The 144,179-nt window shown below is 45.4% G+C and overlaps 3 protein-coding genes across 4 annotated transcripts; all 3 read right to left on the reverse strand.

Annotated features, from left to right (window-relative positions):
• Positions 1–14,272: 14,272 nt before the first annotated feature.
• Positions 14,273–14,617, reverse strand: LOC127192034 (40S ribosomal protein S23-like). The gene has a single exon (XM_051149378.1). It carries the CDS (start codon positions 14,615–14,617, stop codon positions 14,273–14,275), a length of 345 nt encoding a protein of 114 aa, XP_051005335.1.
• A 9,148-nt stretch (positions 14,618–23,765) lies between these two features.
• Positions 23,766–90,780, reverse strand: Dennd5a (DENN domain containing 5A). Its single transcript, XM_051149379.1, is given in 27 exon segments — positions 23,766–24,484; positions 25,976–26,144; positions 26,648–26,771; positions 27,400–27,482; positions 27,994–28,175; positions 28,457–28,575; positions 29,144–29,289; positions 30,403–30,524; positions 34,989–35,117; positions 35,535–35,601; positions 37,963–38,047; positions 41,482–41,519; positions 41,522–41,570; positions 41,572–41,634; positions 45,225–45,356; positions 47,451–47,544; positions 49,046–49,196; positions 50,370–50,604; positions 51,695–51,910; positions 52,693–52,769; positions 52,772–52,976; positions 59,134–59,244; positions 59,246–59,278; positions 59,280–59,323; positions 65,491–66,148; positions 66,719–66,828; positions 90,645–90,780. Coding segments are annotated over 27 exon segments (3,762 nt in total). The 3' UTR covers positions 23,766–24,300.
• A 13,625-nt stretch (positions 90,781–104,405) lies between these two features.
• Positions 104,406–122,856, reverse strand: Tmem41b (transmembrane protein 41B). 2 transcript variants are annotated; one of them, XM_051149209.1, is made up of 7 exons: positions 122,509–122,852; positions 114,316–114,433; positions 112,021–112,149; positions 109,932–110,025; positions 109,295–109,399; positions 107,500–107,638; positions 104,406–104,742 (listed from the first exon to the last, which is right to left on the reverse strand). In XM_051149209.1, the coding sequence occupies exons 1-7, from the start codon at positions 122,630–122,632 to the stop codon at positions 104,573–104,575; spliced, it is 879 nt and encodes a 292-aa protein (XP_051005166.1). In that variant the 5' UTR covers positions 122,633–122,852; the 3' UTR covers positions 104,406–104,572. The 2 variants fall into 2 exon arrangements, with proteins under 2 accessions (XP_051005166.1, XP_051005167.1); XM_051149210.1 differs by lacking the exon at positions 107,500–107,638 and having other exon boundaries at positions 104,572–104,742; positions 122,509–122,856.
• Positions 122,857–144,179: the final 21,323 nt, after the last annotated feature.

Here is a 144,179-nt window from a genome sequence, read left to right on the forward strand (position 1 = left end):
TTTATGGAAGTAACCTTTTATCTGTGTTCCTGAAATGAGCCCAGTAAACTCACTGGTTCACCAAAAGGTAAAATAAAATAAAGACCAACAGAAGGAGGAAGGGTAGGGTGGCCAGAACTGGTGGTGGATTTTATTCTATAAGCCCCAAGCAACTTCAAATGCAATGGGGAGCCCTGACCCCACCCCACTTGGAGCCCCTGCTGAGAACCACAGTGCCCTTTCACAGGGGACTTTTCATTTCTTTTTTAAAAATTACTTATTTTGTGTGGGGGTTGGTGGCAGCGTGTGGAGGTCAGAGGACTACGTGAAGGAGTCATCTCTCCTTCCACCCTGTAAGTCCTTGGAATTGAACTCAGGTCAACTGACTTGGTGGCAATCACCTTCCCCAATGAGCCACAGAGCACCACCCTGACTTTCTCCTGTAGCCTTAGACTTATTGACACTGTCATGGTGAATTATCCTCCTGGACCAATTAAAGCTGATCTTTTAAACCCCGTGGAAACAGTAGTAAGTGCTGCCTGCAGCCTGTGGGAAAAATACTAAGCATCCAAATGCTCTGATTCTCTCTCTCTCTCTCTCTCTCTCTCTCTCTCTCTCTCTCTCTCTCTCTCGCCTCACCCCCTCCCCCAAATCCTGGTCACTGTGATTTTATGTGATAAAAATCATCACATAAAATTACATAAGTAACAGAAATGGTGCAATCTTTTTTTAATTACCTCCCAGAGCCAATTAATAAGATAACAAGGAACGGTGTGAGCTTCGATTCCTTGCAATTATCTGTCGGTCTGTTTTGCAATTTCATTACAGGTCGCTGTCAGTGCTTTTCATTTATTAACGGGTAAACGCAAAGCCAGTTTGTCAATTATTTATCTCGGTGCTCAACGGAAGAGAAAATAAAGTTCACATTTCTTCTTTCAGAAAATGAGCATGTGAGAGAAGCAGCAGGGCCTTTCTTCACAATTACCTACAGATATTAGCTGGGAAAGCTACCCCTGTGTGCAGAGACACGGCTCAGTTAGCAGTGCTTGTCTAGCAGGCGTCTGATCCCCAGAAGCGCGTACCCAGAGTGTGGTGCAGCTTGCCTTTAATCCCACCACTCAGAGGCAGAGGCAAGAAACTCAAGGTCATCCTCAAGAACAGCCAGTTTGGAACTGTTAAAGAAAGGGGAGGGCGTGTTTTTGCAGGGTTGAAGAGGTGGTGAAAGGGTTAATTAAGAATGATTAGTGGGGCTGGAGAGATGGCTCAGCGGTTAAGAGCACAGGCTGTTCTTCCAGAGGTCCTGAGTTCAATTCCCAGCAACCATATGGTGGCTCACAACCATCTACAATGAGATCTGGTGCTCTCTTCTGTATCTATAATAGACAAAAAAATAAAATAAAATAAAAAAAATACTGCTCTCTGTAGACCATAGTTTGGTTCTCAACAAATGTTGGGTGGCTCAAAATCACCTTTTAATTCCAGCTTCAGGTGATCAGACAGCCTCTTCTGGCTTCCTAGAAGACACACACACACACACACACACACGCACACACACACACACGCACACACACACACACACTTTAAAATAAATCTTTAAGCCGAGCAGCTGTAGCGCACACCTATAATCCCAGATTTGGGAGGCAGAGGCAGGCAGATGGCTGTGAGTTCAAGACTAGCCTGGTCTACAAAGCGAGTCCTGGACACCCAAGGTTACACAGAGAAACCCTGTCTCAAAAACAAAACAAAAGCCAATAAATAAATACATACACACATACACAAATCTTTAAGTTGCCAAAAAAGACTTCTAGAGGCCCCTTATGCTGCAGATTCCACAGGATTCAGAGATTACCGGAAACCCATTCATGTTCTAGACTCTTCTGGGTCCACCAGGACTAAGGCTGGTTCCTGTGGAATAAGAGGCTGCCCAGGAGACAACATGGAGGCAGCAGCACATCTGATTACAGTTTGAGACACACCCAGGTGTTAAGTGAAGGGACAGGAAACAGCAGCCTGGAAAGCCCTCCAGCCCTTAGCCCCCTACTTAGACCCGACTGGGAAGCCAGAGGCTTCTGTGGGAGTAGAAAGTAATTAAACACAAAGTCAGCCTGGTTGGGGGTGGGGTGGGGTGGAGTGGGGCTAGGGTAGGGGTGAGGCATCTAGAGCTGTTTCTGAGGGTGTCTATCAGAGGGGCAGGAAGAAGAGCTGGGGGATGTTTCCTTGTGCTGAGGAGCTTGCAGAGTTGGTACCAGACTGATGGGGCCAAGAGGCCCTGTACAGCATTCTGGGATACCAACACCAAAACACTGACTCCACTCCTCTCTCTGCTGGCAATGCTGACTCCCCATACCCTCCCCTGTGTGGAGCTGCAGTGGGTTCTCCTAAGAGGCTCCTTTGGTACCTGGGTGGGAGGCCTGTGACATGAGTCTTCCATAGGCAGCTCCTCATGGCTCCTGCCATCATCCCATGAGATCCAGCCTCCACAGTGGTGGGCAACCTCTAGTCACCACCCAGATCCTCAATAAAGATGCGTGGAAATGGATTGCCTCCCTCTAAAGAGCCTTAGACTAGCACAGTTTTGTCTGTCTGTCTGTCTATCATTTGTTTGTTGGGCTCTTTGGTTGTCCCACCACCACCCATAGACAGGTTTTCTCTGTGTGCTGGGATAAAGGCCTGCACCACCAACATTCAGCTTACTAGTGCAGTTTGTAATCGGTAGCTCCCTGCTCCACTTCATGTGAGAGTAACATGAAAATTGAGAGAGGGAAAAAAAAGTTGCTTCTGCTCCTGTCTTGCTGCCATGACAGCAAAGGCAGGTTATCAACATTTCCCTAATGAATATGCATCATCTTCATAAGTAAAGTGAGAAGACATTTTAAATGCAAATGAGCTTAGGCTGAGGATGAAGACAGACCTGGATGTTAACTCCGATCCTGTTGTTTGTTATCTGGGACATCTTGGGTAGGTTACTTTGACCTCTGAGACTTAGTTTCTCCAGTGTAGACTGAGGCTAAATATCCTTGTTTTTCAAGGTTACAGTGAGCTGGGGCTGAGACGGATACAGGCTCTGGCATAGAGAAGATGTTAAGTAAAAAAGATTTCCACGCCAGTGGAACCAGGGTGCTCAGAAGGCAGCCCAGCCTGCAGCACATTTCCTCAGTCCCTCCATCCACGCTGTGCCAGAGAACAGACGCTTGCCCCTGCTTGTTGGGAAGAACTGATTATTAATCTGTCTATGGCACAGTGTAAATGGGGTACTTGGGGCTTGGGGAGATAACCAACTCTGACCAGATCCCAGAAGGCATCTCTCTTATGATGTCATGAGGTGTCAGCACAGGAAACCAAAAGGCTCTCCATATTTAAAGCAGACAGGTGGTGGTAGAGAGGACTGAATAGTGACAGGCAGAGCTGAAGGATGGAGCTCTAGGCTAGACTTTCAGAACTGGACCCACCAGGGAAGTCACTCCCGCATCAGCAGCTGGTGGGCAAACATCAAGAACTCACCCTGCATCCTAGCATCACCATGCATCCTAATACCGAGCTTAAACTTGGACTTGCTAGGCATGCACCCTGTCATTTTAGGCCAGGTGTGATGGTGCATGCCTTTAATCCCAGCAGGGAGGCAGAAGCAGGTGGAGCTCTAAGTTAAAGGCTAGCCTAGGCTACACAGAGTTTTCCACGCCAACAAGGGCTTCATAGGCCCTTTCTCAAAACAGAATAAAAGTTGGAAAGAAAAAAAAACCAACCAACCAACCAACCAACAAAAACCCTGAATCACTCCAGACTGGAAAGCTGTTGTCCCAGCAACTGCTTCTTGCTTCTTTACATCCCCCCTGGGGCTCATCAGCATCTCTGCTCCCTTGGGAGCAAGCAAAGCCAGATAACATCCTCACTTCCACTTTTCAAATCCACATGAATACTTTCACCAGTAGAGAAGAAGTCACACCCAGAAAGCAAGGTACAAGGAACCTGGAAAGCTATGTCTGCCTCTCAAGCTCTGCGTGTAGGAAAAAAATCCCCGTACTTGAAGTCCAGGCTGAGCACCAATCAAGCGATCATGGAAGCCTCGAATAGTCCAGACCATCAGCTATTTTTCTGGGAAGGCTCCAACACCAGTGGAGCCCTGCAGTCTGTTGTGTTCTGTGGAGATGCAGGGTGTGTTTGGTTGCTTTGCAGGGATACACTACCCCTACTCTCTCCAACAACATATAGATTTTCATCTACTCTTGTCTTTCTCGGATTCATTCCTCCTCTAGCAACACACAGGCTTTGGAAAACCACTCCAAGCATGGACGCTAGCAAACCTGCCTGTTCCATCTTTCCAGCCACAGAAGTGGCCCAAGAACAGGCATGATAGCAATCAGAAGAGCCACCGTGAAGCCGAGGATCCCACTGGGCTGCGGACGCTATGCCCGCTCACCCTGCCGGACACGACCCCTGATTCCATCTTGCGACCATGAGTGAAGCTGCTGTTGTTATTTCAAAAGTACGGCCTAATAAATGTTTCTTATTAGGCTTATAATTATAGTGGTAATATCTAACCCGCTATCATAATAAAAAGGCACAGGCGCCTGTTGTATTTTAGAATAAGCCATATTTTACCTCGGGCCAGGCAGATATTAACCCCCTTAACCACCCTGCAACAGCTCTCATCCTCCATCCCACGCCATCTTTTCTAGCAGTTTCTATCTGGGCTACTTCCCATCCACAGTCCCCAAATACTTGCTAAGGCTGTTCATCTGGGACATTTCTTCTCTCTCTCTCTCTCTGTTTCTTTCTTTCTTTTTATATTTTTCAAGACAAGGTTTCTCTGTGTAACAGCCCAGACAAAGGAAAAAAACCCGAACAAGCTGGGAGTGCTGGTGCATGCCTCAGCACTCGGAAGAGAAGCAGGGACAGATGATTCACTGTGAATTTGAGGCCCCTGAGACCTTGTGTCAAAAAAAACAACAAAAGAAATGCCAGAACAGGGAGATAGCTCAGCAGGTAAAAGCACATGCAAGCCTGATGACCTATGTTCTACCTAGCTCCCATAAATTATCCTCTCATCTCCACACATACACATGTACTCTCACGTATACACACACACACATGTACATACACAGACTATATATATGTGTGTGTGTGTGTGTGTGTGTGTGTGTATACTTTTAAAGTTAATTTCCAAGCTAACAGAAGTGGGAAGTAGAATAATTGAATGACTCAAAGGCCTAAAAGTACACAGATCACCTTGGGCCATAGTCTGAGCTAAAGTTAAGACCTGTTCCCTGAGATCTAGGGGACAGTGATAGGCCAGAAATACCTGGGGAAGGCACCCCTCATGAGTCATGATCAGGTACAAGCTGTGGCATCAAATTAAAGCTGCCAGTCCCCTTTGGTCCAGAGAAAGAGTGAGAAGGCATCTCTCTCTCTCTCAGGAAGACAAGTTCCACCCCGTAAGAACTGTGAGGCCCCACACTTCTGTTCATGCTGTTTTCTTTCATTTTGATTTTTAAATATGACATATTTTGCCACACACCCTCTGAAAATATGATCAAAGACAGGTATTTATTGAAAAGGGGAAGTGTTCATAATAGTATGTACAGTGGGAAAGCGGACTGCAAAAGTGCAAGTTAAATCTCACTTCAAAACCCAGATGTACGGGGAGCCCGAGAGATGGCTCAGCAGGGGTTCTGTTCCAGCACTCATATCAGGCAGCTCACAACTGACTGGAACTGCAGATCTAGGGGAGCGGACACACTCTCTCCGCTGGCCTCCGAGGGCATCCCCACACACGTGCACGAACACACAAACTCATAAACCTTTTCAAAGTTTACCAAGTCTGATAATCTGTGCTCAGTTGCTAGAACTCATGGTGGAAAGAGAGAAGTGATTCCCAAAATATTCACTATGGCACCTAAGCTCCAGCCCTCACACCTCTCCCCCGCCACACACACAAACAATAATAATAAATATAATTTAAGTTCGAGGTGGAAGCACATGAATACATAGGAAACAATCTGGTGGGGGGGTAAAGATGTGACTCACCCGCATGCACAAAGCTGGGCTTGACCGCAAAACTACATAAACTGGGCATGGTGGTGCATACCTGTAATTCTAGCACTTGGGAGGTGGAGGCAGGAGGATTAGGAATTCAAGTCATGAGGGGATAAGGGAGTGAAGGAAAGAGAGGGAGCAAGGACCACTGAGGAAACAAGCAGGGGGGCAAAAGCGTGTGCAGAAGAAATGCGCTCAAGTGTTTGGAGTTATCAAGTTGCCGTCTTCGTGGCGAACATGGGGACTTTTCGTCCTCCCTTTGTGCATGCCTGCAGCTCATTTATCTGCTGTCCTTGCATCCTCAAGTTCCCCACACTTCCAGACCATCTTTTCTCTGTCAAGTATTCACCCTGTATAGTGTGCACATTCCAAGGCCCTCCCCCGGCCTTGTGGTAAGTTTCCTAGTTCCTGCTCAAGTTTGCTTCTCCTGCGTCTTCCTGCGTCTCCCCCTCTGCAGCTGTTCTCTGTGTCCTCACTTAACCCAAATAAGGAATGCTGCCCCCATTTCCTTGATCCCCTCCACATCCGAGGTGCTACTGAGAGGCCACAGCTCCCTGTGGTAGTGTGGCCGACTTTGACTCAGCAGGAGCACCCTGGACATGTCCTAGCAGCCGCTCTTTCAGAAAGAGTCTCACTGGACAATCTTCTTCAAACCTGCCTCTCAGCTCCCTGACTTCTGCCCCAAGGACCTTCCCTGCATCCACTGAGTCCCCACCTGCCGCTGACCTACCACACTTTAAACTGTTTTTCTTCTTCTACACGGTAGGTGACCTCCCTTTTGGAATCTCCAAAAGATTATCAAGAAACCTTTTAGGGGCTGGAGAGATGGCTCAGCAGTTAAGAGTTCCTACTTGTCCCTGGGCATGGTGGCACACGCCTGTAATCCCAGCACTAGCGAGGCAAAGGCAGGTGGTCTACAAAGCAAGTCCAGGACAGCCAGCCAGGACTATGAGAGAAACCCTGTCTTGAAAAACCAAAAAAAAGAAGAAAACAAAAAAGAGTTCCTACTTGTCACCAGGCAGTGGTGGCGCACACCTTTAATCCCAGGACTCTGGAGGCAGAGGCAAGTGGATCGCTATGCGTTTGAGGCCAGCCTGGTGTACAGAGTGAGTTCCAGGACAGTCAGGGCTACACAGAGAAACCCTGTCTCAAACAAACAAACAAAGAGTTTTACTGGTCTTACAGAGGACCTAAGTTTTATTCCCAGCAGCAGGCCAAAAAAAAAAAAAACAAAAAACAAAAAAACCCAGACTGAACATTAGAGCAAGAAGGAAGGCCAAGCCTCAGGGACAGGAAAAGGGAAAGTAGCCAACCACTCTAGCCCTTTGGGGTCCACCAAACAGGTGCTGGCTTGGGTATCTTATGAGGGCCCCTGGCTCCTCCCCCTTTCCTGTCAGTCCTGTTCAGATGCTTGCCCCATGCTGACCTGCCATTTTCCCTCACAATGTCTTCCACAAATAAGAAGTCACACTGTTAGAGTACGGGCTCTCTAACTTACTCTAACTCTCTTCAACACCATGGGTCCCCACAACCCTCTGCTTCCAACAGGCTAAGAGGAAAGTCACTGGGACCACTTGGGCATACAAACCACCCCAGTATTCCACGGGCTGCTGAGTCTAACCTGGGCAGGTAAAGAGCAGGATCCCAGAGGGACAGGTGGCCAGGGCAATTAAGGTAGGACCACAGCCCAGCTACCCAGGACACCTTCCACTTTCCTTCCTGTTGATATTACCTGCCCAGGCCCAGAACAAGGACAGTCCCTTCTCCTGTCTTGCCCAAATGTTCAGTTTTTCTCTGTGTCGAGAAATAAGCTCTGTGATCTCCCGGACGGCCACACTGCAGGGTCACGGAACTTGGTATTCACACTGCTCACTGGAAGCCTTCCCTGAGAGGCCCCTCCCTCACTAGCTTTGTCACTTGTCAGTGTGCAACAAGTCTGTTCACTTCCCACCAGGCCTTAGTTTTCTCACCTACAAAACAGGGATAACAGTTGTAAGAAGCCAGTGAGTACTTTGTGTAAAGTACTTGAATCAGGCCTGTGGGTTAGTGCTCCACCAGTGTCCACGTTTGCTTCCTGTTGCTATGATAAACACTATGGCCTTAAGCAACCAGGGTAGGAAAGGATTTATTTCAAGTTATAGCTATAGTCCATCATAAAGGGAGGGCAGGGCAGGAAACCAAGGCAGGAACTTAGAGGCAGGAACTAAAGCAGACACTGCATGGTGGACTGCTCCAGTGGCCTGCTCACTTTGCTTAGTGGACTGCTCCAGTGGCCTGCTCACTTTGCTTAGTGGACTGCTCTCGTGGCCTGCTCACTTTGCTTAGTGGATTGCTCCAGTGGCCTGCTCACTTTGCTTTCTTATACAACCCGGGACCACCTGTGCAGAGGTGGCACAACCCACAGAGGGCTGGGCCCTGTCACATCAATCATTAATTAAGAAAATGTTCCTGCCGGGCACGGTGGGTCACGCCTTTAATCCCAGCACTTGGGAGGCAGAGGCAGGTGGAGCTATGTGAGTTCGAGGCCAGCCTGGTCTACAAAGCGAGTCTAGGACAGCTAAGACTACACAGAGAGACCCTGTCTTGAAAAACAAAAACAAAACAAAACAAAAAAGCTTAAAAAGAAAAAGAAAGGAAGAAAAAAACCACTTGGCACACCTTTTCTGATACCCTGCCACCTCTTCAACACCCCTTCTTAAAATAGTCTGTTTTCTTCCTCTATATAATCCTTTCTAAACAGCTTTGAAAAATATCACCTACTCCTCATAGAAATGTAAGAAGAAAACAGCTGAAGGAGAGACCAGGGCTGGCTGCGGAATAGGGCACTGCACACAGTAAAAGGAGAGAGAGCTGGGGTACTGCTCAGTAGTTGAGTGCTCAGGTACGTGAGAGACACTTTGAGTTTGATCTCCAGCATGGAAAAAAAGTAATACATTTTTCAAAAGTTAAAATTATATAAAAACGAATCTCTTCTGAGTGGTTCCTAGGGCTGATGAACCCTCAGAAGGTAGCTTCTGCTCTGAGCTGATAACTAGATAAAGGAAGCTTGTCTGACCCTGGGCCTTCACAGGCACAAAGGAGGCTGGCCTGGGTGATGGTGGTATGGGCCTGCATGGGCCATTGGCAGAGGACACTTTCCTGAGAGTTGGCTCTCTCCATCTACTGTGGGAGCTAGGGGTTGAATTCAGGTCATCTGGGTGGGACAGCAAGTGCCAGTGGTTCTAAATCTATGGGGTTTGACCCCTCTCAGGGGAGTAGAACTGTTTGGAGAGACTTGGGGGATGTGGCCTTGCGGGAGAAGGTGTGTCACTGGGAGTGGGCTTTGAGGTTTTAAATGTTTTTTGTTTTTTCAAGACAGGGTTTCTTTATGTAGCACTGGCTGTCCTAGACTTGCTTTGTAGACCAGGCTGGCTTTTCCCACATACACAGAGATCCTCCGGCCTCTGCCTCCCAAGTGCTGGGATTAAAGATGTGCACCACCACACCTGGCCTAAATAATTTATTTTTAATTTTATGTAGATTGGTGTTTTGCCTGTATGTATGTCTGTGTGACAGTGTCCGGACACCTGGAACTGGAATTACAGACAGCTGTGAGCTGTCTTGTGGGTGCTAGAAATTGAACCCAGGTCCATTGGAAGAGCAGCCAGTGCTCTTAACTGCTGAGCCGTCTCTCCAGCCCCAGCCTTTGAGGTTTAAAGACAACACCATTCCCAGTTGGTTCTCTGCCTCATGCTTGTAGATTAAGATGTAAACACTCAGCTACTGTCATGTCTGCCAGCGTGCTGCCATGCTTCCTGTTATAGTGCTCATGGACTCCAACGCTCTGAAACTGTAAGCCCCAATCAACTCTTTCTTCTATAAGTTGCCCTGGTCCTGGTGTCTTAATCAAAGCAATAGAAAGTAACGAAGACACCAGTATTAGATGAGGTCATGAAGGCGAAGCCCTCATAAATGGGATGAGCATCTTTATGGCCGGAGAGATTGCTTCCTTTCTCAATTATGTAAGACCATGACCGAAAGATGACTCATCTTTGAACAGGAAGTATGCCTTCAGCAGACTCCAAAGCAGGGAGTATCTTATTCCTGGACTGAAATATAGGAAAGCACACAGACCCCTATGTACCACCTGGGAATTTACGCTCCGCCAGCAGCTGTGGCTAGAAGGCACTCCCATGGTTTCCCAGGACAGTGCACAGAGGCTTATTCCTCCAGCTTCTCCGGCCTTGGCAACCACCTCCCTGTCAAAAGCCAGAGGCCTGGAGAATGGCAGTTCCTGGGTTTTGGCAAGAGACACATCACCTTAGACCAGAGGACAGCCAGCTCTCCAACTGTTCTCTGCTGCAATGAGGTTCTAAGAGGGATGTAGAAACGCCGTGAGTAATTTAGCAAAAGGGCTTTGGGATAAGGGTCAGGCCATGTGTGATGATTCTGCTGCCTTTTACATGACGATGGTCCTGAAGCCTGCAGGTCAGATCTGAAGGCTGGTGGCTGGAAAGCCGAGTGGAGGCATGTTAGAGGGAGGACCCACGGAAGCCTTCAAGAACACACCAGAGCCCTGCCCACTTGTGCTGGACCAGGACAGATCACACGATGCTAACCTAGCTTTGAGGATGCTGGACTGTATCTGTGGGGAGGTAAAGAGTATATTTAGTGAATCTAAGTCCTCTCTGCATGAGACATTAGTTCTTATTGTGTGACAACGTAACTGTGTCTACAGCCAGAAGAATTACGGAACACTCTTTCCAAGGTTTTGTTTCTGGTTTGTTCTGCTTTCATTGCCGGTATGCTTTACTGGCTGAAGGAGGAGACCGTCTCTACTACTCCATATCTTCCCCAGGAACAGAGCTGAGAGCCGGGCATCGTGGCACATGCCTTTAATCCCAGCACTCAGAGAGGCAGAGGCAGGCAGATCTCTGTGAGTTCGAGGCCAGCCCGGTCTACGTAGTGAGTCCAGGATAGCCAGAGCTCTTGTTACACAGAAAAGCCCTGTCTCGAACAGAGCTGAGAACAGAACAGTCCCTGCACCTTCCTTGGGTCAGGCAGATGCTGGGCCTCATCCTAAAGGAATGTCCCTTGGAGGAAGGTGTCTAGTTCATCCCAATTTGTTCTGGAATTTGTGGGATTCAGTACAGATTGCCCTGTATCTTGAAGACCGCTTTCACAAGAACATCCTACTTAAAGGAGAAGAACTAGACTCTAGGCTGTAAAGCTGCATTGGGGATCGTTGACGTTTATTTTATTTTTGCAGTGCTGAGAGGATCAAAGCAGGCTCCACACATGTTAAACATGTGCTCTACCACTGAGCTGTGTCTCTAGCTCCTGACTTAAACAAAATAAATAACAGCTTTACTGAGATATGATTCACATACCACAGAACTCACCAACGTAGGCTGCAACTTAACAGTCTTAGTACATTTACAGAGTTGTGCCAACTGTCAAGACTGACGTTAAAACATTTTCACTATTCCCCAAAGAAACTCTGTGTCCACAACTGTTATTCTCTGCTTGTCTGTTCTCAGGCATACAAGGCTCTGACTTTCTGACCCCGCAGATGTGTCTAGTTTGGTCATTTCAGACTAATGTGGTCACACCACACACATTCTTTCTACAGCTCGGTACCATCCACTGTAGAACGTGTTTTACATTGGGTGTGTAATACCCAGTACTGTGTGCTAAGTACCAGTTAAGCAGTGGTGTGTTTAGCCATTCCTCAGCTGACAGACATCTGGACTGTTCCACCTTTGGAACCATCTGCTATATAGTTTCATGTGCAGCCTTTTGTGCTAGCATGTTCATCTACCCTGGATGCATACCTGGGGATAGAATTGCTGGGCTATTTACTAATATTTATTAATACGTAACCTTCTGATGGCTGAACTAGTGTACACTGAGGGCTCCTGTTTCTCTGCACTTGCAAAGAACATATTTATCTTTTTTTTTTTTTCTTGCTTCCTTTTTCCTTTGCTTTCTTTGCGGGGGGGCGGGGGGTGTGGATAAAAGGAGGCACTTGGGATTAAACCCAGGGCTCTCCCTTCCCCGTAGTTGTGACTACAGCCATTAGGTCCTCTGGAACTAGGGTTACAGGTTAGTGTGAGATCCCATTTGGATGATAGGAATTTGACCTAGGTTTTCTGCAAAGGCAGTAAGCACTTTAACTACTGGGCTATCTTTACCCATTTTTTAAGCTGGGCTGTCTTATTAAGTTGTAGATCTTTATGTATTATGGATATTGGTCCTATGTCAGATATATGGTTTACAAATATTTTATTCTATTCTGTGAGTTGTCCTTTTATTTAACAACGATCCTTTGAAGCCAGAAGTTTAAATTTTGAAAAGAGAATTCTTATTTTGCTTGTGTTTTGTATACCATAGCTAAGAAACTATTGCCTAATCCAAGGTCACACATTTTATGATATTTTTCATAGGGCTTTTTTTTGGGAGGGGGTTTCTAGACAGGGTGTCTCTGTGTAGCCTTGGCTGTCCTGGACTTGCTTTGTAGACCAGGCTGGCCTTGAACTCACAGCAACCCGCCTGCCTCTACTTACCGAGTGCTAGGATTAAAGGTATGCACCACCAGCATTTTTCCTAGTTTTATAGCATTAGCTATTACATGCAGATCTTCAATCCATCTTGAGTTGATTTTTATATGTGTTGTGAGCTAGGATCAAACTTTGCATGTGGATAACCAACCAATTGTCCTGGCATCCACTGTTGGAGACTTTATGTTCCCCACTGTACTGCCTTGGCACCCTTTCCAAAAATTGATTGACCATTAATATGACAATTAACAAATTTGGATTTCACAGATCTCTATGTCTACCTTTATGCCAATACCACACTAACTTGATTACTGTAGTATGTTTTAGGATAAAGAAATAAGTATTTCAACTTTATTCTTTTTTGTTTTGTTTTGTTTCCAAGATAGGATTTTCTCTGTGTAGCCTTGGCTGTCCTGGACTAACTCTGTAGACCAGGCTGGCCTCAAACTCACAGCAATCTGCCTGCCTCTGCCTCCTAAGTGCTGGGATTAAAGGCGTGCAACACCACTGTCCAGCTCAACTTTATTCTTTTACAAGTTTGCCTTAGCTAACCTACATTCCCTTGACTTCCAGATGAGTTTTAAGATTGGCTTATTATCTGTACAAAGAAGTCAGATTGGATTGTGTTTGAGATCATGGTGCACTGGTGCCATGATTCAGGAGTCGGTCCTCACTACCCACCTGTTACTGTGCTGTGCTGTGAGCCTCACTGGGCAGGTCTCCTGTTTCCACTTACTGTCTTAATGTAAGAGTGCTGGGATTAAAGATGCACACCATCACATCCTGCTTTTAATGTGGGTTCTGGGGATCAAACTCATCTCATCAGGCGTGCACACCTATTGCTTTTACCCACTGAGCCATCTGCTGGCCCATAGGTGGGATTGTAATAGAGACCTACCTTGACTGTACAGCTCAGCTGGGTAATGCTGCCAGCTCACTGTCTTCTGATGCATGAACATGGGCTATTTCCGAGGTCTTCTGTCTCTCAGTGATCTTTTGGGGTGTTCAGAGTATACATTCTGTACTTGTTCTTGCTAGATTCCCTAAGCATTTTATTCTTTTTGATGCTTAGTTTGCAATGTGTTTATTGCCATTATGTAAAAATATAACTTATACTTATGTACTAATCTTGAAATCTTACTTAGCTCTCTTATTAGTCCTCATAATAGGTCTTAGTGGATTATTTGGAATTTTCTACATACAAGATCATATGATAAAGCTGGCTGTGGTTAGTACGTATGTCTTTCATGTGTTTATGTATACCATTTGCACATAGTACTGACAGAGGCCAGAGTAGGGTGTCAGATTCCCTGGAACTGGAATCACAGGTGGTTGTGAGACACCCAGTGTGGGTGCTGGGGGGACCAAGCCAGGGTCCTCTGGAGATGCAGTTAACCTCTGAGCCGTTTTTCCAGCTGTGGTGGTACACATCTGTAACCCAGCTCTTTTGAGGCCTGACCAGGTTCCATGGGATCCTGTCTCAGGAAACCAAAACTAAGCAACAACAAATCACATGATCTACAAATAGATACGTTTAATTTTTTTCTTATTTAGGCACTTTTTTTTTTTTAAGAATATGAAGGTTTATTACTGTGTTTCCACTGTCAAAATATATGATCTTGGCCTTTCATTCTTGCCTTTGGATAGGGCCAAAAGAGACACACTGGCTATTTTAACAACCTTGAAGCAGACTCAGGAATTTCACCAACAGCATGAACTTTTCAACCAAATCCAGCAACTAGAACGTCATTTTCCTCATTGAGGTTCAAACCGCCATCACTGGGCACGATCGCTGTGATCTTCTTGCCGTTCTTGATGAGCTGCGCCCCCTCGCACTTCCGGATAGCAGAATTTGGTTTTTTGGCTTCAACCCCTACTTTTACCAGCACAATTCCCTTTGCATGAGAGGCACCTCCCAAGGGAATGGCCTTGAGGGATGTGCTCAACTGGGTTTTCTTGGCTTGTTTATCATGCCACTTCTGGTACCATCGGTGACTTCGGAAGTCACCTGGACTGGAAGTTCCTGGAAGTACAGAGATGACAACACTTGCCCATCTTGCCAGCATCACCAAGAGAAAGAGCCCTCTTTTTCTTTTTTCTTCCTTAAATTTAAAAGGGTTTTCTTCTTCTTCTTTTTTTTTTTCTTCAATTTTATGTATATTGGTGTTTTGCCTGCATGTATATCTGTCTGGAATGTATGTGCTTATGCTGCAGAGACCAGAAAGGGGAGCCAGATCCCCTGGAACTGGAGTTTCAGATGGTTGTGAGTTGCCAAATAGGTGTTGAGAATTCAACCTGGGTCCTCTGGAAGAGTGGCTAGAGTTCTTAACTGCTGAGCCATTGCACCAGCCCCTTAATTAATTTGCTTTGCTTTGCTTATTTTTGGAGACTGTGCTGGCCAGTTTTATGTCAACTTGACACAAGCTAAAGTCATCTGAGAGGAGGGAACCTCAAGAAGATGCCTCATAAGATCAGGCTGTGGGCAAGCCTATAGGGCATTTTCTTAATTAGTAATTGATGGGGAGAGGGCCCAGCCCACAGTGGGTGGGACTATCCTTCAGTTGGTGATCCTGGGTTGTATAAGAATGCAGGTTGAGCAAACCATGGGAGAGCAAGCCAGTAAGTAGCACCCCTCCATGGCTTCTGCATCAGCTCCTGCCACCAGGTTCCTGTCTTGCTTTACTTCCTCCCTCATTTTTTTTTTTGGTGATGAACTGGTATATGAAAATCTGAGCAAAATAAATCCTTTCCTCCTCCAGTCGATTTAGTCATGGTGTTTCTTTGTAGCAATAGAAACCCTGGCAGCTGGGTGTGGTGGTGCATGCCTTTAATTCCAGCACTTGGGAGGCAGAGGCAGGCAGATTAATGTGAGTTCGAGGGCAGCCTGGCCTACAATGTGAGTCTAGGACAGCCAAGGCTACACAAAGAAACACTGTGGGGGGGGGGGTGGAGAAAGAAAAGAAAAAGAAAGAAAAGAAACCCTGAGGAAGACAGAGGCCATTTACCGGCTAGTTCCTTTTGTCTTTGGGCTGAAGTGCTTATTTCATACATAAAAGGAAGTGAAGAACAGTCAGGCTGGCCTGTAAGGGTTCTAGGCTGAGACAAAGGCTTCACTGACTCAGTGTCTCAAATTAATACCTACCCTTGGGGTCCATCAACATTAGTAAATAAACAATACCCCCATAGGTGTTCTAAGTTGATAATGACAATATGTGATGGAGATTTACATTCAGAAATTTAGATGCACCAAGATAGGAAAGATGTCTTCTTCAAGGCTGTCAAATACAAACAGCCAAAACACTAAGAATGTAACATTTATATGATTCCTGATTGTGCCATAGTTCTTCTTGCCAGGGGGGAATCTATTGTATATATGTGTAATAATATAAATGTATATGTACAAAAATAATTTTTAAAATTATTAATATTAAAAAAATAACCCAATACCAAACTCACAGTTGCAAAACCAGTACAGTATTTTGTGAACAAAGCAGCAGCAGTTTTCACTTGACCTTCTGATGGCTTTTTGCTAACAACGTTGTACAAACCTGCCCAGTTTTGGGATGCTTTAAGGTTGAGGTCTGCAAGGTGCATGGCCAGGGCCTCACCTGTAGCTCAGGTCACTCAATTCCCAGTCTCCCCAGAGACCTCCAAACTCCCAACACAAACAAATGCAAGGTCAGGAAAGAGTGGTTTTTGGAGTTTCTGCAAGGTATCTTTCTAAACATTTTGTTTTAATGTGCATGTGTTCATACACAAATGCAAGTGTATATATAGGGGCCAGAGGACAAGCTTCAGTGTAGGTCCCTGCCTTCTGCTTGGTTTGTGTCTTATTACTGTTCTATTGCTGTGAAGAGACACCATGTACAAGGCAACTTATAAAAGGAAGCACTTTATTGGGAGGCTTACTTACAGTTTTAGAGGCTTAATCCACGCTCACCATGGTGGAAAAAAGGGCGGCAGGCAGGCACCAGAGCAGTAGCTGAGAGGGAGTGTACATCTGCAACCTCAAAGCCCAGCCCCCCAGTGACACACCTCCAAGAAGGCCACACCTCCTAACTCTTCCCAAACAATTCCACCTAGGGCCGTGCACTTAAACATATGAGCCAATGGGGGGACCGTTCTTATCCAAACCACTGGCTTGAGAGGGGCTCTCTGCCAGGCTAGCTGGCCCACAAACATCCAGGGATTCACTTGTTTCCACCTCACATCTCATTTTAGAGGCACTGCACTGGGATGTCTGATTTAGACATACACACCACCACATCCAGCTTGAGTGTGTGCTGGGGATCTGAACTCGGGTCCTCATGCCTGGGTAAAGCAAGCACTTCACCCAAAGGCCACCTCCCCAGCCTCTAACAACTTGCTGCATGGCCTGTCCCTAGTGCGCTCTATGGCTTAGCTTGTAGTTAATATCTTCACTGAGAGAACAAAGCTGCCTGGCCAGAGGGGCCTGAGGGGTAGGGAAGATAGCACTGCTTCCTGAGGACAGAGACTGGATCAGGAAGAAAAGCTTGAGGCAAGATGAAAAGTTTAGTCAAGGGACAGGTTGGGCCAACTGTAGGGCTGGGAGGAGCAGCCTAGGGATCTAGCTGAGCTTGGCGCCAGGCTCAGGGAGATTAATAGCGTAGTTCTGAGGCTGCTGCAACGGTCAGGCTGTGCAGCTCGAGTTAAAGGTCAGACCCTATAATAAACCTTCAGGAATCAGAGATCCCTGGGACCCCAGAGGACCAGGGGCAAGTTTTCAGGGCCTACTTACTCTACCCGGAAGGAAATTTCAGAAACTGCTGGCTTCACTTTCAGGGTCAGTGAAAGCAAAGAACCTGCCCTCAGTTCCTGGGGCTACTCCAAAGTCAGCTGGCCCTGGTCCTTCCTTTTGATAGTATGAGAACCAAAGTTCCAAAGAGCTTGATGATATACCAGCTGGGGACTCATTTGCTCACCCCACATCCAGTCCAACAACACTCTGCCTCTAAGCAACTGTGTAATCCACTCTCCCTCCAACCCCCTCACCCCCACTCACCCAAGTGACACATCCTCTTTGACCACTAGCCAGGATGCTCACATCCTTCCTCCAAATGCGAACCTGAACAAGTCACTCTTCTCCAGGAAACCCTGTGACTTCTGGGCTCTAAGGGGAAGATGTAGTTCCCTTGGATACCTTTCACTGCTGTGAAAGGGAGTGGGCCTCCTTGCCTTCGGGAGGATACATCCCACTCCTAGGAACTCTCTGGTGACACCAAAAATGTCAGCTTGCAGTGAAGCCTCAAATGGAAAAGGCCTCTCCAGGAGGGTAATGGCCTGGCCCTGGGCTCTTAGATGTACTCCCTATGTGCTGGAACTACCCGCACGGACCTCTCTTGTAAACCCCACTGAGCCACTAAGCAAGGCTCTTGGGATCTAGAGTGAAGCTGGGCCATTTGTAGAAAGATTTTTGAGAAATAACTCACATGACTAGGCCCTTTTCTTTCTCTCTCTCTCTCTCTCTTTTTTTTTTTTTTTTTTTTGTTTTTTTTGTTTTTTGTTTTTCAAGTCAGTGTTTCTCTGTGTAGCCTTGGCTGTCCTAGACTCGCTTTGTAGACCAGGCTGGCCTCGAACTCACAGTGATCCATCTGCCTCTGCCTCTGCCTCCTAAGTGCTGGGACTAAAGGCATGTGCCACCACACCCAGCTAGGCCCTTCTTTTGATGACACACTTGACCATCAAGTGACAGGACATCCAGAACTGCCCGTTATGAACTGGGTCCTTCAGACCTGCCAAGGAAAAAGTGTTGCCCCAGCTTGTTTGCTGATGGACCAGGTAAAGGCCCAAAATGGATAGTGGCTGCATGACAGGCCCATTTGAGGGTCACCTTGAAAGGTAAGAGAGAGTAGCCCCAGGACACAGGACTGCAGGTGTGTATCTGCTCAGGCCCAGAAGCCCAGTACACAGGACTGCAGGTGTGCATCTGCTCAGGCCCAGAAGCCCAGCACACAGGACTGCAGGTGTGCATCTGCTCAGGCCCAGAAGCCCAGTACACAGGACTGCAGGTGTGCATCTGCTCAGGACCAGAAGCACACGGGGAAACTGTGTCAGCTCCTGGGCCAGGGCTAGTGAGCTCCGTGATCCTGACAGAACTAGGACTATTTCCAGATCCCTGGATAGTCAGGGGTCAGGAAGGCAAAGTTCTGGAAGGTTTCAGAAAACATCTGATAGAGGCGCATGGAGGATGTGTGTGTTGCAGGAGTGGCACTTACGAGAGCACAAACACATTAACAACCACCAGAGAGCATTGCCACCGAAGAAAACTGAAAACTGAGTGGATCGGCCACCCTGGAGCAAATGCACTGAGCATGAGAAGGGACTGATGACAGTACTAGGACGGGACCAACAGTGTAGACTCACTCCCACATACCGAAGCCATACACTCACAGCTGCCACCATCTGCCTCCCACAGGCACAAGTGGCATGCATGCCCTAACGTACAGATACAATTAGGTTTTAAGAATTATTTTATGTAGTGAGTATTTTGCCTGCATTTATGTATGTATACTATGTGCCTGTCTGGTGCCCATGGAGGTCAGAAGACGGAGCAGGATCCCATGGAACTGGTGGTGAAGCACCATGTGAGTGCTGGAGATTTAACCTGGGTCCTCTGCCAGAACACAGCAACCAGTGCTCTTAACTGCTGAGCTACTGCTCCAGCCCCTAATTTTAAAATGTTAAAAAAAAACAAAACAGAGCCAGGAGTGATGGCGCACAGCTTTAATCCCAGCACTCAGGAGGCAGAGGCTGGCGGATCGCTGTGAGTTCGAGGCCAGCCTGGTCTACAAAATGAGTCCAGGACAGGCAAGGCTAACACAGAGAAACCCTGTCTCGAAAAACCTAAAAAAAACCAAAAAACCAAAAACAAACAAAAACAAAACAAAACAAAACAAAAACAAAGTCTAGCAGTTGTAAGGAGGAAGACCACTAGGACTGGGACAGGGAGGGGACATGTAGTTAGGGCTGGCAAAGGTTCGCTCGACCTGGGTGTAATTACTTCACCTGAGTTCATCTGCTTGTTTACTTACCCAGAAATCTCAGCATGTGGGAAGCACGGAGGAGAGCAGGTGCAGATGCTGAGGCAAGAAGGGCCATGTGCTGGATCCAGCTTCCCCAGAGTTGCTACAGAGGCCTGCCTGCCTGAGCCCCATACAGGATACAGCTGACTCAAGTGTCCTTGAAACCTTGAGCTACTGGGTGTGGCTGCTCTCTTAAGTCATTCCTCCCATAGTCTGGCAATGATAAAAAACACAGTAGAAAGGGAATTCACAGCAGACGCAGCTGTTAGAAGTAGTGGCAGCAAAGCCCTAATTTGGGAAACAAGTTCACACCCACCTTCTCAGCAGGGGCTCACGGCTGACCCAGGCCACTGACTCCCTCACTGAAACGCACAGCTAAGGTCTGGCTGCTGTGCAGAACCACAGCCCGATGGCCAGTTGTCCCACTTTCATCCTACAGACAGCGTGAGAGCTGGCTCAGGTTACTAGCTCCGAAGAGCTGAAGGAAGACAAAGGAACTGTGATGATGGGTTCGTTTTCATTGTCAACTTGACACAATCTAGAATCACCTGGAAGACAGTCTGTAAGGAATTCTATAATGAGGTTGGCCTGGGCGGGGTTTTCTTACTTGAGGTCTGAAGACTCACCCAGAATGTGGGTGGCATCATCTCATGGGCTGGATCTCACACTGAAGGAAAAGGAGCGAGCTCATCACTGTGGTGCCTGCCTGCCTGCCTGCCTTCCTTCCGTCCTTCTCTTTACTGTGGATGTGATGACTAGCTGCTTCAATCTCCTGTTGCCTTAACTTCCCCATAGTAACCATAACGTGAACTAAATAAACCTCCCCCCCCCTTAAATTGCTTCTGCCAGTTATTTTTATCACAGCAATAGCAACGAGACTAAGACAACAACATATTCCCTGGCTACCCAAACGATATTCCATGTTCCTGAGTCCTGTGACCACCTCATGAGGGTTTAATCAGACCCTTCGGTTACAAGCATGTCTGTCTGTGACCTGAAACATGCTACCATAGACACACACTTCATGCTACCCAGCTCTGCAGCAGCACTCAGGCCACGAGTTTCCACTTCTCAGTTCAATGTGAAACAAGGAAAACTAGGAACAACGGGGCCACTCATGGGGTGGAGCCCTGTGCTGAGAGTGCCAGTCCTTTTGTGACTGGTGTGTGGCACATGGGGATCCCACAGATTGCGAGCATCTGTGTGAGAAGTGCCCTTCCATACCTGTCAGCTACCGCCTCTAACCTTCTGGATGTGGAGCCCACAACCTTCACCCCTCCCTAGCTCAGGCTGGTCTCTTAACTGCTCCAAGCTTCCAACTCACTGGTACTTTCACACCTTTGTTCCTGTTTTCTCAGAATGCAAGGCCCACTCCCTTGACAAACTGCTACCCAGAGCAGATCCCACAATGAATTAACATCCTCCCTGGAGTCACACTTCCACCTCTGGGTTTCAGTCATCTCTATATCAGGAAAGAATAGGATGTAGCACGTGGTGACAGCAACAGCAGACACTGGCGCACAGCTGACATTTCTTTTTATTACATTTGCTTGTGTGTGTAGATGCAGGACAGAGGGCACGTGTGGAGATCAGAGGAAGACTGTCAGCAGTCAGCTCTCTCCTAGCACGTGGGCCCAGCACTGAGCACAGGTCACCAGCAGCAAGCGGCTTTACTGCTCAGCCCTGTTACTGGCCCATGCCTGACATATTTAACATTTACAGCGTCCCAGGATGCAGATACTATTATTGACTTTTCTTTTGAGGTTTGGGGAAATCATACAGTTTGCCCTCAGTCTAGATCCTATGACCAATGAAGTCACTTTATTCCAAACACTTACTGGGTTCCTACCACAAGCCAGGCACAATCCAGAGAACAAGAGAAACAACTCTCACCTTCACAGAGCGGACACTCAGAATAAACAAATACCCGCATAATGGAGAGGAAGAAGTGACGTGACCAATGGGGCCAGTTAGGGAAGGTCTCTCTAAAATCATGAAGTGTAGAGCACTCAAGGGAGCACACAAAGGAGTAGCTGTCATACACACCTGGGGTTAAGACTGCTCTAATAACCACAACTCCTTACAGGTTGTGGGGCTGTGTGGCCTTGGGCAAGGAATTCAACGTTTCCAGGCCTTGGTTTCCTCCCAAACCTGGACAATCAACGCTTGTTTTGCAGAGTCTGACTGTAAAGTCCTGGTGTAAGGTGTGCCCAGGCTTAGCCTCACAAGACACACACACACACACACACACACACACACACACACATTCTTAGGGGGCCAAACCCCACCTCCCTCTGTACTCCAGACACACGTGCTCCTCTTTCCCTCTGCTACCTGCAAAGGAACTGAGGTCTCAATCTGCAGCCTGCGCACGCCCCCTACCGGCAGGACACCACAGGGTGGCTCTCCTAAAGCCTCCTTTTCCACACCTCTTGCAAAAGCAGCCTGTGCACTCCCAGCTGCTGGAGTCCTCTCTGGCCTGTATGTGTGCACAGTCCAGAGGTGGCCCATATGAGGCTGCAAACACCAATCAAGAAACTCTATCTGAGCCAGGCTTGGTGACGCACACCTTTAATCCCAGCACTCGGGAGGCAGAGGCAGGCGGATCGCTGTGAGTTCACGCCAGCCTGGTTTACAAAGTGAGTCCAGGACAGCCAAGGCTACACAGAGAAACCCTATCTCGAAAGAAAGAAAGAAAGAAAGAAAGAAAGAAAGAAAGAAAGAAAGAAAGAGAAAAGAAAAGAAAGAAAGAGAGAGAACTAATTCTATCTGCAGTGTCTACCAAGCTCTAAGAAACTGCAGGGCTACAATAAGAAAATGTTAACTGCCTGGGAAGCTGGGGAAGACATCACAGTAGGTGGCTCCTAAAGTAAACACTGCACAATTTACAGGTGGTGGGCAAAGGGAAAGCAAAGAGAGCAGTGCATGCAGAACCAAGAGACACACACACACACACACACACACACACACACAGAGAGAGAGAGAAAAGAAAAAGAAAAAGAAAAACTTAGGCATGGTGGTACATGCCTTTAATCCCACATCTTTGAGTTTCGAGGCCAGCCTAGTCTACATAATGAGTAGACAGCCAGGATACACAGAGATACCCTGTCTTGAAAAACATAAAAGGAGCTGGGCTTGGTGGCGCACGGCTTTAATCCCAGCACTTGGGAGGCAGAGGCCGGAGGATCTCTGTAAGTTCGAGACCAGCCTGGTCTACAAAGCGAGTCCAGGACATCCAAGATTACACAGAGAAACCCTGTCTTGAAAAAACCAAAAAAAGAAAAAAAACAAAAAAAACAAAAAACAAAAAAAGAAAAACATAAAAGGAGAAGGAGGGAGGGAGGGAGGAGAAAAGAAAAACTCAGCTTGTCATTAAAGTCCTAGGGCTCTCCCACTCTCATGCCTGACAGCAAACACCTCAGTAGAGAAAAGGCTTTTATGTGTGTTTCCCCCCCCCCCATTCTTCCATGTGTCAATGGAGGGTAGACAGGGCCACCTGTGTCTGTGTTCCCACTCAGTCTCCCCACCCTTCTCAAGAAACGGCCTAGTACCATCCATGAAGCGACAATCTTCACAAGCTTGGCCAAGTCTCCTCCCTCTGTGCATAGGGAGAACAAGCTTCCTACATTCCTCCTCCTCAGCTGACTGGATTAGCTATCAATGTCTTGGGCACCAGAGAGGGAAGGTCTAAGAACACAGGTCCTCAGGGCATCCTGGCAGTCCACAGACCCCAGCCACTGGGGAGAGAGGGGCGCAGTTTGGTGCTCAGGCAGGTCACACTGCACCCCCACACCCCCACACCCCCACACCCACGAAAGCCAGGGACCAGAGAGGTTTGTTTCAGGTGTTTTATTAAGTGGGCCATACTGTAGCTGGTTTCTAAGTTGCAAAACAACATAAATTTTAACAGTAATAACATAGCCAGTTAGATTGTGACAAGCTTTTCTTTTTCTTAAAGAGAAAAAAAGAAAGACAAATACTTAAAACACACAATGGCAGGTTAAATAAATAAGATAGATGAAGAAATGACGAACCTGTTAAAACATGCTCATGTTTACTTCTCTGCAACTTTGCGCCAACAGGAAACATGATTTTCTGCATGATGGTGGCACAATGACATGTCCTGGCATGTCTCCTTCCCAAATAATACTGACAAAAAAAAGGGGGGGAGGGGAAGGGGGAGAAACAGATGTGGAGCTGACTCCGAAGTGCTTGATCAGAGGCACAGCTAAAAATCCCTTTGATTGGAGCATGGGATTTCCTGCTCCCACACCTGTGCATGGCCCGTGAAAGCCAGACACCTAGAATAATGTTAATATAGAAAACATTAGTTTAAAAACGCTGTGGAATGGCCTCTTCACCGTGACGGGGCGGCATGTGGGACAGCCCCACACGTGTGTGCAGGCTCAGTCCGGGAGGCCACAGGCTCCCAGAGCGTGGCCGTGCAAGAGAGGCACCAGCTTCAAAACAAGCAGTGCCCACCCTGCCCCCTCTTCCTGTCACTCTTTCACATGAAAGTGTGTAAAAAGCAGGTCAGCAAATAAACTCTAAAATAGATTATTTTTTTCCAAAAATCCTCTAGTTTTCTTTTTACAGTAAGTATACATCGCCTCTCTGTCCCTGACAACTTGCTTGGGTCCCTTGGGGATGAAGAGGCAGAGCAGCAGGGAGTCTTCCTGGTCCTGCTGCTAGCTGGTGCTGGGAGGTCAGATGTCAATGCCCTTGACGAGGGACGTCTCCAGTGTGATGTTGAACTCCTGCAGGGTCTGCAGCACTCGGATCAGGGAATTGACAAGTGTGTGATCTTTGATCAGTGCCATGTCCTCGTACATGTGTGCAGTGATGGGGCAGTCGGCCAACAAGGCAATCCAGTGGTGCAGAAGGTGATCTCTGGCAGGGTGGGAGTGGTCCAGGAGGGTCAAAGCAAGAGAAAACAAAGAGAAACAGGCTGAGGCCAAAGGGGATCCTTGAACCAAGTCTGAAGATGAAGAAGCTGGCACCTCCCCACAACCCCACATCCCTCCCCAAAGGAGCTTGCTTTCCACTGCCTAACCCTGAGAACAACCCCACAGAGCTAACCCTGTCACCTGCTTCTCTTTCTCTACCTCCTTCATCTCCCTAGACAACCTTAGCACACACCAGTTACTAGGCTGAAATGAGTGTTCCCAGTACTAGGCTGAAGTTGTCCTCCTCCCCTCCAGAGCACCTCTTGTCCTTACTGCTAACACCACCAGGAAGTGCTAAGACACATGACACTTCCCATGTGCCACTACTATTCCAAGAGGTTTGGTTTTATGACAGCACCACCTGCATGCGATGCCAGCGAGGAGCAAAAGAAGATGCTGGCTCCTCTGGAACTTTTGTGAGTCACCATGTGGGTGCTGGGAACCCAACTTGGGCTCTTAACCACTGAGCTATCTCTTTCCAGCATCTTATTATTTTACTTTTGTGTTTTGAGATGGGGGGAGGGAGAGTCCTTACTATGTTGCTCATGCTAGCCTTGTATGTCTAGGCTCATGCAATCCTCCCGCCTTAGCTTCCCAGTAGCAGGTGCTCCAGACATGCAGCTCAGTGCTCAGCTTAGAGCCTGTATTTCAGCACCACACCAATCCTCTCTGCACATGGCCTGAACACCCACACTTCCATGCTCTCTCAGCGCTGTTAACTTCGATGCATACTACTCACGGGATGAGACCCACATTATCTTGGTCTTCTCATTAACAATGCAGTCTTATTACAGGAGGCATTGTCTCCACCTTGGTCTTGAAGGCCTCTAGCTTCCCCTGCTTCTCTTCCTTTTCTTTTTCTTTCTTTCTTCCCCCAAGACAGGGTTTCTCTGTATAACAAGCTATGGCTGTCCTGAACTTGCTTTGTAGACCAGGCTGGCCTAGAACTCACAGCGATCCACCTGCCTCTGCCTCCCAAGTGCTGGGATTAAAGGTGTAAGCCACCACTTCCAGCTCCCAGTGTCCTTCTAATGTGCTTCCTGTTACTGCCCTTCCCTCATTCCACTTGCAATTTCCCTCCATTAAAGACTCATCTCAACACCGCCTCCTCCCTGAAGCCTTCTCTGGACTCTCTCCTCTCTCTCCATAAGGCCTGAGGCATTCAAATGTTTACTGAAAGAATAACTATACATATTTACTTCCAATTTCCCCACAGGAGTGGTTTTGAACCTTCATGTCAAAATGTGGCCTCCATCATCCTTAATTAAATATATTCTACTTCACAGATCACCACAAACATACAAGATACAGAAGAAAATTAATAGCCTAAAAGAACCCACCAAGAGTGCCTGGGCAGTGGCCAGTGGCCACCCTGTATGGCAGACCTATTGCAGTATGAGTGTTGGCTGCCCTACACTCTCAGGCCCTGCAGTACCTGGCTCCCAGGCACACCAGCATCTGAAACTTGCCGTCCTTGCCGATGTTCCGGGGCGTGTTATTGATTGCCGTGACAAAGCGGCAGAAGTTGCGGGCCCTTGTGTGCCAGTTTTCCTCTGGGAGTACATCATTCTGCTCCAACGTCTCATAATAGGTTTGTGCTTTCTCTGTGAAAGGCAGAAAGTTTTGACAATGGCTCCTCAAAACCTGTTCCACAGGCCACCTGCTGTGGGACTCTCCAAGCCCCCACAGGCAACTTCAGGAAAATAACGCCGGTATTGTGATGTCAGTGAGCATATTTAAAAATAATCCCTAGTTTTACATTTTATTCATGTAGCCCTTGACATAAACAGGGTCTTTTTCCCTGTTCTGAAGAGACAAGAAAGCTCTGAGGGCTGTCTCCGGTATAAAAACTCTGCAGTGGAGACCACACAGGCTCGGGATCCAAACTCCCAACTGTCCTTTTGGATCTATAGGGACAGAGGGTAAGGACTTGGGGCTACACCTGCTCTAGATAAGGGATGCTTAGCATCTCCTGTCAAGTTCTCAGGAGGTAAGGCTTGCACAGAGGATGAGCGTGGTGTCGGGGCACTCAGGGCGTGGCACAGGGCACAGGGCAGACCCTCGCATCCACGTGCTCCTAATACTCTCAAACCGTAGCGCAGCTCACCTAGGAAATCCCAAATGAAGACATTTTTGAAGAGCCGAGGTGACTTAAATCCATGCTGGAATGCTTGTTCCAGTGCAGAAACGAGACCACACTCCCCACAAAGCAACAGTGTGAGACTGCCACGCTAAGAAAGAAAACAGGATAAATGGCAGGCAGAGCTCAGCTGAGCTGCCAACCACCACTGCATCCTAAAACCCACAGCCAGCAAGAAGGCTCGTCCTGTCTGCTGTGCAGCACCAATCATAGCAGCGGGCACACTCTTTCAGTGAGGAACTGCTGAAGGGCATGTGATGGAGTGAGGTCACACACAGGAGACTGTCCAATAGGGCTCAAAGCCAGTGTAATTATCATTGGGATAGAAACAAGCAACTCCAGAAAAAGACAGGAAGAGGTTGTGTTTACTGGGGGACCCTAGAGACTCTACTTAAGTCATCAATATGGAAGGAAAACAGAACAACTGAGGCAAAGGCTTCTGGGAAGGAGTCTAGCCATCCCAACGTAGGCAAGGTATGCTATACTGGACTCTGACTGGGCACGGCAATATGGAGGAGACTGGAAGATTGCCAGAACTTTGCGAGCAGGATGGGCTACATTAATGAGTTCCAGGCCATCCTGGGATATGCCGAAGACCTGTTGATGACTTTGGACTAGCCACAGCACTCGGACACCGAAGAATCTAACAAGGTAACTGCAATATCAAGATGACTCCCTCTTACTCAGAAGGCACTGGGCTGCAGGGCAGGAAGGCTCACCTCTTTCTCAGGCTTATGGAAATGCTTCACGATGCCATTGACTGCCTCCCCGATGGACTCCTGGATCTGCCCAGTGTTCAGCTCTGAGAAAATCAAGCAGGTATCATTAAGGAATCTCAGAGGATAGCACAAAGGAGACTGAGGACACAGGGAATAGGCCTGTAGGAGAAACAGGGGAGTGGGCACTCAAGAAGCAGAGACTCTTGCCCACCTACTTCTGTACAGAGAGCTCTTCCCAAAGTCTTAGGGGACAAAGTCAAAGCTAAGAGAGCTCTGTCTCTCTGAGATGCCAGCCCAGTTTACTTTCCACTTTACTCTGGAATTCCTGGTTTCATTAAGAGAGCTGTGACTGCCTGTAAACAGTCACCAGGAAGAAGGGGGCCAGAAATGACCCCTCTCCCTGACAGACAGGACATGGAAAAACAAGACAGGTCATCAGACACTCCTTCCAGGTCCCCAAGGCAAGGGCCACATACACAGGATGATCAAGAGAGGAGGTGGCTTTGTCAGCAGCGGTGGCTCCTGGGGTAGCTGCACACACTGGAGCCAGGGCTCTCAGAAACCTGCAAATTCCCAGACTTCCTTCCTACTCACTGGGCTTATTGTTGGGCGAGATGGTTACAAGTCTCCGGATGACACTGGGGGACTGCTGAAGCGGTGGAGTCCGACAAGGCCTCTCATCCACCTCAGGCAGGGAAGTGAGCAGCTCCCCAACGAGCACGCGCTCCAGGCTTCCATCGTCCACACCCTTTCCCAGCCACCGGCCACACGGAAACCTGGAGGTAAATCAACAGCCTGTGAGAGCTGCCCATTCCTCCAGCATCTTCCCTTGCTGCTCAGCAGTGCTGTCAACAAAGCCAATCCATGGGGACAGTACAAAACCAGATGAGTGGCCTCCAGGCTATCTGTGTCCCACAGTGTACAATCACCAGAACTACCTAGGTGGCTTGGGACACATGTCCAGCAATGTCATACATGTTTACCTGGTTGGAAACCATCCTGTATCTTTCAAGTAGACAAGGCAGAGGCTGCCTTGGGGCACACGCGGGCCGCTCACCTGTAGGCGTGTCCTGTGATCTCATTCCTGACCATCACACACTCCACCAGCCACTTGGCATACAGCCCGGAATTATCATGGCCGATCTGGGCAGTGGTGAGCTTCCCCAGGTTCTGGCACTGAGGGAGTAAAGATGAGGAGCCAGGTCAGACAAGCAGGAGCAAAGAGTGGCAATCCTTGTTGGCACAGATCTGACTGGCTGCCTGCCACTGGCTTAGCCTCTGTAGGAGCACAGCTCATAGCTCCACCTACTGCCAGGTCTGGTAGCCCAGCACTGTCTCCTAGACAGCTCATGGCTGAGAAAGAAGACCAGTGTCTGCAGTCAAGCCACTCCAAGTTGGTCCTGAGGCTTAACAAATACCTGTGTGTAACAGCTGGGGGTGGGGTGGGGGGAGAACTCTTGAGGAAGTCTCCACTCCACCCAATCTCTGTATATGCCCTAGAACAAGGAAGTATATGAGTTTTGACAAATAAACTCCTTCCAGCCAATGACTATGGACAAGGTGCAGACTCTTCTAAATGAGTCAGCTCTGGTCCTGGCCTCAGATTATCTCAGAACAGTGCTATGCTGACACACAAGGCTGTGAATCAAAGCCTCCATGAAGTCCTGCAGAAAACTTCCACAGCAGCTGTTACAAACTTGAGTCCCCACAGAGCCCTGGGTTGGGACCCCCAGATATCACATACCTCAAAAGTCATCTCTAGCACATTCCTGGGGATCTGCAGGATCTGTGTTTCACCCAGTTCTCCAGATATGCAGATCCATGGGTTGGCGGTGAACATGGAGCCCCCCAGCTTCTTGCTTGGCACGATCAAAATGTGGTACGGAATCACTGTTTAGAGAAGCCACAGAGGCGCTGGTGGGGCGGGGCTCTCTCACACCCGATGGGAGGGGCTGCTGCTCCAGGCACCCTAGAATGGCTGCAGCTCCTGCTGTACTGTTGTCAGCAGAGCTCCTGGCTGCTTCACTTTTATATCGGCCTTGCTCTCACTCTTCTCAGGGTTACCACACAAAACAAACAAACAAAACAAAACAAAACAAGCCTATCTGCCGGCTCAGCTTTAAATGTAACCAGCTCCTAACTGAGTTCCATCTCAGTGTACCCATGAACCAGTCACTGACAGTGACCTTAGCAGTCTGCGTGGCTGCCACCTCTCTTCTGCAGGGCATGAGAGGAAAAGTTTGCCCTGGGTCTCTAGCTCTAGTTCAGCACTACTCCAGCTGAGCGCACAGCGTACGGCCCTAGTGTCTGAGGAGTGGGTGGCAGCTGGAGCAAACCCAAAGGCTACCAAATGAGGAAAGGATCTTGGCACCACAGAAATATGAGGCTCAAAGACCTTAGAGTATTTTGAACCATCCTCCTCTGAAAGGAGGTGAGTGAGGCCCACCACAGGGACAAGCTCTGCTCACAGAAATATGTTATGGGCAGGGCTGGGCTGGCCTCAGTGACCTACTGTCACATGGAATTCTTTCTGTTACTTCAGGAAGAAATCTCTCTGGGGCTACTCCAAATCTGTGATGCCGAGGCACCTCTCAGGTAAAATAAAGGGAGGAGACTTTACAAGTATGCAGAGCAGAAGGCCACACGAGCAGTGCATGGAACAACACTGACTAACATAACAACCAAAGGACGAGGACAGAAGGTTCAGAGAAAACAGCCATGGAGAAGGAGCTGTTCCTTCTTACTTCTATGGGAGCACACAGCCAGCAATACTAAGGAGGCCAGGCATGGAGGTGTAACCCAGCATAGAGGCGGAGGGGGAGGACTGCCATGAGTTTGTTTGATGCCAGTCTTGGCTAAATAGTAATACTCTTCCCAAAAATTTAAAAAAAAAAAATGGGGGGGGGGTGATGGTGGAAATAAAGTATAAAGGAGACAGCAAGCCTGGGTGGGCTCGTGAAGCCTGGCTGCAGCAGGCCAGGGGAGCAGAGCAGAGCTACGCACGGATGGTTGTGAAGACATTGGTGAAGCAGAAGTAGTCCACCGCATTGAAGGAGAGCAGGTGATAGAGGAACTGCTCTTTCTCATCATCGCAGCGCAGGAAGGCGTAACGCTTGTACAGCTTCCTGTCAGGCAGGAGGCAAGACGTCAGCACATTAGTCCCCAGCCGAGGGGAGAGGAGAGAAGCTAACCGCGCCCGCGTCCACAGCAGATGGGTAAGGAAAACATGAGATCACAGGTCCTTCCAAGTCGCATGCTGGTGTTACTATACTGTCACATGGACAAGTCATGGGAGCTCCTCTTCTGAAGCAAGGACTGGACTGGCAGTCCATCAGAGAGAAAGCAGACACTCAGGTTCTGGTCAGGCTGCTGTCCCAGTGTTTGGCCGTGAGTAGCACTGGCAGGAGGCCTGCAGTGCCAGATCTTTCCCAGACCATGTCCCAGGCCTTCCGAAGTGCTGAGAACTAAGTCAGAACCCTGCTCCTACTCAGACCGGCTGACAAGGGTCAGAACACCAAAGGCCGACTCCTTTGCCTAGCTGCCTGTACTAAAACCACCAGCAGCTAGGGAGATTATAAAGCACCCTACCCACAGGTCCTAAGGGGAGTACCTGCCCTCAAATAGACTCTACTAAGTGACAGAATGATCGGGAAATGCCAAGCTGTAGGGCTACATATAGTGAGTTACTAGATGAAATGCTCTTCCTGGGAACTTAAGAACAGTGAGCTTCAATAGTCCTGCAATGTTTTCTAGATCAAGGGGGTCCAGAAGGCAGCACAAACGCAGACAGATGCTCTAAATCACAGGAAAAAGGATGTGTGGAAATTAGAGTGGTTAGACTTGACAGCCCTGAAATGATCAGGTAGCGACAGGGCTGGAAAGTCAGGCTAGCATGAAATAAAGAAAGGCCTTACATCCTCAGGCTAAAGACTTGCAATTAGCTTTGTTAAATTATGGGTTTCTGCATTTTGCCCTAGAAATAAAGGGAGAAGTATGGCCAATTTTAGTAAGTTTAGTTAGCAAGGTGGGAGGTTGAAAGGAGAATAATGACTAAAATAAAGCAGAGCAGCAAAAAAGCAAGAAGACAGCAAAGGGAGGAGCTGGGACTCAGCCGCACAGGGTGGGGGAGAGCCGGGAAGGGGTGAAGGCGTTCAGAGAAAACAGCAGCAACATCGCAACCCTGAAGAGGAAGTTAGCCACATGCTGTGCGCCTGCTTCTGTTCTCTCTAAGCCACTGCTAGGTCTGAATGCAAACACATGCAGGGCTGGGGAGCAGCAGAGCATCAGGGGTGGGAGTCACCTCCAAGTGAGACGTGACAAAGAAATGGCCTGTGTAGAGGCTAGAGGACTGCTGATGCCAACATCCCTCAAGAGCCGGGAGAGAAAGAGATCAGGAGGCAGGGTGGCTACATGGCTCAGTGAGTGAAAGGGCCTGTTGGCAAGTCTGAAGACCCGAGTTCATCCTGAGGCCCACATGGTGAAAGGACAGAACTCACACCAAAAGTTGTCCCCCCCACCCCTGCTTCTCTCTCACACGTACACGGGTGAGCGGCAGGCAGACAGGGGAGGGGGGTATGCACACACACACACAGTGAATACTGTAATTTTTTTAATAGAAAAAGAGCAGAAGAGTGTAAGCTAATTAACTGTACCTATACAAAATCACACAGCAGTTTCAAGGTAAAGAAAGCATTATACAGCTCCAGTCACCATGGTAAGGGGAGCACATACAGCTCCAGTCACCAGGGTAAGGGGAGCACCATACAGCTCCAGGTCACCATGGTAAGGGGAGCACCATACAGCACAGTCACCAGGGTAAGGGGAGCACCATACAGCACAGTCACATGGGTAAGGGGAGCACCATACAGCTCCAGTCACCAGGGTAAGGGAGCACCATACAGCTCCAGTCACCAGGGTAAGGGGAGCACCATACAGCTTCCAGTCACCATGGTAAGGGGAGAACATACAGCTCCAGTCACCAGGGTAAGGGGAGCACCATACAGCTCCAGTCACCAGGGTAAGGGAGCACCATAACAGCTCCAGTCACCATGGTAATGGGAGCACCATACAGCTCCAGTCACCATGGTAAGGGGAGCACCATACAGCTCCAGTCACCATGGTAAGGGGAGCACCATAGCACTCCAGTCACCATGGTAAGGGGAGCACCATACAGCACCAGTCACCAGGGTAAGGGAGCACCATACAGCTCCAGTCACCATGGTAAGGGGAGCACCATACAGCTCCAGTCACCATGGGTAAGGGGAGCACCATACAGCTCCAGTCACCAGGGTAAGGGGAGCACCATACAGCTCCAGTCACCATGGTAAGGGGAGCACCATACAGCTCCAGTCACCAGGGTAAGGGGAGCACCATACAGCTCCAGTCACCATGGTAAGGGGAGCACCATACAGCTCCAGTCACCAGGTAAGGGGAGCACCATACAGCACCAGTCACCAGGGTAAGGGGAGCACCATACAGCACCAGTCACCATGGTAAGGGAGCACCATACAGCACCAGTCACCAGGGTAAGGGAGCACCATACAGCACCAGTCACCAGGTAAGGGGAGCACCATACAGCTCCAGTCACCAGGTAAGGGGAGCACCATACAGCCAGTCACCAGGGTAAGGGGAGCACCATACAGCACAGTCACAGGGTAGGGGGAGCACCATACAGCACCAGTCACCAGGGTAAGGGGAGCACCATACAGCACCAGTCACCATGGTAAGGGGAGCACATACAGCACCAGTCACTCAGGGTAAGGAGAGCACCATACAGCACCAGTCATCATGATAAGGGGAGCACATACAGCTCCAGTCACCAGGGTAAGGGGAGCACCATACAGCTCCAGTCACCATGGTAAGGGAGCACCATACAGCTCCAGTCACCAGGGTAAGGGGAGCACCATACAGCACCAGTCACCAGGGTAAGGGGAGCACCATACAGCTCCAGTCACCATGGTAAGAGGGAGGCACCATACAGCTCCAGTCACCAGGGTAAGGGAGCACCATACAGCACCAGTCACCAGGGTAGGGGAGCACCATACAGCACCAGTCACCAGGGTAAGGGGAGCACCTACAGCACCAGTTACCAGGGTAAGGGAGCACCATACAGCTCCAGTCACCAGGTAAGGGGAGCACCATACAGCTCCAGTCACCAGGGTAAGGGGAGCACCATACAGCTCCAGTCACCAGGGTAAGGGGAGCACCATACAGCACCAGTCACCATGGTAAGGGGAGCACCATACAGCTCCAGTCACCATGGTAAGGGGAACACCATACAGCACCAGTCACCATGGTAAGGGGAGCACCATACAGCACCAGTCACCAGGGTAAGGGGAGCACCATACAGCTCCAGTCACCATGGTAAGGGGAGCACCATACAGCTCCAGTCACCATGGTAAGGGGAGCACCATACAGCTCCAGTCACCAGGGTAAGGGAGCACCATACAGCACCAGTCAGATAAGGGAGCACCATACAGCTCCAGTCACATGGTAAGGGAGCACCATACAGCACCAGTCACCAGGGTAAGGGAGCACCATAAGCCTCCCAGTCCCAATGGTAAGGGGAGGCACCATACAGCACCAGTCACCAGTGTAAGGAGAGCACCATCACAGCACCAGTATCATGATAAGGGAACACCGTTCAGCTCCAGTCACCAGGTGGTTAAGGGGAGCACCCATCAGCTCCAATAAACCATGAGAAGGTCAAGGAGATCTGGACTCACAACAAGTGAGCTCTTTTGTTTCTCTAGAGTTTGTAGCTTAATGAACTTTGTGAATAAGGGTCATCCACCTTCTCAGTCTACAAGCTGGCTGAAATGCCAAAGGCTAAAGACCAATCTTATCAATACTGATTCTTGCAAAGCTGTTCTGTTCCTGCCTGAGAAGCCAGGGACTCATTTTACAGACAAAGGTTGATTCCTTGTAAATACTAAGCAACATGCTCAGCGCTAGGACAGGGACACAGTCGGCGCTTCAATGTAAGCAAACAAGTAAGCAGCACACGATTAGATTAATGTAGCACGAAGTGGTAAAGGAAAAAACAACAATCTATGTGCAAAGCAAATGCCTGCCTGGGGGACAAATGGTCCAGGAGTCCAAGAAAACCCTGGTAAAGGACACTTCTCTCTGAGTCCTACAGGAATTGGCAGATGAAGAGAGGATGAGAAAAGAGCCGCACAGGTGAACAAGGAACTGCTGACACCTGAAAAGGAGGAACATATGGCAGTAAACTGAGGTACAGGGTGGAGGAGACTATGGGTTGGCCCTGGCTCAAAAGAGGTAAGGAGTTTCCTTTAATTCTCCAACTCTTTGCTTCTCAGGACAGGAAAGAAGCAGAAGAAATGCTTCCTGGCCAAAAGGTACCAGGAAGGAGAGGAGCACCCCTAATTTTAGGCACAGGCTGAAAGGAAAGAGAAGCAGAAAGCAGAAGCATGCCTCCACAGCTGGAGGGAAGAGAAGGGACACTGGGAACCCTGCAGGACTTTGTCACTGGATGTCACTGTAGTAACATGTTCAATTTGCTCTCCTCATCCCCAATTTCCAGTCTCCCTGGCAATGCTGGAGCCCAGTTCTACTCCAAGCCTTACTTGGTGAGCTCGTGGTCTGAAAGAAGCTGCTTCAGGTGTCTAGAGAGTAGCTTCTTCTCCATGGACAGCCGCACCCATGCTCTGGCCTTTCCCACATCGGTCTTGATTTCCCCAATATTCTGGATGTGCCTAAGGGAAAAAGCATAGGGTGGGGTGGGAAATGAATCACTGTCATAGCCTCACCTGTAAGCCAAAGAAGCCAGGCAAGATGCCAGCCCTATCCCACCCTGGGAGAGATTCTCTCACTCTTCCATGTGGCTTTGCAGATAGATTTCTCATAATTTAGGAGAAAGAACAGATAGTATATATTTCAATAAGCCAGGCTACTCTAAGCCCTGGAGTTGTGAGATACTTTGCTGTGCTCTTTCTCCTGATATAGCTTTCCAAGTTGACAGAAAACCACCTTTTAATATACTATACAGAGACCAACAGGAAAGACTTCCTAGTTAGCTCAGTCGAAATGCCTTAACTGTCAGGGAGATCTTGCGGATTGGGTTTCAAACGCAGACAACAACTGAGACAACTTATGAATGAGGAGGGACGGACCTCATATCCTGAGTTAGGGAGATCCTCAGGGGGGACATGACAGCGCTGGCATCAGACTTTCTCCGTTCTGAATCAGAAGTATTCCTGGAACAACAAAGATGGTCATCTCCAAAGAGATCTGGGTATCCCAACTGGTACCGACTCTCTCACATGTTAATCACACCCCACAGCACAGTTTGTTCCATCATGAATACCTAAACAGTCATTCACAAATATTAAGTTGCCAGTTAGAGACCAGATTTTATGCTTTTGTACATTATTTTATTCTTGAATAATCTGTAAAATAAGCCAAAGAGGGGTACACAGTCTAAGCACTTAGAAGGGTTGACTTTGGCAAAGTTTACTTTTGTGGTAGAAGAAACTTGAGGCCAGATCTGACGCCTAATTCTCCGGTATACTACATGGTGAGCCAGGGGCACAGTAGTGCCGGCTGGAGCTACCATTCGCTTCCAATTCCGTCTTCAAAGAGGTCCTCCAGAAAGGAGGACCAACATCTTGGATTTCGTGCCAGACCCTATGTTTAAAGCTTTAGTATTTTCATCACCGAAGCTACTCAGAGTATTTTGTTGTAGTTAATCCCTTAGCAGTAACTGCCATAGCCTTCCTGAGAAGACTCTAGGAGTGCACACACTCACCAAGTATACCAAATCCCCCTTGTTGGCTACTTCAGGAATGCCTGTCCTTGGTCTTCAGGCAATTACCTACTCACATCCAGTGATAGTTCAAGGGCATGAAGTTGATGTCTACTTTATAAAATTCCATTTAAACTCACCTTTACCATTAAAAATAGGTAATCACGTGTGGCGTCGCACACCTTAAGCCTAGCACTGGTTAGACAGAGGCAATGGAGCACAGTGAGTTAAAGCCAGCTGGTTTACATAGAAAGTTCCAGGGCTACACAGGACCTTGGTTTTAAAAAGAAAAAGAAGAAGAAGAAGGAGAAGGAGAAGAAGAAGACGGCCAAGGAACGTAAACTCCCTCTGGCAGACAGGAAGAAGAGATGGATAAGAGAAGTTGAAGGTCAGAGGTAAAGGACACAGTGTATGTATGGGAAGGGACACCTCTGATGGCATGAAGAACCCTAGGTGAGTACATAAGAGGTCTGTGTCTAACCCAGACATTTTAATTAATGTATTTTCTTTTTCTTTAATGTACTGCATGATCTTACATCAATCCTGGTCCTTTTGAGACTTCAGTTTTGAGACTTCTTATAAAGAGGCTGGGTTGGACGGTCCCTGGAGTCCCTACAGCCTTCGGGTTATGTCTTTGGTTTTGCTTTTGTTTTGTGAGGTGGGGGACATAAAGAAAGGGCTCAGCAGTTAAAGCATTGGCTGCTCTTCTAGAGGACCAGAGGTTTAATTCCAGCATCCACATGTTGGCTCACCACTGCCTTCAACTCCAGCTCCAGGAGACGATGCCCTGGGCTCCATGCTCATGTCAGAGAAATGAAAGATAGAGAGGGAGAGAAACAGACAGACAGAGAGAAGAAAGGAAAGGCAAGAAAGAAGAAAGAAAAGAGCCAGCTTCTTGCAAACACCAGGACAATAGTAAAACTCAACTTCACTTTTCTAGTTTTAATTACAGCCCATATTTTAAACCAAAATAGGATGCTTAACGTTTACTGATCAAAAGGGTCTAGAAACAGATAACAAACAAAAGCAAACAGACAAGAACATCGCTGTGGTCCAGGTGATGCTTTGTGTTTCAGCAAGCCTGGTGGCTCCATGCTTTTGGTTTTTTTTTTAAAGATTTATTTTAAAGCAGGGCATGGTGGCACGCACCTTTAATCCCAATATTTAGGAGGCAGAAGAAGATGGATCGCTATGAGTTCGAGGCCAGCTTGCTCTACAAAGCAAGCCCAGGACAGTCAAGGCTAACATAGAGAGGCCTTGTCTCAAAAAAAAAAAAAAAAAAAAAAAAAAAGATTTCTTTTATCTTTATTTGTGAGTGGGCACCGTGTTTGAGTACCCATGGAGACCAGAGGAATTTGATGTCCTGAAGCTTGAGTTACAGGTGGTTGCGATCCACCCAACATGGGCGCTGGGAACTAAACTCTGGTCCTCTGTGAGAACCAATGAACACATTGTTTTTAATAAAAGATTTTATCTTTCTTTAATATGAATCAAATGCCTTGCCTGCATGTGTTTTTGCACTGTATTTGTTCCTGGCAAAACACAGTGTAGGGTCCCCTGGAACTGGAGCAATAAATGCTGGGAAACCAACCCAAGTCCTCTGGAAGAGTAGCAAGTGCTCTTATCCACTAAGCCATCTCTTTCCAAGTCCACAACACTCTTTTAAAAGAGGGAGAAAAAAAAACATTCAAAGCGAAAGCTTCATTGGGCTGGACAGGGGGTTCGTGATGCTCACTTCAGTGAGGGATGAGAAGTGAGCTGAGACATTCTCTGCACGAGTGAACAGACCGCCTTACCTGAGGTACTGAGGCTTCCCGATGTGAGCTTTCTCTGCCGATTTTCCTGATAATGTAACAGATGAGACCACAAAGCTGATTTCCCCTGGAAGCAATGAGAAGATGAAACAGTTATTACGATATTCAACATGCAAGCACCAATTTTTGCTAAAAATATTAATGCTATGTCTTGTTTCCAATTCCCTCCAATACACAATGTACATAAACATGTCCTCTACTAAAATCCAGGAGAAACAGAATGAAGATAACAAAAAGCTGAATGGTTCCCAACTATAGAATACAAGGAAATATGTACAAAAGGGCACAGTAAGGACCCATGAAAGGAAAGTAAAAGACAACCTCTAAATGCTCTGGTGGAGAAAGGTCAGCCCTATAGAAACATATACCTAGACTATAAGAATCTATATAATGACTTCTAAATCCCCTATTATATTTAAAGGCATCTTGTCCTTAGTTGCAGCCTGGGATAAATAAGTCAGGCTAGCCTCGAACTCACAAAGATCCTCCTGTCTCTGCCTACTAAATGTTGGGATTAAATTATGTGCCACCATGCCCAGCTCCAATCTTGGTTTTTTGGTTTGGTTTGGTTTGGTTTTTCGAGACAGGGTTTCTCTATGTAACAGAGCTCTGGCTGTCCCAGATTCGATTTGTAGACCAAGCTGGCCTTGAACTCACAGAGATCCACCTGCCTCTGCCTCCCAAGAACTGAGATTAAAGATGTGTATCCCCTAGCCTGGCTCTCCAATCTTGTTTTTTAAGACAGGGTCTCTCATTGGCCTGTAGTTCATCAAGTACTGGCTGTCCAGTGAGCCCCAGGGATCTACCTGTCTCCTCCTCCCCAACAGTAGAATTATAAACATTCACCATCATTAGCTTTTTCTTTATATATTTTAAGAGTTATTTATTTATTATGTGTACAGTGCTCTGCCTGCATGACAGGAAAGACCATTAGATCAAATTATAGATGGTTGTGAGGCACCATGTGGGTGCTGGAAATTGAACTCAGGACCTCTGGAAGAGCAGTTAATGCTCTTTACCACTGAGCCATCTCTCCAGCCCTCCCTGCAATGTAAGTCCTAGAGACAGGACTCAGGTCCCCATGCTTGTACGGTAAGCATCATACCAACTGATCCATCCTCCCGGCCTCTACAACTATCAAAGATGATAAATATTTCAGTTTCATAATCATGTTCTATGTGATTATTAAAATATAGTATGCATTATATTAGCAACATAATTTATAATAATCTTACAAAATATTTCAGTTTTACATTTAATGGAAATAATAATAATGATGATAGATGCTATTGTTAAATTTCAAAGCTGGGTCAATCAGCTGAGGTGCCTATTTAACATAACAAAGTGCACCTGGAAGCTGGGTGGCTGACACCTTTAATCCCAGCACTCAGGGATGTACAGGCAGGTAGATCTCTATGAGTTTGAAGCCAGCCTGGTCTACAAAGTGAGTCTAGGACAGCCAAGGCTACACAGAGAAAACCTGAGGGGAGGGGGAGGGAGAACGTGCCTGCCTCCAGGTTCTCCCAGCATCCCCCAGTCCCTACCTGCCACGGGACAAGTTGGCATATCCTGCCCTCTACCCTGAGGCTAGTTTGTACTCTCCCCAGAGGCTCTTCCCTATATGATCCAGACATTTTGGTTACCTACTTTCTCTGTGTTCTCTCTCACTCTGCCCTTGTGTCTCTCTCTGTCTTTGTCTTTGTCTGTCCCTCCCTCCCTCCTCTCTCTTCCTTTCTGCTTCTCTGTCACCCTGTCTGCATGACAACTTCCCTGGCCTCCTTCTCTATGACCAGTGAACCCACCTGAGACTTATACCAATTCACCCTGCATTTATTTACTTTTTAACCTGGTCTGATCTGGCCTATACTTGCATCACTGGTGGAGAAGAAACCTATTAGCTCTCATACCTCAGTGCTTGCTAATAATAAAGCACTATGTTAAATGTCTAGAATATAGTATCTTAGTGCTGGGCTGTGGCTCAGTTGGTAGAGTGGTTGGCTAACAAATACCAAGCCCTGAGCCCAATCCCAGTGCCACATAAACCCCTGTGTAACAGCCCATGCTTGTAATTTCAACACTCCAGGGGTGGAGCCAGGATCAGAAATTTAAGGACAGCAAGAGCTACATAGAGAGACCCTGTCTCAAGAAAATAAAAATGAACAACACCTGAGGTCTCCACATGTACACATACATATACACATATGAATCCTACACATGAGCCATGGATGGTATCTTGAAGGATGATTATAAAGACATGACAGTTTGTAGGTGGCAAACTGAACTTAGTCCTAGTAGGCAGCAGTCTGCTCCCTGACCTCAGACTTCCAGGTGCTATTGGACTTGTGCCTTGGCAGAAAGGAAAATAGCTGTGTCACCAGCTACAAGTACAACTTCTGACTTCGCAAATGCCAGGGTTCTAGTGTACTGACTTGAAGTTTATCTAATCCTTGCAGTTACAAATAGCCTGCCTTCTCGTAGATTCCATCTTCAGTGGTAAATCAAGGCAGTGATGGGCTACACAGTGAGCTCAGGGCCGATCTACTCTAATAGCTGTGTGGTAAAGGAGCTTGCCACCAAGACTAAGGGGACCTGAGTTCAATCCTTTTGTAGAATAAAGAAAGAGAGAGAGAGAGAAAGGAATCCTACAAATTGTCCACTGACCTTTTCCTACCCCTTTCTCTCTCACACACAAGCCCTCACCCCTAAATAAATTAATCAAAAAAAAAAAATCTTTGAGTAGAGCCAGGTGTGGTGGTGCACGCCCTCTGTTCTACCTCCAGACACATGCCAATAGGAAAGGATTTATCAGGTGGACCTGCAACTTACCCCCAAGAAAGATGCCATTTTGTTTGTTTTAACTTGGTTTTGTTTGCTTGTTTGTTTTGTTTTGTTGATTCTGTTGTTTTTTCAAGACAGGGTTTCTCCATGTAGCCCCTGGCTACCCTGGAGTCACTTTGTAGACCAAGCTGGCTTCGAACTCACAGTGATCTGCCTGCCTCTGCTCTCGAGTGCTGGAATTAAAGGCGTGTGCCATCATGCCCAGCTTAATTAGTTTTTCAAGACAGGGCTTCTCTGTGCAGCCCTGGCTGTCCTGGACTCACTCTGTAGATCAAGCTGGTCTCCAACTCACAGATCTTCCTATCTCTGCCTCAGGGCTGGGTTAAAGGTATGTGCCACCACCTCTTGGCAAAAGATGTCATTTTTAAAGGTAGGTTTAAAAACACAGATGTATAAACCTTATCTATTTTTAAGGGGGGAAAAGCCGAACTCACATTTGTTTAACTGTTGACACCCTGCATATCAGATATTTACATTATGGTTCATAGCAGCAGCAAAACTACAGTTATGAAATAACAGTGAAAATGTGTATAGCTGAGGGGGAGGAGGGGGGAGCGCATCACCACAACATGAGGAACTGTATTAAGGTCACAGCATTAGGAAGGTGGACAACCACTGGTATGGGGGAGACTAGTAAGTGAAACCAAAGGCTAGAACCATTACCTGTTTCACTTGTAGCCCATGGCTCCAGATTCTTTCAGAAGGTCACAGAGGCTGGCAATCAAGGTGTTCTCTTCCACACCAGTGATGTTCAACCTCCCCGTGCCCCAGCTCCACAGCCTCTCGACCCATCTTCTCAACCAGCATCCTCTTGGTCTAAGAATGGGTAAGGACAGATCCCCACAGTGAGTAGAACAGCACGTAAGCGCAGAGGACTGTGGCAGCCTACATGGCACGGTGCTGGGCTGGAAGGACAAGACGAGGGAAGCCCCAGGGACAGTGTATTTACAGCCATGTAGGTCAGGGTACGGGGAGTGCAAGCTTTCCAAATTCGGTTAAGAAGGAGGTAAAAACAACAGCCATCAGCATGTGACCCTAGCAGGGGACTCATTACTCTAGTTCAAATCTTTGCCTTTCTGAGATGAAAAGAGTTGAATAAAATCCTTTGCTCATGCCCACCTCTGATATTCCCTTTAAACACTTAAACAAATGTACTGAACAAATCGTCAAACACACATATAACCTAGAAATAAATCTGAAATAACTCTCTCGAAAAAACAAAAACAAAAACAAATCTGAAATAACTAAAGGAAACAAGGAAGTTATTGAGGATAAAGTTCAGGTAAAGTCTGCAAATACTTTACTGCACATTTTGTAACAACAACAGCAATGTCAATGATACTTGAGGAACATGAAATCTTTCCAGAAATGTATCAACAATGTTCCTGATAGCAGGAAAGGTAACAGCATATTGGAAAACCACAAGTGTTTCAGCATGAAAAACTAAACTAAGGGGCTGGGGGGAAAAACCAATAAAAAACAACTCAGGGTTTAAGAGCCTGTACTACTCCTGTAAGAGGGCTTGGGCTCAGTCCCAGAACCTACATTGGACAGTTCACAATAGCCTGTACTCAAGCTCCAGGAGACCTGATGCCCTCTTCTGGCCTCTGAGGACAGCTGCACTCAGGCACACAATCACAGACATAAACACACACACATACTTAAAAAAAAAAATCTTGGGCTGAAAAGTTGGCTCAGTGGTTAAGAGCACTTGCTATTGCAAAGGACCCCAGGTTCGATTTCCAGCACCACAAGGAGGCTCTCCACTTCCTCAGGCACCAGGCATGCATGTGGTGCACAGAGATACATGCAGGCAAAGTACTTATACACACAAAATAAAATAAATTTCAAAATATATTAATAAATAATTAAAATATGAAATTAAACAAATCTGAATTTAAATATCAATTCTGATAGAATAATCTAGCTTTGTTGTTGCTTGTTTTTGAAACAGGGTCTCTCTATGTAGACCACACTGGCCTCGATCGAACTCAAGAGATCTGCCTTCTTCCACCTCCTCAGTACTGAGATTAAAGGTTGTACACTACTATGCCCTGCTTAATCTAAGTTTTTTCTTTAAGTTTTTAGTGGCACTCATGTGTGTGTCTGTCATGTATGTTCATGTGCGTCTTGGGGGAATACATGTGTGTGCACATACGCGTGTGTGCATGAGTGCCATACATGTGTGGAATCAGATGACTTGGTACCTAGTCTCTTTACTTGATGGACAAGACTGACTCCATTTAAGATTAAAAATCAACTGGGTGGTGGTGGTGCACACCTTTAATCCCAGCATTAAGGAGGCAGAGGCAGATGGATCGCTGTGAGTTCAAGGCCAGCCTGGTCTACAAAGTGAGTCCAGGATAGCCAAGGCTACACAGAGATACCCTGTCTCAAAAAAAAAAAAAAAAAGCCATCTTGTTTACAAGGTCAAAATAAATTCTTTCCTGTTTTCTGTATATTTGGGTTTGACCATGTCTTGACCCATTTTTTTGGAATTTGACATGTTCCACACCTAACTTTAACCGTGATAAAAATGAGATGTTCTGCCAAATAATTTTTAAATGTTCTGCCAAGTTCCTATATAATCAAAAATTCTCGAAAACCCCTGAAGCCTTGAAGTTTGAGGGCTAAAATAAACCCCATCTTCTTCTGTGTTAATGCTATTTTTTACTTCAGGGAGATAGTTCTGTACGACAAAAAATAAAGCTTGCTTAATTTGACCAAAGAATTCAAGTAATGGCCTTTACTCTGTTTAGGAGATTAACACACTATTGAGCCATCTTTCCAATCCAATCTTCTTGAAGTAGGAATTTCTTCTAATTCACTGATAACGCTCGGGATACAGCAGAGAACAAATCAGCTGAATTATCCTAAAAATATCATACTTTGACTTGTATAAAGACTTTATTAGAAATTACACCTATAATTTAAATATGGGCTAGAGAGGTGGCTCAGAGGTTAAGAGCACCATTTGCTCTTCCTGAGGTCCTGAGCTCAACTCCCAGCAACTACATGGTGGCTCCTAACCATCTATAATGAGATCTGGTGCTCTCTTCTGGAGTGTAGGAAGAACACCGTATACAGAATAAGTAAATCTTTAAAAAGAAAAATTAATCTTTCAGCCAGGTGTGGTGGCTCACGCCCTTAATCCCAGCACTAAGTGAGGCAAAGGCAGGTGGATCTCTGTGAGTTTGAGGCCAGCTTGATATACAAAGCGAATCCAGGGTAGCCAAGGCTATGCAGATAAACCCTGTCTTGAAAAACAAAAGAAAACAAAACCAACAAAAAAATTAATCTTTTTACAATTTTTTTTCTCTTTGGATAAACAAGCAAACAACCTAAGCCTAAACTAAATAACAATATCTGAAGAATTCCACAAACTGCTATTTATTTTCTTTTTTTAAGATGTATGTATGTGCGGGGAACGGAAAAACAAGTGAGGTGATAACAATCAGGATGTAATCTGAATAAATTATTTAAATAAAATAAAACAAAATACTAGTTGGATAATTAAATTTAAAAAAAAAAAAAAAAAGAAAGATGGGGCTAGAGAGATGGCTCAGAGGTTAAGAGCACTGGTTGTTCTTCCAAAGGTCATGAGTTCAATTCCCAAAAACCACATGGTGCCTCACAACCATCTATAATGAGATCTGATGCCCTCTTCTGGCATGCAGGTGTACATACAGGCAGAATACTACATAAAGAATAAATAAATCTTTTTTTAAAAAAAAGATGTATGTATGTATACATGTGTGCACGTATTTATTCTATGTGCATCAGTGCTTTGTCTGCATGTGTATCTATGTAAAGGTATTGGATTCCCTAGAACTGAAGTTACAGATGGTTGTGAGCTGCCATTTGGGTGCTGAGAATTGAATCTTGGTCCTCAGGAAGAGCAGCCAGAGTTCTTACCCACTGAACCATCTATCCAGCCCCTAAAACTGCTATTTCTAAATGTGACGGCTGTCAAATTACAACAGACATGCAAAAATATTTCCAATATGCAAAACAATAAAGCAACAAGAGCTAGGCACAGTGGTGCATGCCCTGTGGGAGGCAGAGGCAGAGGCAGAGAGGCAGGTGGATCACTGTGAGTTCGAGGCCAGCCTGGTCTACAAAGTGAGTCCAGGACAGCCAAGACTACACAGAGAAACCCTGTCTGGAAAAACAAACAAACAAGGTAACAAGATTTTAAGGTTAGTACTGTCCCACTATATAAGGAGTGAGGCAGATGGATGGCCTGCCAAGCAAACCTGACGATCAAAGTCTCCTCATCAGAACACACATGAAGACGGAAGGAGAGAACTGACTTATGAAGTTGTCCTGACCTCCCTCCCACCAACACCCCCCACCCCACCCCCACCCAGGGAAAAACAGCAGCACTCAGTGTGTCCTCAGCTCACCTTGTTTCGGCATTCCTTCAGCAGGCCTTCTACAAACTTCCAGTTGGTTTGGGCGATGACTGATGGCGAGAGGTTGGACAGTTTGGGCTGACGGATGGTGCTGCCCATATTCCTGGCTTCCTGGATGTACTTCTACGTCAAACACAAAAGGCAAAGACCTTTTATATCCATGCACAGAGACCACAGCAACATTACTGGTGGGCTCCTGAGGAGGACACGCAACCCACACTTCTTTGCTTGGCTATACCTGGGCTCAAATACACATATGCAATTCTTGTACTAAAGGGAAAAACCAAAATAACACAATTTCTGGTTTTGTTGACATGGGTACAATAAATTACCTTTGATTTAAAGACACAAGTGGCAAAAAATAAAAATAAGGACACAAGAGGCACTTACACATGTGTGTGTGGTACACATGTGTGTGTACATGCACACACACACACACACACACACACACACACTAGCAGGCATATCCAACTTTTTGGAATTATAACATGACATTGTTCTCTACAAAGTTTATACTTAAGACCCTGCAGTGGAGTTACAAATTACAATAAACAAGCAAACAAACTGGTCTCACAACGGTTTAAGTACACTAGCAGTTTATGTTAGGCTGCATTCAAGGGTATCCTAGGGCACATGCAGCCAGGAATCCACAAGTTAGACACATCTGTAGTGAGAATTTTGGTTTCTTCAAAAACTCAGTTATGTGGCTATGTTTTTGTTTTAATCGCAGGTGTGGGATATGGGGCTGCTTCAGTTTGTCCACGGCAGCTGACTGTGATTTGGCTCATGCTCTGGGAGGGGTGTAATTTTTGCCAGCTACAGACAGTTGACGTTTGGAGTTTTGGGGATTCTTGAGAGGGTATAAATGTGAGACCCAGAGAGGGCCGGTGGCAGCTTCCCTGGCACTGCTTTGCTGTTGCTGGATTGCTGGTTGGAGAAAATCTGACAAGGAAGATTAGACTTGTCCCCAAAGAACGAGGCACCCCTAACCAGCAGGGTGTACCTCCTTCCCCTCTAACCTTCTTTCTTGCCTACCTACTGCTGGGGGCTTGGAAGGGATTGGGGTGGAGGATGACAGCTATAAGAAACCAATAAAGCGGAGCTGGTGAGATGGCTCAGTGGTTAAGAGCACTGTCTGCTCTTACAAATGGACCCAGGTTCAATTCCCAGCACCCACATGGTAGTTTCCAACTCTCTGTAACTCCAGTTCCAATGGATCTGACACACTTACACTAATGCATATAAATTTCTAAAAAAAGAAAGAAAGAAAGAAAGAAAGAAAAGAAAAGAAACCAATAAAGTAGCCAAAGCTCGGCCACACATGCCTGCTACCGTTTGTAAGAACTGCCGTGGTTGTGATGTCTCTTTACCACAACAGAAGTAACTACGACACCGTCCCACTCCTTATTCACATAAAGAAAAAAAAATAATAAAGCCCACGTCTTTTCTTTTGCTGCCATAAAACACAGGCAAAGGCCCCTTAATGTAGAGAGGGTTTATTTGGGCTCATAGATGCACATTACAGTTTACAAACAGCAGCAGGCATCAGAGGAAGCTGCTCTCAGCTACAATGAACGCAGAGCAAGGATGTGGCATGCCAGTGCTCAGTGCACTTCTCTGCTCCTACTCGATTCAGGACCAACTGCCGGGAATGGGGCCACACAGAGCCAGAGAGCCTTCCCACATCAGTTAAGGAAATCACAATAATCCCGCACAGACGCGCTCACAGGGCAGTCAAATACAGTCCCATGCTGGGACGCCTTCCCAGGTGACTCTGGACTGTGTCAAGCTGGCACTGAAAACTAAACACCACAGTCACCTGAGATACAGAAAAGACCAGGAAAAGTCATCTGCTCTCAAGATTCACAGGACTGATCTCAGTTCACTCTCCTCCTTTATATTTTAACAAAATCAGCTCCTTTCCTACCATACCACAAACAAAAAATCCAAATTTTAAAGGCATTTCTGCCAAGTTTCAGACTGGCATCTTGAAGCTTGTATTACAGTCAACAGGAAGTTAGCATGGAGAGCATACACAAGGCCATCGCGCAGCCACCATGTGGAAAACACGCTCTATTCTCTACAACTACACTCAAGCCTTCTCCACAGGGAGAGGGGAACCCTGAGACAGCCAATAATACTACACACCAGTGAAACGACATAAAAGGTGAGCGCAGCCGGACAGAAGGACTCCTTGTCATTCACATGGTGTCCTACCTCTCTCTGGTCATTGTCTAAGCGCAAGTGTTCTGTGTGCTGCTTCTGCCGGTCCTTCCGCCTCCACTGGGCAGGGGCATTCCTCTTTGTCCACCTGGCAACATCAAAAGAGGCTGTTAGGAATATTCATGACTGCAGGGCAGTGGTGGTGCACTCGGGAGGCAGAAGAAGCAGGCAGATTGTTGTGATTTGAAGGCCAGAGTGAGGTCCAGGACAGCCAAGGTTACCCAGAGAAGTCCCTTCTTAGAAAACAAAACAACACAAAAGAATATTCACTACTCTGTGAGTTCTAGGCCAACTTGGTATACACAATAAAAGAGACCCTGTCTCAAAAAAACAGCCTTAGTCCCAGCACTCAAGAGGCAGAGGCAGAGGCAGGCCAGGTGTGGTGGTGCACACCTTTAATCCCAGCACTCGGGAGGCAGAGGCAGGCGGATCGCTGTGAGTTTGAGGCCAGCCTGGTCTACAAAGTGAGTCCAGGACAGCCAAGATAACATAGAGAAACCCTGTCTCGCAAAACCAAAAAAAAAAGGCAGAGGCAGACAGATTTTCTAAGTTTGAGGTCAACTCCTCTACAATTCCAAGATTCACAGAGCTACACAAAGAAATTCTGCCTCAAAAAAATTAAAAAGGGGGGGAAATTTCCCACTAAAGCCAACAAGAGAAAGCTTATAATGTCTCGGCAGCTAGTGGTGACACAGAAAGCCACTAGAGACAAGACAAAGTCCTTGGGGATGAGCAGCTAAAAAAGTGAACGAAAAAGAGAACACTTCCAAGGAATAAGACATTAATTTGTCTTGAAATATCTACCAAAACTTCACATGCAAATACAAAAACTGTCTGGGACTTAATACTCACTCATCTCCAAAACTGAAAGAGAACCATCCGGCCAAGCTACCCACCTCAGTCCGGGCTCAGTCATCTCTAGCACCACTTTTTAAGACATAAAGCTAGAAGCTGTTGCACGGGGTTCTGATCCAAAGTCATTTCAACCCACCTGCAGTCTGGCTGTTTGCAAATTCTGGAATACCCAATTTGCACAGTGGAGACAAAAAACTGACAGACACTGCCTACATAGTGTGGGTCTTGCCATACTTGTTTTTTGCTTTTTTGTGCTTTTTTTTTTTTTAATTCTGAGGTCAGAGGCCTGGAGTACTTAAGAGCACTAACTAGTCTTCCAGAGGACCTGGGTTCAACTCATGGTGCTCACAACTATCTGTAATTCCAGCTCAAGGAGATCCAGTACACTTTTCTGGCCTCCAGTCCACAGTGGTGCACAGACATGGATGTAAGCAAAATAGTCACACATATAAAATAACAAATATTAAGAAAAATTCTGCCGGTGTGGTGGCGCACGCCTTTAATCCCAGCACTTGGGAAGCAGAGGCAGGCGGATCACTGTGAGTCTGAGGGCAGCCTGGTCTACCAAGCGAGTCCAGGACAGCCAAGGATACACAGAGAGACCGTGTCTCAGAAAAAAAAAAAAAAAAGAAAAACTCTGAGGCCTTTTGAGTATAGCGACTCTAGCTTACACTCTGGATGCCAGGGGCTGCTGCATCTGGTGGTAGGCTGGGGACTCACTAGGGTTTACTCACTTGTTGCTGGCTGGCCCAGTGCAAAGTACATCAGACTGTAGCTTAGGGAAAAAGCCAGGTTCATATTTTCCTTGTCCAATTTTCATGTCAAGTAGATGTGGATGAATTGCAGTGTGGTCAATTTTTGCCAGACGTAGCTCAATTGCTTTTTCTGAGTGAGATTTAAAAAAAAAAGAAAATCAAGTCAAACTTCTTTAGAAGTGGCTTTTTCACTTCTAGCCAAGATAAAGTAAAACAATTAATTTTTACCCTCCTGCTTGAAAACCAACAGACAAAATGTGACTTCCAAACACTGGCCATCAGGCAATGAGGGACAGGAAGTCCTTCACAACTAGAAATATATGAGTAATTCTTGTAAATGTCTCAGCTAACTGCCATGGGGGCACAGAAGGTAAACCCAGACAAGGTCTAGAGCAGCCCCAAAGGCTGCAATATGAGGCCAGCGGCGAGAGGCTTGCTCTAGTGTGTCTTTACTAAGATCTCCGGAAACAATGCACATTGCTGCCTCAAGTGACACCTTTTTTCCTGAAAGAGCCTTTAGGATGAGAGCTAGTTAGCTCTTCATTCCATGGCTTAGACCCTATATCCTGACAGACTCATGACACTACGTATACTAGTAACAGACAAGAGCAGCTCAAACCATGCTGCAGATTCAACACATGGACTACAGGTGAACCAACTGTCTCACTCTCACGCACACAGGTAGAGCCTCAAAGTGACCAGATCGTCACACTCGTCAGCTGTTCCAATGCTGCCATTTTCAAGGGTAATACAAGATGAAAAGGACAGGGAATCCTGCTTTTAAAACATTATTTTGAGCCAGGCGCAGTGGATACAACTTTAATCTCAGCACTAAGGGAGGCAGAGCCAGGCAAATCTCTGAGTTCGAGGCCAACCTGGTGTACAAAGCAAGTCCAGAACAACCAGTGCTATCATACAGAGAAACCCCATCTCGAAAATAATAAGTAAATAAATAAGTAGTTTTGAGTTCAACGCCAGCCTGGTTTATATAGCAGTTCCAGGCCAGTCAAGAGAGACTCTTAGCTCAAAAACAAACAAAAACAAAAGATTTCAAGACCAAAAGAAAACAAACAAAAAAGAAAGAAGAAAACAAAGCATGGTGATACTGAGAGGCAAGTGGAGCTCTGAGTTGAGGCCAGCCTGGTCTACATGGTAAATACAGAGACCCTGTCTAAAACAAAATAATAAGGAAGAGCATTGCAGGCCATGTGATAACATACTCAAAGGCAAAAAGAGAGAAAGAAGCACACGTTTAGGAAAGGGACATGTTAGCAATGGAGTCCCAGAGGAAAGAAGGCCTTACCTGCTTCATCCACAGTGGTACACTTCTGGTACATGGATGTCCGAAGAGTAGGTGTGCGGACATTCAACAGTCTGATCTTGTCTACCCTGGAGTCAAAGACCCGGAGGACAGGGTCTTTATCATCATCAGCATGACACATGATCTTGTTGTCAATAAAAGATGCAAACATCTGGGTCTCTAGGAATCTTGAGAGGAAGGGCAGGTAGGGCTCAGGCTGATCGGACAAGAAAGATGCCTAGTGGAACCAATCGGAAGGAAGCCGTCAACAACAGAGAAGACTATGGCGGCCCTGACTATCACAGGCAGCACGCCCAGGGCTGAAGACTATGGCAGCCCTGCCTATCACAGGCAGCATGCCCAGGGCTGAAGACTATGGCAGCCCTGCCTATCACAGGCAGCATGCCCAGGGCTGAAGACTATGGCAGCCCTGCCTATCACAGGCAGCACGCCCAGGGCTGAAGACTATGGCAGCCCTGCCTATCACAGGCAGCACGCCCAGGGCTGAAGACTATGGCAGCCCTGCCTATCACAGGCAGCACGCCCAGGGCTGAAGACTATGGCAGCCCTGACTATCACAGGCAGCATGCCCAGGGCTGAAGACTATGGCGGCCCTGCCTATCACAGGCAGCACGCCCAGGGCTGAAGACTATGGCAGCCCTGACTATCACAGGCAGCACGCCCAGGGATGAAGACTATGGCAGCCCTAACTATCACAGGCAGCACGCCCAGGGCTGAAGACTATGGCGGCCCTGACTATCACAGGCAGCATGCCCAGGGCTGAAGACTATGGCAGCCCTGCCTATCACAGGCAGCATGCCCAGGGCTGAAGACTATGGCGGCCCTGACTATCACAGGCAGCACACCCAGGGCTGAAGACTATGGCAGCCCTAACTATCACAGGCAGCACACCCAGGGCTGAAGACTATGGCAGCCCTAACTATCACAGGCAGCATGCCCAGGGCTGAAGACTATGGCAGCCCTAACTATCACAGGCAGCATGCCCAGGGCTGAAGTGGGACAAATCTTCTCTGAAGAGCCCGAGGTCTTTATGAAAAGCCAACTACAACCCTTCTCCCCTTTGTCAACTCTCACAAAAGTTCCGATTTCCTGAGAATCTGACTGACTTCCGGAGCCCGGACTTTCTGCTACACATACACCTTTTGACTAAAGGGGGGGGGGGGGGGGGGGGTGGCGAGAGGTGAATTTTCTAACAGTAATGATCTGCATGCCTGTCCCTATTTGGCATTCCTAGCGATGTCATCTGCAGTCACTTCTTCAAGATGTAACTAGCTCTCATCCATACCTCCCAGCAGGATCTCACTCACTTTATCAAAGTTCTGCATCTGCTCCCTGTTGGTGAACCAGGACTCCTTATCCTGGCTTGGCTGGATGACAAACACTTCATAATCGGCAAACATCTGAGTAAAGCGATTGGCAAAAACCTCCCGGATCTGAATATTCAGCTGGTAAATTCTCAGTTCTTCTTCGTCACACTGAACTTTGAAATCTTTATTGCTACTGTGATCTTCACGAACTTCCAGCTTAAAACGAAAAAAAGAAGGGAGGCAGCTGAAACTTTTATGCCAAAAAATACAATTCATTTGATTTTTTTCCCCCTATTGGTTTCTGTAGCAAATGGTGAGAAGGTGAGAACAAAAGAAAAAATGGGAAGAAATATAAAAGAAAGGGATTCTAGAAGCTAAGAGATTTAGCTTAGGGTAGAAACTTGCCTAGAAAGCAGATGGAAGTAAAGAGAGGGGAGGAGAGGAGAGATTCTGAGACGGCACTCCATCCACAGCCACCCAAGAACTAAGTTAAGCAGAGATGCAATCCCTGTGAACTGAGTGCCATCCAGCCAAGGAACAAGCGGAGCGAATCCCTCCCCAGCGAAGGCGAACAGGAGGTGGAGCCTGAAGTCAGAGCACCGGGTCACGTTCTGGCTCTGAGCTGCTCCTGGTATCACCTTTTTCTTTTTCTTGGAAGAGAATGTGGAGAAATAGATTGTCCTTTCTAAAAAAGAAATACATTTATCTTCCTAAATATTTCTCTGTTCAACTGGTATAAAAATCTGCTGTACTTTATAAAATCCCAGGCTTGAGAGGCAGAGACAGGTGGAGCTCTGAGGTCAAGGCCAGCCTGGTCTACACAGAGAAACCCTGTCTCAAAAAACTAAACACAGAAATGAAATGTGCATTCTGCTGACCTGGTTGCTTTCTCACCTCAATGCAGCTTCCCCAGGACAGCACCCTAACACAGATCAAATGTGTCCACAGCTTATTTCCAGCATCTTACTTTTTCCAAACTCCTACTCCAGTCCTCTGACCAAAGCTTGCAACCGGGCAATAGTTTCATTCTCCTTGAGGAGCTCGTATGAATGCAGAGGGGAGCCAGCAATGTTGCATTCCTCTTGTCAGACACGAGCTCAGAGGCTCGAATCCTCTTCAGTTTGAGGCGCTTTCGCTGCAATGGAGGTTCCTTCAGGGGAATCCCAAATGCCATGAGGATCTCAGAGACCTCCTGGACAAACTCCAATTTGTTGGAAATTGAGGCAAGTCCCTCTGGCAACTCAATGAAGTGGTTGTCAACATCCACAAAGCAGAGATTAGCCTGAAAATCAAAGCAGAAAGTGTGATTGGTAGAGAAGTTTTAGAAAGAACAATGAATAATTAAATGGCATATGCGAGACATGGCATAAAGAAGAGGGAGAAAGCAGCAGCACAGCCCTATGCCTGGAGCTCCCTCTGCTTTCTGAATATAAACCTTAGGCACGTGACACTTTGCGCAGAGGTAAAATGCTAGGGGAAACAGCTGAAAGTAATGCAGAGACCATGGTGGTGCTGTGGTTAAGCACACAGTTTCATAGTGAATGCTGGCCAACTGACTGACAAATCATGAATTCCACAGTAAGTCAGAAGAATGTCCAAGTCCAGCACCAGCACTTGAAGCCACCGTCTTCCCCTATGACCCTGAATACATTTGAGTGTCATCCCCTTCTAAACTTCACTCCTCATTTGAAAGATTTAATTGTTACAGTCCTTCCTCATGCTTCCTTCTGACCTTAAAACTGCATGGGAGAAGCTGTACAGTCAGTATTCACTTATGTTAATGGTAGGCAATTTGCGCTAACAAAGAACTTGTCACCATCTGGCTAGTCTTATTTTTACAGATGAAACTGAGGAGGGATGAGGAGGGGAAGAGAGGAGGAGGAGGAGATGCATCAGCTCTAGTCCCAGAACTTGGGAAAGCTGAGGCAAGAGGACGACTAAAGTTCCAGACCATCATAGGGCTATGTAGGTTCAGGACCTCTTGGAGTAACCTAAAAAATAAAACTTTAAAAAACCAAAAACCAAAACAAAACAACCTGACACAGAGGCCAGAGAGATGGCTCATCAGTCAAAAAACACTGGCTTCCAGAGGACTGAGCTTCAGTCTTCAGCACCCACATGGCGGCTCATACCTGCCTATAACTCCAGTTTACAGTAGACCTATTGCTCTCTTTTCGCCTCCATGGACACCAGGCACAAAAATACATATACACGCAGGCAAACCCACACTCATTAATTTTTAAAACCTGACAGACTAAGTGCATCCATAAAATCACTACCTGTTAGAGGCTGGGATCTGAGCTCAGATTGATGCCAGTCACTTACTAAACGCTCACTATCACCTCTATTGATTCTCAGAGGTCTTGCACATTTCTTGTTCAACTAAAACGTTAAAATTCTTATTCCTGTTCATTTTCCTGTACTATAAATAAGAAGAGCTATGTATATGCTTATCTTATTAACCTGTTTGACAAGACACGTACATTGCCTTCATTCTGATCTAAAGAGCTAAGGGTATTGCTGGGCAGTGGTGGTGCACGCCTTTAATGCCAGCACTTGGGAGGCAGAGGCAGGCGGATTGCTGTGAGTTCGAGGCCAGCCTGTTCTACAAAGCAAGTCCAGGACAGCCAAGGTACACAGAGAGACCCTGTCTCGGAGGGAAAAAAAAGAGCAAAGGGTATGTCTGTCTGACGTACATAAAAGATACCTGTTACAGAATTGTTTTTGAGAATTTATGTCAAAGATTTTTTATAGGATGTTTTCGTGTTTCTGTGAGTATGTACACACAAGCAAAATTAGAAGGCAACACTTGGGAGCAAGGTCTTTCCTTCCATCATGTTAGTTCTGGGAATTGAACTCAGGTTGGCAGGCTTGCTGGCAAGGCGCCTTTATCCACTGACCCCATATTGGCCCCCATTTTAACTTTTAATCTATGTGAAACCAGTTTCCTAGCAGCATAAGGTAAGAGTCCTTCTTTTGGCAAAGCACTGTTACTTACGTACCCAAACGCTGTCCCATTGAGCCACAAGTTTACCTTAGCTCAATCACCTTTATGTTCTGAAAGAAACAGCCAGACGATAACATATAGGCCAGCCCACAAATGTACACTATTACAACTACATTTGATCAGGCCCCTGTATCATTTATGCTGAGTATATAAATTACCCTATCAACCTGTTAACTATAAAATTTCATCTTAAGGGCTAGAGAGATGGCTCAGCAGTGTTAAGAGCGCCACCTGCTCTTCCAGAGGTCATGAGTTCAATTCCCAGCAACCACATGGTGGCTCACAACCATCTATAATGTAAGCTGATACCCTCGTCTGCAGATAAGCACTCATATACAATAAATAAAAAATAAAATTAAAAAAAAATTTTATCTTAAACTAAAAAACATCCCAACTCAAAACTTCAAAGAATCACTTTAAATTTTACTTCTGAGTTCCTCTATAGACACCAATGTTGACTCAGACTGGTTAAAAGGCCAATAAATGTGTGTGTGTGTGTGGGGGGGGGGGTTGTTTGTTGGTTTGTTTTATTTTTTTGGTTTTTCAAGACACAGTTTTTCTGTGTAGCCTTGGCTTTCTGGGACTCAAACTCAGTTATCCCACCTGCCTCTGCCTCCCAGAATGCTTGCCAATAAATGTTTATAACCTAAAAATAGACCACTTTTCACTTATTCTTTAATAAGATTTTTAACATTTATAAATGTTCTTAGGCTAAGCAACCAAAAGAGAAAACAAATCAACTCATCTAGTTAAGGGCCAGTTAAATACAGCCAACAGAACAAAAAGCACACACTTCCATCTCTTACTCCTTGCCTCATCTTTAAAAGAAAGAAGGGGCTGAGTGTGGTGGCGCACACCTATATTTCCATATTCCCAGCACTCAGAGGCAGAGGCAGAGGCAGAGGCAGGGTGGATCGCTGTGAGTTCGAGCCTAGCCTGGTCTACCAAAGCAAGACCAGGACGCCAAGGCTAACACAGAGAGACCCTGTCTCAAAAAACAAAACAAAAAAAAAAAAAAAAAAGAAAGAAAAAGAAAAAAAAGAAAGAAAGAAAAGAGGAGGGTGGAGGAAGGAGGAAAAGGAGGGGAAAAGGCAGTTTCCCCAACAAGAAACATGGAGGCAACCGAAATAACTCAATGCACCCAACAGTGCTTGGTGGCTTCTCTCCCACTGTTGTGAATCAAATAGACAGATGTCTATAAAGAATTTCAATTTTTATTTATTTTATTTATACGGGTGCTTGCCTGTGTTAGGTCTCAGGCAGTACAGACACCCAGAAATGAGTTTGGCCAATTCAAGCTACTATAGAAGGCTTTCTGGAGGTTAGATAAAAGCCAGCATTTCTCTAGGAACTTGTGAAACAGTTCTCATCAGCCAAAAGGAGTCATTGCTCTTGTCCTTAGCAGATGGGACATACGGCTCTTCACCTGATATGTACGGGTGGGTATCACATCCCACCTAGCTCCAGGCTCCCTCAGTCCTCATTCACAAGTACTTGTCATACATTTCAAAGCCCCCATGCTAAGCCCCCTGGCCCTTCTCACCACCACCCCACCAAGGCCTGCCCCCAGCTCTCATCCTTCTGATAACTCAATGTTCTGGCGCTACCACCCTCACCCCACTTCCCTAGCCCTCCTGCCATGTCCAGTTGGCTTCTCTTTCTCTCTGATCTGGATATTTCTCTCTCTTATTCACAATTAAAACCTCTCCCCAATCATGATGTGGCTATTTTGGTGTCTCTTTACTGCAGCCCTCCCATACAACCTGCATGCCTGTCCTGTGCACCACAGTGCACTTGGTACCTATGGAGGTCAGAAGAGGGCTTAAGATCCCCTGGACCTAGAGGCGCTGTGTGGGTGCTGGGAGTCGAAGCCAGTCTCTGGAAGAACAGACAGTGCTCTTCACCACTGAGCGACCTCTCCAGCCCCATCTACAAAATATTTTATCCTGTTCTCTGCCCAGCTATGTGGATACCCTTGATCAGAGGTGGCTGAGGAAAGTAGCTCAGGCACACACTTCCGAGGTGGCTTAATTAAGATACACAGGAACCTCTATTAAATAGGCCTCACTCGTCACTCTGCAAAACAGGGTTGAAAGGGGAGGGGTAAGAGGACACAATGAAAAAGAAGGCCATTTCTAGGCTCATAAAGCAGTTTCATGCTGTTTCCTCTCAGCACACAGCAAGGCTGACAAGCTTAAGCAATTTATATGCCTATGACCAACTCCTGAAGCATCCTCTCCCTTAACTGAGAAAGGGGCTGGCACCTGCGTGACAGCTTGAAGATGCAAAACCTGGCAAAGACATTGAAGCCAAAGATCAGTTAGTTCTCTGCTCTCATCTGCCACACTGGAAAGGGCCACGCTAAGACAGCTACTGTCTAAGTTGTCCTCACAAATTCACCAAATCCCTCAAACTCTTCCTTCAGAGGGTCACAAAGCCCTTGGCCAACCTGAGTGCCCAAGCCCAAATCACAGTCAGCTTCGCCCCCAGGGCATCTTTGAGTTCATCACTGAAGGGGACCTCAGCACACAGCATCCTAGAAAAGCTACTGAGAGTGTCCTGAGAAAAGACAGAAGGAGCAAGCGAAGGGACAGGCAGAAGGGACAGCCCTTCTTACCGCCAGTGCTCTCACGCTTACGCTTCTGACATGGCTGTGGTCAGACAATGAAGCCCCAAAGAAAAGGCAGAACAAAAGCTGCCTCACAAGAGCAGCTCAGGCTCCCATTTGCTCAAGGTCAGCTGAGATCATGTGTTGGTGTAAAAAAGGACAAAGGGCTTTTTACAGACTTCTGATGGCTGAAGATATGGCTGCAACTGATGAATTCTAATTTGAGGGTCTAAGAAATGAACACTCTCTGTCCTTCTACAGAAAGTCCTTTTATAAACCAAGCTTACCCACCTCAGTGTCCTGATGCTACCTTGCACAGACCCACATCAGTATCCCTCAGCTGCCTCAATACTTCCTCTAACAGAATTTAAAGAGCCCTTATAGTCCAAAGATGTCAACTAAAATGGTAAATTATTTATTGTTAGTTAGCTTTTGTAAAAACTATGAACATGTATCCTTTTGGGGAAAAAACTTAGAAGTATAGCTGGGCATGTGGCGCACGCCTTTAATCCCAGCACTCTGGAGGCAGAGGTAGGCAGATCGATGTGAGTTCAAGGCCAGACTGGTCTAGAAAGCAAGTCCAGGACAGCCAAGGCTACACAGAGGAAACCCTGTCTCAAAACAAAAACAAAAACAAAAACAGCAAAACACACCCTAGAAGTATGTTTCAAGAGTGCCATTACTCTTCCCTAATCATGGGCAATGGTTTACTCATTTAAAAAGTGATCTGAGGCTCCTTAACCACACACCCCCACCCAGGTTATCTGCTATAAAACAGGGTAGAAAATACCCAGTTAGGTAACTACCCTTAAAAATGTGTGAGCACACCTGGGTGAAGGGGGTTCTGAGACCATAAACAGACCTGCTTATAGATGACACCCTGATGCTCTTCAATCCCGTGTCTACTCCTCCCCAAGCCGACCATAAGGAGAGGTCAGAAACGGGTGCAAAGGTTGTTCTAGCAATGGAGAAAACCACAGAGCAGAGGATCCACATGCCAGAACACACAGAATGCTGGAGTCTCTGACATAAACCATTTCCAAACAGTCCCATTAAGAAAACTGCTGGTTTCTCAGAAACTTCTTCACACATCCACATACTTGAAGTGCACAAAGAATGAGGATACAGAGCCCTAAAGGGACCAGAGCGTGTCCACATGCACAAGAAGCTAAAGATGGCAATAAAACTGAGAAACATGATATCTGAAAACAGTGTGTATAGCTGGACGGTGGTGACGGATGCCTTTAATCCCAGCACTCGGAAGGCAGAGGCAGGTGGATCTCTGTGAGTTCAAGGCCAGCCTGGTGAGTGCATTCCAAGATATCCAGGGCTAAAACAGAGAAACCTTGTCTTGAAAACAAAGGGGGAGCGGGGCTGGAGAGGTGGTTTAGCAGCTAAGAGTACTGTCTGCTCTTCCAGAGGTCCTGTGTTCAATCCCCAGCAACCACATGGTGGCTTACAACCATCTCTAATGTGATCTAATGCCCTCTTCTGGAGTGCAGGCATACATGCAGGCAGAGCACTGTATATATAATAATAAACAAATAAATTTTATTTTAAAAGAGAAAAAATATGGGGAAAAAGTAATTAATAAAAAATAAAAATATAATGGACATATCAGGTGAAGAAGAATCTCTGAATTATATAAATTAAGCTAAAGGTTCATTATACTTTTTCCTGAAGCTAATTCGTGTTCCCTGTCTAGTCTCACCTACCCCAGCCACCAAAAGCCCCTAGTGACAACCATGCTGGGCTCCTCCAGAGTCCTTGTCTCCCTAGGGAACAGGGAGGGCCAGTAGTACAGCACTTGGCTTCTCTTCTTACCTCCTGAGGCAGCTCCAGCTTTGACCGGTCATCAAGGCCATTGGAATGCCAAGCCCATGAGGTAGGAACAGGAGCATCTAAGAAATGCAGGAGAGCAGCTGGGAGGATGGGGGACATAGACATGCTGCCATTGGAAAGGAAACATGGAGAGCTGTAATCGTCTCCGCCACAGTCATCAGTCTCTGGTAATCTAGGTCAGGGGGGGAAAAAAAAAAAAAACAAGAAGCACACTCAACACGCCAGTCAAATGATACACTCGCTTCTCAGAGAGAAAGCTCAAACTGCCATACAATTCAGCTGACCCAAGAACCACTGTGTCTCTCAGTTGGATGCCACAGACTCAGACCCTGTAGATTTCACGACACCACAGGCCAGCTGTGTAATGGAACCTTTCTCTAGCCACTATTCAAGAATATATTAAGTATATTCTCTAAGTGGGGGTGGGGATGCTAGTTACAAAAGAACAGTGGTTAGGATTTTCTGTAAAACAAGACTGCTTACCATCTGACACTTCTGCACACATGAGTACAACTGTGGGAGCTTAGCCAAACATGGTGGCTCCTGACTACAATCCCAGCACTGAGGCTGAGGCAGAAAGACTGCCATGAGCTTAAAGCTGGCCTGTGAGACTCTGCCTCTTGCTCTTGGCTAATCAAAGAAAAGTGTAAACTATAATTAATTTGCTATCAGTGTGAGGAATATATATTTTGTCTCCGTCCTCAGTTTCTGGCACACAGCTCTTAAGAACCCTGAAATTCCTTTTGATACTGAGATTGACTGGTGGCTGAGGTTAGTTTCAAGGTGAGTGCTGGTCTTTTTCAGCCCTACTTTGATCTCAGGGCAGAGGCAACCGATGCCAGAAACTTAATCACCAAAGCGCAAAAAAAGAGTTCATCACTCAGGTTGTGCAGAAATAAAGAAATAAAAATTAAAAGCAAATTCAAAGAGCTTCTGGGCTCGAGCAAGGCTCACCCAAAGAAGGTGGCATGTGGGTTCCTGCACTGTGCAATTCTATTTGTCTGGTCTCAGGTTGTTTCATTTGTAATAAACAGTAAACAAATGTTCTCCTCTGCAGTGTAATCTACTCTACAACTGTGTCACTATGAAGAGGGGCTGTATGGACCTCAAACACACAGAGTACAGATGGCCCAGGCCTGCCACTGGCATCTGAAGCAGTGGGTCTGGGCTAACTCGACTGTTCACTCCTTCCTCTAGTCCTTTTGGTTTTTTGGACAGGGTCTCACTGTGTAACTCTGGCTGGCCTGAAACTTGATATGTAAACCAGGTGTCCTCAAACTCACAAAGATGCATCTGCCTCTGCCTCAAGTGCTGTGCTTAAAGGTGTGCGCCACCACACTCCGTCCTCTATTACTAGTAAGTATTACTAATAAAAGGTCTAATAATTCCCCCGGTGAAGTACACTCTTATACATTCAATATTTTCGTAAAACATGCTTTGAAAATATCTAGAAATAATCACTCAAAAGCTAAAGTCTTATGGCTCTCAGACATCTGAAAAATGTATTTTAAAATCCAAACGATAAGCCAGGCGGTGGCGCACACCTTTAATTCCAATACTCAGGAGGCAGAGGCTGGTGGATCTCTGTGAGTTCGAAGCCAGCCTCAGTCTACAAATCAAGTTCCAGGGTAGCCAGGACTGTTACACAGAGAAACCCTGTCTCAAAATAAATAAATAAATAAAACAAAGCACTTGCTGCTCTTGCAGGGACCCAGGTTTGGTTTCCAGCACCCACATGGTAGCTCACAGCTATCCCTCACTCCAGCTCCGGGATCCAACGGCCTCTTCTGAATTCTGAGGGCACTGAGCATGCATGTGGTACATATACACAATGGAAGCAAATCACTTGTGCACATAAACCTTTTCCTTTTTTTTTTTCTTACATTTTTAAAAATCAAAAAAGTGAATCAAACAAATATTAAAACATAGGAGAACACCTTCAGATAATATTTAAATCCAGTCCTCCCTATTCCTAATACTGACGCAAACATATTTTGAATTAATATTCCACACACCATTTAGAGATTGGGTATGTGGGAGGGAGTAAAGGAGAGAAGGAGGGAGGAAGGGAGGGAGGGAGGGATAAAGGGAGGGAGGGAGGGAGGGAGGGAGGGAGGCTGGCCTTTCCTTTTTTAACCACAAAAAAACCAAAGAGCCTCTCCTCCTGCCCTAGCCAAAGTGTGTGAAGCAGACGCTATTGTGTCCTGTGGAGGCTGCTCTAGGTCTGCTCGTGGATAACAGCGTCTGATGGTGCTTTGCCAAAACACCACGTAAGTGAGGCCGTCCCCAAAACGCTGCCCTGTCACTGTATCGTTTTCCTTGTCCTGGATTCTGAGCAGCGAGCAGCTCCGGTGGCTAGGAACTAAGCAGGTATCAGAGCATGCTGGACCTTAAAGAGAGTCAGCCTCTACTCTGAATAAGCAGGCTTTTCAACAGTGTTACAAACCAAGTCTTGCTTTTCCCCTCCTCTTCAGGATAAATCTAATCCAGCATCTGAAACTCACATTTTATTGGCTCTAGATTTAAATCTCTGAAGACCTTGCAGTGCACCTGAAAGGTGGCATTCTTTAAAACAAGACTGAGAATACAACAGTGCCCATGTTCGATGCTATCCTCTTTCCATTTGTGTGGTCTTTAACAGGGAAGAGGAACTGAGTTTTCTAGCCTTCTGGTCTGTATGAGTGTGAGTCTCCTTCCTCTACCTTTTAAATGCTTTGTTGTTGTTTGCTTTGCTTCTTTTTGGTTTTGTTTAAAGCAACTTCCCTCCTAGAAGAGTGGCTGAGCAATCCGCAGGCTCCGCAGTCTGCGGCATACACTGGAATGCAATACAAGCATGCTTATCAATTTCCTTAGGAAACACTTGAGCGCTCGGGGGCAGAGGCAGGGGGTTGCTGTGAGTTCGAGGGCAAGCCTGGTCTACAAAGTGAGTCCAGGATGCCCAAGGCTACACAGAGAAACCCTGTCTCGAAAAACCAAAAAAAAAAAAAAAGAACAAGAAAAAACTTTGCACATGGCACTATTGAGAAATAAATATTTGGGCAGTGATCTCTAATCATTTTGTAATTGTGACATGTTACATGAGACTGGGTGGTTGGCTTATAAGTCATCTTAAAAACTAGCTATCGGTGCCTGTATTTTGAAAGCATTTCAGCCGAGGGCAAATAGGGCCAAACTTCTTTGTCCATGTACCAACTCTACAGCCACTTGAAACCTAAAAACACAACACAACACAACACAACACAACACACATGCTTACACACACACTCTCACACACTCTCTGTTTCTGTCTCTCTCTCTCTCTCAAAGTAACTTTTAAATGTCAATTTCATAAAAAGGCAAAGGCCGAGAAAGAACTAAAAGTAATATATGCTATTCAACTAGACCAAGATTTTTAAAAATATGTCTGTCATAACAGACAATATTGGAATACTGGAAAATAGTGAAATTAGCATTATTATATCAATGTTGATTTTCCTAAAATTTTCTAAGTCTGCTATAGTTATATATAAAAAAAAAATGTCTGTTCTTAGGAAATAAGAGCTTGAACATTCCTGAGTCCAGAGATTTGAAGTCTGCAGTCATTCTCAGTGACTCAGCTATGTTCACACATACAAACTGATAAAGCAAATGTTAACAGTTGCTGAATTCTGGTGAATTCCACAACTGGAAACTATTTCTGAAGAAAAGGTGAAAAAAAAATCTGAGGCCTGGCACGGTGGCGCACACCTTTAATCCCAGCACTCGGGAGGCAGAGGCAGGCGGATCAATGTGAGTTTGAGACCAGCCTGGTCTATAAAGTGAGTCTAGGACAGCCAAGGCGACACAGGGAAACCCTGTCTCAAAAACCTGCCCTCTGGTGGCTGTGCATCTTTGAGTAGAAGACAAGACGCCCCAAGCCTCCAAGGCTGCAGCCTGTCCTGGTGCGCCTGCTATCTAACATGCTCCGCCTGCATGCCATTCCAGTTTCCTTGTTTTTCTTGTACACGTGAAACACATGGTTATTTTACATCCTTTATACTTTCTGTCCTTCACCTGGACGGACGGACTGACTGGCTGACTGATTTATTTATTTATTTAGGTTTTTCGAGACAGAGTTTCTCTGTGCACTCTTGGCTGTCCTGGAATCACTTACAGGTGTACACCTCCACAGGCCCAGCTACCTTCTTTTTTTTTTAAAGACATTATTTTTTATGTCCTTTTTTGTTTTGTTTTTTTTTTTTTTTCTTTTGCGTTTATTTTTGTTGTTGCTTTCTGAGCCAGGATCTTACCATGTAGCAGCACTCACTTTGTAGACCAGGCTGGCCTCAAACTCAGAGATCTGCCTGCCTCTGCTTCCCAAGTGCTGGGATTACAGGTTTTTGTTGTTATATTTTAAAATGTTTAAAAATGTAGTGTAGGGGAGAGTGATAAGGTGGTGTGAATGCTACTACATATGTGAGAAGGTAAGAAGATGACTGCTCTATACAGGTTCCAGGGATTGAGCTTGTCTGTGGCCTTATGTGAGCAAGTGCTGAACCATCACTGAACCATCATAAAGCCCAACCTGGAATACTCTGACTACAGAGATTCACAAGTTATTCAAAGAGACCTAACTCATTTTTTTAAAATCACCTTAGGGGAAAAGGATGGCTCTTCAGCTAAGAACACGTATTGCTCTTCCACAAGATCTGTATTCAGACACTTGCAACTTCCTGTCACTCCAGCTCCAGAAAACCTGAAGCCTCTGGCCTCCATGGGCACCTGTACACATGTATACACCCACAAAACATACACAAAATTAAAAACAAAATACATCTTTGTGGTGAGAAAAGACCCTATTTATAATCCAAAATGAAAATAAATTGTTTTAAAAATTGCTCTACTGCCAGGTGGTGGTGCACGCCTTTAGTCCCAGCACTCAAAGGGCAGAGGCTGGAGAACCTTTTAAGTTCGAGGCCAGCCTGGTCTACAAAGAGAGTTCCAGGAAAGCCAGGGCTATAACACAGAGAAACCCTATCTCAAAAAAATAAAAAAAAAAGGGGAGAGAGAGAGAACTGAAACTTGGGCTAAAATGATGGTTGGTGGTTAAAAGCACTTGATGCTCTTCCAGAGGCCTCAAGTTCAATTCCCAGCACCTAATCCACATCAGGTGGCTCACAACTGTCTGTAACTCCAGCTCCAAAGGGAGCTGATGCCTCTGAACTCTGCAGGCACCTGCACTCATGTGCACATACCCACATACACTTACACAAACTTAAAATAATAAAAATAAATCTTTTCTTTTAAAACAACCAGAACTTTCCTTCCCCAAATATCCTTCTATCTATCTTTCTCCAAAGTCTTTATCTTCCATACTGCACATTTTAATTATTTACTAACTCCCTGTCTCATTAAAATACAAACTCCAAGCTGGAGAGAGGCCTTAGTGGTTAAGAGCACTGACTGCTCTTCCAGAGAACTGTGTTAACTATCAGTACCCACATGGCAGCTCACAACTGTCTGCAACTCCAGCCAGGATCAAACACCTTCACATAGACATACAGGCAAAACATCAAATAAAAAAAACAAATAAATAAGAGCTGGGCATGGTGGTGCACGCCTTTTATCCCAGCACTGGAGAGGCAGAGGCAGGCGGATCACTGTGAGTTCAAGGCCAGCCTGGTGTACAAAGCAAGTCCAGGACAGCCAAAGCTACACAGAGAATCCCTGTCTCAAGAAAACAAAACAAATAAAACAAAACAAAAAACAAAAAACAAAAAAAAAAGAAAGAAAGAAAGAAAACCAAATGAAAAAAATTTTTAATAAAGTAAAATATAAACTCTACTACAGAAAGAATATTTTTCTACTTTGTCCATCACTTTCTCCTACTACCCTCAAAATAATGCCTGGCACATTGTGCGCTCTCAATAAACATGTATTGAATTTTATGGAACCAGTCTCTGGCTCACATAGTAAGCAACTGTTTTTTTCTCATCTACCTTAGTATTCTTTCTAAATACATTCACATTAATAAAAGCAATTCAGATAACAACAGAAAGAAACAATAGCTCATCTTCTCAATATAAAAGGACCGTCCTGTGGGAATCCCTGATTTCACTATCAGGCCAAAGACAGAAGGACAGAACAGAACTAACAAAGCGTCGCTGCTGGAGCACGACCCCTAACCTTTTCCAGTGTCACTCGGAAAGATGTGTGGTGACGGAGTTTCTACCAGAAGGCCATGATCATACATGCTAGCTTCTCAAGGCCCACCCACTCTCCATGTACCTGCAAAGACGGTAAAAGCCCTTGACCCTTATTTGTGAATACAGAAAGCAGAGACCCAGCTTGGGTGGACAACTGTGGTCAACACTGACTTACGCTGTGAGTAGAGCAGGATTTGAAACTCCAGAAGGGCACAAGTAAACAGTTGAAACACATTCTCCACCCCAAGCAGTTCAAAGACCTCTTTGACAGGAAAATCAAACAGAGGAAGCTCATTGGTACTTGGTCTCTGGCAGATTATTGGCCCATAGACCCCAGAAAACTTCAGGGAGCGGCCAGGGGGTGGAAGTGGCACCTCGTAGAGCACGTTGTAGATGTAGCTCTCAAGGGGCAGAGGAGGGGGCTGAGGTGATGTGACTGCCTGATGGAGCTGCTGCAGCACACTCCGACATGCCTTCATGAAAGACATGGGTGTGATGAGGCAGATGCATTTAGAGACATACAGTGTGTCCCTGCTAATGTCATAGGAGTTGAAGCGCTGCAGTTTGGTCCCAGGAATGCCTTCAGCATCTTCCATGCCACTCTGGTCTCCACCATCAGTAGGTGGAGCATGAAGGACGTCAAACTCAGCATTGTGCATGTGGTAGAGGGTCTGCATTGCACTGCAGATCTGCTTGCTGGTCACTTCTTCATAAAAGGTGAGGGCAAACCCAAATGTCCGAGAGCCATCCTCCCTTGTGATAATAAAGGCATGGAACTGTGGCTCCCTGGGATCAGCCTGGGTCTTGAATGCCAGCCCTTTAGGCATGCACAGCTGCAAAAGACAATAGGAAAACAAGTAGTGAGAGCAGTCCTTGTCCTCCCAGGACACACACCAGCTAACTAGAATCAACTATGCTGGCCATCTACCTTCCCTAAAGCTCTTCTGCACACTGACACACTACTATTTATTTGTCTGACACAATAGAAACATGACCTTTCAGTGTATTTGATACATTGATCAAATTCACAATCATGAGCAATGTATACTATAATCCTTCTTCAAGAACTACAGGTGCCCCAGCACTCAGGAGGCAGAGGCAGGCGGATCACTGTGAGTTTGAGGCCAGCCTGGTCTACAAAGCAAGTCCAGGACAGCCAAGGCTACACAGAGAAACCTTGTCTTGAAAATCCAAAACAAACAAACAAAAACAAAAAGAACAAAAAAAGCTGGGGTATACCTCAATGATATGATTGCCCAGCATGAATAAGGCCTCGAGTTTAAACCACAGCACCCCCAAAATAATACAAAACAAGTACTTGACGAAGCACTGCTACCACACCCAGGATTTATAACCCTACTATAAATTTCTTTGCACTAATTCCGTGGGTAACAAATACGAACCATTCCCACTGCATCCTGATCAAAGGGATTCCAGTCTACATTCTCAGGGTACCGGGCAAGGACCTTAGACTTGAATGTTCGTCTCAATGGTGTCTGCTCAAAATTTTCTCCTGTTAAAAAAAAAAAAAAAAAGAATGAAGTAAATCATCTCCACTAAGTCCCTTTAAATCCCAGGATTATGAACACAAAGTGTGGCAGTCCAGCAAGGAACAGAAATGAAGGCAAGGTGTTAGTATGCCAGCCACCTAAGTAGAAAAGGCATCAAAAGTTACTATGTCAATAAGAAGCTGAAAAAGTATAGCACAGTTAATGTAGGCACCACTACCTTCAAAATGAAATCACTGCTACGAGCCCCATGGTTAATTTTCTTGTAAAAGAGAGAAAGTACAAGAAATGAGTGAGAACTGCCCGTGCCCCACTCCTCCAAAGCCACACTTAATTTGACTAAATCAACTGGAAACATCTTAAGAGTACACTATTTAAAAAAAAAAAAAAAGAATACACTATATAATTCTGTGCTAATAAAAACACAGAGACAGTAAGGAGCCTGGAGGAACAGTCTAATGAGCTGTTTGATTAGTTCAGAGTCATCTCCCTGCCTCCTTGTACAAACACCAGCATATGCTGAAGTAGGAACATTAAACTGAGGAGGGAAGAGTCAAAACACCTGCCATCTAGAGAGACACAAATCTGAGAAATCTAGTGCTCAAAAAGGCACAAGGTAAAAGGCAAAGAGTCCAAATGCCACTGGAGAGACCAAGAGCCACAGAGCTCTGAGCGTGCTGGATTTTGTTTTTACCTTCAGTCGTACTTGAAATGAAAGGGCTGGCACCATCCCTGGCTTTAGAAGCCTGAATGTACTGGCATAATGCTATATGATAAATAAAATAACAGAGTATTATAATAAAGCAGTGTTATTCAAACTTTTGACCATGACTCCAACACACAGTTTATGTCACAAAGCAATAAACACATACATGTGTGCAGACATATGTATATAAAGTACCTAAAACAAAAAAAATCACAAATACTTACCCTTACTTTATATAATATTCTTTCATATTTCTATTCCAAATTAAGCTGACTGCACAGCCAAATGTGACAGCTGTGATCTCTGAGCTCAGGAGGCCGAAGAGGCACACTGCACAGGGGCTATTTGTGCATACTAGCTAACAGAATTCTATTCTAACTAGTTCAGAATTCAAGGCGGCTAATATATATATTTTGAGTTGGTTTAGGGTTTTTGTTTTTGTTTTTAATTTAGCCCTGGCTGTCCTAGAACTCAATGTGTAACCCTGGCTAAGCTCAAACTCCCAGAGATTTCCCTGCCTCTGCCTCCCAGGTGCTGGAATTAAAAGCTCACAACCACCTCCAATTCCAGTTCCAGGGGATCTGATGCCCTTTTCTGGCTTCTATGGACACTGTATGCATATATACATATACAGACATACACACACACACAGACACACACACACACATACAGACACACGCACACACACACACACAAACACACAGACACACACAGACACACACTTTAAATTTTTTAAGTATAAGGTCATCTTGCCAACACAGAGTTTGAGGCCAGCCCAGGCCTCAGGAGACCCTGGAAGAGGGTGAGAGAGTTAGACATATTGCTTTCTAATTAAAATCTTTTTCATCCACTTTAAGTTTTTGTCCAAGCTCAGAAGCAGCAGCCCGTTTTTTCATAATTTTCAACTTCTGTCAAGACACAACTTTCCTTCTGTTAGTAAACCAAGTACCAACCATACTTTCAATTTCTCTCATCTTCCAACTCGTTCCCAATAGATTCTTCTGAAACTTTCTTTTTGAGCACATTTCATCTCTCAAAATATACTTAGTAGTCTTCACTCAGGAAGACTGACACAGTCAGCAGGCAGCTGGCAACAGCTACAGCAAAAGCCTGTGGCCTACACAGACTAGCTCTGTGTCCTCAGCAGCACCTGCTGAGACCCGCCCACGGCAGACCCCAACTTACTGCATACAGTAATCAAGCAGCTGACACAATGCTCTTGTCTAGTCAAAACTCTCAGAAAGTATTTTTAAACCACCTTCAGTTCTAAAAGGCAATAACTATTTCTTCTTTCTAAGCTTCCAAAACTTCCCAAATTCGCTCATTTCTTCCTAGCTTACCTAGAAAATGCCCTGTGTAAAATCACAAAATTTCTGAAGACACACAGGGGTCAGGGCGGCTACCACTGTCCTGACTCAAAAAACTTAGTTAGCTTCTGGAGAAAGAAGTTTTCCTCAGAAGGTGAAAAGTCCCTAAAACAAATGAGCACTCAGACAATGCAATAAAGGACAGCAGCTCAGGGTAGAGTGGCGTCAAGGCCCAGAGAAGTGGCACATGCCCTTAACCCCAGCACTCAGGGAAACAGAGGCAGGTGGATCTCTGTGAGTTCAAGGCCAACTTGGTCTTCAAAGAGAGTCCAGGACAGCCAGGGCTACACAGAGAAACCCTATGGGGGAGGAGGGGAGTAGCAAACTTGATAACAGTGAAACAATTATCCAACCTGGAGAGCAGAGAGAAACTTAAATACAAAGATAACATGCAAATTCATGAAGCATTCTATATTTTGGGGGCCAGAAAATAGCTCAGAAGGTAAAAGCACTTGCTGCCATGCCTGATAATCTGTTTGATCCCCAGGAATCACATGCTTGCAAGAGGAAATCAATTTCTCCAAACTGTCCTCTAATCTTGTGTATGCACACACACACACACACTAAATAAATAAATAATAACAATGGAGGTTCACTGAGATGTATAGAGTTTGGATATGGCGAATCTGACACATTAAAGAACCAGCTGAAGCAGGAGAGAAGGTTCAGTGGTTAAGAGCACTTGTTGCTCTTGCAGAGGACCTGGGTGCAGTGCCCAGTATCCACACGGCAGCGCACAGCTATCCTAACTCTAGTTCTAGGGGACTGGATGACCTCTTCTGACCTCTGTGTACAATGCACACACATATACATATATATTCACATACACATACACATACATGCAGGGGAAAACTCATATGCATAAAAGAAAAATAAATCTTTTAAAAAACCAGCTGGTTTTGTTTTCAGTAAGTCTATTCCCTAAATTCCAATTGTACCTGTGTTCCAGATAATTTCTGAACCCCAATACAATCCAAACAGCATTTCCTGCCATCTATGTGTAATCAGGCACATTGTGGAATAGAAGGAAATGGAAATTGCTAGTTAAATGATAATTAACCTAGTGATTACAATTAGATGTGTTTTAAGTAGACACCTTAAAAACATATACTCGCTGGGCGTGGTGACGCACGTCTTTAATCCCAGCACTCTGGAGGCAGAGGCAGGTGGATCACTGAGTTCAAGGCCAGACTGGTCTACAAAGTGAGTCCAGGACTGCCAAGGCTAGCACAGAGAGACCCTGTCTCAAAAAATTAAAAAAAAAAAAAAAAAAAACCAACAAATATATCATGCCAAGTGTGGTGGTACCCAACTATATATATATATCCATCACTTGGGGGCAGAAGCAGAAGAATCACAAATTTGAAGCCAGCCCCTGCTTTATAAAGCATGACTGGGTCCCAAGAAAACAGAAACATGTACCACACACAATAATGGATCCGCGTTTCAGAAGCTCTCCTTCTCCCTTCATCTCTTGACATGAACCTGAAGTAAATCTGCAATAACATAAAGTGAAGCTACCTAACTGATCCTTAGAGAGAAAGCTACATCAGTCTACAGCACCAGCTGATTGTGTGCTCAGGGGCCATTCAAGAACACACAGAAGCAGACAGTCGACGGCTCCCTACCCCAGAAATGCTACAGAGGCCCCTTCTCAGGCACTAACCCAAGAAAGCAGCTCACCAAGCCGTTCAATCTAGAGACCATCTGTTACTCCTGTGTTTTCCCCTGGAGGCAGATTTGCTCACTTCCTTTCTCAATATGTTTTCTTTGTCACGTAACTTACTACTTGTGTTGGGGCTGTGCCTTCTGTTTAACATCTTACAGGCACCAGACTTAGGCCAAATCACAGGCCTCATATCTGACAGATTTTAACAAAGTGACTGAGGCTTGAGAACTTACAGGACTGCTCCAGATTACTTGAAAGACAAACTCTTTTGTGGGGTTTGTTTTTATTTTTGTTTTGAGACCCTGTCTCAAATAGTCCAGCTAGGCCTCAAATTCCCTATGTCGCTGAAGATAACCACAGAAATTCTAACCCTGTGAACTGTACTTTTGCTACTATTATGAATCATAATGGAAGCATCTGTGTTTTCCGATGGCTTAGGCATGCCAAGTGAAAGAGTTGTGTGACACCCAAATGGGTCACAACCAACAGGTTGAGAATCGCTGTCCTGAAAGCGCTGAGATTATAGGTGTGCGAACAGAAAGGATTACCACACCGCTTCCTTTTAGCACAAATGAACATCTACAATGAACCTAGTCTATTGAGGTAGCATCTCAGATTTGGAGAATATGCTCTGTTTAGTAGGTAATATGACAAGCTGTGAAATCATGATCCTTAAAGCAAGACATTCCAAGATTTTGGTGCAGCACATCTGGCAAGCCATAACAACCCAAGACTGAGGGGGCTAGCACTGTATTTTTTTAAAGCCTCTTCTTTCATTTGTTTGTTTGTACGTACATTGGTGGTTAGCCTGCATATATGTCTGTGTGAGAATATCAGCTCTTGGAGCTACAGACAGCTGTGACCTGCCATGTGGGTGCTTGGAATTGAACCCAGGACCTCTGGAAGAGCAGTCAATGCTCTTAACCACTGAGCCATCTCTCCAGTCTCTTACATCGTTTTGCTGTTGTTTGGTTTGGTTTTTTTGTTTGTCTGTTTTTTTTTTTTTTTTCAAGACAGGGTTTCTCTGTGTATCCTTTACTGTCCTGGACTCACTTTGTAGACCAGGCTGGCCTCGAACTCACAGCGATCCACCTGCCTCTGCCTCCCGAGTGCTGGGAATAAAGACATGCACCACCACCGTCCAGCTTTTACACTGTATTTTTAAAAGATCTGTGAACAGAAACCTTCATTAAACAACCTCCAGGAAGCATCAGTTATTACTTGTCCCACATAAGGAACAAACCACAGCAGACTTACTTAACACAGACTCTTGCAAATACTACAAATCTCAAAGAGGAGAAGGGTGAAACTGAAAAAAAAAAAGTTAAAAATTAAGATGATCCTACTAATTCAGGCATGGTGGTGCACACCTGTAATCCCAGCACTCAGAGAGGCAGAGACAAGTGGATCGCTGTGAGTTTGAGGCCAGCCTGGTCTACAAAGCAAGTCCAGGACAGCCAAGGCTACACAGAGAAACTCTGTCTCGAAACAAATAAACAATAAAAAAGATGGTCCGGGCTGGAGAGATGACTCAGAGGTTAAGGGCACTGACTGCTCCTCCAGAGGTCCTGAGTTCAATTCCCAACAACCACATGGTGGCTCACAGCCATCTATAATGTGATCTGATGCCCTCTTCTGGCATGCAGACACACATGTAGGCAGAGCACTGTATACATAATAATAAATAAATAAATCTTTAAAAAAAAGATGGTCCTACTGATTGGCATAATCATATATAGATAAAAGAAAACAAAGGGACAATAAGAGCTCTCTAATGAATGTGGCTTCAGGTGAACCTTAAGCCTCCACTTAATTGAAGACATCTTAAAGAACTGTGGTTTTGTCTCTTTAACTGTGATTGATGTGCTATCTCAAACAAGATGCCATATGAAAAGAAAAATCACATAAGCAAACTTTAAAGCAGGAACAAATAGACTGGAAGATGACAGGCTTCAGCGCCTCTGCTGTAACAGCCACAGAGATGGGAAGATGAGACAACTTTCCTCATCCTCCATATTGGTCATGCATTCAGTCCTGTACAACAGGCAAGTTAGTAAAGAAAGATATAGTCAAATTTTTCATTTACTTTTCCCTGTATATGTATGTGTACCATCTGTGTTTCTGGTCTCCAGAGATGCCTGAAGAGTGTGCTGGGTCCCCTGGAACTGACATTACAAATGGTTTTGGGCCACCATGTGAGTGCTGAGAACTGAACCTGTGTTCTCTGCAAGAGCAGCAAGTGCTCTTAATCTCTGAGCCATCTCTCTACTCCTTAACCCCACTCAAGAGGCAGACACAGGCAGATCTCTGAGTTTGAGGCCATCCTGGTATACGGAGTGAGTTCCAGGACAGCCAAGACTATACAGAGGAACCCTGTCTCAAAAACCAAAAAATATAACAAAATATACTTTTTATTGTGTGTGTATCTGTGTACATGAGAGTGCAGGTGCCCAGCGCCCAGAAGATAGTGGCAGGTCCTCTGGAGCTGAAGTTATCGGCAAGTTGTAAGCCACCTGACATAGGTGCTAGGAACCAAACTCAGGTCTTTTAACAGTTGAGCCATCTTTCCAGTCTTCCAGGATTAACAGATATATTTAAACAAATTTCCTGTGACATGTAGCCTTCAGAAATGAATACACAAAAATCCAGAAGAACCCAGTGCAGAATGTAAAGCTACACAGATACGTAGTTGGATTGAAAGGGTGTGATCAGATGAGAGGGGACCGAGCAAGACCCATCTGTTCTTGACTAATGGGATTAACTTACTTTGCTCTTGGTATTAAAAACTGCCGTGCGTGTGTGTGTGCGTGCATGCGTGCGTGCGTGCAATTCTGGCTCTTTAGAGGTCACTAACAGTGATCCTTCTGCATTTACCTTCCAAATGTTGCAATTGCAGGCGTTTGCCACCACCCTGCTTTCAAATGTGATTATTTGAATTTTCATTTTTAGCACCATCTAGCATAACTATCCTTCTTGAAAAAATACTGAACAAAATAAAAGATTTTTTTAAAAGATTTAGTTATTATGTATACAGTGCTCTGTCTGCATATACACTCGCAGGCCAGAAGAGGGCATCAGATCACATTATCGATGGTTGTGAACCACCATGTGATTGCTGGGAATTGAACTCAGGACCTTTCGAAGAGCAGTCAGTGCTCTTAACCTGTGAGCCCTCTCTCCAGCCCTCTTTAGGTTCTTGAAAACAAATCTAAAAAACTGCAGAAGCTGCACAGATTCTAATTACAGTGCAGGTTTTCTTTCTTTTTCTTTTTCTTTCTTTCTTTGTTTGAGACAGGGTTTCTTTGTAGCCTTGGCTGTCCTGGACTCCCTTTGTAGACCAGGGTGGCCTCGAATTCACAGAGATCCACCTGCCTCTGTCTCCCCAGTGCTGGGATTAAAGGTGTGCGCTACTACTGTCTGGCTGCAAGCTTTCTTAAAGCAGCAGAAGCCACATTAGCCACTTTGTATAAAATGAGCTGCAGCTCCAGAGTTTTGGTCCCTAACATGACAACAATAAAACAAAGTTCTAAAAACAGACATATCTCAGGAGGACTGGAGACAGAGCCCGGGAGAAGGGATGGAGGCTCTATGCCCTTCTTATGCCTTGCCCTTTGCAGCTCTACTTTGGCTGTTTCTCAATTACAACGCTTAGAAGAAATGAGTAATATTAAGTAAAGAACACAACAAACACTAGCTCCTTTTCTCCAAGGACTGCTGTATGTATGTCCCTTCCAAATCTGTAGTCCTGAAAAAAAAATGTAGGATGCCCTTAGAGTTCCCAAATAATTCTCAAGAAATAAACCCCTGCCGGGCATGGTGGCGCACACCTTTAATCCCAGCACTCGCAGGGGGATCGCTGTGAGTTTGAGGCCATAGCCTCTACAAATCAAGTCCAGGACAGCCAAGGCTAACACAGAGAGATCCTGTCTCAAAAAAAAAAAAAAAAGAAAAGAAAGAAACTTCCACTGCATGCATGTAGCAACACATACCCACTTCACGGAACACAGAGCGAAGCAGAAGCCAAGGCAGCCAACATGGCTAACTCGGAGTACGTCTATTCCAGTTTGTCCTCTGACTCCTCTGAACTTGAAGCCCTATCTCTCCCCACTGCGTGATGTGCAAGAGCTCACACCATGACTCAAGACATGCGTGTGCGCGCACATACACACACACACATGCACACACACAGCAGCAGCAGCAGGAGCAGCAGGAGCAGCCTCTTATTCCTCACAGTGCACAAGATTTAAGACTCTGCATGCCAGGGGGGAACAGTGGCATACCCTTTGATCCTAGCACTTGGGAGGCAGAGGCAGACAGAGTTCGAGGCCGCTAGGTCTACAAAGGGAGTTCCAAGATAGCCAGGGCTACTCAGAAAATCCTGTCTTGAAAAAAAAACAACAACAACAAAACAAACAAACAAAAAACCATGAGTGCATAGTGTTGGCGTGCCCTCAATGACAGAAAATTTCTTTTTTTTTTTTTTTTTTACAAAAAAATTTTTTGCCCTTATCATCTTTTTTTTTTTTTTTTTTTAGTTTTGTTGTTGTTGTTGTTTCCTAGACAGGGTCTCTCTGTGTAGCCTTGGTTGTCCTAGACTTGCTTTGTAGACCAGGCTGGCTTCGAACTCACAGCGATCCGCCTGCGAGTGCTGGGATTAAAGGCGTACACCACCACACCTGGCCTCTAACCACTAAATTTTATGAATCAGTACTATAAAAACAAAAAACAGCACTTGGTTTACAAAATGTTCATTTAAAACACTGTACTGGTCTTTTCAAATCCTTGTTGTGTTTCAAGCCCAGCTGTGAATTAGAAATGGTTCTCTCACTCTGTACCAAACAACAGCCAACAACGACAAAAGTAATCCAGCCATGTATTTTAAAAGATTAGCTCTGAATTATCCATCTGAATATGAAAGGTAAAACAATGTGGACTTCAGAAGGAAACACAGAAGAATTTCCTTGCCTTGTAATTATCTAAAAGAAACAAAATAACAACACTACACAGAAAGAGAGAAAACTGATAAACATTACAATAATACATTTGTTCCTTGAAAATCACCATCAGGAGACTAGACCCAGAAGGCACAGATTAGAAGACACCAGCAAAATAAACCACAGACTCCCACCTAGAACAGCAAGAATTCCAGCAAACAGGTAAAATAAATAAATTAAATTAAGTCCACCTAAAAATAGCAAAATACCAGGTTCCTTCAAAGTAATATACAAAGCCTAATAATAGTGCACCTAATTGCAACAATAGCTAAAATGAAAGGACAGAACTGTGCAGGTGTGGACAGGGAATGACCTTCATGTCACACATGGCTGACAGGAATGTCAGCTGGTACAATAGCTATAAAAGGCCCTGCAGAGCTGGTGGTGGCATACGACTTTAATCCTAGCACTTGGGAAGCAAAAGACGGTGGATCTCAGCCTGGTCCACAAAGCAAATTCCAGGGCAGCCAGGTCTGAACAGAGAAACCCTGTCTTAAATAACAACAAAGACTGTAAGCAGGGCGCAGTGGCACACACCTGTAATCCTCAGGACAGCCAAGGCTAACAGAGAAACCCTGTCCTGAAAAACTAAAATAAAAAAAGAAAGAAAAAAGACTCTACTAATGCTAACCGTCTGTATGCCAATACTACATACATTCCCAATACATCAAAGGCATATTCATACAAAAGTACATGTGTGACATGAATTCTAATAAAATATCAATACTCAAAATCTTGAAACTACCCATGTGCCTAGCAAGTATAGAATTCAAAGATAAAATATGGCAAAGTGACACAATAGAAACATACAAAAGTGAGAAAGAACAGTCTGAAACTACAGCCAACGTGAATGATTCTCTCAAATACAAGCTGTGCAAAAAATAAGTACATTAATAAATAAATCCAAAACACAGGGCTGGACTATAGCTCAGCAGTAGATCATTGCCTAGCATGTTAGAAGTCCTCAGTTCAATCCCTGGTACTGCCAGAAAAAGAAAAAGGGGCATGACAATTTAGAAATTAAACAAGGACCAAGCTGGGCGTGGAGGCGCGCGCCTTTAATCCCAGCACTAGGTAGGCAGAGGCAGGCAGATCTGTGAATTCAAGGCCAGCCTGGTCTACAAAGTGAGTCCAGGACAGCCAAGGCTACCCAGAGAGACCTTGTCTGGAAAAACCAAAAATAAACAAATAAATAGGTCTTTATGTCATTATTTGGGAGCTAGAGCAGGCATAGAAAAGCCCGTAGTTTTAATTTTTCACTTCACGCTCCCTGACCCCAAGACAGTCTCACTATGCAGCTCTGGCTGTCTTAGAACTCACTATGTACAGCAAGCTGACCTCTAAACCCAGAGAAACCCTCCTGCACTGTTCTTGTCTACCTTGTTTCACAATGCACTCTCCATTCTCTCTCCTGCTCTCAACACAGAACCGGATGAGCTCAGACTCACAGAAGAGGCTGAGTGGAGGGCAGCAGGAAGTAGGTGGGTGCTGAATGATACATTAATTTCAAACAGAAGAAAAAAAATTAGGGCTGTGAGAGCGCTCACTCAGCACAGCCTCACTTTCCCCAATAATTCTATTTGCATCCATGTTCTCTCCCTCCTGCAATCCTCCAAACAAGTCCTGGCACCATCCAAGGCCCTGTAACTACAAGTTGAAGCCAGAGTGGCCAACGCCAAAGCCCAGCGCTGCAGTTCCTCGGGAGCTTCCTCCTCCCCTCGATGCCAGGCCTCTCTGAAGAGCGTGCAGCTTAGTAAATGTGGCGCTGTAACTTCCCAACTGTTGACAAAATGTGGCAGAGTGCTTGTTTAGCATGGATAAAGTCCTGGGTTCAATTCCTAACACTGAACAGGGGTGGGGCAGGCTCTCAACATTTAGAGAGATATATCAAAGATTGGCTAGTTTGATAAAATATGCTTCCAGACCTTACCCCTCAAATTCTAAAGGCAAGTCAGTGGAAGACATCTGTAATCCTAGGAATTCAGGAGGCTAATATAGTGAGGTCTCCAGTTCTAAGACATCCTGAGAAACATATGACCTTATCTCAAAAAACAAAACAGGTTGGGAGGGTAGTAGATACCAAATGCAACAGGTCACCAGACTGAAAAGTTTTTCTAGTAAGTTCTAGGGGCTTTTGTAACCACTGATCCAGAGCACACACATTGAAAAACACTGTCTACAACGCTCAACACCCCCCCAACTTTCTCACCATACTGTTAACCTCACTCACCCAGCTCCAGCCTCGCTGACCTTTTGAACCGTTCTGCTGAAGAGCATGGCACTGAGCCAGGCAGTGGAGGCGCACGCCCTTGATCCCAAGCACTCGGGAGGCTGAGGCAGGTGAATCCTGGTAGCCAGCCTGGTTTACAGAGTAAGATCCAAAAGAGTCAGAGTTACACTACACAGAGGAACCCGGGTGTGCGTGCGTGCGTGCGTGCATGCATTGAGGGAGAGAGTACGATCCATAAGCATTCTCAAGGATAAGGACACGAAATGGCCAAGAATTTGTACTAGCCTGGATTACATGGCCCCTTTCTCAAAGCAAAGTACAGAATATCTACATCCACCCTGATCTAACACTTAGAGCTTTCTTTTTTCCTTGCTTTTATTTCTCTTTTCTTTCTTTTTTAAACAAACTGTTAGTATGTAGACCAGACTAGAATTCACTATGAAATCCAAGCTGACCTGGAACTCTCAATCTTCTTGCCTCAACCTTATGTTTATTGTTTAGTTAATTAGTTACTATCTTGAGTTCTTGGTTTGGGGTGGTGGTGGTGGTGGTGGTGGTGGTGGTGGTGGTGGTGGTGTGTGTGTGTGTGTGTGTGTGTGTTGCAGAGTTTCTCTGTGTAACAGAGCCCTAGCTGTCTTGTAAACTAGGCTGGTTTCAGACTCACAGAGAAATCTGTTTGCCTCTGCCTCTCAAGTGCTGAGATTAAAGGCGTGTGCCACCACCACCGAGCTTTTATGCACTTGGTTTTTGACATAGTTCTCGGTGTAGGCCTGGTTGTCTTAGAACTCCCTCTGTAGACCAGGCAAGTCTCAATTTGCCTGCCTCTGCTGAATTGAGGGCATGCGCCACTAGGCCTGGCTATGTTTAAGTTTTGGCTGTTCTACATTTGCTGTGAAGACCAGGCCACCATGCCAGGCACTATTTTTGTTTTGTTTGTTTGTTTTTTGTTTTTTGAAACAGGGTTTCTCTATGTAGCCTTAGCTGTCCTAGGCTAACTTCGTAGACCAGGCTGGCCTCCAACTCACATCGATCCACCTGCCTCTGCCTTCCAAATGCTGGGATTAAAGGCATGTGCCACCACGCCTGACTTTATGTTTAATTTGTAATGCCTATCTCTCTCCACTTAAAACAGAGCTCCACAAAGAGAATTTCACTCACTGAGGTACCTTTTGTGCCTCAACAATGACTACCAGGTCATTAAAACTCAACGAGTAATAGCTAAATGAGGGAATGAAAAGCAAATAAAGATTAACTTTGAGCCTTTCTTGTTACTTGTATAAATGTGCTGGGGACTAACGCAGAGCTTTGTGCATGCTAAGCAAGCACTCTACTAGGAAGTAACACAGCCCAGCTCAACTGTGAGGTCTTCTGGGCAAGCACTGCCTACAAGATACACATATGTGGTGCTGGGCGTGGTGGACGCCTCCTATCCCAGCACTCAGGAGGCAGAGGCAGGTAAAGCTCTGTGAGTTTGAGGCCAGCCTGGTCTATAAAGCAAGTACAGGACAGCCAGGGGTCTGTTACACAAAGAAACCCTGTTTGGGGGAGGGGGAAGAAAGAAAGAAAGAAAGAAAATAAATTGAAATACAGCTGTGATGGTTTAAATGTAATGCCCCACAGATGGCTTATGTATCTGAATACTAGGACCCAGGGTGTTGACTATTTGGAGAGCATTAGAGGTTATGGCCTTGTTGGAGGAAGTTTATCACTGGGGACAGGCTTTAAGGTTTCAAAAGATTTCACCTCGTTTCTAGTTATAGCTCTCTGCTTCTTGTTTGTAGTTCAAAATATGCGCTCTTAGCTGTTACCTCAGATCCATCATCATGGGCTCTAACCTTCTGGAACTGTAAGCCCCAAATAAAGCTCTTTTTCTGTAAGTTGCCTTGGTCATGGGCCATCTTCATTATTATCACTGCATGCAGTTAATGATGAATATATCTAACTCCTCAGAATACTATAAACTCCTACCTTCCTACCCCACCACACCCCCCAAAAAAAAAACAACAGTACTGTATCACACACAGCGTTGGAAGCACGTTCCTCACCACTTAGCTGGCATTTCAATAACACAAGTGTGTGTGATGGAGGATTTAGAGACAAAAAGAAGATGTTTCTCATTCTTCCCTGTGAACTCATCTTGTTTAAATTTGCTGCTCTGAGCCAGGCATGGAGGCGCATGTCTTTAATCCCAGCACTAGGGAGCAGAGGCAGGCAGATCGCTGTGAGTTCGAGGCCAGCCTGGTCTACAAAGTGAGTCCAGGACAGCCAAGGCCACAGAGAAACCCTGTCTCAAACAAAAAACAATAAAAATTAAAATTAAAAAAAAAAGAGAATAAAGTCAAGACTTAACAGATGGAGCAGTGGTTAAGATTTAGATTCAGAATTGGATTCAGTTCCTAGCACCCACATCAGGCAGCTCACAACCACCTATCACACCAGTTCCAGGTGAGCTAATGCCCTTCTTTTGGCCCCAGAGCGCATGACATACACATGACACACACACAGGCAAGCAGGCACACACACAGGCAAGCAGGCACACACACAGGCAAGCAGGCACACACACAGGCAAGCAGGCACACACACAGGCAAGCAGGCACACACACAGGCAAGCAGGCACACCACAGGCAAGCAGGCACACACACAGGCAAGCAGGCACACACACAGGCAAGCAGGCACACACACAGGCAAGCAGGCACACACACAGGCAAGCAGGCACACACACAGGCAAGCAGGCACACACACAGGCAAGCAGGCACACACACAGGCAAGCAGGCACACACACAGGCAAGCAGGCACACACAGCAAGCAGGCACACACAGGCAAGCAGGCACACAAACAGGCAAGCAGGCACACATACAGGCAAGCAGCACACATACAGGCAAGCAGGACACACACAGGCAAGCAGGCACACACACAGGCAAGCCGGCACACACAGCAAGCCGGCACACATACAGGCAGAGAAGCTGGCACATATTCACTAATAAAACTAAACATTTTTGGTAGTTTTTATCAACAGGGCTGTTTCACTGATTTCTTTTTTTCAGTACATTTGTCATTCATATAGAATGGCTATTGATTCTTCTAATTTTGTGTGCAAGTATGTCTGTGCAATGCCCTCAAAGGCCAAGAGGCATCAGATCCATGGAACTAGAGTTAAAGTTGATCGTAAGCTCCCATACTGGGGTATTGGGGGTAGGACATGGGTCCTCTGAAAGAGCAGCTAGTGCTTTTAACCATTGAGCCATTGTTCCACCCCAATAGAACCAATTCTTTGAACATTTCTGAAATGTCAGTCTAATGTATTATAATTTTAAAAAAATGAGAGGCTGGAGAGAGAACTCAGTGGTTAAAGAGCAATGGCTGCAAGCCAGGTCACGTGGCACATGCCTTTAATCCCCACATTCAGGAGGCAGAGGCAGGAGGATGCTCATGAGTTTGAGGCCAGCCTGATCTACAAATGGAGCACAGGACAGCCAGGGCTGTTACACAGAGAAACCTTGTTTTGAAAAACCTAAAAAATAAAGTTTTTTTTTTAATGAGCATAATTTGCTATTGATGAATTTAGCTACTTACTCTCTTATGAATCCTGGCCTGGGTTATTATTTCTAAGTCATTTTCTCCTGTTTCCAGGACTTTAAAATTCTCAGGCCAGGCATGGTGGTGCACATCTTTAATCTAACCAGCATTCAGGAGGCAGAGGCAGGTGGATCGCTGTGAGTTTGAGGCCAGCCTGGTCTACAAAGCAAGTCCAGGACAGCCAAGGCTACACAGAGAGACCCTGTCTGGGGAGGGGGTGGGGGAACCATTCAAAGTTTCTTGTTATTTCCCATACTGTTTCACTGCAAGACCACAGGAATCACAAGCAAACCCCTGACTACCAATGCAGAAGAGGAAAACTGCAGACTACCCCACATATACACCAAGAGACTTCTGAGGTTAGCAGATGCAAATCTTTTTCTTTCTTCTTCAAAGAAAACCAACCACATGCAAAAACTCTGAAACATCCTGAAAGTACGTAGACCCTCAGGGAGGAGGTAACACTAGCCTTCTTAGAACCAAAAAGTCCTACTCACTTTTTGATCGAAGATTTCCAGAACTGATAAGAGAGGGGAGAGAAGAAAAACCAGCAAGCAGCCTTACTAACTGTACATGAGAAACAAGCCTGTCTGATCTGCTGACACTGCCCCTCTACTCAAGTATGTGGTGGATGGAGACGGAACCACAAAAGCCACGTCAAGCCATGCCAACTCTGCGATTCAATGACCAAGTCACTAGTCAGATGCCCCCTAAACTAAAAAGTAAAGTGAGAGATAAGTCAGGGACCTAGATTTTTTTTTTCCGAGACAGGGTTTCTCTGTGTAGCCTTGGTTGTCCTGGACTCACTTTATAGACCAGGCTGGCCTTGAACTCACAGCAATCCGCCTGCTTCTGCCTCCTGAGTGCTGGGATTAAAGGCGTGCACCACCACGCCCGGCACTTAAAGTTCACCTGGCTTTTTTTTTTTTTTTTTTTTTTTAAGGTGAGAGTTTCTCTGTGTAGCCCTGGCTGTCCTGGACTCAAGCCTTTCTGGCTGTTCCACAGCAGCCAGAATTGAAAGCAAAGTCAGGGTCCCTCTGTCCCCTCTGTAAGTTCCTCAGAGATCTCTACACTCATCTGGACTCAATCTTGGACTCAAAACCCTGTTTTAAAAAACTAAAATAAATAAATTAAAATAATATGGTAGATAGTCTCCGACTCCTCGCTCTTTTTTTTTCCTCTTCTGTGACCAATATACATGAATGCACGACCATGTTTTGCACACCTCGAAGTTTAGAAATCAAAATATTCGAAATGACAGCAACCTCCAAGACCTTCTCACTGCTTAGGCCACTCCAGCGTTCCACAGAAGCATTAGACTAAAGCATGGTCCATCTATACTGTAGACCACAGATCAGCTAGCAATCCTTTGTCTGTCTGTCTGTCTGTCTGTTTTGAGGCACAGTCTCATTATATAGCCCTGGCTGGTCTACAACTCACTTTGTAGACCAGGCTATCTTGAACTCATAGATGTGTCTTCCTCTGCCTCAGGTATGCACCACCATGCCTGTCCTGACCTAGCAATATTTTGACATGACTAAAGTGATCATCTTCATTTATTGGATTTAGAATCACCTATGACACAAAGATATGTATGTCTTCTAGGGTATTTCCAGAAAGGTTTAACTGTGATGGAGAGACCTACCCTAAACGCAGGTGGAACCATCCCTCATCTAGAGTCTCAGACTAATTAAGAAAGGGGGAAAGTGAGCCGAACTCCAGCACCATCTCTGCTTCCTGGCTACAGATGAAGTGGCCAGCTGCCCTGTGCCTCCACCACCACCATATTAATTTGCTTGCATTGTGACTGAGCCAAAATAAACTCTTCTTTCTTTAAGCTGCATACCTTCTTACTGTCCACCATGCCAGGCTCAAATACGCCAATCAACAACTGGTTGAGCACAGGGGTGCATGCTGTTTTCAGGAGGCAGAGGCAGGTGGATCTCTGTGAGTTAGAAACTAGCCTGTTGGGGCTGAAGAGACGGCTCAGGGGTTAAGATCATTGGTGCTCTTCCAGAGCCCCCAAGTTCAATTCCCAGCACCCACACAGCAGTTCACAACTGTCTGTAATTCTAGTTCCAGGGGATCCAACTCCCTCACACAGACACATGCAGGCAAAACACCAATACACATTAAAAATTTTATATATATATATATATATATATATAGAGAGAGAGAGAGAGAGAGAGAGAGAGAGAGAGAGAAAGAGAGAGAGAGAGAGAAACTAGGGCTGGAGAGATGGCTCAGAGGTTAAGAGCACTGAATGTTCTTCCAGAGGTCCTGAGCTCAATTCCCAGCAAGCACATGGTGGCTTACAATCATCTATAGTGTGCTCTAATGCCCTCTTCTAGCCTGCAGGAAAAGGATGCTACCAAAGGAGACCTTAGGCAAAGAAACTATTTTTAACTAGGAAGAAAGGAAGGAAGGAAGGAAGGAAGGAAGGAACAGAATATAGGAAAATGTAATTTAAGCACTGAACACCAACTCAGGATCTCCTCCTGAGAGGAGCAGAGCCCCAAAGTCATTAAAGTAAAATCCACTCATTTTCCAAGTGATCTCACACCTGAGGAAGTCAGGGGCTCTCCTGTGTTCTTCCAAGTCAGTCTCTCCAAACAAATTCGTGTGCTTAAAATTGCCTGAGGCTGTTTCTTCACTATTTCCTGAGTGTTGGCCATCTCCAGACTTCCTCCCTGTTCTACCATGACCTTACTTGGGAAATATCTGCCAATTACAGCAGCCTTGACTTTGGGCAGTCAGAAGCCAGAGGTGAGCCATCAAGATAGCAGTTTCCTGTGGCTCGTAACTTCGGCTTCAGGGCAGAGACACTGATAATAATTGTTGTAAGAGAAGGGGCCTGGAACCCACCAGATTGGTAGAAGATCAAAATACATTTCACTCCAATCAACTCCCAGTTTGAAGAGACCCTCTCATCATTCTTTGTTGTGGTGGTGATATTAATGGGGGCTGAACCGAGAATTTCATGTATGCTAGGCAAGCACACCCCAGCCAGTTCATGATGCTTCTAGGGCGGGGTGGGAGGCCTAGCCTAGTCTCTCTCTACAGCTCCATCTGGGCTGGAACTTGGGATGTACTGCCTCCAGCTCTGTGCTGAGATACAAGTGTGCACTACCACTAGGCTCTCCAGCTTCATCTCTATTGCTTCTCAGTAGCATGTCCCTTCTTCAGCAGTTAGGAATCAAACCCACATCACACACCAGGATGGACGTGTGAACCAAAAAGGCATGCAGTCTGCTGTCATACCTGAAATACTAGCACTCAGGAGGCTGAGGCAGGAGAATCACCGTAAGTTAAAGGCCAGCCTGGGCTGCATATCAAATCCCAAGACAGTCTGCCTGTGCCACAGAGTAAAACTCTATCTCAAAACAAAGTAAAACAAAACAGAAAGGCTGTATTATTGGAAAGACATAGATGCTGGTGGATCTATTAACTGGTTAGGTAATTTTGGAGAACAAACTAGCAAGCAGTTGCTCAAAAGGTTAAATAAAGTTTCCATATGACCTAGCAATTTCATTCCTAGGTATGCAAGCCAAGGGAAACTGAACCATATGCCACCAAAAACCATATATGCACATGGTCACACCATTATTCACAATAACTAAAAGGTAGAAACAACTCAAATATTAACCAACTAATACTATGTTTTGGGCACAGACTATTAATCAGGCACAAGAATAGAACAGTGCAGCCAAGTATGGTGGTACACACGGAACTCCAGCAGGTGGGGACAAGTATGGTGCTACACACGGAACTCCAGCAGGTGGGGACAAGTATGGTGGTACACATGGAACTCTAGCAGGTGGGGACAAGTATGGTGGTACACATGGAACTCTAGCAGGTGGGGACAAGTATGGTGGTACACATGGAACTCTAGCAGGTGGGGACAAGTATGGTGGTACACATGGAACTCTAGCAAGTGGGGACAAGTATGGTGGTACACATGGAACTCTAGCAGGTGGGGACAAGTATGGTGGTACACATGGAACTCTAGCAGGTGGGGACAAGTATGGTGGTACACATCGAACTCTAGGAGGTGGAGACAAGTAGAGGCAGAGGGATCACATTTTCAAGGTCAGCCTGAGCTACATGAGCCTCTATCTCAACTAGGAAACAAAAAAAAAAAAAAAAATAGGAATCTAAGCTAGAATAAAAGGCCATAATACTGCTACTGTCCCGTCAAACAAATATGTTACTTCTCTCATCCCCATTAGATTATTGCAAAGCAGACAAATCATCACTCAAGGAGCAGAGAAGAAAAATGAAGTGTGGCAGGGAAACAAATGCTCTCTACCTTTCTCTGGACCTCGGTTTCTCATCTGTAAAATCAGAAGGTTATGTGATCTCTAGGTATGCTTCCCTGTCTGACATTCCATAGCCTTAACGGTCCAAGTTTATCCAGGTGCAGTGGCACACGCATATATCCTAGTTTAAGGATAGCCTAAGCTGGAGCTGGAAAGATGGTTCAGTGGTTAAGGGCATTGGCTGCTCTCCCAGAGGACCTGGCTTCAATTCCCAGCACCCACATGACCATTCACACTTGTCTGTAACTCTAGGATCTGACACCCTCACACAGATATACATGCAGGCAAAATACCAATGCACATAAATTACATAAATGTGGGGTCACAGACCAGCCTGGCCTATGTGTCAAGACCTCATCATCAAAAAGCTGGGTGTGGTGTCCCACACCTGTAATCTCAATACTCAGAGAGGCAGAAGCAGGTGCATCTTTGTGAGTTTGTGGCCAGCCTGGTCTACAAAGCAAGTTCAGGACAGCCAAGGCTACACAGAGAAACTCCATTTCTTTCTTTTTGATTTTTCTTTTTTTTTTCTTTTTTTGGGTTTTCAAGACAGGATTTCTCTATGTAGCCTTGGCCGTCCTGGACTCGCTTTGTAGACCAGGCTGGCCTCGAACTCACAGCGATCCGCCTGCCTCTGCCTCCCCAGTGCTGGGATTAAAGGCGTGTACCACCACGCCCGGCATCTTTTTGATTTTTCAAGACAGGGTTTCTCTGTATAGCTCTGGCTGTTCTGAAACTCACTCTGTAGAACCAGGCTGGTCTCGAACTCATAGAGATCCACCTGCCTCTGCCTCCCAAGTGCTGGGATTAAAAGCCTGCGCCACCACACCTGGCTTGGAAACCCTGTTTCAAAAAAGAAAAACAATTCTAATCTTACTGCTTGGTACATCTAAGGATTATTATGATCTGGCTAATCCTCTACCCTGTATTTTCCAGACAGACTCACTCTTCAAAAGGTGACACTCAGACATTGTTTCAGTGTATTCTTTCAACATGGTGCCTTTCTGTTAATGTGACTATTAGCTAATCTTTCTTTCAGTCCACACTTAACCCGTGGGTCAGAACAACTGCTTACTGTACCTCTAGACTGCTATAATCCTTAACTAAGTCAAAGAAAACATTGAAAGGGGTTTTGTCCTAATTTTAATTTTTACTTTGTTTTCTTTCTGTTTTGCTGTTGTTGTTGTTGGTTTTGTTTTTGTTTTTCCGGACAGGGTTTCTCTGTGTAGCCTTGGCTGTTCTGAACTTGCTTTGTAGACCAGGCTGGCCTGGAACTCACAAAGATCCACCTGCCTCTGCCTCCCTGAGAACTGAGATTACAGTCATGCGCCACCTACCCAGCTTGTTTTTCTTTTTGAAGATGAAGTCTTAGCATGTAGGCCAGGCTGGCCTGTGACCCCACGATGTAGGTAGCATAGGATATACTTTTTTTAATATACCATTTATTTTATTTTATGTCCACTGGTATTTTGCCCTAACCCTAACCCTAACTGTATGAGGGTGTCAGATCCCAGAGTTACAGACAGGTGTGAGCTGCCATGTGGGTGCTGGGAATTGAAGCCAGGTCCTTTGGAAGAGTAGGCAGTGCTCTTAACCGCTGAGCCATCTCTCCAGCACCTAGAAGTATTTATTGTCTTTCTTGTTTGTTTGGGTTTTTGTTTTTGTTTCTGTCTATTTGTTTGAGATGGGAGTATCCTGTGGCCCAGGCGGGACTCACAGTAGCTAAGCAGATAGGATGACCTTAAACTTCTAACTCTCCTGTAGCTTGAACCTCCCCAATGCTAGGATTATAAATGTATACCACCATACAAGCTAAGAATCTTTGACTTGCTTTTTCTGGACATAGTTTGTTTTGTTTTGTTTGAGTATTCAGGAACTACCAGAGAAATACAACCTAATTTGGTTGGAGAAAAGCACTGAAGGTTCCTCTCAGTGATTGACCAGAGAATCTGAGCGCGATTCCTACCTTCAAATAGTTTCGCGGACCATGACATCTCCAATTTGGGAGCAATCAGGCAGGCTAAGGAGAGAAAATGCACCCTACAGAGTCTCAGCATGGACAGCACAGTTTTGTTGTAACTCGGTGTTCCCCTTGGATCATCCAGATTGCCCAGTCAACTACCAGAAATGAAAAGGGTGGGGGGGAAAAAACCCACCCTCAATATCAGTGTCTCCTCTAACAAAGGCCAGCCAGGGACTGGAGAAATGGTCTTGGCATTATACTGCTGCATACTACTGCAACCAAGGTTTAAAATACACAAAATGCCCTCCTTACACATTTTTTAAACTCCTCCTCCTCTCTTTATTCTCCCAATAAACTTACACAGGGATATAATTTTAGCTTGCTGAGAAGCCAGACAACTAACAAATATTCACAAAACAAGAACAACACTTTTTTAGTGAACGATTGAATGCTTTTTAAGTTTGCAGGGCCTACCAGCCAGGCCTTACTACTTACAGTGCTAGTTTCTCTCATTTGCCCCAGGCACAAATACAGTCAAGAGTAAACCGGAACTGTCTCCTTCTGACCAGAGCCCTCCCTGTTCTCCATCTTTCTTTCCTTCTTTCTTTTTTTTTAAAAAAGGCTGAGAACGACCTTGAACTCCAGACTCTCTAGCTTCCACAGGTTTACACCACTCCTTACAGCTGTCTCTGCCTTCTAAAACCAAATACCTACACAATAGTATAGTAAGACATTCAATAGCATGTCATAAAAATAAGTTTATTCTACCTCTGAGGTTCTTCTTTCAGCCAGAAAAACTGTTACTTTTAACCTTTCTTAACTTGTTAAATTTGCTTTTCTTTCTTTTTGGCTAGCCTCTCACTATGGAGGCCTGTCTGGCCTTAAACTTGTGGCAATCTTCCTGCCTCTGCCTCCCCAGTGCTGGGATTACAGACATGCACCACCACTGGTGACCATGTTACTGCTTTCCAAAGACCTCCAGAGAGGCTCTGTGATGCGCGTGTCACCAAAGAAGCACTAGACCAAGAGTCAGAAACGCCCATCCGGGCCTCATGACTCTCAGATCCTCTCCAGCACCAACACCTAGAGCCGAATTCCAACACTACATCATCCACAAGTCTAAAGTCAATGCATATAAAACAGATGGCAACATCCATCTGTACTATAAGAATTAGATAACACAGGGCTGGAGAGATGGCTCAGAGGTTAAGAGCACTGAATGTTCTTCCAGAGGTCCTGAGATCAATTCCCAGCAACCACATGGTGGCTCACAACCATCTATAATGTGATCTGATGCCCTCTTCTGGCAGGCAGGTGTACGAGCAGAGCACTGTATACATCATAATAATAAATAAATCTTAAAAAAAAAAAAAAAAAAAGAATTAGCTGACATAAAAAGGTGAGCTTGGGAGCTGGGCGTGAAGGCACATTCCTTTAATCTCAGGAGGCAGAGGCAGACAGATGGCTCTCAGTTCCAGGCCAGCCTGGTCTACAAAGGAGTCCAGGACGGCCAAAATAACATAGAGAAACACTGTCTCAAAACAAACAAACAAAAAAAAAAAGGTGAGCTTGGAATATTAATGCTACCCCAACAGAAGGCTTAACTCACATCAATCCTTTACTAGTTCATGGTTTTTATAAGGCATCAGTTTCTTGCATTTTTAAAAGACAGTTTTTTTCTTTTACATCCATTTTTCTGTCATCTGAAGTGTGTACTTAATTCTTTTCGTAAAAAATACCTTTCCCCTCTTCCTCTTCCTCTTCCCCTCCTCTTCCTCTTCTCCCCCCCCCACCCAACTCCCCCTCTCTCTCGGGTACCCCTCCTCTTTTCTTCTTTCCCCATGCTCATTTAATAACCCTTAATAATAAATAACCTAAAAAAGAAAGAAAGAAGGAGAAATACACCTTTAATGCCAGCACTGGGGAGGCAGAAGCAGGTAGATCTCTGTGAGTTTGAGGCCAGCCTGGTCTACGAAGTAGTCCAGGACAGCCAGGGGGAGGGCTACACAGAGAAACTCTGTGGTGAAAAACCAAAAAAAATAAATACTGTAATTTTTTTCTGGTGACCAAAAAATTTTTTTAAAAAAAGCAAAACTGTCTATCACCACCTAAGCACAGTAAAATTAGTCAACCGGACGATCACTTTCATCAGTGACCACATCACGACCGAGAAGGCGAAAGGAGTTTCCTCCATCAAATCAGCATGACATAACTTTAAAGTCTAGCACAAGCCTCCACCCACTGAAAGCGGCTTACTGGCCACTCAAAAACTTCAAAACTGTTGCAACTCCAATGCGGGCGCGCAGGAATTCACCGGGGATTTTATAATTCTTACACCTTCCAGCGATGGGTGCCAAATCTCCTCAGGGCCTGACTGTCACCCCACCGCCACTTCCCCTTTGAAAGATAACTTGAGAAGCAAAACAACTTGTCCAACTGGGACGTCGCCCTTTTATTCGCAAATGACCCTCGCCTGGTAAAGGACATAACTTTCACAAAAAGCCAAGGCCCTGGGTACAAGGGGAAAACCATTCTGGTGTAACCCAAGTTCAATTTGTTACTTCATGTCCCATCCATCCAGAGGGACAGAGCTGTGGAGGACCAGCCCGGGGCCTGGCCTGCTCAGGAAAGAGTTATAACGGTTTTGAGGAACTGGTCTCCCCGGCTTCTTGGGACGAGGCCAGATAAACTCACCAAGTTTTTGTTTTGCTCTTTTGTAAAGTCTGGGTGGGACTAACTCTCCCTAGGACCCGGGCTAACTTCTTCCGTCCCAAAAGGATGCTGGAAGGCAAGCTTCCCTTCACCCTCCACTAAGCCACTCGTCCTCCTGGGCGCACACAGCGTCCGCGTCTCCGCAGGTCGCCGACGCTGTGCCCACCGCGCGGGGGGCAGCGGGCCCTCGAGTCCCAGCGTCCGGTCCCCTTCGCTCGACCCTCGCCCGGCTCCCGGGACAAAGCGGGACCCGTGGGCCCCGGCCCGGGCTCGGCGCGCACTCACCCGACAGCTCGTCCGGCTCCAGCCCGGTCTCGGTGTCCAGCCCGCAGATGACAAAGTAGTCGGCGAAGCGACTGGGCGCCGAGCCCCCTCCGCCGCCGCCGCCGCCGCCGCCGCCGCCGCCGCCGCCGCTGCTCATGGCGCCAGGCCGAGCGGAGCGAGCCGCGCGGAGCCGAGCCCCCGCCCCCGGCCGCCCGCCCGCCCTCGGCCGCCGCCGCTCCCGCCGCCGCCGCCGCTACCGAGGCTCAGGCCGCCGCCCCCGGGCCTGGCCGGATCCCAGCGGCTGCCGCTGCCGTGCCGGGGCAGGGGGGCACTGGGCCACCCCGCGCCGCATCCTGGACGCTGTCCTCTGCTTCTCGGTCAGAGCAAGCCTGAGGAAGGGCGGAGAGCGGCCGCCCGCCCCGCCGCGGCCCCCCACCCGCCACCGCTGCTGCCGCCGCCGCCGCCACCACCGCGTGCGCACGCGCGGCTGCAAAGGATGACGTGATGCTCTTTGGGCCCCGGGGGCCTGGGCTTCCAGAGCAGTCGCCGCAGCGTAACCAGCGGACTGCCGCTGGGATCCCCGAACTGCCGCGGCCCCCACGGGACCTCTATGCCTTTTCGGGGGGACGTGGGGGAGGGGTGTTGGCCATAGGGATAGAGCTGAGACCCTGGCTAGTCCTGGCTGTGTCACTGAAATAGAGCTGCACGACTGAGCTGCGAAGCCCACCAGATCCTGCACCTGGACTGTCACCACACAGCAGCTTCTCCATGTACCCGCTCCTCAGTGTGAACGATGGGGCTTTCCCCAGTAGTTCTGAGCAAACCCTCTTCTTTAGAGAGGATGGGTCAGTTTATATAATAAATTTACCCTTAATTTGATGATAGGGAAACTGAGGCTCAAAGAAAATCACCAGATGAAACCTACACTTGGATCCTGTACTCGAGGACAGCTCACCGCCCCGCACCCCACATTCAGGGCTTCTTCCATGCACCAAGAGCTCTCTCCACCTTCTTTTAGGAAGCCCAAGAGGCCCCTGCCACTAAAAGTTCTTTCTTTTCACGCTGTTAGAATTCTCCACCTATCCTTCCTTGCTTTCTTCCTTCCTTCCTTGCTTCCTTCCTTCCTTCTATTGAGGAAAAGGGTGCCTGAAACAGAACGAAACCTCCTGGCTTTGTCTCAAGAACAAACCCTCTGATTTTATTTCCCACAGAAACGAGGTAGATGTGTCTTTTGTTGTTGTAGTTTGTTGTTTTGGTTTTTGAAGAGGGTCTCACTGTGCAGCCCTACCTGACATAGAACTTGCTATGTTCTTGTACCGATTTGTAGCAATTCTCTTGTCTCTGCCTGCTAAGGGGTGGGCTTAAAGGCCTGCACTGACACGCCAGGCTCAGGTCTTTACTTGGAACATTTAAGGCCAAGAAAGCAAAACTGTTGCAGTTGCTAGCACGGGCTCTAGAAACAATCCTCCGGTGTGAATTCTGATTGTATCATTTACAATGTGATAATGGCAAGTTACTTATGTAATCTGTAGGTGCCAGCAGGCATGGCTTTTGTGAAAACATAAAATAAATGCATGTATAGGTAAAATGGTGACGATTATATCCAGAACACAGAAGGCACTCCATAAATATTACACAGCACCATTGTTGCTGCAGAACGGTGTGTTCAAGGTCTGCTCTGGCAGGCAGCCAAGTAAGGACCATAGAAGGGAATTGGCTTCCCCAAGGGCTGAACCTGGGCTTTCTCCTGGGTTCTGTGCCTGGGTATTCTCTCAAGTACTGCATCTCTTTGGGAGGATGGTTGAGAGGTCACAACCAACATCACTGGAAACCATAGCGTCCACTCCCTGTATCTAACATGAACAACTGGAAGAAATCAAAGCAGAAGATAGCTTTACAAAGTCCATCTGAAGCAGGGCGATGTGGCACAGGCCTGTAATCTCAGCACTCGGGAGGCAGAGGCAGGCAGATAGCTAAATTCAAGGCCAACCTGATCTACAAATCGAGTCCAGGACAGCTAAGGCTACACAGGGAAACCTTGTCTCCAAAAGCAAACAAACAAGAAAACCTGGGGTGGTGGTGTAGGCATTTAGTCCCAACACTCAGGAGGCAGAGGCAGGTGGATCTTTGTGAGTTCAAGGCCAGCATGGTCTACAGAGTGAGTTCCAGGACAGCCAGGGTTACAAAGAAAAACCTTGTCTCAAAAAACAAAAACAAACAAACAAACAAACAAAGAGTGAGAGAGAGAGACTTGAAAAAGGAATAAATGCCCTCAGTTTAAAAGTCCACAAATTTTTTATCCAGAGTAGCCAGCTGCTAGAAGACCTCATTCTACCCATAAAATACAAGTTGAAAATAAGCCCATGCCTGTGTTAATTTGCTTAGTAGCCCAGAATACTCAACTGTAAAGTGATTTCCTTCCTGGCAGGAAGTGTGCTTGGCAGGATGACTGCTTCTTAGAGAGTCAGAAGAAATACAGGACTGGGTATTGCTAGTTAGTGACTTAATCACTGTTCCTGCTCTTCCTAGCTGGGCAAAGGAGCAGTACTGCCTGGATGAGAGCCGTACTTCTTACCTCTCAACAGACTACAATGCAGATTCAGAAGTTGATTGAAGAATTAATGGAAAGGAATTTTCAATATTGAGAGCTTTATGTGTTTACTTATTTTGTGTGAGCCAGCATCTCTCTATAAAGCCCAGGGTGACCTGGAATTGCCTAGGAAGCCCCCAGGCTGGCCTTGAATTTGTCCTACCTTGGCCTCCCAAATGCAGGAATTATGGACAGGTATAGTGATTCTTGACTGTTGTTTCAAAGAAAGAAAATCCCAATAATTCTTTTTTTTCTTTTTTTCTTTTTTTCTTTTGGGTTTTCTCTGTGTAACGGCCCTAGCTGTCCTGGACTCGCTTTGTAGACCATGCTGGCCTTGAACCCACAGAGATCCACCTGCCTCTGCCTCCCAAGTCCCGGGATTACATCATGTGCCACCATACCCGACTCCCAATCATTCAATTTTACTAATAAAGACTCAGGAACCAGATGCTGGAATGAAAACCTGCTAGCTCAGAGAGGCAGAGAAAGCAACCAGCTGACTGTCCTACTCAGCCGACACCCCAGAAGGAAAAAGGCCCTTCTCCTCCATGCTGTCTTAAACACCCTTCAACTCTGTGCCCCTCCTTTCTACTTCCCGTGTGTCACTCTATCCGTCCTTGTCCTCCAGACTTCCTCTCACTTTCTATGGTTTTTTTCCTGTGTTCACTTCCTGTCAGTCTGGTTGCTTGCTCTGCCTCTTAGCCTAGGGTTCACTTTATTTAATCCTGTTTACAGAAAGCTCTTGGATTAAAGGTACGTGCTAGGGCTGAGCCACACCATGAGTACTCATTTCCAGTGAACAGAAAGCTCTAGAATCAAAGACTGAGCCACACCACAATTAGAAACAGGTTTTCACAGTTCACAGTCTTGAGGTTCACAATGAGATCAAATATCCTGCAACAGACTTTAATATGCTCTTTCATACATAAGAAGATATTTATTGGGTTCGGGGTTTAGCTCAGTGGAAGAGAGCTTGCTTAGCAAGTGCAAGGCCCTGGGTTCAGTCCTCAGCTCTGAAAAAACCAAAAAAATAAAACAAAACAAAAAAAACACATCAAAGAAGATGTTTATTACATTTACTTATATCTGAGTGTGTGTGCATGTATGTGTCCATGCAATGGCATGTATGTGACCATGCAATGGCATGCATGTGGCAGTCAAGATAATTTAAGGGAATCCTTTCTCTCTTCTGTTGATATGGATTCTCAGGATAGGACTTTAATTGTCAGCTTTGGCAGCAAGCACCTTCACCCACTGAGCCGTTTCACCAGCCCAATATATAATATGTTTTTTATGAATACAACCTGGGGTATGCAATTTGGCATGAAGGACAGTAGCAAGCGAGTGGGTATCTGAGGGGGCCTAATTACAGAACTGGGTTTGAAGCAGAATGTGTCTGGAGTGTTCATAGAGCAATAAGAAAGTCAGGATGGGGGCTGAAGAGATGGCTCAGTGGTTAAAAGCATTGACTGCTCTTCCAAAGGTCATGAGTTCAATTCCCAGCAACCACATGGTGGCTCACAACCATCTATAATGTGATCTGATGCCCTCCTCTGGCCTGCAGATGTACATGCAGGCAGAGCACTGTATACATAATAATAATAATAAATAATTCTTAACAACAAAAAAAAAAAGAAAGTCAGGATGACTGGAAAGGATTGAGATTGGGGAAAGACAGTAAGGGATGTTTGCAGTTCACTATAAAAATCATATTTCTTCTTCCAGTGTGTAGAGCTGTCCCTAGAAGACATGTGCCTTGACAGGAAAATTTTTCCTTGAATCCATGTGACTAGTTCTCACCAACGCAATGTGTATAGGATTGTTTGGATGTAGCTCCTAGATCAGGACAGTTAAGAAAGGAAAACTTAGCCGAGTGGTGGTGGTGCATGCCTTTAATCCCAGCACTCTAAATTCTAAATAAAAAGTGGTGCACAACTTTGATTCTAGTACTCAAGGAGGCGGATACAGGCAGATTGTTGTGAATTCAAGGCCAGCCTGGTCTACATGAGTCCAGGACAGGCAAGGCTACACAGAGAAACCGTAGCTCAAAAAAATTATTTTATGAGCGTCTTGTCTGCATATACGTGCACTATGTGTTTCTGGTGCCTACAGAGGTCAGGAAAGGGTGTTGGAGTACTTGGAACCAGAATTAGAGTGGTTGTGAGCCACTCATTTGTGTGCCAGCAACTGAACCCTGGTTCTCTGCAAAAGCAGCAAGTGTCTTAACCACACCTCCAGGCACTTGGTTTTTGAGAGAAGGTCTCACTGAGTAGCTCTGGCTTACTGGAACCCCGTCTATAGATCTACCTGCCTCTGTCTCCTGAGTGCTGGGATTAAAGGCTTGCACCATCATGCCGGGCTCCTCTCTAGGGTGTTCTGTTTGCTTTGTGGGTTGTTTTTTTTTTAAGATTTATTTATTATTTATACAGTATTCTACCTGCATGTGCATGCACACCAGAAGAGGGCACCAGATCTCATTACAGATGGGTGTGAGCCACCATGTGGTTGCTGGGAATTGAACTCAGGACCTTTGGAAGAACAGACAGCGGTCTTAACCTCTGAGCCATCTCTCCAGCACTGTTTGTTTTGTTTTTTGTTTGTTTATTTGCATTTTGTGGGGGTTTTTGGTTTTGTTTTGGTTTGGTTTGGTTTGGTTTTTGGTTTCTCAAGACAGAGTTTCTCTGTTCTCTGTGTAGCCTTGGCTGTCCTGGACTTGCTTTGTAGACCAGACTGGCCTCAAACTCACAGAAATCCACCTGCCTCTACCTGACAGAGTGCTGGGATTAAAGGTGTGAGCACACTGCCTGGCATCCTCTCTAGGTTTTAAAGGAAAGTTTCTCTTTCCCATTTTAATCTCTTGTTAAACTATTAAACTATTTCTAATATGTTATTCCTGTGTGTGTGTGTGTGTGTGTGTGTGTGTGTGTGTGTGTGTGTGAGAGAGAGAGAGAGAGAGAGAGAGAGAGAGAGAGAGAGAGAGAGAGAGAGAGACCTCTGGAAGAGTAGAAAGCACTCCTGATTTGTCACTATATGGCTATGGCTGTCCTGGAACTCCCTCTATAGACCAGGCTGGTGTCGGACTCCGAGATCCGCCTGCTTCAGCCTTCCAAGTGCTGGGATTAAAGGCATGTGCCACCATCCAGCTTGGAGGTCCTTTCTTTAACAAAGCTGATTCCTGGAGAGCCCTTAAGTGTTACCTCCTTCTCTGAAAAAGCAACCACCTCTGCTCCAGTGTTTATTTAACAAGCATCAACTTTCAGTCTCATAACTGACAGAAACAAGGAAGCTTCCAAAATCAGTCAGTCTGAGGCCACTTCTGATGCTGCAAATGAGAAAGGATGAAGTTGAGAAACAGGAGCAAAGGTTATTAATGTCCCCAAATGCTACAACCTTCCCAAAAGGAGTATGTGAACATGTATATGTGAACGTGTGTATGTAAGTTTATGTCTGAGGTTTGTTTTTATTTTTTCTGTGTGAGTGACTATTCAGGTGCAGGACTAATCCTGTATGAACATGTGTTTGCGTGTGTGTGTGTGTCTGTCTGTCTGTCTGTCTGTGTGTGTGTGTATGTGTGTGTTAGGGTGGGGTGGTCAGACCCAGAAAGCAGAGGAGAGTATCTTTGACTCTCCAAGCCCAATAGACACTGATAGTTGCTTCTCTCAGTCCCTCACCCCTCCTCCCACGTCCCACTGGACTAAAAACCTTTTCAGAATCAGACCAGATGGCCTCTTGTGTGCTGCACCCAGCCCTTTTCCTTAGACTGTGAACACAGTGGCACTGTTATTCTCATCAACTTGGGGCCAAGAGCTTCCTGGGAAAGGCCGGATGGTCTACTGGGAGAGAAATGAAAGGCCTTGGACCAGATCCCAAAGTGGAAATATATTTAGTGGTAGCTGAACTCTAATTTTTTTATTTTTGTTTGTTTTTAGGCAGTGTCTCTCTATTTATCTTAGGCTGGCCTGGCCTGAAACTATATATACCAGGCTGGTTTCAAATCATAGTCATCTACTTGTTAATGTCTCTAGAGTGCTGGGATTTTGTTTTGTTTTGTTTTGAGACAGGGTTTCTCTGTGTAGCCTTGGCTGTCCTGGACTCACTTCGTAGACCAAGCTGGCCTTGAATTCACAGCGATCCACCTACCTCCCAGCTCTTGTCATGTATCTTGATTGCAGTGATGCCTACATTATGATTCATGACAGGCAAAACTCAGAGCTACCCACTACAAACAGTAAATTTCACTCATCTTAAAACACGTATAACTCATATTTGACTATTTTAGGCTTTGTTGTTGTTTGGTCTTCTGCATAGGGTTTAGTGTTGCCCAGGTTGGCTTCAAACTCAACTCAAACTGGAAATTAGTATTTGTGTTTTTGGCTCATAACACCCTGAGGGTAACACAGGCAGCCTACTAACTTCTATCCAGACTGTTCCATTAATTGGCATGTTCATTATGACTATCTCCCAACAGGTGGCAGTAGTTTCTGGAGAAAGAGAGACAGCCTTTACACACACACACACACACACACACACACACACACACACACACACACACACACACCATGTGCTTGCTCCTAGCAAGGCTGCTGGATATTTGCCAGCATGTGGCTGGTAGACTGCAGTACACAGATTTGCAGAGCTAAAAAGTCACCATCTGTTACGCTGTCCTCTCATGGCTCTGTTTCTGCTCCACTCTCCTCTCACTTCTGACTCTCATCATCGGGTTGCAAGCACTGTGCTGGACATGGTGAGTGGGCAGGAGCACCTGTACTACCGCTTTCTTCCATGCCCAGCGCCACCTTCACTCTGTTGCCGGTCCACTCACACAGGGCACTGTGCTCACAGGGGCACTTGGCTGTTGTTATCTTTTTGAGGGGTAGATTACTGTTGTTGTTTTTGGGTTTTTTGGTGACTCATGACAGGGTTTCTCTGTGTAGCCTTGGCTGTCCTCAAACTCACGCTGTAGCCCAGGCTGTACTGGAACTCACAGAGATGTGCCTGCCTCTGCTCCCTGAGTGCTGGAATTAAAGGCAAGCATCACCACTGCCCAGCTTTGTTGTCATCTTAAAATACTAATCTTTCAAAAATAATTGTAATATGTGTTTGGAGAAAGGCTTGTGCATACAAACTGTAGCTCTGTGAGCAATGTCTGCTTTTTGCCTTCACTCCTTTACAACATTCATAAAACTATCTGAGCATCATTGTGATGTGGGAGTTGAGACAGATCCAAGGCCAGGACAGGATGAGCATCTCCATCCTCAACTGCCTACCAGGAGTACTGAAAGTCTGACAAGGAACACCTGCCAGTCCATTAAGTGCTGGCAATAGCTCATCGGCAGAGTGGAGATGGGGGCTGAGTTCAAATTTACTGTGCAACTGAGAATGACCTTCAACTTCTGCAATCACCTGCCTCCACCTGTAAATGGTAGAATTACAGACAGCTATCATGAGGACCAATTTTGGTAGTGTTGGGAATTAAACCCATGGCTTTGCACATGTCGAGCAAGCAGTCTACCACATGTGCTAAAATCCAACCCCTCAAAAGTGACTTCTTGCTTTAGTTCTTATTCCTTTACTTCCTTATTCAGCATTAAGAGACAGTTGATATACTGGAAGGTACAAAAGATCAGAAGTTCAAGGTTCCCCGGCATCGTGGCACAAGTCTTTAATCCCAACACTCAGGAGGCAGAGGTAGGTGGTGGATCTCTGTGAGTTCAAGGCCAACTTGGTCTACAGAGCAAGTTCCAGGACAGCCAAGGCTACACAGAGAAACCCTGTCTCGAACAACCAAAATAAATATATAGACTTCTCTGTTTTTGTCTCTGTAGATGTCCCTTGAAGCTAAAGTTACATGCATCTGCAGGACAAAAGTGCTGTGACCCAAACTCTCCTACTCATGACTGAGCAACAAGCAATCTTAACTGCAGAGCCCAAGTGCCCATGATTTAAGATTTACTTTATGTGTATGTTTTGTCTTCCTGTATGTATGTTCACTACATGGGTGCCTGGTGCCCACCATGTTCACTACATGGGTGCCTGGTGCCCACTATGGTCAGAAGAGGGCACTGGATCCTCTGGAACTGAAGTTACAGATAGTTATGGGCCACCAAACAGTTATTGAGTCTCAAACCTCAGTCCTCTGCAAGAGAAACAAGTGCTCTTAACCTCTGAGTAATTCCTCCAACCCTGATTATTTTAAAGATTCATTTATTATTATGTATACAGTGCTCTGCCTGCATGTACACCTGCATGCCAGAAGAGGACATCAGATCATATTATAGATGGTTGTGAGCCACCGTGTGGTTGCTGGAAATTGAACTCAGGACCTTTGGAAGAGCAGTCAGTGCTCTTAACCTCCGAGCCTCTCTCCAGGCCCCTATATTTCTAAAACTACCTAAAATTGCTTCCTTAAGTCCCTTTTCTGTTTAATAGATCTGAATTCAGCTAGCTGTTCAAAATCAACTCCAAAATGCCACACAACAACAGACTGTCCCATTACAATAGTGTCTATAATGATGGACTAAGTTGTTACCTGTGGTCTATTTAAAAGTCACAACAGGCTGGGTATGGTGACGTAAGACTTTAATCCCAGCACTCAGGAGGCAGAGGGAGGCGGATCGCTGTGAGTTCAAGGCCAGCCTGGTCTACAAGTCCAGGGCAGCCAAAGCTAAACAGAGAAACCTTGTCTCGAAAAATCAAAAAAGAAAAACAAAAAAAGAAAGCCACAACACAGCCAGGCTTGGTGTTGCAAGCCTGTAATCCCAGCACACTGGAAGGCAGAGGCAGGCAAACTTGTGAGTTAAAGGCCAGCCTGGTCTGCAAAGCAAGTCCAGGACAGCTCAAGCTACACAGAGAAACCCTGTCACAAAACATAAATAAATATCACAACACAAACCATGTAGGTGTCCATTAAATCTTTATTTAAAACAGACAAACCTGGAGTCTTGCGGACAGAGAGTCGCCACCACTCTTCCAACTCTGCTCTCTGGGCTTCAGGTTCACAATGTTTTCACCAGCACATCTATTGGTGCCGAGCACTGAGAAGGCGGGGCCCCCGCAATGCTAGAAGGCTTCGTGTGTACAAATGGCAGAGTCTCAGACCCAGCGTCTCTGAGGTCACTGGGTACATAACCCAGCAGCTTTCCTATCCACTCTCCTGCAAATCACTGGCACCTTATCCTTTTACTCTTTCTTCTCTGGTGCAGACTTGGGAGTGGAAGCTAAGGTGGCACGGAGCACACAAGACAAGCACACCACTGTGGACCTACAGTCCCATGTGCCCTGCCTTTTCATCAAATTATCAGTTTGTGAAGATCATATCAACCTTACTTATCATGGGCCAAGTTTCCATTTTCACTTTTTTTTATTTTCATATTTTTTGAGAGAGCGTTCCCTCTGTTGTAGCCTTGGCTGTCCTAAACTCACTTTGTAGACCAGGCTGGCCTCGAACTCATGAAATCTGCCTGCCTCTGTCTCCCAAATGCTGGGATTAAAGCATGCACCATGCCCGGCCAAGCTTCCTTTTTTTTTTTTTTTTTTTTTTTTTTTGGTCTCTTGGCTGTCCTGGACTCGCTTTGTAGACCCGGCTGGCCTCAAACTCACAGCGATCTGACTGCCTCTGATCCTGCCCAGCCAAGTTCACATTTTTAAGGAGATCATGGTTCTCAGACAGAAAAGTCATCTCTCCCGCCCCTTTGTTTTTGAGACGGTTCTCACTATTAGCCTAGGACGACCTTCAACTTAATAAGCTTCTCCAGCCACATCTGGTAAGTACAAGCACGCCTGGTCTCTTTTAACTTCTACTCTTTGATTGTAGGCTTCTAGAGAGGTGAACCCAGAAGCCACAGACACACTCAGCAAGCACTTTACTACTGAGCTGTATCCCAAGCCAAGGGACTGGGATGCTAGAGGAAATAAATTTTGTTTGTTTGTTTGTAAGACAGTGTTTTCATTATGTAGCTCAGGCTGGCTTTGAACTTGTACTCCTTTTGCTGGGAATCTACTTGTGCCACCACACCTAGGCCTGTTTTTAAAATTGTGCTTTCATTTCTAAAATTCATTCATTGAAGGACATCTGGGCTTGGGTTTTTTTTGTTGTTGTTATTTGGGGTTTTTTGCTTGTTTGTTTGTTTGTGTTTTGTTTTTAGCTTTTCAAGACAAGGTTTCTCGAAAAACTAAAAAAACGTATATAATTTATTTTATGTTCATTTTGGCTGTATGTATGTCTCAGGGTATCAGAAGCCCTGGAACTAGAATTATAGTCCTAAACTTCCATGTAGGTGCTAGGAATCGAATCTAGGTCCTCTGGAAGAGAGTAGCCAAGGCTCTTAACCACGAGCCATCTCTCTAGCTCCCAGCTTTGTGTGATTTTTTTTGTTGGGGGGGGGGGGCAGTGTTTCTGTGTGGTCTTGGCTGTCCTGGAACTCATTCTGTAGACTAGACAGGCTGTCCTTGAACTCAGAGATTCGACCCCCTCTGCCTCCAGAGTGAGCTACCACTCATATACATAGAAACTTGGTGTGCGACTGCTTCATTAGCCTGCCTGCCCTTCCATCACAACATGGTGTTCTCTTGCTGCTATCACTAGGAAACGTGGCTGAGGGTGGAGCATGCTTAAGCATGGGCAAGGCCCTGGGGCAGTCTCCAGCACCAAAGATACAGAAGAGCGCAGAAGCATGGGTTGTTTGGTATTATGTCAAATCTGTGCTCCGTGAGCACTGGTGACACACGGTGTTTGGGGTACAATCTATTGCTGAGTTGTTTTTTCCCCCGAGACAAGATCTCAGGCTACCCACGCTGTCCACAAGCTCCTGGTCTCCTCTTGCTTCAGCCTTCCAAACACTGGGCATGAGTCTCCGAGCTTGGTTTAAGTTCTTTCTTTCTTTTTTTCCACACAGGGTTTCTTGTGTAGCTTTGGCTGTCCTGGACTTGCTTTGTAGACAGGCTGGCCTCAAACTCACAGTGATCCACCTGCCTCTGCCTCCCAAGTGCTGGAAAATGGTTACTTTCTACTGGAAGAACAAAGTATTTCCAACTAAAGTGGCAGCTCCTGTTGTCTGTTGAAAAACTATAGCAAGTGAAAGAATTCTTAGGGCATAGAGAAAATATTCTCAGCACAGAGTAGTTACCATACACAAACCAAAATAAACAGCAGGGTTCCCCCAAATCTAAGTTTTTATTTATTTGTAAAAGCCTGACTGACATTCATATGAATGAATATATATATATTTGGTTTGGTTTGGTTTTTTGAGACAATCTGGGTTATTGCCGGGCGGTGGTAGCAGTCTGTTAATCCTAGCACCTGGGAGGCAGAGGCTGGCAGATCACTGTGAGTTCGAGGCCAGCCTGGTCTACAAAGTGAGTCCAGGACAGCTAAGGCTACACAGAGAAACCCTGTCTCGAAAAACAACAACAACAACAAACAAAAAAAATCTTGGCTATCCTGTACTTGCTTTGTAGACCAGGCTGGCCTTGTATACATATCAATCCACTTGCCTCTGCCTCCCTAAGTGCTGGGATTATAGGCATGTGCCACCACACATGGCTCTCTATCTCTATGTGTATGTTTTTTTGAGACAGGTTCTTATATAGCCCAGGTTGTAGCCTCAAACTCACTATGTAGCCAAGATTAACAATGAACTTCTACTTCCCAAGTCTTAGGATTGCAAGAGTGTCACCATGAACATCTTCAATAATACTTATATAGTAATATTTGTAAACTTTTCCCCAAACAGCTATGTGTTTATTTTATTTGTAAAAGTAACAAAAGCTTTATCACTCAGTCTCTGATCAGTAAAAAAGCTTTGTTGCCGGGCGTGGTGGCACACGCCTTTAATCCCAGCACTCGGGAGGCAGAGGCAGGCGGATCGCTGTGAGTTCGAGGCCAGCCTGGTCTACAAAGTGAGTCCAGGGTGGCCAAGGCTACACAGAGAAACCCTGTCTCGAAAAACCAAAAAAAAAAAAGAAAGAAAGAAAGCTTTGTTAGACAACAATTCACACAGAAGACATGAGACCGGCTGCAATACTGACCAGTATTTTTTCCTTGTATTTGTAATATATGCACATATTAATACTGTGACATGAAAGGATTAGTCCACATTTTACAGGAGAAACAGGCTTTGAGATGATCAGATTTTGAAGAAAACAGAGGACTTCCCATGCCGCTAAAGCAACTGTTCAACAAACCAACTGGATCCTAAGAGCGCTTTACATCATTCTGTCCTGGAATAAAGGGCACACCTAAGTGGCCAAAACGGTCTCTCCCAAGAAGTGGTGGAGACACTAATCACCATGTAGAGGTGAGAAAGTAGAAGCTCTACAGGTGGGAAAGTGCTAATCAAGTGCTGTCCCAAAGGAAGCCTGAGGAAAAGCAACAATGCAGTCATACAGATGTATCATGCATGAAAGGTAATTACACAATACATTCTTGAAAGAACAGACAAAACTATATAAGACAAATTTTACAGTCATTGGAATGAATAAACTAGATTTAAGCACTACTGTCTTACTGCCAGTTGTCTCATTATAAAATAATGTCTAAAACTTATATGCTTAGAGTATTTACTTTTAGAACCCTTTTTGAGATAATAAAGACACTGTAACAAAATATTATTATCTGAATATACATTATCAACACCAATATGATACAGGTATATAACTGTCCTTTTATATATGTATGGTGGAAATACTGTAAAACCTAGAAAAAAGGATGAACAGACTGGACAGAATTTAAATTATCAGACTAATCCATGATAAAACTTTCTAAGGAAAACTTAAATAACTCATCCTTGCTATTTGGCATATGGAAAGTGCTGTCTGAAAAGAGAAAGAAAATGAAAGACTCCTTTTTGCTTCAAGCATTTGGTTTGTGCTCTGAATTTTTATTTTATTTACTTTCACTGTTCCTTAATTTACTTTTATACAGGGTCTTGTGACATTGCTCAAGCTCGTCTCAAACAAGCAATCCTCTGGCCTTAGTCTCCTGAACAGCTGGGATTATAGGTATGTGCCACTATACCCGAGTTCACTATTTTAGTTATTAATCAGATATAAAGGGAAAAAAATCTTTAAATAATTTAGATTAGCAATTTCAAACCAAGGCAGTATGAATGATGTCCCAGAGCTACTCCTGGAACAGTAGTGTGTAAGATATTTCTCAAAGGTCTGACGACAGCACTTCTCATAGTATACCAATTTCTGCTCTCTCTTGTCACATTAATGCATTATTTTAACTATCTCATAGGATATTTTACTTTTAAAATGCTTCCTTCTGTTACTAAAGAGATGATTTCAAAACATAAAATGAATACGCCTGCTAATCCTGAGATGATGATGGTGGTTGTGATGTAAACAAAACCTTGTTTCACTCAAATTTCTGTTTTAGTTTTTTTTGGAAGATGGCTGGCAGAATAGAAAGAAGAGCCAAAATCATTAGAATAAATACTGAGTTCCAGGAAACAGCTTCCCCTGCTGTTGTAAGCTGATACAAAGTTGTTCCTGCCTTAATTGCTACAAAAGAGGGAGGTGCAACACCTAAAAGAAAACACAAAAAAGGGTTGAGTGAGTAGCACTGGCAGACTGTCAAATAAAGTAAACAAAACATTTCTTGATACATATGCATGTTTTGTGCATATGTAAGTACACTATGTGCATGCAGTACCCCTGGAGGCCACAAGAGGCATCAGATCCCTAGACCCAGAGTTACAGACAGATGTGAGCCTCCACGTGGGAACTGAACCCAGGTCCTCCATAAGAGCAATAATCTCTCCAGGCCCTAAATCATATTTTAAAAATCAAATTTCTATATGCATATGTCTTTTAGAAATTCAGCTGCTTGCATTCCAAAGAAAGGATTAAGAATGTAGGTACTGGAGAGATGGCTCAGACGTTAAGAGCACTGCTTGCTCTTCCAAAGGTCCTGAGTTCAATTCCCAGCAACCATATGGTGGCTGGAACCATCTATAATGAGATCTGGTGCCCTCTTCTGGTGTACATGCAGGCAGAACACTGTGTACATTAAAAAAAAGAAGAAGAAGGAGGAGGAGGAGGAGGAGGAGGAGGAGGAGGAAGAGGAGGAGGAGGAGGAGGAGGAGGAGAGAAAGAAAGAAAGAAAGAAAAGAAAATAGAATATAGAGCAGGTACTAGGACGCAGGAGGCCCTTGGTCAATGCTAGCTCGCACCAGCACGACATGGGTTACTTTTTTTTTTTTTTTTAAGATTTATTTATTTATTTATTATTGGTTTTTTTTGGGGGGGTTGTTTGTTTGTTTGTTTTTGGGACGGGGTTTCTCTGTGTAGCCCTGGATGCCCTAGAACTCTCTTTATAGACCAGTCAGGCCTCAATCTCACAGAGATTTTCCTGCCTCTGCCTCCAGAGTGCTGAGATTAAAGGCGAGCACAACCTCGCCAGGTCCAGAAGTAGTTAATTTTTTAAAAAAGATTTATCTAAACTGGGCGTAGTGGTGCACACCTTTAATCCCAGCACTGAAGAGGCAGAGGCAGAGGCAGGTAGATCACTGTGAGTTTGAGTACAGCCTGGTCTACAAAGCGAGTCCAAGACAGCAAAGACTATACAGAGAAAAACCAAAAAACAAACAAACAAAAAGAGCACTTACTGCTCTTAGAGAGGACTCAGTTAATTCCCAGCACCCACGTGGCAGCTCACAACTGTCTGCAACTCCAAGATCTGACACTCCCACACAGGTATACATGCAGGCCAAACACCAATGCACATTAAATAAAAATACATATTTTTTTAAAAATATCTTTTCAAAAATTAAGAAAAACCCAAATGAGCCGGGCGTGGTGGCGCACGCCTTTAATCCCAGCACTCGGGAGGCAGAGGCAGGTGGATCGCTGTGAGTTCGAGGACAGCCTGGTCTACAAAGTGAGTCCAGGATGGCCAAGGCTACACAGAGAGACCCTGTCTCGAAAAACCAAAAAAAAAAAAAAAAAAAGAAAAACCCAAATGCTGAATCCTAGCAATTTGAACTAAAAAGAAAAACAGTAATCTTCCTAAAGAAAGAAAAATTTCTCAAAATTATTATTATTATTTGAAGTTTTGGGAATCAAACCCAGGGCCTTGTTCATGGTAGGCAGGCAAGAACACAACCCCCTTAAATAAATTGCTTTGTCCACTTATTAATTTCAAAATCTGGCATCAATTCCTTGATGTCTGTTGAACTTGCATCCCCTAGACTTCTGGTAATACCCATAATAAACTGGAGTTCAATTTTTAATTAGAACGTAAAGGAAAGAAGTTCAAAAACAGAAACTAGGTGTTCCCTTCTGTCCACTGAGATGGACAGCGGAGTTAAAAGGTGCTGTGTGGGAACAGTTGGTGCAGCAGAGAAAGTGCCAGGAAAAAGTCACCTCTGGCCAGTTACTAGTCATCACCACCAAGTCTTCAGGAAGGCCATAGGGCACCAGGAGCTCGGCCTGGGATGCTCACCAGAGAGCATGCAGACCAGGCTCAGAAGAGCCTTCGCCAGTAAAGTTCATGGCCCAGAGATCCTGTTACCTCTGATCTAACAGGCTCCCATTGGCAAAGGATGAAAGGGCTGCTGGGAGCAGGGCATGGTAGCGCAGGCCTTTAATCCCACCACTAGGGAGGAAAAGGCAGGTGGATCCTTGTAAGTTTGAGGCCAGCCTGGCATACAAAGTGATCCAGCTACACAGAGAAATCTTGTCTCAATCCTGTCTCCAAAAACAAAAACAAAAAAAACCCAAAAAAACAAAGAAAGAAAAGGCTGCTGGGCCAGAGTTGGGGTGGAAAAATATTCTCCTGGGGTTAAGAATGTGGCTGGTGGTATAGAATTGCTGACTTGACATACACAAGCTGGGAGTTTGAGCCATAGTATCACCAAAAAATAAAAATTAAAAAGAAAAGTAGCTGAAGGGTTCTGCTTAATTTACTAACGTAAAAATAGTATCTAGTAGCAAGTGTTCATTATTGCCAGGCGTGGTGGCACATGCCTTTAACCTTAGCACTTGGGAGTGGGTCTCTGTGAGTTTGAAGCTAGCCCGGGCTACAGTGCAGTCCAGGACAGCCAGGACTACAAGAGAAACAAAAACAAAACAAAACAAAAAACAAAAGAAGAAGAAATGATAAGAAAAGGTGCTCATTCTTTATAGACATGACACATTACTATACACTGAACAAGCTATCTATGTAGGCCAGGCTTTGTGTTATATATGGTACTGGTGATTTGCACAGAGACAATCTAGGCCAGCTGGACAGCTGGACATGCATACAATGTGTTGTCACATAGCATGCGCCGAAGGTCTTACCTAGAAAAGTACCAATAAAAAACACTTTCAATGGCACATTTATCACAGGAGACGTAATATTAATAAACCAATTAGGCAGAAATGGTGTGATCCTCAAAAATATAATGTAGTTAATGAGATGCTCTCTATGACGTTCTACCTGTTGTAAGAAAAGAAAGAACCAGTATCAGTTAACAGCAATCCTAAAGTAAGTTGCTTAATAAAAATGCCTTAAATTCTCATCCCAGACACATCACAGTTTACCCAACGGGAACAGTGCATGTTTTCTGGGGCTATAGCTCAGTAGTACAGCATTTGCCTACAGGATGTAAGGCACAGGGCTAAGTCACCAGAAAAACACACACACACACGTTCTCGCTGTGTGGTTCTTACTAGCCTGGAACTCAGCAGGTAGACCAGGTTCGCCTTGAGGTTACAGAGATCCACCTGCTTCTGCCTACCCAATATTGGGGCTAAAGGTCCATGAACCACACACTGAGTTAACTATTTTTAAGTAGATTATCATATGCATTTGCCATGTACACTTGAGGAGGCCAAAAGATATTTCTGCAGAGCAGGTTCTTTCCTTCCTTCACCTTTACATGGCTCCAGAGTCAAATTCAGCTGTTAGGCATTTGGGGGCATGATCTTACACACACACAGAGCCATCTCATCAGCCCCAATTTTAGTTTTTCTGGTGATGGGGCGGGGATGGGAGTTGATCCTAGGACCTCATTCATACTTGACAAATGTTCAACTTCAACCACTGAGCTACATGTCCTAGCCTCCAGTTTCCTTTTTTTTTTTTTTTTTTTTTTGGGAGGTTTGTTGTTGTTGGTTTAGGCCCCCCCCCCCAGCCCCCAGACAGGGTTTCTCTGTGTAGCCTTGGCTGTCCTGGACTCACTTTGTAGACCAGGCTGGCCTTGAACTCACAGTGATCCGCTTGCCTCTGCCTCCCAGGTGCTGGGATTAAAGGTGTGTGACATCATGACCAGCTGAGGAATTTTAATTTAGAACATAGCTGCTCTGGCACGAGATCACATCCAAAGACCTTCTAGGTCTGTGTGATCTGCCTGGAACACTGACGTGCCTGTAATCTTAGAAGAAAGATCTCTGAGTTCCAGTCAGTTCTGTTCTGAGTTGAGAGACAGTGGAATTTAGTTAGTGGCAGTTTAGTTCCTGGAATCCAAAGACACTTTTACATGGAGAGTTTTACAGAAACAGGTTGAAGAGAGATCAAGCTAGATACAAGTGAATAAGACAGAGCATGAATGAGAAGCAGCCAGAAGATCAGGACATATTGTCAAGTCGGAGGGGAGGGTGAAGCATGGCTTTAATCCCAGCATTTGTTAGGTAAAGGCAAGTGGATCGCTGAGTGCGCGGCCAGCCTGGGCTACAGAATGCGTTCCAGGACAGCCAGGGCGACAGGGAACCCCTGTTTTTGCTTTTTTTGTTTTGTTTTGTTTTGGTTTTTTTTTTTTTTTTTTGCTTGTTCTGTTGTTTTTGTTTTGTTTTGTTTTGTTTTTTCCAAAGCAGGGTTTCTCTGTGTAGCCTTGGCTGTCCTGGACTCGCTTTGAAAACCAGGCTGGCCTCGAACTCACATCAATCCTCCAGCCTCTGCCTCCCAAGTTTGAAGCCAGCCTGGTCTACAAAGTGAATCCAAGACAGTAAAGACCACACAGAGAAACCTTGTCTCAAAAAACAAAACAAAAAAAGAAAAATATGATTTTCAAAAAGTTTCTTATCACATATTTTTTTTTAATGATGACAGAACCAAAGAACCCACAAAGAAAGAAAACCAAAAGTTGATGCGTACCTGCTGCGACCATTTGACTGCTTTCTCTGTTAGGTATTTGTACACAACAGGTCTTCCAACCAAGTATGAGAGCATGTAGCAGAAGGAGGCGCCAAGGCCAGAACACTGGAAAACAAGGGGCCACATGCACTTTCTTTTTCCCATCTCCTTCCTGCAGATGCGTTACTGAGTTTATCTCTTCTAGGGCCAGGCAGGGTAGCCTATGTGACATCTCTAATTAGAGAATAGGAACCCATTTGATCTAGGCTTTTCCCAAACAAGATCAGCTAAAATAAACTGGCAGTGGTGATTAAACTTTTGACTGTATCTAGTAATTGCTGCTAGCCTTTAGCTTAAGAATACGCAACCTTTCCCGCCCTCCCCTACAGTTATGCATAAAGACCCTACTCCAACACAAGGACTCGCTTTGTAAACCAGGCTGGCCTCCAACTCACAGTGACCCACGTCCCTCTGCCTCCTGAGTGCTGAGAAAAATCAAACACTTAACAACTCATTATGAGACTTAACAGGAATCACTTTAACATTAACTTCTCCAAAACTGAGGTGTAAGAGGAGAGAGGCTGGCAGGGATAGACAGCATTACCATTCTCAGTGTTGTACTTATTTCCCAGTCTCCCAATCCGCCGCACGTACTTACCAAACACACAAGGAATAAGGCTAGAGGAAAGGGGTAAAGAAACCCGGAGAGTATACTGAGGAATATGGAGCCTGGAATAGCAAATGTTTGCAAGCTGTTAACTTCTAAGTTAAGGATTAAAACATAATGAATGTGCTTTACAGTATATACTTAACACTTGAAGAAATTACAATACAGAAATTATGTTAATAACCCAAAATAATTTTATGTAGTGCTATTACTTTGTGTTAGACTGAAGCCAGTCCCATGAGGCCAGGTGTTTTTCTACTTGTGGTTTCATATCTGCACTAAAACAACTTTCCTATTTTAGAGATTCTGCATATTTTAGTTTGGGGGCCAGGAATACCCAACTTATAGCTAAAGGATAAGTAAAATCTTTTTCTGGTTTGTTTTGGTTTTCGAGACAGGGTTTCTCTGTGTAGCCTTGACTGTCCTGGACTCACTTTAAAAAAATAAAGTTAAAAAAAAATAAAATTATAACCATATATCTAAAATGTATGTAAGCTGCTAGACAGGATGCCCCCAGCTCCCAGCTGACTAATGATACAAAAATGCAGTAAACAAATAAACACATCGGTAAGATGACGCTAAAAGAAAATCTAGGACAAACACCCAATAAGCACCAGGCAGAGACAAGCCGGGCGGCTCAGCCAAAAAAAGTCTTCAGTAATTTTTTCTTGTTGTTGTTGTTTTTGGTTTTTTGGTTTTTGTGTCAGGGTCTCATTTTATAGCCTTGGCGGGCCTGGAACTTTCTTTTTAGACCAAGTTAGATTCAAACTTGGAGATCCACCTGCCTCTGCCTCCCAAGTAATAATGCAGACTGTCTGTATTAACAACTGTACTGTGTCTTTACCAATTATACTCACATTATTCCAGCTGCTTAGTCGCATATTTCCTTTTTTGTTTGTCTTTCTTTCTTTCTTTCTTTTTTTGAGACAGGGTTTCACCATGTAGCCTTGGCTGTCCTGGACTCACTACGTAGACCAGGCTGGCCTCAAACACACAGTGATCCGCCTGCCTCTGCCTCCCAAGTGCTGGGATTAAAGCACCACTGTCTCAGGTTAAATAAAATAAAAATACTAGCTCACCACGGTAGCCAATGCAGGGAATCCTATCCTAACATCTAGTAGGTAGGCTCAGAAGGAAAGTGGGCTCATTGTCATTACTGGCTACATAGCAAGCCTAAGGCAGCCTGGGTTACATGCTACCCTGCCTTAAAAAAAAAAAAAAATAAGGCACAGGGCTATAACCCCGGCAGAGGCAGGCGGATCTCTATTAGTTTGAGGGCAGCTAGGTCTACAAAACCAGCCTAGGACATCCAAGGGTACACAGAAAAAACCTGTCCTAAACAAAACAAAACAAAACAAAACAAAAAAAAGGAGCTGAAGAGCACTGACTGTTCTTCCAGAGGTCCTGAGTTCAAATCCCAGAAACCATATGGTGGCTCACAACCATCTATAATGAGATGTAGTGCCCTCTTCTGGCCTGCTGGCTCACATGCAGGCAGAGCATTGTATACATGATAAATAAAATTTTTAAAAAACCAAAAGTACAAGAAGGGGTATGGAGATGGCTCAATGAATAGAAGCACTTGCTTTGGAAGCCTAGGGACTAAGTTTGATCCTTAGAATCTACACAGAAGTAGAAAGAGAAACCAGGCTGGGTGTGGTGACCCTTGCCTTTAATCCCAGCACTCAGAAAGCTGAGGTAGGTAGATTTCTATAAGTTCAAGTGGGCTCAAGGCTGGAAAGGGCTACACAGTGAAACCTTGCCTCAAAATAAAGCTAGTTTTATTCTATTTATTTTTAAATATTTAATTAAATTTGTTTGCCTATGTGTGGGGACATGAGTGGCAATGTGTGGGGGTCAGAGAACAACTCTGAGGAGCAGGTTCTCTCCTACCATGTGATGCTGGCACCAAATCCAGGACATCATGCTTAGTTGGCAGCAAGTGTCTTTACTTGCTAAGCCATCTCATTGGCCCCTGAATTAACATTTTAAAAGGAAAAGTCGTTATTTATAGCTAAACAGTAAATTTTGGAAATCTTACGTGAACAAACTAGAAAACACTTTTCGGATAAAAGGATACAAAATATATGTAGCAAAATAAGCAACCAGTACTTGTACATAAAATGTGTCCTTATATTTGGAGAGAACTTTTCCAAGAGCCTTTGCATCATCCATATCTCTCGGAACCTTCATATTCACTCTTTCTTCTCTTTAAAAAAAAATTAATAATGAAAAAAAATTTTTTTAACCAGAATTCCATGATAAAAAAAAATTCTAATTCAAAGTATGGGGTTTTAAACTAAAATGATGCAATGCAACTAATCTTTAATAAGGACAAACTCACCTTTTTTTTTAGGTTCAACAGTCTATAAGCACACACACACATACACAAAGTTCAAAATGATACAAACCAAAAATTAAAAGCATCTGCTTAAATATTGGCTTAAACTTTAAATAGGGCCAGGCATGGTGGCGCACGCCTTTAATCTCAGCCCTCGGGAGGCAGAGGCAGGCGGATCTCTGAGTTCGAGGCCAGCCTGGTCTACAAAGTGAGTCCAGGACAGCCAAGGCCACACAGAGAAACCCTGTCTCAAAAAAAAAAAAACAAAAAAAAAAAAAAAAAAAAAAAAAAAAAGAAAAAAAAGAAAAAAGAAAGGAACCATAGGGCTAGAGAGATGGCTCAGGTTAGGACCACTGGCTGTTCTTCCAAAGGTCCTGAGTTCAATTCCCATCAACCACATGGTAGCTCACAACCATCTACAATGAGATCCGGTGCCCTCTTCTGGTGTGTAGGCACATGCAGGCAGAATACTGTATAAATAATAAATAAATCTTTTTTAAAAAAGAAAGAAACATACCATATGAACATATTAAAATCATACTTAGCTGGGTGCATGCCTATAATTCCAGCAGTTGGGGAGGCAAAGGCAAGTAGTTCCAGGCCAGCCTGGTCTACAAAGTGAGTCCAGGACAGCCAAGGATACACTGAGAAACCCTGTCTCAAGAAACTAAAAAAGAAAAAAAACAAAAAAGAAAACTTAACTATCCAGGCATTATGATATAAGCCTTTAATCCCAGCACTGTGAGTTGAAGGCCAGCCTGGTCTACAACGTGCGTCCAACACAGGACTACAAAAGAAACCCCCCCTCTCAAAAAACCAAACCAAAACAAAATAAAAAATACTCAACATTCTTTTGGGTAATTTTTCTAAACTAAGTCAATAATCATTAATAATAACAATTCACTAAAACTTTTAATGAAATCACACTTTATACAGGAAAGACACATCCAACTCAAAATGCTGGGAAGTCCCTTCCTCTTCCCCTTTTGAGAAACAGCCTCACTATGTAATCTTGGCCAGCGCCTTTTTTTTTTTTTTTTTTTCCTTTTTTTAGAGACAGGATTTTTCTGTGTGGCCCTGGCTGTCCTGGAACTCACAGAGCTCCTCCACCTGCTGGGACAAAAAGAACGCAGCAGCACATGGTGAAAGATGAGCTCTCAGTCACTGAAGAATGAAGAGGTCAGACAGCCTTCTAGCCTGAAGAGCCTTTGAAGAGCCTTGCACGTGGACTATTAACCTTCCCCTCGAGAGCTGGTTGCTCAGGGACATAACTACAGACCTTGGCAGCTGCAGTGCTGGGATTAAAGATGTGTGACATCACCATCAAAAGGGATTCTCCTTCTCTTTTAATAAATTTTAATTTTGTTTCTTAAAAACAAACAAAAAAAGAAAGAAAGAAAAGCTAGGTGTGACAGTGCATGCCTTTAGTCCCAGCAGTGGGCAGACAAAGGCCAGCCTGGTCTACAGAGTTAGTCCAGGACAGCAAGAGCTGTTACACAAACTAACCCTGTCTCAAACAACAAACAAGCAAACAAACAAACATCTCCCTCCCCCCCAAAAAAAAAGAAAAGGAAAAAGGAAATGAAGGAAGGAAGGAGGCCTGGGGTGCAGCTCAGTTGTAGACCTGGGATGGTGCATGTGCCTACAGTCTCAGACTAGTGAGGGGAGGCAGCAGAACTGGAAGTTCAAGGTCATCCTTGGTGAAAACAGTGAGTTTAAAGCAGAGACAGTAAGAGACTGTCTAAAAAAACAAAAATGCAGGACAGTGGAAAGGAAACCAAACTGGAAATCTAAAATAACAGGGCTCGTGGGCCTACTAACATCCAGGGCTGGTACACAAGCACCGTGAATGGTCGCACATGCTCTGTCGCTGCGCCAGGCGTGGAGGCCTTCAATCTCAGCTCTTGGAAAACAGAGACAAGTGGACAAGAGGGACCCTGTCTTGAGGTTCTGTTGCTAAAGGAAACTTAGTTTCTAATTCATTTCAACTCTAAATAGCTAGACATTTTCAGTTTTCTCTTGTGGTATACTTACTCACTAAGCTGAGGAAAATTCCTATATACCAAAAACATAACAAAAGCTGCACATAAAAAAATGGACACCAGTATAAGGAGTGATGTTCTTGCTGACCCAGCTTCTGCACAAGGTTTTTCTGAAAAAAAAAAAAAAAAAAAGTACAATCAAAATAAATTTGCATTTCAAGGCAACTAATAACTCAATTCCTCAATTCCTTTCCTCTCAATAAACTGTTCATATTTTTGCCTACAACCATGGCATTAAACAAATTATTTCAACTTCTATAAGAACCATCCATTGGCCAAGTGTGCTGGCACATGCTTTAAATGCCAGCAATCAGGAGGCTGAAGCAGGGAGGTCTCTAAGATCAATTTGGTCTATACAATTCCAGGCCAGCCAGGCCTACATTGTAAGGCCTGATCTCAAAAAAACAACCTGACATTAACTATGGCCTCCACATGCAAACACCCACAAAACATGTATACCCCACATACACATACATAAATTATTCTTGGCATGATGAGTCAAACCTATAAACCTAACTCTCAAGATCTGAGAACAGCCTAGAGTATGCAGTGGGACTGAGACCAGCCTGTGCTATATAGTGAAACCTCTGCCTCAAAAGAAGGTAGGTGTGGGGCTGGAGAGGCTGGAGAGGCTGGAGAGGCTGGAGAGGCTGGGGAGGGCAGCTTAGTGGCTAAGACCACTCAGTGTTCTTCCACATTTAGTTCTCAGCACTCACGTGGTGGCTGCTCACAACCATCTAAAACTCCAGTTTTAGGGACTCTGATGCCTTCTGCTATCCTTCACAGGTGTCAGTATGTGGTGTATAATACATGTAAACAAACATTCATACATAGAAATTAATCTTTAAAAACAAGCTGGGTGTGGTGGTGCATGTTAGAGGCCAGCTTGGTCTACAAAGCCAGTCCAGTACAGTCAAGGCTACACAGAAATACCCAGTCACAAAAAAACAAGAACAAAACAAAAAACAACAACAATACGCCAAACAAACACATCACTGTGTATTACAACCACCTCAATAAAAAAATGTAGCTTTTGAGACAGATGCCTTTAATCTCAGCACTCAGGAGGCGGAGGCAGGTGGATCTCTGTGAGTTCAAGGCCAGCCTGGTCCACAAGGAGAGTCTAGGACAGCCAGGGATATTACACAGAGAAACCCTGTCATGAAAAAACTAAAAACAAAACTTAAAAAAAAAAAAGGCAGGTTTGGTTAGCAGGATAGAGCCCTAGGCAAGTATGGCAGCACACACCTACGTACCCCAGAACTTAGGAAGCTGAAGCAAGAGAATCAGAGTTGGGAGATAAACCCTGCGCTGCCCAGAGAGACCCTGTCTCCAGAAGCAAGCACATGAACACACACACAACTTGTTTTCATAAAGCTAATTGATTTTCCTCTTTATCAACTAAAAAGTAGCCTCAGAAGAGAAATAAGACAAATATATAAATACTGAATTCAGAGAAACGGTTTTTAATGGGCTGTCACAAAAGCAAAGAGATTACACATATAAGTGGCCTAGGTTTTTGTTTGTTTGCTTGCTTTTTAAAGATTTACTTATTTTACTTATTGCATATGAATGCTTTATCTGCAGAAGAGGGTATCAGATCACATTATAGATGTGGTTGCTGGGAACTGAACTCAGGACCTCTGGAAGAGCAGGCGGCATTCTTAACCACTGAGTCATCTCTCCAGCCCGGTCTAGTTTTTTTTATCCTGCCTGTTAGCTCTTAAAGACAGGCTAGTTTTAAATCTAGCTGAAGAGGAGGATATGGTTCAGCAAGTAAAGGCACTTGCCACCAAACCTGACAAACACCTGAATCCATCCCTGACACCCACACTATAGAAAGATAGATCAGACTCCTGCAAATTGTCCCACAACCTCTACATGTGTGTCTTAGAGTACTGTGTTCTGGCACATACATACATGGCCCACCTACCTGTCAATAAATAAACAAATAAAAGATTTATTTACTTTATGAATGAGTGCTCTATCTGCATGAACACCTTCATGCAAGAGGGATTAGATCCCAGTATAGATGGCTGCGAGCCACCATGTGGTTGCCTGGAATTGAACTTAGGACCTTTCAAGGAACAGACAGTGCTCTTAACCACTGAGCTACTTCTCCAGCCCCTTGGGGGGGGGGGGACTTTTAAACACACTATAATCTGGAATTAACTTGTTCCAGCCCAAAGTTTCAAGTTATTTCAGTGAGAAGCAAGTCCAGGAACACAAAGTATTTAATAGTAATATAATTGAACATTAACTGTTGTAAAAGTAACTTATATAAGGCAGGAGGTGGTAGCCCATGCCTTCAGTCACAGCACTGAGAGGCAGAAGCAGGCGGATCTCTATGAGTAGAGGCCAGCCTGGTTTACAGAGTGAGTTCCAGGACAGCCAAAGCTATACAGAGAAACGTCTTGAAAAACAAAACAAACCCCTACCCAGATCTACCCAATGGACAGGACATTCTTCACAGTTGAGTAGAGAGTGGGGTCTGACTTTCACAGGAACTCTGGTGCCCCATATTTGACCATGTCTCCTGGATGGGGAGACCTGGTGGCACTCAGAGGAAGGATAGCAGGCTACCAAGAAGAGACATGATACCCTATGAGCATATACAGGGGGAGGAGGTCCTCCTCAGTCACAGTCATAGGAGAGGGGAGTAAGGGGAAAATGGGAGGGAAGGAGGAAAGGTACGGGATAACAATTGAGATGTAACATGAATAAATTAATAAAAATAAAAATATTAATTAATTAATTAAAAAGAAAACAAAAACAAAAAAAGTAACTTTCATATGCCAGGTGCTATTACCCTCTCTGAGACTTACATCCTGTCTGCTAGCCTAGGCCTCGTCCTGGAAACTTCTAGCCTCCATACAACCTAATCTAGGCCTAGAATGTTGTATTCAGCCTCTGAGACTTACTGCTGACTAAACTCACCCTTGTTTTTTCTGAACTCTGGCTGGCGGGTTCAACACAGTTGTTCTGGCTCAAACTCCTCCGAGCTGACTGATTCGAACCTGGCTTCTCTAGGTTTCTGACTGAATTGCTCTGCTTGGCTTTATACTAACCTCAGCAGTATGTTCTAACCTTCTGGCCCTTTCTCATTCTCTGGCTTAAACGTTCTGTCTTCAACTGTGTCTAGCTTGTTCTCTTTCTGCACCCTGTCTCTGTGAAACTCTCCCAGTAAAACTGCCTCCTCTCCTCCTCTCTCGGGACAGCACTAAGCCCTCCTTTTCCTGTGTCTTCTCATGACAGTTGGTCATATCCTATTCTGGCAAATCTTTCACTCTGTTTGCATCTCAATTAGACACTTTCCAATATGGCTGCTTCCTTCTAAAGGTGTGGGCTAAGGACATGTCTGTATTCCAGCCAGAGTAGCCATGTTGCTGGATTAAAATCCCTCTATAACCAGTAATAAATTAGCTTTTCACTGTGAGAGCATTTGTGAACACAAGAATTGAAGAGCAGAGGCAGGCAGGCAGCTCCTGTGAGTTGAAGGCCAGGCTGGTCTACAAAATGAGTCTAGGACAGCCAAGGCTACACAGAAACCCTGTCTCAAAAAAACCAAAAAAAAAAAAAAAAAAAAAAAAAGGAAGAAAGAAAGAAAGAAAAGAAAACATTGGCCTGTGAGGTGGTACATGCCTTTAATCCCAGCATTCTAGTTCTAGGCCAGCCTGGTCTACAAAAGCCAGGATAGCCAGGGCTGCACTCAGAAACCCTGCCTCAAAAAACAAAAAGCAAAAATTAAAATTAAAAAAAGATACATGTGTTCTATACAGCCGCCATATCTGCACTTGAAATGCATTAGCTTCTAATCTTCCTGAACACAACTGCTATACTGGTTAATATTATTAGTGAATAATATTATCATTGTTATTTCACTATTATCCTTTCCAACTTCCTTCCAGGCCAAGGGAACAGCTTGAGAAACAATCATATACTTTCCAGGTCAGCCACGGTTACACAGTGAAGCCGTAAGGCAAGACAAGACAAAACAAAAAAGAAAAATAGCCCCAAAAAACCAGTTCTCCCCAGTAAGGAAGGACCTTGCCTCCTACCTTAGTGAACTCGCCCATTCTCTCCAAAGATGTGTTCACAAAATCAGCTTCCCTTGTTTTGGGGTTCTGTTTGTTTGAGACAGGGTAGCCCTGCCTGTCCTCAGAGACTGACCTGCCTCTGCTTCCAAAGGGCTGGAGTGAAGGAGCATCCCATAATGTGCAGCTTGTCTTCTCCTTATCTTCTTTTGCTTGTCTAGAGACGGGGTTTCTGTGTGTAGCCTTGGTTGTCCTGGAATTCTTTACAGATCAGGCTGACCTTGACATGGAGAGCAGGTGGGTCTGACTCCCCGGCGCTGGGGTTAAAGGTGAGCCCCACCAATGCCAGGCCCTTGTCCTTATCTTTGTTAAATGTTAACAGGATTCCTTCTAGATCCTGCTCTGTTAGTTGTTTCCACTCATCAACGTCTTCCATTCTTTCCTCTTATCAGCACCTTTTCTCTAGCTTCTAAGTATAGCCTCAGCACTTGGGGGGCAGAAGCAAATGGATCTCTGTAAGCCTGAGGCAAGCCTGGTCTACATAGTGAGTTCACGTACAGTCAAGGCTAGACAGTGAAAACCCTACCCAATAAATAAATAAAGGGATGAACGTAGCCTCAAAAAATAAAAACTAACCTTATTGCGCCTCTATTTCTTTTCTGATTTAGGGATGGTTTTTGGTTTGTTTGTTTTTTTGTTTTGTTTTGTTTTCCACCCTGAGTCTCTCCTGTGTATCCTTGGCTGTCCTGTACTCACTTTGTAGACCAGGCTGGCCTCAAACCGACAGTGATCCACCTGCCTCAGCCTCATGACTGCTAGGATTAAAGTCGTGCACCACCATGTCAGGCTGGGATGCTTTAATGTAAGAGTCTGGCCTTCACTCAAAAAAAAGGGAGACTCAAAGGTGACCTTGAACTCCTGATCTTCCTTTATGCATTGCAAGTATAACACATACACGCCCCAAAACAAGAAAATAAGGAGAAAAAAAAGCCACAAAACCTTACATACACAAAGCAACTGATGGTGGCACCTGGCTGGAACACCAGCACTGGGGGAAAAAAGAGGTCTATTGCCAAAAGATGGAAACCAGCCTGACTCACACAAGTTCTAGACTTGGTCTATACAGTAAGACCCTCTCAGTCAAGAAGTGCTGTGGTCTGGTATATAATGGCTACTCTTGGGATCTTACTACTTGGAAGCTGAGGAAGAAGGTGAGATCAGCTTGAGATACCTGGTGAGCCTCTATCTCAAAAACAAACAAACACCATTCACTAAGTGTTACAGATTTGTAATTAGATTGTATCACCAGTTTTCAATCAAAGGTTATCTAAGTGGCAAGTTCCTATTTACAAGTAATAAAAATTGTTTTTCCAGGCTGGGCGTGGTGGTGCACTTCTTTAATCCCAGCACTCAGGAGGCAGAGGCAGGCGGATCGCTGTGAGTTCGAGGACAGCCTGGTCTACAAAGTGAGTCCAAGATGGCCAAGGCTACACAGAGAAACCCTGTCTCAAAAAAAAAAAAAAAAAAAAAAAAAGTTTTTCCAATCCTAGAAAACTGGTTGCTAAGGAGTTACTACTAATGGCAACATGACAGCAGAACACTAAACTAAGTCCTAGCACATAAGAGGGGCCACATAATCTCTTGCTACAAAGAGAATTCCTAACATTAGGAGAAGTCAGAAAAGAGGAAAAATTTAGAGTCACTAATAAACAAGATGAACTTAAAGAATTTTTTTCTAACAATCTGACACCATGCCAAATTTCTGCCACCCAACAGAAACCCTCCATTGGTGACAAAATAGCCTCTTTATTGACACACAGAAAGGGGTGACACTAACCTTCCAGCTTAACGTTTCCCAGAGCTCCACATCCCCTTCTTTATCCCCACTTGTCTAAACCCTACTTCTCCTGGAAGGCATATCTTCACATCTCTATCCTTTGGTTTATGTAAATGAAGCTTGCAAGTCATTTGATTTAAAAAAAAAAAAAAACCCACCATAGAGTCATTCTGAAAGTTTTATGTATTATTATTTTATTATTTAGTAACTCTAAGGGGGAACAACAATAAAAACTCTAGAAAACTGAAGACTGTCTCAAGCCACATGACAATTATTTAGCTCCACAGTTTATACCCAAATACATAATCTTATAAGAGCCAAACTAGACTACGACAGACATTTAAAATTAGCTGAGAACACATTTTCACTGTTGGTTTTTTTTTGTTTGTTTGTTTGGGTTTTGTTGTTGTTGTTGTTGTTTTTCTGTTTTGTAGCCCTGACTGCTGACTGCACTGGACTTTGTATACCAGCCTGGCCTCAGAGATCCACCTGCCTCTGCCTCCCATTGCACTGGGATTAAAGGTCAGTGGTACCACACCGGCCCTATATGTATTTTTTTTTTTCTTAAGGCTTTTTGTTTGTTTCTCTGTGTAGCCTTGGCAGTCCTGGACCAGGCTGGCCTCACAGCTATCTGCCTACCTCTGCCTCTGCCTCTCTCAGTGCTGGGATACTGACCCAGCAAGACTTTTATTATGTGTGTGTATCTGTGTCTGTGCAGGGACGCAGACCACCCTGAAAATGGGACTAGGTCCCCTGGAACTAGAGTTACAGATAGTGATTAGCTGGCATGTGGGTGGCGGGAATTGAACCAGTGTACTTAACCACTGAAACACCTTTCTAGCCCCTTCACTATAGTCTTACAAGACCATTAGCAGTGGTGGAAGACAGCAGTGTGAGTGAGCCACAAACTTAATGGTCTTTGTTCTGATCACTTCAGATGTTTGAGCTTCAAAAGCACTCTAAAGAACATAATCACAAGAGCCGAGGGTAGTGGCGCACGCCTTTAATCCCAGCACTCGGGAGGCAGAGGCAGGCGGATCGCTGTGAGTTCAAGGCCAGCCTGGTCTACAAAGTGAGTCCAGGATGGCCAAGGCTACACAGAGAACCCCTGTCTTGAAAAACCAAAACAAACAAACAAACACAAAGAATGTAATCACTTTAGCTGCTGAAAAGCAGGGAATAATTTTATGTCATGATAACATCAAAACACTTAACTTTCTATATTTAAAGCTCCAAGAACTTCAGGATGGTGGAGTAGATGAAAAAGCTTTTGAATGAATCTCCTTAGTAACTTTTAATATTTATTTACCCTCCATTTCATAAAAGCCAAGATAATGTAAACTGTTCTGTTTATATCATGGTACAACCGATTAAGCATTTTAAAATTCAGTTATAAATCAAATTCTGTGTTGTGGCATACTCCTTTCATACCAGCTCTAAGGCGGCCAAAAACAGTGGAAGAAAAATCCAGCCTGGAGATGGTAAAACAAGCCTTTAATCCCACAATTCTGGAGGCAGAGGCAGGAGAATCTTTGAGTTTGTAGTCAGCCTTGTCTACAGGTCCTGTTCAGCCAGGGCTACACAGAGAAATGTCCCTCGAACACAAACCAATCAGACAAATCCAAGTTATAAGCCACGGCAAATGAAAACACAAGATCTGATAGGTTTTGTTTTGGTTTGGTTTCTGGTTTTTCGAGACAGGGTTTCTCTGTGTAGCCTTGGCTGTTTGGAGTCACTTTGTAGACCAGGCTGTCCTCGGACTCACAGCAATCCACCTGCTTCTGCCTCCCGAGTACTGGGATTAAAGGCGTGCGACACCCCACCGGCTCTCTGACAGGTTTTTTGACACAAGGTTTCTCTGTGTAGCCCTGGCTCTGTAGACCCGCTGGCCTCGATTTTTAAAAGATTCACCAGCCTCTGCCTCCGGAGTTCTGGGATTAAAGGCATGTGCCAACTCCTCCCAGCTAGGATCTGACACTTTGAAGTGGCACCTGGAAGGGCAAGTTCTTGCTCTTAATCACAAGCTCAGCCTGGCTCTGACTCTGTCATGTACCTGCATAGCCCTCAGTTTGCTCCTCTGTAAAACAATGCGGAGACTCAAGCCTCTAAACACCTGTCTAGGGAGCCTGGGTAACCAGCCTCGCTTCGGCAAATCGGTGTCGCTGCTGCTTTTAAACTGACGTCTGTTGAGAAAGTACCTAGTAAGAGTCTGACCCTCCGCCGTGCGGGGTCCCCACACCGCTCTTGCTGCGATCCTCACCCTGCGACCTGCTGGGGTCCCCCCGCTCCGGCCTCTGGGGTAGTGTCAGCTCACCCTTCAAGTGTTCTCTGCTACCTTGCGCGGCAGAGCCCCGCGTCCCCGCCGTCCGGTCGCCCGCGGTGGTGGAGTGCTGCATCCCCGACTGCGATCGCTCGGCGGCGACTCTGCCTTTCGCCATGGCTGCTGCAGGGAATCAAAGAGCACCCGGCGGTGCCGCGCCCCCTTGAACGACTAAACTCCTCCCGCGTCTCCCTTCCAGCACCGAGGCGCGCGGCACAGCCACTTCCGGCGCGACCCCCTCACCCGAAACGACCTCGTAGGCTTGACGCTCCGCCGAGCGATCTCCGACGAGGATCCGCCCCGCGCCGCCCACCAGGCTCGCGCGCTCCCGCAGGCCCAGTGACCGCGAGACGAGGCAGGGGAGGGCCCCGCCCCCTCCGGGGCCCCGCCCACCTCACGCTTGCCCGGCGCATGAGCAGTCGCAGTGCCAAGTCACGCGTCTGCGGCCTGAGGATCGACGTCTCCGCGCAGCTTTAATCCTGCGGAAATGAGGCCCGGAGTGCTTCAAACTCTTTGTTCCCGCCGACCGGAAGTACCTGCGCGCGACTAGTTGGCACTTCCTGACTGGCGTTTCCTTAGGTTCCGCTGCAAACGGGTCGCAATTAAAACGTGAGATAAGCCTATCTGAATCCCAAAAAACAGACCCAGAGACAAGGGGTAACGATGGAAGGCCACAGAGTGGCAGAAATGAGTTTGGAATCCAAGTTTTCTGGTTCAAAACAAAAGAATTCCCGCCTTTGACACGCCTGTCCCAAGTAAAGTCACCCTAGCTCATTATGTTTGACGTTTCCAGAGCCCTGATTTACGTTCTTGGCAGTTTTTCTACTCCTGCCGCTCAGAACAGCTATGGCAGTTTCTCGGACGTATATTAGGGTCCCCCCTTTTAAGCTTGTTTTGTTTTTGCGACAGATTTATCCGATCCTTGGTCATGCAAAACACAAATTTGCTACAGAGCGATCCCTGTATCCCACTAACGCTGACATCATCCCCGCCGCCCCTGCGTTAGCTTTGTTTAAAGCAGCTATCGAAGGTCATGAGAATTTCTTGAAAACAACTTGGCAGTGTATTTACAAATTTGGACCAAACACGAGGAAAATTGAGTTGTTCCTATCCAATAATTACATATATATATATATATATATAAAACCAATCTGACAGCCAGGGAGTTGGCAGCTTGGGGAGTTGGGGAGTAACAGTGTCTCCAAACTTGAAATCTTACGTTTGGTCTCTAGGACCCACATGGTGGTTGGTGAGAACCAATTCTTGCAAGTTGTCCTCTGATTTCGACGTGACATTCATGCAGACACATGATACTGAGTGTACTGTTAATTAAATTTTTAAATAGAGGGCTGGAGGGATGGTTCAGCGGTTAAGAGCACTGGCTGCTCTTGCAGAGGACCTGGGTTCAATTCCAGCAACCACATGGTGGCTCACGACCATCTGTAATGAGATATGGTGCCCTCTTCTGGCGTGCAGGCACACATTCAGGCAGAATACTGCGTGTGCCACCATGCAGGGGAGGTGGTTCTTCATTTCTTTTGAAGTCTTTTTTTTTTTCTTTCTTAAGATTTATTTATTTATTATTAGGTACACAGTATTCTGCCTGCACGTACACCTACAGGCCATAAGAGGGCACCAGATCACAACAACAAAAGAGCTAATTTAATGTAATGCCCTATGTCTTTGGAGCGCAAGAAGTAGGGTCCATTTTCATCTACATAGTGAGTTTGAGACCAGCCAAGACTACATGAGGTCCTAGAGGAGACCAGGCAGGTAGAGAAGAGTGAGAAGGCCTGGCTCTGGGTCCCAACATTTTCCCTAATTAAGAAATTGATTAAGAGCCAGGCGTGGTGGCACACGCCTTTAATCCCAGCACTCGGGAGGCAGAGGCAGGTGGATCGCTGTGAGTTCTAGGCCAGCCTGGTCTACAAAGTGAGTCCAGCATGGCCAAGGCTAACAGAGAAACCATGTCTCGAAAAACAAACAAACAAACAAACAAAAAGAAACTGATTAAGGGGGCTGGAGAGATGGCTCAGAGGTTGAGAGCACAGTCTGTTCTTCCAAAGGTCCTGAGTTCAATTCACAAAAACCACATGGTGGCTCACAACCATCTATAATAAGACCTGATGCTCTCTTCTGGCATGCAGGCACACATGGGAGAGAGAAACTTAATTAAGGACTAATGAGATGTTCTGTGGATAAAGGTTCTTACTATCAAGCCTGGCAACCAGAGTTGGGTCTCCATGACCCACAAGGTGGAAGGAAAGTACCATTTCACACAAGTTGTCCTCTGACCTCCACAGTAATGCCGTGTCATGAGTGTACATGTATACAATAAATATAAAAAGAAAAGTGGGCTGGGAATTTGGTTAGTGTGCTGAACTAAAGTGTGTGGCCCAGCCGGGCAGTGGTGACACATACTTTTAAGCCCAGCACTCGGGAGGCAGAGGCAGGTGGATCTTTGTAAGTTCGAGGAGGCCAGCCTGGTGTACAAAATGAGTCCAGGACAGCCAAGGATACACAGAGAAACCCTATTTCAGGGGGGGAAAATTAAAATAAAGTATGTGGATCAAGGTTTAATCCCTATTACTGCAAAACAACAAAGGAGAAGTAGGAAGCATTTAGTTTAGTGGCAGACCACTACTCTAGTAAACACAAGGCCCTGAGGCTGGAGAGAGAGAGAGAGAGAGAGAGAGAGAGAGAGAGAGAGAGAGAGAGAGAGCGCATTTGAGCTGAGGAGATGGATTAGTGGACCAAGAAGGCATAAGACACTTCATTTGGATCCCTAACACCCTAATAAAAAAACAGGCATGGTGGCTCACAAACATCTATAGTGAGATCTGGTGTCCTCTTCTGGTGGGCAGGCACACATGCTATATAAATAATAAATAATTGGGCTGGGGAGATGGCTCAGAGGTTAAGAGCGCTTTCTGCACTTCCAGAGGTCCTGAGTTCAATTTCCCAGCAACCACATGGTGGCTCACAACCATCTTGTTATGATCTGATGCCCTCTTCTGGCCGGCAGGTGGGTGTACATGGAAGCAGAGCACTGTATGCATAATAACAAAGGCGTGGTGGCGCACCCCTTTAATCCCAGCACTCCCGAGGCAAAGGCCAGCAGATTGCTGTGAGTTCGAGGCCAGCCTGGTCTACAGAGTCCAGGACAGCCAAGGCTAACACAGAGAAACCCTGTCTCGAAAAACCAAAAAAAAAAAAAAAAAAAAAAAAAAAAAAGACTACTGTGACGGCTATCCTTGGTTGTCAATTTGACATCAGGAATGAACTAAAATGCAAATGACTGGCTGGGCACACATGTGAGGGCTTTTGTTTGGTTGGCTGGGTGTTTTTGTTTGTTTGTTTGTTTTGTTTTTGTTTTTTTGAGACAGGGTCTCTCTGTGTTAGCCTTGGCTGTCCTGAACTCACTCTGTAGACCAGGCTGGCCTGGAACTCACAGTGATCACCCTGCCTCTGCCTCCCAAGTGCTGAGATTAAAGATGTGGACCAGCATGTCTGGCTTGCTTTCTTTTTTAAAAAATAATTTATTTTTATTTTATGTGTGTTGGTGTTTTACCTGCATGTATGTCTGTGGGTGTCAGATCTTGGAGTTACAGACAGTTATGAGCTGCCATGTCGGTGCTGGGAATTGAACCCAGGTCCTCTGCAAGAGCAGTCAATGCTCTTAACCTCTGAGCCATCTCTCCAGTCCTCTTTCCTCCTCCTCCTCCTCCTCCTCTTCCTCCTCCTCCTCCTCCTCCTCCTCCTCCTCCTCCTCCTTCTTCTTGTTTTTGAGACAGGGTTTCTCTGTGTAGACTTGGCTGTCCTGGACTCACTTTGTAGACAGGCTGGCCTTGAATTCACAGTGATCCTCCTACCTCTGCCTCCTGAGTGCTGGGATTACAGGCATTTGCTACCACAGTGGGCTGGGAAAACTTCTTTTAATTCATGTGTTGACCACTTTGGGTTCTTCTCCATTCTGTCATGGAATTTCATTTTCTTTCTTTTTAAAAATTAAAAAAATATATATTTACTTATTATTTAAAGTCTTAAATTGTTCAAGGGCTGCAGCAAACTGGCAGTTCCTCATGGGACTGCAAACAGCCGCTTTTTGGTCCAGCAGTTTCTATCCTAAGATGCTTACCTTTGGCACCTGAAAACACCTGTCCGTCAAAAGACACAGACATGGAATGTTATAACAACTTTTTGATGAAGACGGAACTCGGAGCCTATTGTCTGCTTCTTAGGCACACACTACCACAGACCTACATCCCCAGCCCTCCAAGTCTTTATGTCTTCACCTTCCTTCTCCTGCACCAAGATCTCCAAGTGGACTCATATTTCTCCTAGGGCTTTCAATTTTGAAGCAGGGTCATATGCATCTTAGGCTGACTTCAAAATTGCTATGTAGCTGAGGACAACTGAAAACTTCTGACATTTTTTCCTCTACATCCTGAGTGCTGAGGTCACAGTTATTTGTCACCGTGGCAGTTTTGTGCGGCACTAGGGCTCAAACGCAGCACTTCAAGAATGTTGGGCAAGCACTCCACCAACTGAGTTACAACCCCAGCCCCCACTTCTACCTAGTGTTGACTTGTGTAGGGCTAAGTCATCACTGTCCTGTGCAGACACTCTTTTCCTTTACATTGGGTCTTAATTTGCTTTTCGTTTTTCTGAGGCAGGGTCTAACCATGTAGCCCAAGCTGCCTTGAACTTTTTGTTCTCACACCTCCGCCTCTGAAGCGCTAGGATTACCAAGGATGTGTCACCACACCACACTCAGATCCCTTTGTCACCAAGTAGGCAAAGAGAATTATGATGGCAGGTCTGAGCCTGCTAGCCATAAAAGGATCTGCTGTCAAGGAACTGCTGGCTTCCTTGCCTCACAGAATTAGAAACACGGAGAGGAAGACAAGCACTCCACATGGGAAGAAGAAAGAGAAGGACTGTCTGGAGTTTGAGGCTAGCCCAGTTTACACAGTAAATTCCAGGCTCTAGCTTTATAGCTGGACTCAAAGCCAAACACCAGAAAAATTAAGTTTTCATTTTTCAGGATCATCCTGTGCTACATAGTGAGGTCAAAGCCAGCCTTGATTATAAGAGACCATGTCTTTAGTTTTTTTTTTTTTTTCCAGACAGGGTTTCTCTGTGTAATAGCCCTGGCTGTCCTAGACTCACTTTGTAGACCAGGCTGGCCTCAAACTCACAGAGATCCACCTGCCTCTGCCTCCTTAGTGCTGGGATTAAAGGCGTGCACCACCACACCCAACTGAGACCATGTCTTTTTTTAAAATGTGAGTTCTAGAGAAACCCTGTCTCATAGGAAAACAAAAACAAAAACAATTTTTTTTTTCTTTTTTTAGTTTTGTAATACTACAGTGCATACAAGTTTTGTTGCACTGTTGATACCCATTTTATCTCTTTGGCCGAAGCAATTTAGTATAACCAGCACCTTTCCTTAGCTGTGTGGAAAAACAATAACAACAACAACAAAAAAAAAACCAAAAACCCAAACTGGAAGCCTAAGCTTCATGCTTCCCAGGCACAGGTGCCTCAGTGTAATGTAGGAAGAACGGAAGCAGTCTCAGAACAGAAAAAGGAATGGTTTCTCAGGGAGCCAAAGAAAGGATGTTGGCCTAAAAATAGATAAGAACGCAATGACCCAAGCCAGGCATTTAGAGAGAGTCAGCCAGCGCCTGCCCCGCACCCCCAACCCCGCCCAGCCCCACCCCCAACCCCGCCCCAGCAGGGTTCTGCTCCACATCAGAGTGTTGGGATTTACAGGCATATGCCACCAAGCCTGACTTCAGAGCTCATTTTTTAAGTGCCAGTGTCCAGACAGCATGGCAAGTGAGACCAGAAGTCAGCGGGATGCCGGGAAAGCAGCTGTCGGGCTGGAAGGAAGCTCCACTGTGGACACATGGCAGACAGGGTTAGCACCTTCAAATATGGTCACAGCACTGTAAAGGGGAGAATGACAGTTCCAGTTCATGGTAACCAGCCAAGCCAAATTCTTTGGCTTGATGTCACTTGTATGTGACAGGAAGACAGGCATTTCCAGCTGCCTTTTCATTTAGGCGAGTAGGGAGAGTGCTGGACAGGAGGCCAAACTGTTCGGGCTGTGAGCCAAGTATGGCGGCTCATGCTTGTAACTCCTGAAATGGGGAGGCCAAAGCCGGAAGATTTCAAGGCTGGGCTAGGCTACAGAGGGAGAATCTATCTAAATAAATAAATAAACAAAGAAACCACCAAAAAACCAAATTCCATGCCAGCCAGAGGAGCCTGAAGGAAGACACCCAAGCACCCACCTGGGCCACACTGATTTGAGGCACCTGGAAGAAAGACACCCTAGTGCCCACACTATCCTGGGGAGGCCAGAAGACACGCCCTCAAGCACTTTACAAGGAAGGAGTGGGTGATGGAGTATGTTGTAGAGAGATGGAAGAGAAAGCAAAGCTGAGGAGTGCTTACACTGTGGAGAAAAGTAAAACTGGAGACTGGATGGCAGTGAGGAACAGACAGATATGCGGAGGCCATGGTGAGGCCCTGGTCCAGGTTGCTGCCGAAGGCTGGGTCTGGATCTGTGGTCCTGATGCAGCTGAGGTCTGAGGCCCAGGTTACCACCAAAGGCCAAGTGGATGTCCGTTGGCAGGTCTGGCCTGCCACCAGAAACCATGTGGATATCGGAGAGGCATGCTGCTGAGGGGTAACATGCTCATCTAGTGGCCTGTGCTGCCACCTGAGGGCATGGGAACATCTGGGTCCAGGCTGCAGCCAGAGCATGTCTGGGTCCATGGTGCTAAGGCAACCACGGTCTGTGTTGACGTCCCAGGCCTGTGTTAACACAAAAGGCCACACAGATATCCCTGTTCTGGACTGCAGCCTAAGGCACTGACTGTACTGAGCTTGTCCCACCCCTGATGGCCAGGACACTTGGACAGCTAGTCTTGCCCTTAGTATGCCGTGGGTTGGCTTGGGCAAGGGGGAGATTATCTTCCACCAACGCCTTGTTGCCTGCAGCAGGCAAGAGAACTAATCTTGAGGTCATGGGAATGGGAGTGCTGTCCCTGGCCCTCACTGGCTGCAGCACTCAGGAGAATGGGCTCTGCACTGTGCCTGGGCAGCACAGCAGAGCTAACCCTGCAGGTGAGCTGTCCTCTAGGACACGAGAGCAGAAGAGCTGCTTCCTGCCCCTTGCCTGCTGCAGCACTGGGTGAACCAGCCCAGGCAGTGCTGGAGAGCGCACTGTGGAGAGCACAGGTGAACTGGAGCGATGATCCACTCAGCTACCTCCGAGATCCCAGATCCAGGGCTTGGAGTTGGCCCACCCCAACATCCACCTCATCTATGATGTACTGGACCACGTGAAAGGGCCAGTCCTGCAGGTCCAAAGCTTCAGGGTCTCCATGACGCAGGGCAACAACAGGATATCCACAAGGAACACCCATGAGGAGCCAATATAAATAGAACAGCAGAAGCCAGAGGCCTCGAGCAGACCAATGACTCACTGCAATGAACATTTACAAGTACAGACGTATGGAAAAAAGGATATACTCTGTGACACACTACAGCTTCTACAATAAGTTTTTTTTTTTTAAGATTTTTTTCTTTATTTTTTTTTATGTAAACAGTGTTGTGCCTGCATGTATGCTTGTGTGCCAGAAGAGGCCACCAGATCTCATTATAGAGGGTTGTGAGCCACCACATGGTTGCTGGAAATTGAACTCAGGACCTTTGTAAAAGCATCCAGTTCTCTTAACCTCTGAGCCACCTCTCCAGCCCAAGTTTTTTTTTTTTTTGTTTTGTTTTGTTTTGTTTTGTTTTTTTGAGAGAAGGTTTCTCTTGGCTATCTTGGACTTGCTTTGTAGACCAGACCATCTACCTGCCTCTGCCTCCTGAGTGCTAGGATTAAAGGTGTATACCACCATGCCTGGCTGGATTTTTTTTTTAAGATTTATTTATTTATGTATATGAGCACTTACTTGCATGTACAACTACTCGCCAGAAGAAGACATCAGATAACATTGTAGGTGATTGTGAGACACCATGTGATTGCTGGGAAATGAACTCAGGACCTCTGAAAGAGCAGACAGTGCTCTTAACCTCTGAGCCATCTCTCCAGCCCCAGGGAATGACTTCTAAGTATGAGCAAAAGTCATTTGCTGGAGGCTAGGATCTCATCCGCATTAGGTGGAGTGCTTCCAGGAATTCCCTGTGAACTAGTTCCTAAATTCCTTATGAACTAGTTCCTAAATTCCTTGTGTGGAAAGGGTCAAACCTGTACTTTTCCTTGAGGGCTATATGACACTCCTTACAAAATCTGGGTTTACTTCCAGGAGCAAGTGGATCACTGTGAGTGTGAAGCCACCCTGGTCTACAAATCCAGTCCAGGAGGCCAGGTGTGGTGGCACACACCTTTAGTCCCAGCACTCAGGAATCAGAGGCAGATGGATCACTGTGAGTTTGAGGCCAGCCTGGTCTACAAAGTGAGTCCAGGACAGCTTAGATTACACAGAGAAACCCTGTCTTGAAAAAAAAATCTATTCCAGGACAGTCAAGGCTACACAGAGAAACCCCGTCTTTAAAAATATATATATATATAATTTTTTAAAATTAAAATAAAAAAACAAAAAAATATATATATATGGTTTCTTTTCTTTTTTAAAAATTGTTTTGGTTTTTCTTTTCTTTTTCTTTCCCTGTCTCCTGGTCTTCTACAATTGTGTATGGCCTGAATACCCCTTTTAATTACTACTCTCCCCAGCCATGATTTCTCTGTGTAGCCTTGGCTGTCTTGGACTCCCTTTGTAAACCAGGCTGGCCTTGAACTCACAGAGATCCACCTGCCTCTGCCTCCCGAGTACTGGGATTAAACGTGTGTGCCTTTATAACTTAAATACTTCTGGATTCTAGACCATTCCAGTACTCATTGTCCAAAATTAGCTATTTGTTTGACATCCCGATGACTATTTCAGAACTCTGCCTCTCATTAAGATAGGCCGTTTTCTGGCTGAGTGCCACATGCCAAGTGTGTGCAGGAGTCCAGAAAAGGGTATTGGACTCCTTGGAGCTAGATTTATAGGCAGTTGTAAGCCAACTGATGTTGGTGCGGTGACCCAAACTCAGGTCCTCCCAGAAGACCCGGGCCCCAGGTGATTAAGTTCTTTCTACTTTGGTAGTTACTGTCCTCCTCAGGACTTAGGGAGCACTTGTGAAGACTGAGTTGTGATCTGAAGGTCCCCAAACTATTTTGAGTACCACTTAGGCTCTGTGGCTGATTGCAGCTAAAGGAGGGAACCCTTTGTTAAATGGCAAATTTGGGGATGTAGCTCAGATGTGGATGAAACCATAGGTTTGTACAAATGGGAGACGGCAGTGCAAGCATGTAATTCTAGCACTCAGGAGGTAAAGGCAAAAAGAACAGAAGCTGAAGCTCACTGTCTGTTACATATGTGTCACCCAGAGAGGAAAATCAGGATCATACAAGGGACAAGACTAGTTAATTCATGAATTCTGGAATAACTCTATGGGCTCTAGCAACCAAGCATTCTGATAAAGCTGATATGTCTAAGATCTCCCTAGGGCTGCTGAAATGGCTCAGCCAGTAAAGGGACTGAATCAAGCCTGACCCCTAGAGTTCAATCCCCAGGGCCCATATGGTAGAAGGAAGGAGTGGCTTGTGTGAGCTGTCCTCTGACCTCCACTCAGGGGCTGGGGCATGCACTCCCCAGCTTCCACAAACTAAACAGAATAAAAATATTTTAAGTTGGGCTGGAGAGATGGCTCAGAGGTTAAGAGCACTGCCTGCTCTTCCAGAGGGCCTGAGTTCAATTCCCAGCAACCACCTAGTGGCTCACAACCATATGTAATATGATCTGATGCATTCTTCTGGCCTGCAGGTGTACATAAAAAATACATAAATCTTAAAAAAATATTTTAATTTAAAAGATCTATCTAAAAAGCAGGAAAGGTATCACAGAGGAGGTAACATTGAGGGGTAGCTGACCAGCACTGTAGCAGGCATTTTATTTATTTATTTATTATGTTTTTTTGAGACAGGGTTTCTCTGTGTAGCCTTGACTGTCCCGGACTCACTTTGTAGACCAGGCTGGCCTTGAACTCACAGCGATCCACCTGCCTCTGCCTCCTGAGTGCTGAGATTAAACGCATGCACCACCACGCCTGGCCAAGAAAAACATTTTAAAGCACACTGGAGCTACTCTCTTTCACTATCAGACTATCCAAACAATGGGCCCTTTGCTTGGCCGTGGCTGCCTTTAATCCCAGCTCGTGGGAGACAAAGCCTGCTCTACAGAGTAAATTCCAGGAGAGCCAGGACTACACAGAGAAACCAAAACTAATTAATTAACTAACTAATTAACCAAACAAAACAATGGACCCCAAGAAATTGGAATTCTCCCTCCTCTACCCCTGGAATCCCATGTTAGAAGAAGAAGAAGAAGAAAAAAAAAAGGGCTGAGGCCTGGGCCAGCAAGAGGGGAGACTGAATCCTGGAAAGAGACTGGCAATTTGTCAGATTACTATTACTATGCAGGACAGGGTGGACAAGACAAAATGATGATCACCGATGGGTGGGACCACACCTTGCCTGTAACTGCTTAGCTATGTTAACAATGGCCTTCTACTTCAACCTAAATCCCATTCAGAAAGATGGACTTGGGAGGGGGTGTGTGCGGGTGCGCCCTCATTCTTAAATCCGTCTTTTTAGTGTGGCCAGATGGAATGATTTTTTTTTTTCCCTGTAGTAATTTACTTTTTAAACTGGGTTATTAAGGACAGGTGGCTCAGCCTAGCTAGTTAAGGCAGCCAGAGCAAGAAACTCCTGCCACACAGATGGGAGTTAGTGTCTGTGCTCCTGACTCCTTGGGTTTCTAAACAGAAGGCGGAGGCAGCAACGCCTCTTTGCACCCGGAAGAGCTTTGCGGATCCCATTCTGGCACCAGAGAAGAGCACGTGGGGCAGAGGGTCTAGGAGGCTGCTTAGTGCCGGGGGGGGGGGGGGGGGCGGCCACGCTGTGATGCTCAGATGCTCCGGAAGTGGCTGAGTCAGGGGGCCCAGCGCGGCTGTGACTCTGGCGTCTGCACCTCCCAGCCGGGAACACTCGGGGTGACGCGGCCGGCTGACCGGAAGGGCTGAGTCAGCGCCACGCAGAGCCTGGGGACTCGCCCGCGCCACGCACCGCTCACTTTAAATCAGGAGCCGAGACCACAATGGTCCTAGCTGCAAACACTGTACACAGGGTCAGTGGAAGCTGCCTTGCGGTAAAGGGCACAGTGCAGTTGGGGTACTGGGCCAGGTGCGGAACCCTTGAGATCCAAGTACCCGGGAAGTGCACGAGGACTTGGAGGCCAGCCTGAACTGGGGAGACCTGTCAAAATCTGCAAGCTTCCAAGACTGGTTAGATGAAAATCAAAGACACCTATATTTACCTGGCCGGGAAATACCATGATCATGAGTGTGATTTTCCCAGCCTGAGGCTTATTCATTGTGCGGGGGCGGGGGGGGGGGGGGGGAATGCTTGACACAGCACTCAACTGCATAATTTGTGATAGAGAGGACTACCCCCTGAATACAAAAACAAACAATCAAAGACACTTGCCTAGGGCAAGAGTGATTTCCCTCAGTCCTTCCCAAAATGCAGTGCATAATAATAAAGCACACATGCAAACACAAGTTTATTGGTTTGTTTAATTTTAAAATTTTCTAAGCCAGGTGTAGTGGCGCACGCCTTTAATCCCAGCACTCGGGAGGCAGAAACAAGCGGATCGCTGTGCGTTCGAGGCCATCCTGGTCTACAAAGGGAGTCCAGGACAGCCAAGGCTAAACATACAGAAACCCCGTCTGGGGGGAAAGAAAAGAAAGAAGAAAAAAGAAAAAGAAAAGAAAGGAAGAAAAGAAATCATTCCTCAGATAGGAGTATAGCTCTTGGGTAGAGCTCTTTCCTAGCACTTCTGAGGCCCCAAGTTCAAGTCTCTCTAAATGCTAGGGCTACAGGCATGAACCACTACTGTGGCTCTGGTGATGGAGCTCAAGGTTTTGTACATGCCAGGCAAGCACTCAACTAACTGGGCTACATCTTTGCTGTACAGATGCAGAGCTCTACGGAATTCTGGTACCTTTGACACATACAGTTGACCCCATCAAGGCTATTCATAGTCTGTCCCAGAGGGTTATTTGATAGAAATGATAATAATTAACCAGAAGAATCAAATTTTCTCTTTCAGAGATTGAATTTGAGACCCAGATAATAAATACTTAATAACAGAGTCAGAAGCTGGAAAGTACACAGACTAGAAGCTATGACACAGCAGAAGCCAGAGTCGTTAGTATTCCGAAATGTAGAGGAAAGTTACACAGGCCCAGCAGATACAGACAGAGCCCAGAGAAGCATCCAGTCAACACCCCTGATTTTATAGACTGCCTGGATCTAGTACAGCCTCTCAGGTTCCAGGCTGAATTTAATACCCTTCAAAGCCTTACTCTACCTGACTGAAATTCTTTGTCTTTTCCCACATAGTGTTGGAATAAATCACTGTCACCTTAAGTAATGTGCAAGCAAAGATTCCAGCTATTGTATTCTCCAAATCAGGCTCTCAAGTTTCTCCCCTAAAGTGATACATTTCCCATCTCCTCCGCTAGAACTGTCCTGCCTGTGTAGTGCTCACAGTGCTGTCACATCTCGGAGTGCAGAGTCAGCTCAGAGGTCTCCTCCTCCCCCCTGCCATCCCTGATACTTTAGCTACAAGTAATGACTCCCTTGTCCCTGAGAGGCCCTCCTGCTCCTTCCTGTCTCCTCCCCACAGGGTTGTACTTCTCTCCTCTTTCTTGTTTTTGAGACAGGAACCCTGTTTCTAATTGTGGTATGTCTCTGTCTTTGGTCCTAGAGTTTCCTGTTTACTGTAAACAAGTAGCTGTGGTGTGCCTCAGCACTAGCACACATCTTATTTTTATTTTTAGTTTGGTTTTTTGAGACAGGGTTTCTGTGTGTAATAGCCCTGGCTGTCCTAGAACTCTCTTTGTAGGCCAGGCTGGCCTTGAAATCACAGAGATCCTCCTGCCTCTGCCTGTGTCTTCATGCCCAGCCCTAGCACACACCTTTTGTTTGTTTGTTTGTTGTTTTGTTTTTTTGAGACAGGGTTTCCCTGTGTTGTCTTGGCTGTCCTAGATTCACTTTGTAGACCAGGCTGACCTCAAACTCACAGCCATCATCCTGCCTCTGCCTACCAAGTCCTGGGTTTAAAGTTGTGTGCCACCACTGCCCAGCAGCACACATCTTTAATGTAAGAACTTTTTGTTCTTGTCAACAGGTGGTTGTAATGTGCCTCTTCCCTAGGACATACCTTTAATCTAGAAATTTTGTTTGTTGTAAGCAGGTGGTTGTGGTGTGGCTCAGCCATAACACACATCTTTTATCTAAGAACTTTCTGTCAATAGAATCCTGCCCTCCACCCCACTCCCCACCCCAGACAGGGTTTCTCTTGTAGTCCTGGCTGCACTGGACTCTTGCTTTGTAGACCTGGCTGGCCTGCAACTCACAGAGATCCATTTGCTTCTGCCTCCCAAGTGCTGGGATCACAGGCATGTGTCACTATGCCCAATCCGGCAAACAGGATTTAATAAAAACAACCGTAGGTCAAAAGGCAGAGCAAGCAACCAGCAAACAACAGGAAAAAAAAAAAAAAAAAAAAAACAGAGAGAGAGAAAGTCCAGAGGGCAGATAGAGAGATGCACAGGAAGTAGAAAAGGAGGGACATGGAGTTGAAGGGTATTTAAGACAGCATGGAGAATGAGAGGGGGCTTTTTTCCTTCAGGACATGAGCTCAGTAGGAAGGGCTGGGTGCTTTCTGCCTCTCAGAGCTAGCTGTCTTTCACCCCTGCCCCTGGTTCCTCTATCTTTATTAGTAAAATCGAACAATTGGGATTTTATTTTATTTTATTTTTCTCGAGACAGGGTTTCTCTGTGTAGCCTTGGCCATCCTGGACTCACTTTGTAGACCAGGCTGGCCTCAAACTCACAGCGATCCACCTGCCTCTGCCTCCCGAGTGCTGGGATTAAAGGCGTGCGCCACCACGCCCGGCTCGGGATTTTATTCTTTATAACAACTGGTCTCCACAGGTAGCTGAAGTTAGCTTGGAACTTCTTATTGCCTATGCTCCAGCTTCCCGAACCCTGGGACTGCAGGCTGATGCCACCATACACAGTTGACAAGTTGCCTGTGGTACTTTCTACATAGATGCACAATTGCTGGAAGTTGTGTTCGCATGCTGTCTATGTTCAGGCTTCAAAGCATTCGTTGAAGCAGAGTGTCAAGAATGGCTCTAGATATGCCCTTGCCAAGAGGTTGAATCTGAGTCACAGATGAGTCATCCCATGCCAATAATTTCCCAGCCCTGTAGCTTTGTATTCCAACTCTCCTCTGACAGCCTCAACCTGTATTTCTTCAGTGCCTGTTGAGATGTATTAGCCAAGTCCTTCGAGTGTTTTTGTTTTGCAACTTATTTTCTCTGTTCTCTGACCTCCAAAATATTCTCTGGCATGTGTGTATCCCTGTATACAAATAAAGGTAGATTTAAAAAAAAAAAAAAAAAAGCACTCAGGAGGCAGAGGCAGTTGGATCACTGTGAGTTTGAGTCAGCCTGGTATACAAAGCTAGTCCAGGACAGCCAAGACTACACAAAGAGAAACCCTGTCTCCAACCCCCCCCCCCCCCCCCCCCCGCCAAAAAAAAAAAAGGGAAAATGAAGGAAGAGAAGGAGAAAGAAATGATTTGTGGAAGAGACAAAGTCTATTAAACACTTCCAATGTAGCAGCACACACTTTTACCCCTAGTGCTTAAGTGGCGGAGGCAGGTGGATGCCTATGGATTTGAAGCCTGCATGGTCTATGTAGACAGTTCCTTACAGTAAGAGCCTGTCTCAAAGCTGGGTGTGGTGGTGCACACCTGTGGTCCTGGAACTTGGAGAGGCAGGAGGATCTCTGTGAGTTCAAGGCCAGCCTGGTCTATGAGTCCAAGGAAAGCCAAGGTTATGTGGGGAAATCCTGTCTCAAAAACCAGAGAGAGAGAGAGAGAGAGAGAGAGAGATCCAAAAAGCCTGCTGCCTTTAATTCCAGAACTCAGAAATCAGAGAGGTGTATCTTTGTGAGTTCGTGGGGGGGATGAGGTGGGGTGCTTTAAAACATGCTCTATCCTAGATAAAAGATTGATATTCAAAATATACAAAGAATAACTAAAAATGGGCCAAATAGCACAGTGGTACATGCCTATAATCCCAGCATTCTGGAGATAGGCAAAAAAAAAAAGGAACAGATTTTAAGACTAGCTTCTGATGCACAGTAAATTTGAAGCTAGAAGCTAGCTTCGAGTTTTATTCAATATTCGATTGCTGAGAAAAAACAAAACAAAACGTGACCAAGTAGCTGGGCATGGTGGCACATGCCTTTAATCCCAGTACTCGGGGAGGCAGATGCAGGCTGATCCCTGTGAGTTCAAGGCCAGCTGATCTACACAGAGAAACCCTATATCAAAAAACAAAACCAAAACAAAAAAACATGACCAAGACCATTTTTTTGTTTGTTTTGTTTTTCGTTTTTTGTTTTTGTTTTCAAGACAGGGTCTCTCTGTGTAGCTTTGGCTGTTCTGGACTCACTTTGTAGACCAGGCTGGCCTCGATCCACTTGCCTCTGCCTCCTGAATGCTGGGATTAGAGGTATGTGCCACTACACCCCGCCCCAAGACCATTCTTATAAGGGAAACCATTTAACTGGGGGTTGCTTAACAGGTTCAGAGATGTAGTCCAATATCATCATGGCGGGGAGCATGGCAGCATGCCGACAGACAAACACAGTGCTGGAGAAGCAGCTGAGACTTCTGCATCTAAATCTGCAGGCAGCAGGAAGAAAGAGAGCCTGCGCCTCCATTGGACTTCTGAAACCTCAGAAGCTCACCCTGCAGCAACGCACTTCCTCCAATAAGACCACACCCCCTACTCTTTCTAATCCTTTCAAATAGTGCCACTGCCTAGTGATTGAGCATTCGAATATATGAGCCCCTGGGTACCACTGTAATTCAAACAACCACACCTGGGCTACAGGAGACCCTGTCTGAAAAATGGGGGTCATGGGGGTTCTGAACAGATAATTACCAAGAAGACTTACAGGTGTGAATGTTTACTTCTCTCCAAATGAATGCTATTATTTAAATTCCATTTCCCTTTGTTTACTTATTTAGTGTGTGTGTGTGTGTGTGTGTGTGTGTGTGTGTGTGTGTGTGTGTATGTATTCAGAAGTCAAAGGATAGTTTACAATAGTTGGCTTTCTCTTTCCATCATGTGGAGCCTGGAGACTGAACTCAGGCTACAACCACCTTTACTACCTAAGCTCTCTCACTAGCACTTATTACTACTTTTTCAGAATCATAATCATCTTTATTTGAAGTAGATTATTACCAGCTGTTTTGGAGGAATGACCCAAGTGATAATAGAAGGGTTGACTTGGAAGGAACTGATGGGCTTGTAGATAAAGTAGATGAAAGGGCTTTGCAGCACAGGGGAGAGATAAGCACACAGGTTTTACTAGAGGGCAGGATTTCAGGAGGTAAAGTTCGTGGGTATCTGTGTGTAAGTGGGGTGTTCCTGTGTACGTGTGTGGTCCTATGCATGCACTTATGTGTGGCTGCAGGTGGAGGCGTGAGGTGGAAGTTGGGAGTCTTTCTTAATGTTTCTCCACTTTTATTTACAAATGGAGAGTCTCTCACTGACTCTGGACCTCTGGGTTTCCAGCTCCCTAGCTAGCCTGCTTGTCCAGGGTTCCTGGAGTCTGTCACATAAACCTTGCTTTCATGTGGGTTCTGGGGATTTGAACTCTTTTCCTCATGCTTGCTTAGTAATTGCTTTAGCTACTGAGCCATCTCCCAAGCCGTCAAGGGTCTTTCATACATCTTTTAGGTAGGTAGCCCTTCAACTCCTTTTGGCTCTAGCTGTAGTGACTACTCTGTGCAGTCTTCCAACTCTAATGGGAATTTGGGTTTCTTTAAAAACCCAGTAATGGCCGGGCGTGGTGGGGCACGCCTTTAATCCCAGCACTTGGGAGGCAGAGGCAGGCAGATCGCTGTGAGTTCGAGGCCAGCCTGGTCTACAAAGTGAGTCCAGGATGGCCAAGGCTACACAGAAAAACCCTGTCTCGAAAAAACCAAAAAAAAAAAAAAAAAAAAAAAAAAAAAAAAACCCAAAAAACAAAAACCCCAGTAATAGAGTCAGGCATGGTGGTGTAGACCTTTAATCCCAGCATTCCAGAGGGAGAGGCAGGCAGATCACTGTGAATTTGAGGCCAGCCTGGTCTACAAAAGTGAGTCCAGGATAGCCAGGACTGTTATGCAAAAAACAAACAAACAAACAAAACACACACACACACACAAACAAACAAAACCCAGTAATGATATGTAAACATGTTTTTGTTTTAATCCCGCTGTGGGATATGGGGCTTCTTCAGATTGGCCACAGCAGCTGACTATTTGCCTCATGTGTGCTCTGGCAGGGGCGTGATTCTGCCAGCTGAAGATACTTTAATTTTGGAGACCCTAGAGTAGGTATAAAATGACCAGAGCCCCAAGAGAGGAGGCAAAGCTGTTCCTCCTGCTGGTTCCTGCTGTTGCTGGTTTGTCAAGTGGTCATGAGACAAGAGAAGATAGAAAGAAATTGGAGACATCCTGAGGAGCCAAAGATTGGACTTGCCCCAAGGAATTCAATGCTCCTAACCAGCAGGCGTAGTCTAAAAAGTTCTCAACGCCCCCTCTGCCCACTAGCCTTCTTTCTCTCCTATCTGGTGTTGGAAAGGATGGTGGTAGAATTCTGTAGATATGCGAACCTAAATAAAATAGATGTTAAAAAAAAAAAAAAAAAGCCAACAGCCAACCACCTATCTTCCTCCTGCAGGTGAAACTCAGCAGCATCCCATTTCACACCTGTGTTTATCTCTCTCCTCCGGCTTCAAGGTGCCTGAATTACGCATCTCTCTGCATTCCTGTGGCCACCTGTTGAGGATCTTAGCATGTAGTAGTTCAGAGGTGTTCAGGCAGGTTTAAGGCCAGTGAGGCAAGCCTTTACTCAGTATAACAGAGTAGACAAATGTTTCTTCATATCTTCCCCTAAATAGAAAATCTTGAATACATTTCCAATAATTCCTAAGAAGGTCTCACAAGATCTAGTACTCAATTATCCAAACTGGGCTGAGCCCCAAGCCCATCTCCTCTCTCTTCCTTGATCACCCCCAGACTGTCCTTCACTTTTGTCCCCCATCTGTATCTTTGGCTGGGGAGGTGGGGGTGGGGTGGGGTTCGAGACAGGGTTTCTCTGTGTAGTCCTAGCTGTCCTGGAATTTACTCTGTACACCAGGGTGGCCTTGAACTCAGAGATCCTCCTGTCTCTGCCTCCCAAGTGCTGAGATCCAGTTGCCTCTGCCTCTTGAGTGGTTGGCTTCCATGTGTGTGCCACCATGGCTGGTCATTACTTTTATTTTCTGTGTCTTTGTTTCCATTTCTGTTGAAGGAAACTCAGATGGAAAGTGTCCTTACATCAAATAGTATTGGAAGCACACTGAGAAATGAATCTGGCAATACCCGTTCTATGGTAAGGAGGATGTTACACCTGTTTATGACTGGGCTAGGAAATACTTCAGGCCTGGAGAAGACTGGATAGATGGCTCAAGAATTAACAGCACTGTCTTCTCTTGCAGTGGATGTGGGTTCAGTTCAGTTCCTAGCATCTGCATGGTGATTCACACTGTCTGTAACTCTAGTTTCAGCAGACCTAATGTCATCTTCTGGCCTCTGAAGGTTCTTGTGCAGACGTGATGCACATAAAATCACTTAGGCAAACACTTCCTATGACACTCATCTTTAACAATGATATCACCATGCCCAGCCAAAATACTTTTTTTTTTTCTTTCAAGACAGGGATAGCTCTGGCTGTCCTGGAACTCACTCTGTAGTCCAGGCTGGCCTGGAACTCACAGAGATCCACCTGCCTCTGCCTCCCAAGTGCTGAGATTAAAGGTGTGCGCCACCACTGCCCGGCTCCAAAATACATTTTAAAAGAAATGATAATAACTGGTGTATGCCTGTCATCTCAGCACTTGAAAGGGAGCGTTAGAAGGGTGATGAATTCAAGCCATGCATGGTGGCGCACACCTTTAATCCCAGCACTTGGGAGGCAGAGGCAGGCGGATTACTGTGAGTTCGAGGCCAGCCTGGTCTACAAAGCAAGTCTAGGACAGCCAAGGCTAACACAGAGAGACCCTGTCTCGAAAAAAAAAAAAAAAGAAGTTGATGAATTCAAGGCCACATTGACCAATGCAGTGAGACACTATCTTAAAACAAACAAACAAACAAACAAAAAAACCCAAAAAAACTAACCAAACAAAACAAAATCACTGTGTGTTTGTAGCTGTTTTTCTGCTTCCTAACGCGCATTTTGTTAAACATACCTGCCCCCCCCATGGCTAGATATGGCTTTCCTAATATTATTTTTGCATAATGTTTAACATTTTTGTGTGGAGGAGGGAGGAGGAGGCTGGGCATGTGGCCCAGTTGGTAGCATGCCTAGATAGCATGCACAAAACCCTGGTTCAAGGCTTGGCGCCATATGGTGGCACATGCCTGTAATTCCAGAACTTGGGAAATGGAGGCAGGAGGATCCGAAGTTCAAAGTTATCCTTGGCCTCAAGGATCATATAATGCATTAGTGATTAACCCCAAGTTACCAATAATAGATTGGTGTCACATTAAGGGATAAAAGCACTTCAACTTGAAGTCATGTAACCAAGGCTGAGTTCCAGCTAGAAGTTCTGCTTCATGTACCATTGTCTTTTATCCTCTGTCTGTCTGTGTGTGAGTCTCAGTCTGCGCTTGCCTGAAGGTTGTGTTATGAATGGTCTGTTCCTGTCTCTGTGTCTGTCCAGTGCGTGTATTTCAAGCCTCTGTCTGTGAGTAGTGTGGTTGTATTTATTGTACAGCCTAGAAAGGAGGGCGTGGGGGAAGGGACAGAATACTCACAGAGAATTTTAACAGAGTTTTACAAGGGACTAAGTCACTGGCTCCAACTAATCCCAGCTGATCAGATAATGAACATTGTTGTTTTTTAACCAATACCCATAAGTAGTTGCTTTCAGCCTTTATGCTTGATTTTAGAGGGTTTCTCTGAGCTTCTGTATTTGCTGCTTTCAACAAACGGTACATATGCATTAACTAGGTCGGGGCATGGAAGAGCCCATAACTGACGATTGCAGCTACTTATTTATTAGCTTAGCTTGTAAAAGTTGATTACACGGGAAAGCCAAGACTTTTAAGGTTGCTTGTTACAATGTTCTTTTGTATGCAGGTTAAACAAAGCTTGAGTACAAGGTAAGTGTATTAGTCAGGGTTCTGTAGAAAAACAGAACTTATAGAATGAATCTCAATTTCTCTGTCTCTGTCTCTGTCTCTCTCTCAGAGATGGGGAGAGGAAGAAGAGATTTATTCAAATGGCTTACAGGCTATGGTCCAGCTAGTTCAACAATGGTTGTCTCCCAATGGAAAGTTCAAGAAGCCAGTAATTGTTTATTCCATGAGGCTGGATGTCTCAGCTGGTCTTCAGTTCATGCTGGAATCCCAAAGACATAGGCTTTAATGCCAGTGAAGGAATGAACTTACCAGCAAGCGCAACCACACAAAGAAAAAGCTCGCTCCCTTCCTCCAGGCCCTTTTTTTGTTTTGTTTTGTTTTGTTTTTCGAGACAAGGTTTCTCTGTGTAGTTCTCTGTGAGTTCAAGGCCAGCCTGGTCTACAAAGTGAGTCCAGGACAGCCGGGACTACACAGAGAAACCCTGTCTCAAAACAAAAACAAAGGAGAGCGTGCAGGAGCAGCGGACAAGCTGGATCAGCACGCCGGCCAGAGAGACACCTAAGGATCCGTCCCGTGGAACGGCTACCGGAAGGTTCACTCTTTCGTCCCTTTAACCTTTTTCCTTCTTTTATAAGCTAGTTGGGTTGCATAATAAAGTTTAATTGCTAAAAAACAGAGTCAAAAAACAAAAAACAAAAAACAAAAACAAAAACAAACAAACAAACAAAACCTCAAACAAACAAAAAAAAAACCCAAAACAAAACAAACAACAACAACAAAACCCAAAAATACTAGATAGAACAAGAAAGTTGCAAAGTGGGCAAAATCACTAATCTCAGAATTGAGGCCGGGTGTGGAGGTACACACCTTTAATCTTAGCATTCGGGAGGCAGAGGCAGGTGGATCACTGTGAGTTCAAGGCCAGCCTTGTCTACAAAGTGAGTCCAGGACAGCCAAGGTTACACAGAGAAACCTTATCTCAAAAAACCAAAAGCCAAAAACAAAAAACAAAAAAATCTCAGAACTGAGAAGACAACATTTCAGGCACTACTGACATTAGAACCATAATATCTGAATCCTGTGTGTGGTCTTTTTTGTTTGCTTGGTTTTTGTTAAGGTTTTTTTGTTTGTGTTTGTTTGTTTTTGAGTTTAGAGAACTTGATGGTTCTCAAACTCACAAAGATCTGTCTAACTCTGCCTCCTGAGTACTGGGATTAAAGTAGAAAATCAGAACATTCTTATTCCTGGCAGAGCTGGCCCTGGGAGTCAGGAGGG

The sequence above is a fragment of the Acomys russatus genome, chromosome 7 (assembly GCF_903995435.1).
Source record: "Acomys russatus chromosome 7, mAcoRus1.1, whole genome shotgun sequence".
Taxonomy (NCBI): Eukaryota; Metazoa; Chordata; class Mammalia; order Rodentia; family Muridae; genus Acomys; species Acomys russatus.

What these genes read in the sequence shown, in the direction of transcription:
- LOC127192034 (XM_051149378.1), bottom strand. Translation starts at nt 14,617, where the DNA reads ATGCTGGCAAGATGGGCAAGTGTTGTCATCTCTGTACTTCCAGGAACT.
- Tmem41b (XM_051149209.1), bottom strand. Translation starts at nt 122,632, where the DNA reads ATGGCGAAAGGCAGAGTCGCCGCCGAGCGATCGCAGTCGGGGATGCAG. An exon ending in TAGCAGAGAACACTTGAAGG is followed by an intron (nt 114,434 to 122,508) that starts GTGAGCTGACAC and finishes TTTTTTTTTCAG; the next exon opens with AAAAACCTTGTGCAGAAGCT. An exon ending in CAGTCAAATGGTCGCAGCAG is followed by an intron (nt 107,639 to 109,294) that starts GTACGCATCAAC and finishes TTCTTACAACAG; the next exon opens with GTAGAACGTCATAGAGAGCA.